Source organism: Primulina eburnea, chromosome 3 (assembly GCF_022965805.1).
Source record: "Primulina eburnea isolate SZY01 chromosome 3, ASM2296580v1, whole genome shotgun sequence".
Lineage (NCBI taxonomy): Eukaryota > Viridiplantae > Streptophyta > Magnoliopsida > Lamiales > Gesneriaceae > Primulina > Primulina eburnea.
Window position 1 is genome coordinate 13,551,981 of NC_133103.1, and position 120,510 is coordinate 13,672,490.

General features: G+C 33.5%; 16 protein-coding genes and 1 pseudogene across 42 annotated transcripts; 6 read left to right on the forward strand and 11 right to left on the reverse strand.

Moving 5' to 3' along the window:
• The first annotated feature begins 778 nt into the window (after window positions 1-778).
• LOC140826650 (axial regulator YABBY 1-like) lies at window positions 779-4,532 on the forward strand. The gene is made up of 7 exons (XM_073189117.1): window positions 779-1,051; window positions 1,459-1,611; window positions 1,848-1,962; window positions 2,789-2,837; window positions 3,661-3,736; window positions 4,112-4,186; window positions 4,288-4,532. Exons 1-6 carry the CDS (start codon window positions 938-940, stop codon window positions 4,166-4,168), a joined length of 564 nt encoding a protein of 187 aa, XP_073045218.1. The 5' UTR covers window positions 779-937; the 3' UTR covers window positions 4,169-4,186; window positions 4,288-4,532.
• A 6,063-nt stretch (window positions 4,533-10,595) lies between these two features.
• LOC140826809 (protein RGF1 INDUCIBLE TRANSCRIPTION FACTOR 1-like) lies at window positions 10,596-12,245 on the forward strand (annotated as a pseudogene).
• Window positions 12,246-16,259: 4,014 nt separating this feature from the next.
• Window positions 16,260-20,081, reverse strand: LOC140826651 (vesicle-associated protein 1-2-like). Its single transcript, XM_073189118.1, has 8 exons — window positions 19,875-20,081; window positions 19,589-19,659; window positions 19,354-19,435; window positions 19,049-19,164; window positions 18,802-18,969; window positions 18,668-18,709; window positions 17,719-17,796; window positions 16,260-16,553 (listed from the first exon to the last, which is right to left on the reverse strand). The coding sequence occupies exons 1-8, from the start codon at window positions 19,924-19,926 to the stop codon at window positions 16,443-16,445; spliced, it is 720 nt and encodes a 239-aa protein (XP_073045219.1). The 5' UTR covers window positions 19,927-20,081; the 3' UTR covers window positions 16,260-16,442.
• Window positions 20,082-22,821: 2,740 nt separating this feature from the next.
• On the reverse strand, window positions 22,822-27,793 carry LOC140826652 (uncharacterized). Of its 3 annotated transcripts, none has more exons than XM_073189121.1 (3): window positions 27,307-27,793; window positions 23,369-24,663; window positions 22,822-22,838 (listed from the first exon to the last, which is right to left on the reverse strand). In XM_073189121.1, the coding sequence occupies exons 1-2, from the start codon at window positions 27,640-27,642 to the stop codon at window positions 23,377-23,379; spliced, it is 1,623 nt and encodes a 540-aa protein (XP_073045222.1). In that variant the 5' UTR covers window positions 27,643-27,793; the 3' UTR covers window positions 22,822-22,838; window positions 23,369-23,376. The 3 variants fall into 3 exon arrangements, with proteins under 3 accessions (XP_073045222.1, XP_073045221.1, XP_073045220.1); XM_073189120.1 differs by lacking the exon at window positions 22,822-22,838 and adding an exon at window positions 23,205-23,283; XM_073189119.1 differs by lacking the exon at window positions 22,822-22,838 and having other exon boundaries at window positions 23,205-24,663.
• A 1,783-nt stretch (window positions 27,794-29,576) lies between these two features.
• LOC140828283 (zinc finger protein ZAT9-like) lies at window positions 29,577-30,800 on the reverse strand. Its single transcript, XM_073191271.1, has one exon. It carries the CDS (start codon window positions 30,679-30,681, stop codon window positions 29,683-29,685), a length of 999 nt encoding a protein of 332 aa, XP_073047372.1. The 5' UTR covers window positions 30,682-30,800; the 3' UTR covers window positions 29,577-29,682.
• A 1,650-nt stretch (window positions 30,801-32,450) lies between these two features.
• Window positions 32,451-34,054, reverse strand: LOC140828284 (uncharacterized). The gene has a single exon (XM_073191272.1). The coding sequence runs from the start codon at window positions 33,936-33,938 to the stop codon at window positions 32,511-32,513; it is 1,428 nt and encodes a 475-aa protein (XP_073047373.1). The 5' UTR covers window positions 33,939-34,054; the 3' UTR covers window positions 32,451-32,510.
• An 11,797-nt stretch (window positions 34,055-45,851) lies between these two features.
• On the reverse strand, window positions 45,852-49,907 carry LOC140826654 (transcription factor UNE10-like). 2 transcript variants are annotated; one of them, XM_073189123.1, is made up of 6 exons: window positions 49,638-49,907; window positions 48,832-49,483; window positions 47,941-48,042; window positions 47,745-47,810; window positions 46,197-46,541; window positions 45,852-46,071 (listed from the first exon to the last, which is right to left on the reverse strand). In XM_073189123.1, the coding sequence occupies exons 1-6, from the start codon at window positions 49,688-49,690 to the stop codon at window positions 46,000-46,002; spliced, it is 1,290 nt and encodes a 429-aa protein (XP_073045224.1). In that variant the 5' UTR covers window positions 49,691-49,907; the 3' UTR covers window positions 45,852-45,999. The 2 variants fall into 2 exon arrangements, with proteins under 2 accessions (XP_073045224.1, XP_073045223.1); XM_073189122.1 differs by having other exon boundaries at window positions 47,941-48,051; window positions 49,638-49,904.
• Window positions 49,908-53,688: 3,781 nt separating this feature from the next.
• Window positions 53,689-56,368, forward strand: LOC140826655 (F-box protein At5g07670-like). 4 transcript variants are annotated; one of them, XM_073189127.1, is made up of 2 exons: window positions 53,689-55,035; window positions 56,227-56,368. In XM_073189127.1, the coding sequence occupies exons 1-2, from the start codon at window positions 53,939-53,941 to the stop codon at window positions 56,300-56,302; spliced, it is 1,173 nt and encodes a 390-aa protein (XP_073045228.1). In that variant the 5' UTR covers window positions 53,689-53,938; the 3' UTR covers window positions 56,303-56,368. The 4 variants fall into 4 exon arrangements, with proteins under 4 accessions (XP_073045228.1, XP_073045226.1, XP_073045229.1 ...); XM_073189125.1 differs by lacking the exon at window positions 56,227-56,368 and adding an exon at window positions 55,559-56,158; XM_073189128.1 differs by lacking the exon at window positions 56,227-56,368 and adding an exon at window positions 55,772-56,158.
• Window positions 56,369-57,555: 1,187 nt separating this feature from the next.
• On the forward strand, window positions 57,556-58,660 carry LOC140826657 (protein transport protein Sec61 subunit beta-like). The gene is made up of 2 exons (XM_073189130.1): window positions 57,556-57,699; window positions 58,261-58,660. The coding sequence occupies exon 2, from the start codon at window positions 58,263-58,265 to the stop codon at window positions 58,509-58,511; it is 249 nt and encodes an 82-aa protein (XP_073045231.1). The 5' UTR covers window positions 57,556-57,699; window positions 58,261-58,262; the 3' UTR covers window positions 58,512-58,660.
• An 846-nt stretch (window positions 58,661-59,506) lies between these two features.
• Window positions 59,507-65,118, reverse strand: LOC140826656 (T-complex protein 1 subunit alpha-like). The gene is made up of 17 exons (XM_073189129.1): window positions 64,835-65,118; window positions 64,583-64,647; window positions 64,126-64,215; window positions 63,966-64,052; window positions 63,794-63,853; window positions 63,627-63,677; window positions 63,263-63,358; window positions 62,820-62,885; window positions 62,309-62,526; window positions 61,958-62,054; window positions 61,537-61,623; window positions 61,273-61,407; window positions 60,964-61,068; window positions 60,602-60,730; window positions 60,427-60,530; window positions 59,828-59,918; window positions 59,507-59,740 (listed from the first exon to the last, which is right to left on the reverse strand). Exons 1-17 carry the CDS (start codon window positions 64,905-64,907, stop codon window positions 59,654-59,656), a joined length of 1,641 nt encoding a protein of 546 aa, XP_073045230.1. The 5' UTR covers window positions 64,908-65,118; the 3' UTR covers window positions 59,507-59,653.
• Window positions 65,119-81,047: 15,929 nt separating this feature from the next.
• Window positions 81,048-82,031, forward strand: LOC140826810 (uncharacterized). Its single transcript, XM_073189315.1, has one exon. The coding sequence runs from the start codon at window positions 81,048-81,050 to the stop codon at window positions 82,029-82,031; it is 984 nt and encodes a 327-aa protein (XP_073045416.1).
• Window positions 82,032-85,568: 3,537 nt separating this feature from the next.
• LOC140826658 (probable purine permease 11) lies at window positions 85,569-88,492 on the reverse strand. Of its 7 annotated transcripts, XM_073189136.1 has the most exons (4): window positions 88,349-88,486; window positions 88,191-88,255; window positions 87,706-87,800; window positions 85,569-86,737 (listed from the first exon to the last, which is right to left on the reverse strand). In XM_073189136.1, exon 4 carries the CDS (start codon window positions 86,718-86,720, stop codon window positions 85,644-85,646), a length of 1,077 nt encoding a protein of 358 aa, XP_073045237.1. In that variant the 5' UTR covers window positions 86,721-86,737; window positions 87,706-87,800; window positions 88,191-88,255; window positions 88,349-88,486; the 3' UTR covers window positions 85,569-85,643. The 7 variants fall into 7 exon arrangements, with proteins under 7 accessions (XP_073045237.1, XP_073045235.1, XP_073045234.1 ...); XM_073189134.1 differs by lacking the exon at window positions 87,706-87,800; XM_073189133.1 differs by having other exon boundaries at window positions 85,569-87,800.
• An 870-nt stretch (window positions 88,493-89,362) lies between these two features.
• LOC140826660 (ras-related protein RABH1b-like) lies at window positions 89,363-93,287 on the reverse strand. Its single transcript, XM_073189139.1, has 6 exons — window positions 92,961-93,287; window positions 92,149-92,219; window positions 91,088-91,176; window positions 90,701-90,812; window positions 90,145-90,235; window positions 89,363-89,781 (listed from the first exon to the last, which is right to left on the reverse strand). The coding sequence occupies exons 1-6, from the start codon at window positions 93,075-93,077 to the stop codon at window positions 89,635-89,637; spliced, it is 627 nt and encodes a 208-aa protein (XP_073045240.1). The 5' UTR covers window positions 93,078-93,287; the 3' UTR covers window positions 89,363-89,634.
• Window positions 93,288-95,458: 2,171 nt separating this feature from the next.
• LOC140826661 (putative invertase inhibitor) lies at window positions 95,459-96,630 on the reverse strand. Its single transcript, XM_073189140.1, has one exon. The coding sequence runs from the start codon at window positions 96,486-96,488 to the stop codon at window positions 95,928-95,930; it is 561 nt and encodes a 186-aa protein (XP_073045241.1). The 5' UTR covers window positions 96,489-96,630; the 3' UTR covers window positions 95,459-95,927.
• A 1,453-nt stretch (window positions 96,631-98,083) lies between these two features.
• On the reverse strand, window positions 98,084-101,556 carry LOC140826662 (uncharacterized). Of its 15 annotated transcripts, XM_073189147.1 has the most exons (8): window positions 101,413-101,556; window positions 100,347-100,477; window positions 100,141-100,234; window positions 99,909-99,984; window positions 99,687-99,822; window positions 99,263-99,584; window positions 98,931-99,059; window positions 98,084-98,849 (listed from the first exon to the last, which is right to left on the reverse strand). In XM_073189147.1, the coding sequence occupies exons 6-8, from the start codon at window positions 99,399-99,401 to the stop codon at window positions 98,620-98,622; spliced, it is 498 nt and encodes a 165-aa protein (XP_073045248.1). In that variant the 5' UTR covers window positions 99,402-99,584; window positions 99,687-99,822; window positions 99,909-99,984; window positions 100,141-100,234; window positions 100,347-100,477; window positions 101,413-101,556; the 3' UTR covers window positions 98,084-98,619. The 15 variants fall into 15 exon arrangements, with proteins under 15 accessions (XP_073045248.1, XP_073045250.1, XP_073045253.1 ...); XM_073189149.1 differs by lacking the exon at window positions 100,141-100,234; XM_073189152.1 differs by lacking the exons at window positions 100,141-100,234; window positions 100,347-100,477 and having other exon boundaries at window positions 101,438-101,556.
• A 4,101-nt stretch (window positions 101,557-105,657) lies between these two features.
• LOC140828285 (E3 ubiquitin-protein ligase ATL4-like) lies at window positions 105,658-107,171 on the reverse strand. The gene has a single exon (XM_073191273.1). It carries the CDS (start codon window positions 107,057-107,059, stop codon window positions 105,971-105,973), a length of 1,089 nt encoding a protein of 362 aa, XP_073047374.1. The 5' UTR covers window positions 107,060-107,171; the 3' UTR covers window positions 105,658-105,970.
• Window positions 107,172-113,511: 6,340 nt separating this feature from the next.
• Window positions 113,512-117,643, forward strand: LOC140826664 (ATP synthase subunit delta', mitochondrial-like). The gene is made up of 2 exons (XM_073189158.1): window positions 113,512-113,839; window positions 116,569-117,643. The coding sequence occupies exons 1-2, from the start codon at window positions 113,513-113,515 to the stop codon at window positions 116,911-116,913; spliced, it is 672 nt and encodes a 223-aa protein (XP_073045259.1). The 5' UTR covers window position 113,512; the 3' UTR covers window positions 116,914-117,643.
• The last annotated feature ends 2,867 nt before the right edge of the window (window positions 117,644-120,510 follow it).

A 120,510-nucleotide genomic window follows, 5' to 3' on the forward strand; every position in this document is an offset into this window, starting at 1 on the left:
GTGAATGTATCTTGCATTCCTCCGCGAAAACACGATGCACCATATATGGCGTAAACTCGCAATCGGAATCGTCGCGGAGTTTTGCATGATACGTGGGATGTAGAATATTAAGAGTTATTATAAGAATTCTGCAATCTATGTGTATGGGCTCACCACCTATTCATCTTTCATTGCTTGCTTTCTTGATTAGTTCAAGATTGCCTATCGTTTTGAGCGAATGATGTAAAATGTGAACTTCAAATGACTCCATTAATTATTAAGTTGATGATTTCAATTTTACCAAGATGGCAGAAGTACATATTCAAATCACATTATTGGAATTATTTGAAACTCATGTTAGCTCGTTGAGCCTGATAAACTTGTAATCAATTTTGAACAAGACACAAATCAGTGTTGTCAAGGTGAGCATCATTCATCAAGGTATTGCATCAGTAATCAAGGACAAATTCAATCAAAAGACTAAATTCATGATAACTCACAGGATAGATTGGATTTAATTCCCACACATTTATCAATCGGTTACATAACTAATATGTGATTGCGTATAGCTAGACTTGTTAGGGCCACACACATGCATACCCTTCACTCATTCACCTCAAGCTCTTTGACAACTCAAACCTACATTCCATATTATTATTAAAAAACAACAATAATAATGATGATTATTTATAAAATATTTGGCATCAAGTTGACAAATTTGGTACAATATATCGGGTTCGAGATCCAGATATAAATAATAAAGAGAAAATATATATTGAGAGGATCAGATCAAAGGCAGTTAATGTGTCAAGCCCCAAACCCTCAAATCATATCATATATACACACAAACCTTGAACTATCCAATCAATCAATCAAATCACCTCTGCGGATCATCAGAGAGCTAGCTTGGAAGCATACTACAGCACAAGAAAAGCAGGAATAATTAGGGAAAAAAACCATGTCCTCTTCATCTCCTTTCGCACCGGACCACCACCACCACCACCACCACCACCTCTCCCCCTCCGACCAGCTCTGCTACGTCCACTGCAACTATTGTGACACTGTACTCGCGGTATACACATATAATCAACCATCCATCATTGTGATCTTTTTAAGTTCTGTATACCCTTTTTTTTTCCTTGTCCTACATGAGCACGAATTCTCACAAACCCTTCAATCTCTTGACTTGTTTTCTTGGAATAAGTGTTTGGTTTTGATCCTTGTACTTGCTGCCTGTGTTCTTGAAAAATGGTTCCTTTTGTAGAATTTTGGGTTCGACCGGAAAATTATTTGTTGCTGCAAGTATCCCTTCGAGAACTAGACATTTTGTGCCAATCCCATGTTTAGATCCACCCTAGCTAGTTGCATTCTTGATTAGTTAATTTAAGGGAAATCTTAATCTCTTGCTTATTTCATGATAACGTGTTGTCAGAAAGATTTTATACATTTTTTTTCTTGAATTTGGTTGAATTAATTCAGGTGAGTGTTCCTTGCTCAAGCTTGTTCAAGACTGTTACTGTGCGTTGCGGGCATTGCACCAATCTTCTCTCAGTCAACATGCGTGGATTGCTCCTTCAAGCTTCCAATCAGCTTAATCTCGGCCATTCTTTCTTCTCCTCTCAGAATCTTCTGGTATAATAATTTATGGTTTGATATTTTCCTGTTTAGGGTTTCTAAATGTATGCGACAGAAAATTTGATATTTAAAATTTAAATCGTTTGATCTAAGCAAATATACCATGATTTTCGATTTTTCTTCCGATTTCATATTTAAGAAGTTGGAATGAGGAAAAGTCTCTTTCCTTTGTGTGCGCGTGTTTTTTTCTGTAACTCACTAATCAAGTATGAGTGCTTTACTACACTGATCAGGACGAGATTCGGAATTCGCCATCAAGCTTACTCATGAATCAGCCAAATCCAAACGAGTCACTGGTACCAGTTCGAGGACTCGAAGATCTTCCTAGACCTCCAGTAGCTAACAGACGTGAGATTTTGCAAATTTTCTGTTTCCTCAGCTAATCTTAACTGCATTCTTCATTTACCAAATAACCATATATATGTTCCATTTAAAAATTATTTAGTTTTCTTCTATTTACCCTTTTTAAAATCGAATATTTGAGGTTTTTTTCTTTAATGCATGTGGAAGAGTGATTATCCCAACTCGAGCTTCCTCCCTTTACGGCTTTGAATGTTTGGAATGGCTTCACTTACTCTTGAACAACCACCTTTTTCATGTACAGTAGTTTGTTAACCAAATAAGACCATCTTAGACCTTATAATAGCGACTGAATTTTATTTTATGCAGATATCATCACATTTATGCCAGTTTCCTTCATGATTTTCTCATTTTATCTCGTGCTAGCTACATATATTTCAAAAGTGATTAACTTTTGCCTCACTTCTACTGCAGTTAATACTATATTTTCTGCTATACTAATTCATTTTCACCGTGTATCGTCGTCGATTACCGTGTCTTCTAATTTCCCGATCTCATCTGGGTTTTTGTTATTTATTGTTCCTGACTCACCATTTTAGTTTTTGGCCAACTTTCTAGTTGATTTACGCATAAAAACTATAGAAACAGTTTCTCCCCCGGGAATCTTGATAAAGTAAGAATTGTATAGCCCCAAAAAAAAATACTTGAAATCAAAGTCATTATTAGATAATGATAAAAGTAGTGATGAAAGAAAAGAAAGTGACAGTGAAGAAAGTGAATGAATGCTGCAGAAAATTTAAATAAAGTCAGCCGACTGAACAACAACAGAGTCCACTTTTTTTTTTTGAGCCTTGTGTTTGTTTGTATTTCTCAGCTCCGGAGAAAAGACAGAGAGTCCCTTCTGCTTACAATCGCTTCATCAAGTAAGTATATTTACAAGAAATAGTTACGGTATATACATACAAACATATGGATTGGTATATATATGACCTCGAAATACATACTTCACAACTGAAAAATATTTAAATTATGTCACTTTCTCTTGTAAAATATAAACTTTATATATTTCAAAAAAGTTGTAACTCAATAATGAAGAAGATATAACGTTGCCCATTGGACAGTATCACATGCAGTTGTATCAAATAACTAAGGGAGAACAACAGTTTTTGTCATGTTATCAGTTAATTAACGATTTTGGTCCGCTAACTTGTACATTTTTTCGATTTTAATTATTTTTAATTGGAGTTAACATTACATCAGATAAACGGTAATATTTATTGTCACGTCAATATTTTTCTGTGTTAAATGACAAAAATTGAAAAATTAATACATGTTAATGTACTAACACTGGATTGTTGATAATAAAATAAAAAAAATGCATAAGTTATAAGTTATAGCACCAAAAATGTCATTTTCTCAGGTTTTATTTTTCAACGAGGAGACAACCCTTGCATTTCCATTGAAATTTTCTGTAAATTATTTACAAAAATGTGTATTTGCAAGACATATTTAATTTTAATTAATGTGGGGATATTGTGTAGGTGGCTATATATTTAGCCTTATCCTTCATCTACTTTTTGCAAAACCCTGTTTTCCCCTCTTTAATATTCAGGTGCATGTGTTTTTACATAGACGTGCGTTCTTTCTGCTTTTTGGCCTGCATTTATAAATTCATGTACATATGAATTAAAAATCATGAATCATATAATTAAGAATGAAAATGACATATGCTCATGAAATTTTCAGGGACGAGATCCAACGTATCAAAGCTGGAAACCCTGATATAAGTCACAGGGAAGCCTTCAGTGCTGCAGCAAAAAATGTAAGATCCAAGAAAATAATATTTAACAAAATTAATATTCACTCACACCTATCCTTCATGAGCTCGTGGACATAGAGGGACGTGCAACCATATTCGCGGCTTCGATATTCGACCGTTAAAGATATATAAGATTTTATGGAAAAAAATTTGAAGTTTTCGACTAAATGTTTGGTTTCTATGTTTTTGCATGTCATGAGTTGCGATAGTATGCGTACATTGAATAAAATTTTTGAATTTTCATGTATGTGTCAATGCGAGGTCTTAGCTAGAGTTTTCAATATAGAAACTACATATAAAGAAAATATTATATTTTTCGACGAAAAGTACATTCAATGTCCTAATTAATTGTTTGTTTCCATTTTTATTTTTCAATAGTGGGCTCATTTCCCACACATTCACTTCGGGATCATGCCTGATCAACCAGTGAATTAACCAAATGTATGCCAACAGGTACCTCAAAACCCTAATTTTTCACGATCTTTCGTCGCGAGCTAAGGTTTGTGTATCGAGTAAGATTTAATTTATTGGCTTTCCCTTTTCCGTATTTGTAGGAAGGAGATGATGTTCTAATGGAGGATGGATTTCTTGCTCATGCTAATGTTGGGCTTTCTCCCTATTAATAAGATAATTAGCGTTAATTATTAGTGTTTGTATGTGAATCTACGTTATCCTTAATCTGAGAATTTCTCAATTTGGGTTCTTAATTTGATGTTATGTTGTGTTCTAAACATATGTTTTCTTAAATAATTAATTAATATAGTTTCAAATTGGCTGAATTTGGGAAAGGATTTTGATGGGTGAATTTGCTAATGCTAATCACTTTATCTGTAAACCCATGTGATATATATATAAAGAGTGAGTCTCATGTGAGACCGTCTCACGGATCATAATCTGTGAGACGGGTCAACTCTACCCATATTCACAATAAAAAGTAATATTTTTTTATGGGTGACCCAAATAAGAGATCCGTCTCACAAATATGACCCGTGAGACCGTCTCTGTCACGCCTCGAAACTCGGGATGGACACCGGCGTCAGTTGACAATCACACAATTGAAAACAACAAGCCTCTCGTAACACAGTTTAAACCGAAACCAGTTTATATCATAATCTCAAATTAAATAACCATTGTCTTTACAATTGCCAAAATAAATAAGACGACAGAGTTTTAAATGCGGAAACGTAAACACTGAAATAAAATAACTTAAACGTAATCAATTTTCTCGCACGTTCACCATCCCCAAAACTGTTCGGATTCTTCCTCCTCAATCTGTTCTTCGGGCTTATCTGGGGAGGGTCGTAAGGGGGGTGAGTACTTGGGAATACTCAGCAAGTGGGGGAAAATCGAGCACAATAAAGACAACATGCATAATTTCGAAACATAAATCATGAGTTTCATACTGTACTTCATAAACATGCATAACATTGACACAGCACTGCGACTCATCTACTTTCTACGGTTTACTGACGTCAGTCCCTAATTTTTACTCCTCTAAGGGGGCGAGGCCGTATAGCGGTTATGTCCCCCACCGCGTAAGGGTACGTCGTGGTTGGGATTCCCTCCCATATACAGTCGACTCCTCACAGTGCTTTTGAAAAATCATATGACGATTACACGAAGAGTGTCGAAAGGAGATTGTACTCGACTATTTATTTTTCTTGTAAAAATCGAAAACATGTATGCATAAAATTCGAGATTTTTAAAGTTTAAAAATAGCCCACTTACAATAAATATTTGTGCGAAAAACGTAGGTGCTTGGCTTGAAAGGTGGATCGCTCCTTGCTTCTCCTTCGGACAGAACTTCGGCTAATTTCTAGGCTGATTTTCGTGCAGTATTTCGGCTAGGGAGGAGTGCTGGAATTTCGAACCTTTCAGCTCTGAATTTCGAAATTCTAAGTGTGAGAATGAGTGGGTATGGTGTGGTATTTATAGGCCAAGGGGTGGGAGCAAATTTTGGTATCTAAATCATACTAAAAGTCATGCAAAATCTCAACAATTGACCCTCATATTTCTTGCTGAAATTCGAAAATTCAGCTACCAAGTTAGGAGATTTCCACTCTAATCCAATGGTCTTGATTAATTCAGAATTTAGGTTACTAGATCCAGCGGTTGTGGTGCAAAGTTGAGGATTTCCTTCCTATTTTCTTGTGGCTTATTTTTGCGTGAATCCTATCTTTAAACACCACAATATTGACACCCAATATTTAGTGGATTTCGAAATTTGCCTAAGTTTATGCATTGATTCTTCTAGCCTTGCATAGTCTTCACCAAATCTTATAAATCCTCTTGCATATTTTCGAAATATACTTGCCTCTATATGAATATTGATGACTTGATAAAATATCCCACAATAATTTCCAAGGTGTACAACTTATTATATCATTTATCTTATACCAAAAATCAAGTCCTACCAATTTCCTTACAAATCATTAAATATATTATGTGAAAATTTTCGGTTCTCACAGTTTCATACAAGTTTTTGCCATATATAAATCATAGTATATATTAATTTGAAGCTGATTTAAAATAACTATGTTATTGTGCTTCTTAGTTCTTTCTTATTTATATTGTTTTGATTCATACTTGTTCTCTCTTTTCTTTTTCATATCATCATTTTCTGGATTAGACGAGCGAGTCGTTAATTATCTCGTAAAACAAATAATTCTCAAATTATTTATCTATCATCAATCAAATAATAAAATAAAAAACATATTACCCTTAATATAAAACCTTATTAATTATTAAATGTTAAAATTATAATTTATCATCTTATCCGTAATTCAATCAATCAAAATAAACATATTATTATACATCCATTATTATTCCACTTCCAACTCAAATATTTTAATAATCGCAATATTAATTATCCTATCAAATCCCATCAACCCATATAAATGCAACCTAAATATGTAAATTTTAATTCGGGTAATTTTATAATATGTGAAGTAAAATTTATATAACTTAATTTTTTATACTTTAAAACACAAATTTCTCCTAGAAAAACCAGTCATTAATTACTATGGATGTTTATTTTAATATTTAGTATGTTTTTAAAATGAATTAATAGTCAAAATTATGAGCACGTTCATATTATAAGCGTATATACCACGTGTTCCACAACTTGACGAGTGAATTGATGTTTAACTTGATTTTAAATTATTATAAAATGAATTAGGCAAAAATTTGTGTGAGATGATCTCACGGGTCGTATTTTGTGAGACGGATATCTTGTTTGGGTCATTCATGAAAAATATTACTTTTTATGCTAAGAGTATTACTTTTTATTGTGAATATCGGTAGGGTTGAGTCGTCTCACCGGTAAAGATTCGTAAGACCTTCTCAAAAGATACCAACTCGTGAATTAATAGCCAAAAGACATTCCATTATTAATTAACTACGTATCTTGCATTTAGTGAAGTAATCCCATAACAAGTTGTCTAATATCTAACATTTCAGAGGAACCAAGTTTGTCGAATCAAGTGGGACACGAATTCTTCATTATCGTGTCGCTAAATTGGGCCCTAGCCCTTATTATATAGTTCGACCCAAATGTATATGGACTGCATCATGGGTTTATCTATTTATCTAAGGCCCAAAATGAATGCTAAACTGGAAACAGCTTAAAGATGTCCGGTTGATTGTTTTCGTTTTTTGTTTGTACAATTATATTGAACTTTATGTGGTACTTATTTACTTTCTCAAATATCACACCAAAGATATCCTTCGAATAAAAATATATGTGAGAATAAATAATAAAAAAATAGATATATTGTGAGATAGTCTCACCCTGATTTATACTTAAGGTGAAAATTAATATTTTTTTATGGATCGAGTTATGTTGGAGACATGTGATTTTTGAAACCAGTCTCAAAATTAGATTTTCAATGTTATTGTTTCTACAGTTCAATATTAATTAGTTTATTTATAACAATCGTTACGCTGGGTATGATCACACAAAATTCCTTGGTGGCACTCCAAGGACCCTGCAAAATGTTTGTGAAACATCTGGTTGAATGTCGTATTGGTTGTCTCATCACACAATATTCGATTAAATATTTCGACAATGTAATCGTGAACAACTTGTTGAACGTATAAAAACGAACGTGGCAAAATGTGCACGATAACATAGTCAAATCATTTAATGTTGCTGTGTGTATGAGAAGAGAATAGATAAGATGTTCCAAATATGTTCGTTTGAACATCTTGCCACACCCAGTAGACATTATCCAACACACACACACACACACACACATATATATATATATATATATATATATATATATATATATATATATATATATATATATATATACGGATGGCGAGATGAGTGGTTAGGGTATGAGAAAGCTACTGAATGCATACAATGTGTTGTACCACCATATCTGGACAAACTCCCAATTTGACTCCTAAATTTTTATGTTAAATATAAGAAAAAGGTACTACACAAATTCTGTTGCCTTATTCGTGAATCGATTGTATTTTCTTGCCTTTTCTGTACAAAGCTAAAATTTATATTCTTTTTATCACAACAAGACAAAAGCCCATTGCTGGTCTGCGCGACTCGTTAGTTTTGCTCTGCTAGCTAAGGCTGTGTCCGGGAAAAAAACAAGTCTAACCATCGACATATTTAGGATTTGGGAGTCGCATTAAAAAACAAACAAAATATTAAAATATGATAAAGACAAAAATTCTATCGATCAAAATAAATGTTGTTTTAATTAATATTGGATTCCAGAAATACGTATATAAAAGAATTTTGTTTCTATTTATCTGGACTGACAATTTTTCTTTTCTGGAAACCAAACAAAAATGTATAACAATCCTCGGGTGTTGGACCCAAAAAGATTTGGGATCAACATTGAACTTTATGTGGGGATTTTGACTTCGTTTCATTACCATTTTCGTGTCTCGTACACAAAATGACCATTAATGTACAATGTTAAACAAAAAGGAAATCAAAATAAAATAAATCAAGTTGCTCTTCTGTAGTTTTTTTTTGTACCAACCATTTAGAACAATAACTGTTTTGCAAGTTTAAATGTTAAATTTTTTGTTTTATTAATTTTGAGAAATTTCATTCTTCCAAAAGAGAGAGAAATAGATTTGAAATTCACTTCAAATTAATTATAGATCAAATAGATATATTTTGTATACGATCTATAAATCCATTTATAGATATATTTTGTATACAAATAATGTATTTGAAATTCACTTCAAATTAATTATTCTAAACGATCAAATAGATTTGAAATTCAACAAATGGATTCCAATTCAAATGCAGTCATACATAATTCATCTAGGAAAAAAAATTAAAAATAAATTTTATGTTTTAAAATAAAAACGTTTTGTTTTATTGTGTTTAGTAGATAGAAACTTTTGACACTGTTTAAAACATATGATAATGTTTTTTACTCAGTCAAATCTCTTTATATATTCTGATGTAAAGTTTACTAAAATATTTTATTTTAGTTAATTACTTATTATTCAATTTCTAATGTAAGATGACAAAAATATAAATCATCACCAAGCTATTAGTGAATGTTTTAAGTGACTTTAATCATAAAAAACCATTCTTTCCCATTTATATTTTTAATTAATCAAAACCAATTGTTTACCTCAAATAAATTTTTTTTTCTTGGATGAATAGCATTTATTACACTCCATGGATAATTATACCTTTTGGTAACGTTTGGTTGGGGTGATTGGGTAGGATAGATAATTTTATCCTACTCTATCCGACGTTTGGTTGGGGTGATTATTTAACCAAGTCAATCCCTCCTATGAATGATTAGGTTATATTAGGTAGGTTAAAATAATACCTCCTCACCCCCTATGATTATTTATCCCACTCTTAATACCTCCTATTTTTTCAATTTTACCCTTCTCCTAAATTCAAACTCACCACCACTTCCCGCATAAAATCAAACTTACCACCACTTCCCGCCACCGACTGCCGCCTCCACAACCGCCGCCGGCCGACCACCGGTCGACCGCCGACAGACCGCCAAACGCGGCCGAGCAAGACAGCTGTTTAGCGACGGTTTGTAAAAAACCGTCGCAAATAGCGACGGTTTTTTTCAAACGGTCGCTAAATGTCAAATTTTTTAGTAACTAAAATAATTCAAAACCAGATCGGCGACGGTTTCTCAAAAACCGTCGCTAATAGCGACGGTTTTTAAAATCCGTCGCTAATTTAGGGGAAGGGCAATTTCGTCTTTTCATCCAAAAATTCAAAATTATCCTACACTTAAAAATCTTACCAAACATAATATTATTTTACACCATATATTACAATCCTACCAAAATCATTTTCTTTATCATTTACGTACTAATCATTAGTTTATCCTATCCTTCCAACCAAACGCAGCCTTTGTGTTTTTTTTATAATTGGATTTCGAACTTTTGATCATTTTTCAAATTAATTTCAGATTTTGACATGAAACTCTCAATATCTTTTCTCAAAGTTCAGATTTTGGCATCAGACGAATATAAGTAATTGACATGGATAATTATATTTCTTTATCCAAAATAATGCTGAAGAAAAATGTAAATAAAAAAAGACAAAATACAGTACAAAAAAATTACTAGAAATACACAAAACAGCACTAGAAAGAACACACGCCACAACCTGCAGCCATTCCTCAAATAATAATAAAAACTTTAAATGAAGCCAATTCCTCCGCTCCTGTTCCTCCATCGGTAACACCAACACCCACTACCATTTCTTTGCAGGCGCCGTTCTATTTTCTTACTTCCCAATCTCTATATACTATTCCTGGTGGGGTGGGGTGGGTGGGTGGGGTGTTCTGCATTTATACCATTAGATACTGCTGAGATTTCAAATCAAAACTTATTAAACATGGTGGGGTCTCTCTCTTCTCGATCTCCCTCTCTTTTGTTTCTTTATTCATTTGTTTGTTTTTCAATGCATTTCATATCAACTTCAGTTGCAGCGTCCGGAGAATCATGGGTTTATATCTGTGTATATATATATATAACTGGTTCGTGAATTTTGATTCTTGCAGCTGGATACTTCGGAAGTTCCTCGGTGGCTTTTGACCCTTTTGACGGAGAGATTCTTCAATGCCTGCCTAATTCACGAGGAAGCGAAGAGGAACGAAAAGAACGTGTTTTGTTTGGATTGCTGTGATGGGATTTGCCCTCACTGTTTGATTCATCATCGCTCTCACAGACTGTTACAGGTCTGTCTGTTTTTTCACTGCAATTGTTGTGATCTTGTACGTTGAACCTTGTTTTCTTAGACATATGAATTCATACGATGTAATATGATTCATATTTTTCCTATGATTTTGTTGAAGTTTTTGATCATGGAACCCTATTTTTCGTTGTTGACGGTGATTGCCTGCTACAACTATCGTATGAAATCTTCGTCGTCTTTTGAGTTTTGGTAGTCTTTTGCAATATTTCTAATTTTGATTACCTTATAAATAAGTTATAAATTGAATGTGTTTGAATCACTTCAGATTAGAAGGTATGTGTATCATGATGTTATAAGGCTAGCGGATGCAGATAAACTCATGGACTGTGGAAAAGTTCAGGTAATTGGGGTCATCAAAAGGAGCTTCAAATTAATACCTATAACGCTGTGTAACGAAAATGGAAATATTTTGTCCAATTTCCTTTTTTCCAAACTGAAATTCTTCATATTTTATTATGCAATTTCACGATAACGATCAATTTCTTGAAAAGGGATTGGTTTAACTCTCTCTTTTCACTGCAGTCTTACACAACCAACAGTGCAAAAGTGGTGTTTTTAAATCACAGGCCACAGACAAGACCATGCAGGGTTTCGGGCAGCCTCTGCATCACCTGTGACAGAAATCTGCAAGAATCATATCTCTTCTGTTCCGTCTCTTGCAAGGTTTTTCTTCCTTTTGTTTTAGTTGTTTTTCTGGAGAATTTATCGGTAAGAATTGCTCAGAATTTTCAAAACTTTTATTGAAATCTCGACCCGTTTGCTTACTTTTTCCTCTTTTTTGTTTTCTTTGTTTCTTCCATTCATCCGGGTGGTTGATATTTCGCTTTGATTCAGCTGAAACATATGCTCGAATCTGGTTGCAAGCTTTCCATGTATCTCCGCAAATGTGAGTTTCTGGCGTTACCTGAAATGGGTATAGACGACGGTGGAATGATACCTGAATCAGTCCTCGAACCGGACGGCTCGGTGAAGACGGATTCCGGTTCCAGTAGCGACTGCGATGTGGGGACCGTGGGCTGCCTGAATCTTTCCAGCAGCGCCACTACAGAAATCGTGAGGAAGAAACGGAGCAACCCCTCCGGAATCCGGTCCGGTCTCTAGACCGGGTTGCGGTCCGGTTTCGGGGATGTCGGATGCCATGATAAACCGTAGGAAGGGTACCCCTCACAGGTCTCCACTCTATTAGTGGGGGTGTATCGAAAACTTTTGATGTCTGGCCCTCTCTTGTCCTTTTGTGGGCCTATCTGTGATCCAATTAATGCAAAATGAGTGGATAGGGACAAATGGAGACGTACCACCCTTTTCTCAAATTGCCATTTCACCCTCGTTAAAAATGATTTCATAGGAGATTTTGATTTTTTCTATTGATCCAAACGGCTCAACCATCGTTATTGTTTCGTTCTTCTTCCACTAAAAAATTAAAAATCATGCAGATTATAATATTAGGTACATCGATAAGAAGTTTTTTAAAGAGTGAGTCTTTTTACGGATCATAATCTATGAGATGAGTCAACCTTATCCGTATTCACAATAAAAAGTAATACTCTTAGCATAAAAAGTAATATTTTTTTATTGGTGACCCAAATAAGAGATCCGTCTCACAAATACGAACCGTGAGACCGTCTCACACAAGTTTTTGCTTTTTTTAAAAACATAAAAGTATAGAAATAAGAAAGTTTCGGTAATATTCATTTTGTTACGCAGGCTATTATTAATTAACGAATATATATGTGAATTATTGTAAATAATGTAATTTGTACATTGCCATTGAATTTATCTGTAGTAACGAAAGAAATAATAAAAAAAGTTTAATTATTCGAAGGATTTAGTGTGTAGGTATATATTGTTTGCCACGTGTCGATTTGCGGTATCATGGTTGTTTGTGGACAGGCATTCCGCTGTGGAACGGGCAGCAATGGCGGGTGTACGTTGCGGCAGCGTACGATACATACTTGGTATTGCCTAGAGGATCACCAAATCAATGGCGGGTCTACGTTGTCGGCAGAGTACGATACACATATTGTAGGGTAGAATTCGACGTTTCTTTCTATTTGTTTTCTAGAATAAGTAAATCTCGAGTTTATATTCAAGTCACGTTAAGAGTATAGATAATTACATTATATATATTTGTAATTTTGAATAATATCATATTTGTATTTTTTAAAAATTATTTACCATATTATCTCGAATATTACTTATATAATCAAAAATAATAATAAACTTAATTTACTAATGGGTTCCAATCCAAAACACGTTCAAAATTTCAGTACCCAACGCTTTGTATTTACGAACTCTCGAAGTAAATTGTTCGGCGAATTTAAGTTTTGTAATCTTAATTAAAACTTTGAGTCCCAGTTTTTATGACTATTAAATTAAAATATTGGAGCTATTTGTTTAAAATTATGATCATAATAACTAATAGACTTGGGAAGACGTGAACTGCTTATAATTGGACCACTCGTTATGTTCATATAATTAGGACAATTGTAAATTTTATGTTCCATATATTAGTTTTTTTGACGTGAGTGAGTGTGTTAGTTGTGTCATATCGATTGAACAAAATCCACGAACCTTGTATATATATCTTTAAACAATCATAATTCTCTTGAATTAACTTTCGAAATAAAATTAGATCTCAATTTAAATTTTAACATAAATAGATATAAAATCACTAATTGACTAAAATTAACCAACGACCGAGACTATTTACTAGCGAGCACTAAATGTCAAAATTCGGTATGACCATTACGCCCTTCCGACGAACTAATCCATGATATTCAACCGGAGGAATTTAGCACAAAGCCCTTTTGTATAAGGGGGAATCCGCGGCGCCGTTCGTAACAGAAAGGGCTTACAAATATCCATGGGTCCTTTAAGCATTTTAATGTTTGATGGACACGTGTACACTAATATATCTCGTAAATTTTTAATTTTTTGGATATTGTTGTTAACAGATTCAACATTCGTTATGTATAATTATTTGGATAATAAAATAAAATATGTATTTTTTTAAAAAAAATTATAGTAAATAGTGAGTGCAATGATATATGAGATAATGTGCATGAGAATTGGTGACTTAAAAACAAAAAAAAAAAACGGACAAGTTGCTTTAGCATCAAGCGAAGGTTTTTTAAAAAGAGTGAATCTGATGTGAGATTGTCTCACGGATCATAATCTTTAAGACGAGTCAACCCTACTCATATTCACAATAAAAAGTAGGGTAATGCTATGTGTACATAATGGGTTACATAGAGGCTTACATGTAATTATTAATTAATTATTAAATTACAATTAAACCCTCATCCTAAATTGATAGACTACACATTACATTCATTATTTCTTCTCCTATCAATAATATTAAATTGTTTTTTTTAATGTAAGTCCTGAGATTTATCATACAATTTTTTTAAAAAAAATATATATTTTGATAAATATTATATTTTTCAATATTTAATAAATCATATAAAAAATTAATAGTAATGATTTTTAAAATTAAAAAAATTAATGATTGTAACTACAATAATAAATTATTATATTGTCAAAATTAGAATTAGACAAACGAAACAATCTACAATCTCTTTTACGAATCTAAATCTAAAACAAACGAAACAACAAATTGGAAGAAAAAAACTAACCTTAATTTACAGTAATAAAGATGTAAAACAAAGAGAATAGATGGTCGTCTCGATAAGCAATAGAATATTTCTATGATCTCGATTTTTTCTTCGTCTTTACCGCATATGGATTTGGAAGCGAGGGTTGGGAGAGGAGAAGAAAGATACGGTCAATCGATTTGGAGTGAGGGTTGAGATAGGAGAAGAAATAATTAATAAAATAAGTAGTCTATCAATTTAGGGTGAGGGTTTTATTTGTAATTTAATAATTAATTAATAATTACATGTAAGCCTCTATGTAACTCATTATGTACACATAGCATTTTCCTAAAAAGTAATACTCTTAGCATAAAAAGTAATATTTTTTCATGGGTGACCCAAATAAGAGATTCAGTCTCACAAACCGTCTCACACAAGTTTTTGCCTTTTAAAAAATCATAAATCTATTGCGAAACAATAATCTTTTAAAATATTGCACTTTTAAAAATCACATAAAACTCTGGAAAAGGAGACAAATGTTGGAGATTTTAAACTGGTGAGCTCTAAAATATAGATGATTTATATACAAGATGTGACTATCACCTCCCTCATTGATGAACACGAAAATCGACATAGTTGATAGAGATCATAGCTAAACTATATCCCACAGGATTCACAATTATACAGCTTGAAAAACATGCGTGGATTGATATTTAAACAATCGGTGCACAGATGATATTTAGGTCCCACCAACTTGAGATCAGGAACTCGATGTTCATGTTACATTCTAGCACGACAGAAGTTAATACAAGTTCATCTGAAAAACAAACTCCCTTATTGAAAGCTTAAGCCAAAACCTTTGTTTTGAGGATGATAAACCAAATACAGATAAGTCCATCTAAGAATTTGGACGGCGGCGAGACTTAATGTGAGAGCAGCGGGAACAGAGAGAGGCGACATAAAGAGGAGTTAAATTGCTCGCATCGAATTCCAGTCCGTGGAGCCATCGATATTGAGAGAATTCTGGCTCTGAGGGAGTAGGTAGTTGACGTGTCTCAACATAACATGATGAGGACGATTGTGGAAGTGCACGGTCTACGCAGCCGACTTTCGCCGCCGTGTGTTTAAGCAAGCGCGGTAGCTCTTCGGGTGATGTGATCGTCGCGGTATGCTAGTCCGATGGGGGGATAAAAACAATGATGAGCTTGATTAAAATGCAAAATGGTGTCGTTTTGCAGAAATATTTTTTTAGTGGTAATTTTAGTATCAAATTTAATATGTTATATTTTGATATATATTAGAATTTTAATATATTAAAATTACTTTTTGATATAATTGTTAGAGAGAGAGAGATATATCATATTTTAAGAATAAAAAAAATTTATACTCATATATACAAATCTTTTAATAATCCTTAACATATATGAAAAAATAATTGTTTATATTTCTTCCTTCTGTTTATATGTCTCCTAGTACTTTGTATCCATTTGTGCACGTGATCATAAGACTGACATTTTCTAATCATTAGTAGAGCTAACGAATATAGGCAATTTTAAATCGGCAAAAATGTCCCAGACAAGTAAATAAAAAGAAGAAACAAAAGCAAATGGAAGGTATGCCAAGATGTAGAATAATCTCACTCTCTTAAATTACAGGGGAAAAAAACCAAGTTGGAGCGCAATTAGTCACATAATGAATGCATTCCTAGCAATTACCCAAAAAATATAAATAAAACCCAATTTAGGTATAATTTTTACAGTCGCACTAGACTACAACAGCAAAACAGAATACAAAGGCTCCTTAGTAACAATTTTGTCTTCAATGTTCTGAACTTGTGAACAAGCAAACAAGTGAAAATAATCTAAACGAGACAAACAGGGCGGAGTGCCATTACTCAAGTTTTCTTCAAAAGATACCCCAAGAGGATGCCAATCAAACCAACTATGGCAACATACATCAAAGGAATACCACCATGGGATCGTTTACCTTGACGTCTCAACAGCTCCTGTGTAAAAAACAATATGATAATGAATTCATAATGAATGAGTTGAAGTATGGGTAAATTTCATTGTTCCAAGCATGTGGTTTAAACGGGGAGACGTCATAATAAGATTTTGCAGTATATGGGAATACGCCTGAAGCCCATTTGGTGGTTGTTGCCTCTAGAACTTCTAGTTTAATTAAATCAACCATTAAAAACTGCCTGCCAACATCCCCAACCAACCAACACACACACAAAAGTGCCTAGAAGGATACGGAAAGGATGAGAAAAGTTGTAAACCTCCTTGATAGTTTATGTACACCACAGAGTGGAACGTCATAACACTACCAACTATAGCACATCCAGGAGGAAATCTTAGAGTTACTACTACAAATAATGCAGCAAATCACATCAATAAAATTTATTTACTAAGAAATCTGAGTTGTGAAACCAAAAGTTCAATAAGCCTTGAATCACATCTAGAGCTGTGCCAAAGTACATCATCATTACTGGCTGTACTTTGAGTTATTATACAGATGAAAATGTGAAAACAATAATCCATTAGTGTTGAATGTTCAATCATCATGACTCCATAGGGACAGATTTTCATATTCTTATCCTACCACTTCAATTGAAGGAGACATATAATAGAATAGAAGGCCATAATGCTAGAGTTTTGCATTGAGCTGTATCTTGTGCAGCATTTCACTATTTAAGCTTTGGCTGGAGGGGACATAGTGCGTCACTTTATTTAATGAGAACAGTCATTCAAGAGTATTGATGGATACACACTTGGCAAAAAGCTTGATAAAAGATAAGTGCTTGATTGATGTTCAGCTTTTGACAGCAAGTGCTCGGTGTCACAGGAGATCCAAACAGATTAGTACTTTTCCAATGATGAGGGAGATATGAAACCTAGTTTACCTTGTAAAAGAATGTTGTCATACCCGAATGAATAAAAACATGTAGGACCCTTGAAAGGACATTAAATTATATTGTGCTTTATGAGTGGTAGTTTTCAGTTGCACAAGATGTAGTCCACACACGGAAAAATAAATACAAGCTGATTTTCCTTTCATCGCTTGGTTTTAGATGAGACCATGAGATTAATTTAAAGTAAATGGCTACTCTAAGCAGAAGCGACTAAGTGAGGTGCCCAGTAATCACAAAGAGGATAGTAAAGGCTTACTAATTCTTGCTGAAGCTTGTTATTTTGCAAAATAGCTGAACTTTTCTCCTCCGTCAGTTTATTTATCAGGGACTTTACCTGCAGCCGAAGCAAAAAACTAATCACCAACAACAGGCATTATGTTTTTACAATATCACAATGATCTGTCAATTGTCACACTGAGCTGGCTGCTCCAGAACAAGGAAAGTGAAATGAATGAACCGCACTGCTTCAAGGCTCATAAAGATTGATTCAAACCAGCGAATGAGCATAAAGACATTATTCTCCCATCTCAAGTTTCTATGCTTGACCTCTTATATCTGTTTACTGAATGATGATATTGAAGTGGGCACTGGATATAGTTTAAAGAATGGCCAATCTATAATCATGTTAAACCATACATTGGTCCTTCTATAAAAAATGGCCCCATTTGTCAATCCATCAACAGTTAAGTATCTTGCAACAAATCTAACCGCCTTTGAATACCAATCATTCACAACTAAGGACGACCTCAGATATAAAAGCATTTTGCTTAAAAACTGATTTTATTAAGCAGAACATTTTTCATGTGGTTTATTTTTAAATTTCATGTTTGAATAAAATTGGGAAAAAATATATTTTTTTTAAAAAGAAGCCGTTGCACAAACTCCAAAAGCCATATTTTCTAGCTTTTTAAAGAATTTTTTTTAAGAGTAAAAGTTCGACCAAACTTTTCTAAAATAAAAAAATTGATTTTCACAGAAAACATTCTCGATCCTATCGGACTTTAAACCCAGCATAAGAAGCAAAACCTCAAAAAATGTATTAAAATGTCAAATTCGGACAACTAAATACCAGTTTAAAAAATGGGCGGGCCAAATTCATTGAAAACACTTGAACAAATGTAATAATCTTGTCTACATGCAAAACCACTCCAACTATTCGAAAAGTGTATGGAAAACTGAAAAACAGAAAGTTATTGGGTATAAACCTCAGACGCGCCGTCCTGAGACTGAACAAACGCTTTTGACCCCTGCAAGATATTAATAAATGTCTGTCAATACCTTAACAAAATTTCTAGTGATCGAAAGTGCATAACATGCTGCATAGGAATCAAGGACTCACAGCATTGAATTCCGGAGTCTGGTTTATAGTCACATTATCTGATACTGATGCCCTAGGTGAGGAGCCTTCCTCTGATCCCTCTCGAACTGGTGAAGGTGGCTGTGGTGGTGGAACATAGGAAACCCTCAACTTGCATTCATCAACCTGATTCCCTGATTCTTTGTTGAACTATCATGCACACAAATAAAAACATTATCAAATGTCCACAACTTTAAGCATGTGGAAAGCAAACTTGACAAAATGTTACCATTTCAGGAGTAATATCCTTTGCTGTGACTCCAGGGTTCACCACTACACTTTGGAGGAGAAATTTGTCCCTGCACTGGAGATCCGGGGGAGCCTCCTTCTGGACTTGCATAGTAACTGAATGGCAAAACAATAATCGATGTAATACTCTAACAATCATTAATTTCTCACGCTCTCACTGAATTAAAATAATGCCTCTTATTTTCAATTTCCCGGCATCCAATTTAGTAAATTAGTAAAAACTTAAAATAAAAGGATTCCACGTGCACAAAGTTGAATTGAAATATACAAGTGAGCGAGGGAGACCTATAACATCACAAGAAGAATGTGGCACCACCGTTCCAGTATTCGGCCTCACGCAATACTTCTTTGGATTTGTGGTCTTAACCTGAATATCCAGATAAATAACAGAACAAAACATGAAAGATAAAAAAATCATAGATTTCCTCCACCGGAGACAAAATATCTCCACTACATTTCAATTTCCTATAACAGCGGATTACGAACACATTATACCCAATTGAACAAACAAATATTATACCTTGAAGGCAACATGATTATCGGATTTGTTCGATAACTGCAAGGAACATGAGATCTGCTTCTTCAATTCGACTGTCACGAACCACAAAAGTTAAAAATACAAATATTAACCAACGACATCGAGATTGGCAAAAACGGGGAAAAAATCTAACGCGCAGATCTAAAACAACATAATCAAATCAACCTACTTTCCACTGACCCCAAAAGAAAACATTCCCCTAGAATTTACAAGAAAAACAAAAAACAGAAACACACTGAACGATAGATAATCGTCAATTACAACTTACAAGGGAATTGAAGTTCGAGTGGTTCGATTTGGAGGAGCTCGCCGTTACTCATTTCTCAGTGGAGAAGTGATCTATCAGCCCGATTATTGAGGCGATTCACAGAGCCGGAACGGCGGTTGCCGCGGCGGAGATTGGATTAAGGAAGGTATCGCCACCGGAGACGACAGAATGAAGAAGAGAGATCTGAGTCCGATTGATATAAAAAAAAAAGAAGGCAAAATTCCAACGTACACATAATTAAATTGGCAAAATTATAGATTTTATTTATTTGTAATTTACTTCAAATAATTACGTAATTAATAATTTACTATTTTAGTTCATAATAATTTAGAAAAAAAATACATTTGTCGTAAAAAAATTATACTTAATAAAATCCATATAATTTAGAATAATTGAATTTTTTTTATTAATGTCTTTTGACCACAGTCATTATTCAACAAATTAATTATATCACATTTTCCACCCATTTTTAAATTTCATACGTTTTTATGTTAAACCATTAACTTGAGTATCTTCAATCTTCATTATCTCATAAAATTGAAATTTATTCTAAAAATATTTTTAAAACAACGAATTTGTGTTACAAAATGTTATAGATTTTTTTAGATGTATAATATAAATCATTAAATAATGAATAGGTGTGGATAATTAAAAAAATATGGAACAAATTGACAATATATCTTATTAACGGCAAAAATTATTTTGAATAAGACCAACCCACTTTATTTTTCATTTATTATGATTTTGATGCACAACTTTTAATGGCTTTAATGATTGAGTAAGTCTTTTGTGAAACGATCACACAAATCTTTATATGTAATACGGTTCAACTTATCGATATTCACAATAAAAAGTAATGTTTTTATATTTAAAAAGTAATATTTTTTCATGAATGACCCAAATAAGATATTTGTCACACAAAATACGATCCGTGAGACCTGTTTTACACAAGTTTTTTTTAATGATTCATGATATGTGATTGATAAATTGAAAGATATGGTTAATAAAATTATCTTTCAACTAAATTATTGTGAAACTCAAGCCAAAAAAGATATGAATAACAATATATAATTTTATCCTTCGCGTCGGTTTCTAATTTAATTGTATAAATTTATAGTGTATACTGTTGAAATCTTCTTCAAATAAAAAAAAATCTTTAAATTAATTATGGGACATATGTTTATTCAAAAATAAAAATAAAAATAAAATTTTTTATGGGACGTTATGATAGTATGAGCTCATGACCAGCTAATTTCACATCGACAAAGGACGGGCAGTAAATTAAAATCCACTCTGTCTTATTAAATGCTATTAGTTTAATAAGGTGTGAATTTTTGAAAATTTAATAATTTTTTAAAAACATTTACGAACGTAAAATTGAAAAAAAAAATTGTCGACTCCACAGTGATGGAAAAAGGTTTTTTTCAATGATAAAGTAATATATTCTCATAACATTTAATTATATTTAAAAACCGACAGCTCGTGCGCTACTTTTGGATTTTTGACGAGTTTTTTTTATTTTTTACTATGTGAATTTATATTTGCATGAAAAAATTAATTTAACGAAATTTTTGAAATTTCCTAACTAAAAATTTTATAAGGAACTATACACTTGTAATTCAAATGTATTTAGATGAAATAACTGATTTGTTACTTACAACAAAGATAAATAACTGGTCGGTCAGTATTCACTATAAAAAAAATATATATTAATACAAAAAATACGCAAAAATGAAGATTTTGCCATTTTAAAATCATCATGGAATTTGTATGGGTGAACGTACTATTAAAGACTGAATTATCTTGGAATCCGGCAAGTTCGGCGGAAGAAGAGAGAAATGGTTGTGAGTGGAGCTGCTTCTTCTGATCTCCTGCATGGTCAGAATGGCCACAACTGTGTGTCGGAATATATCATCTCCGGCCACAAGAACCGCCATGTTTCCTTCTTGAGAGTGGAATATTACGTTGGCGTTGGACGGAGGGAATACGACATCGATGGTAGTTCCACATTCCTTAACTAGAAGTGGTATACCGTAGTGTACTTTACTGAAAATTATATATCGTATACCGTACCGAAAATTACGGTATAAGAAAATTCAAATCGATACCGTATCGAAATTTTCGATATACTTATAACTAGCATACGGATTATACCGAAATTATACGGTATGCCGAAAATTTCGGTACGATATCGATATATACTGTTTTATACAAAAAAAAATCTTATATTTTGAAAATATTATAAATTCATTGTTTTAAAAGATTACATATTTTAAAAAAATTATATTTTTTCGATATTCCGGTATGTATCGAAATTTTCAAATTGCATACCGTTATCTATCGAAAAATTCGGTATTGTTACTATATCGTATCGAAATCTTCCATATACCGAAAATTCGGTATATTTTCGGTACGGTAATCTCGATATTGAAAATTCGGTATTTTTTCCCACAGATATCCTTAACAAACTTCGAGATGGAATCAGAAGTGAAAACTGGATAGAAAATTAACAGAATGCTGACTTGACATTGAACATGTTAAACTTTCATGACATCAACTCAATATATTACGATAGATATCACGTCAACATTCCGTTAAAAAAAATATCAAAAGTTTAAAAAAAAAACATAATTTGCATGTCCAATTTTTTTTAAAAAAAAACAAGCAAATTTAGACGATAATTTTGTCTATTTTCCCAATATGGATTAATTGTCTTGAATGCTCGATGAAGATATACACACATATATAACACTTGTAGACACGATTCCGAAAAGAAATATGAAATTTATTTTTACCAAGTGTAATTAATGTTGCTGTAATTGAGAAGGACAACCATTTCACCATGGAGGTTTACCATATGTTTTCTTATCTTTTTCATTTTGTCTTCCATCTTAATGCATAACTCCCATTTGCTCCCCCAGCTATATATATATCCACCACTTCCTTTAGTTATTGTCGCAATTCCTGCACCATGCACCAAATGCTTGACTCGAAATCATCAAATCGTAATAAGAAAAATTTATATTCCCCTCATGCAACTTTCACATTTTTTAAATTTTTCTCATATATTATCCAACTTCGCCTTAGCATTTCAATAATAATAAAAAAGAATAAAATCGAAAAAGATACAAATTAGTAGACTAAGACTGTAAAAGAAAAATTTATATTCCCCTCATGTTTTTACCAATTGCATTTAAAAGTTTAGTAGCTTAATTATGGAAAAGAAATGCAACTTTAAAATAAATCGCTGGGAGGAGTGGAAAAGGGAATCAAAATTCTGGAAAATGGAAGTATAAAAGTAGCAGGCATTATCTATTTATAATAAATGTGTGAACATAAGAGAAGAAGCCTGCATGTTAAAAAGTTTCCAGGTCCAGCCTAGTAAACATAACATTTAAAGGCAAGGAAACTATTCAAATAAGCTAGTTCAAAACAAGTTAATCCCAGATATGTGACGAAAGAGAAATATCTTCACTAACAATCAGCAGCAGAACCTTGCTCACTAGGCCGACTCCTCGCCTTTTGATTGAACCTGCCCTGCTAAAGCATCTGATCCAGGATGTGCGTTCTGATATGAGGGTGGACCATCTGCACGATGTGCAAAAAGAGAGCCAACATCAATGGCTGTACCCGATGTAGCAAATGCAGTACAAGCAGCCACCCGTTCAGCTTGTCCCACAGCCAAACTAACTGGAGCAGGGTTTGCATTTTCTGCACCAGATTCTGAGTGTCCCTCGTTTTTATTTCCATCCGCATGCACAAGCTTTCCGCTTCCAGAGTTAGTTGAGAAGGATAGGGGTTGATTCATTGCTTCGGAATCCGTGCTCTCTGGATTAATTCCTGATGTTGGAGCATAAAAATTACAGCCATTTGCATCCAGTCCAGAAGCACCCTGAAATGGAACAAAACCCTGGTGATGAAGTTGAGGAGCAATGGAAGTTGAAGCAGTTGCTGCATTCTGGAGGAGGGCAAGAATTGCTGGGCTTAGCGCTTTAAGGACTTCCTGTCCAAGAATTTTGTTCTGTCTGAGGAAGGACTTAGCTTTTGAAAGGTGCTTCTTTCCCGTCAGATGACATTGAAAGACGGCTGCAGTGTCGCATTTGATATTACACAGTTCGCATATCAAGGGAATAACTTCTTTTGGCTTTCGAGGTTCTGCGGGGATTCCTGATTCATGGTGAGATCTCATTCTGTCACCGCCTTTTCCGCCGTGAATCTTATTCCTCAATCCACGTCCTCGACCTGCAGAACGATCCATCCTCAGTTTTTTTGCAGGTCCTACACTGGGTTCTACGTCTTCAACCTTTCGTTTCCCAGATTCTTTGTCAACTGGTCGATCGGATAAAGTCTCTGGATGAAGTTTCATCTCTCCATACCCCAGAACTGGGTTGGACCATGGAGGAACTTCTGGCCCTAATTCAGAACCAGATGCTTGTGGCATTTGCTCTTGAATCAATCTTTGGTTGCGATTCTGTAATTCTTCGTGAACTTTAACATTCTTTAAATGTTTTTTTCCTTGCCTGTGCGTTTCAAGAATTTCGGGAGTGTTGCAGTCAACTTTACAGAGTTCACACCATGCAACTTTTGGAGGTGGCAAAACAGGAGCCGCAGTAATCTGGTTGTGAGCATGTGCAGGTGCATTCTTAGGCGGTACATGGGGAGTACGGCCTCTGTCACGTCCCCGACCACGAAAAGGGCGACGCACTACACTTGGTGTATGGCCAGAATGACCTCGAGTACCTCCATGGCGTGGTCTGCCATCAATATCTCCATATGAAGGTTGGGCAATCTGCAGAATTACAAGAAAAGATACACAAGAATGTAGCTTATCACAAAAAATTTCATGAAGTAAAAGATGAGGTAGAAATATGCAGCACCATCATGGAAAGCTGATTATTGGCGCATTATGAAATTGAATTAAGGTTGAAAACGAACTTGAAAATGGCAAGACTAACTGTGAAGCGGAATCACAAACAAGTGAACTAGAAGTAAATCTTAATCTTTGAAAGAAGCCCACAGTGTCGAACCAAATAAATACAAATCAATAGCATTCCAGGAAAATAAACAAGGATCACACAAAATATAATTCAAATAACCAGACATCAATAAAGAACAATTGATCTTCAAAAGAGAAGGAAAACAGGTGTTGGATAAAATTATTTTAAAAAAATTCAAATGAAGGAATTCTTGTCTGAAAGAGGCCAACAAACATTAGTAAAAGTTATATGTTCACTAATTTCTTGTTTAGATAAATGTAAAACTGATGGCCGTCCATTTTATGAAAACTCACAGCCGCTGATATATTCTAGATGCAAAGCATCCACTTCTTTGGGAAGGTTTCAGCAGCTTCAAGATGGAGAGGAACAATAAGATGAAGTTACAAAATAATATCTGGATCATGTCTCAGATTCTCAAGTTTCTCGAGGTAACCTAAAAACAATGGTAACGCATAATTCATTTAGTCTATAACTCTTTGCGAAAAATTTCTGAAGGATCATCATTAGAAAGATAATTCATCCGCCCTTTCAAATGTATGACAACATGATAATTTCCCAATCCATGAAACTAAGTAGCAGGAAAAAAACAATGAGTATGCTTGTTTTTTTTCCGGTGTTCTGGATATTAACCTTGATGAGTTTTTGAAAGTGCATTGGGAAATGAACCGTATGATTGGTTTGTATGTAGAAGAAAATCAAAATTTACAATAGCAGTCAAATCAGGTAAATTTTGGTCAGATAATAGATTTTAATGTCTGGATATTTAAAAATGTTAAAATATACCATATTTTTTTTAAGATAACAAGAAAATAAGATGGCACTGTTGTTTTGGTCTTTAAAAATGAAAAATAGTTAAAGGTTTTCAATTTGTTTGAGAAATGTCTGCGCAGCAACATGGTTAACATCATCTGTTGATGGAAAGTATGAACATAATTTGTATTGCAGCCATGCTCACCGAACCATTTGAACTCTAAAGCAGCTAGGACAAAAACCCAAATTTTCTGTACACGACCTCTCGAGGTAATTAACCCGTTGCTTTAGGGTTCATCTGCATTTCATTGAAGTGTCTTGTTTCCTTCGAAAAAGAGTGGACAACTATGCGGAAACTAATGTTCACAAAAAATATCAAAATTACAACCACCCACCTGCACCTAGATCGGAAGAAGGATATAGCAAAAAGGAAGGAATGCATAAACTGACTCGCAAAATCTTCAATTGAGACCAATTCTTGTGACTGAGCACTTCTGCAAAGGACAAAAACAACTTTAGGCAAGGGGACTACATGAAATTGAAACTAAGTGTGCAACAGCCTGTCCAAGCTTCCTTTCATGCTGACAATATGATAATGTCTGAGCTTGTCCAGCCTCGAGCTTGAGCAGCCAATAAGTCAACCTTACACTTAAGCTCAAGCTCACCTTCATCATTTTGTCCAACCACACGAAAGGCTACTCCGCTCAGCTAATTATTAAAATCACGTAGCTATTTTATAGAGGGATTATTGATAAAACTGCCACTTCTTCATATGGAGCACTGACTTCCTTCCCTTTAAATTGGTATGTGGCATAATTAGCTGAGCAGAATAGTATCAACTTGGGGTAGTAAAGGTGTTGCTTGAATAGCCAAGAGGCAGTTTAAAATATAATACCCTAGCAAAATTAAGAGCCGAAACATCTAACCTTGGAAGGGAAGATGAAAGTCAAACATATTAAACACAACAAAATAATGCCACAAAAGACATTAGGCTGTATGATTTCAATGTAAATATGCTTCAAACCTTCAAGTACTCACAAATTTCAACATGGAGTGACCTAAACAAAGATCTAATCACCTACTCAAATCATTTGCACACATCTTAGCCACGTAGAATACTGATAAAAGAGAGATATACACGGCTTACGAGTGTTAAGGAAGGAGATTGATTTCTTGAGCTCCAATAGTGCCTAATAGTCTTTATGTAAAGCATTAAAGAAAAACAGTGTGTATAACAATTATCGGATGTTACGATTTGGCATTTGTGTTATCTCTCTATTCTTTGCTAATTTTATACACCAGGCGATACTCCAACACTACATTAGTGTATTTAATCGATCAAGTTCCAATTCCACCGCTATAAACGTCAAACAAACCTTTCCCTCCTCCATAATATAAAATCATTGAAAAAATGAACATCTAGGTAACGTGTGAAAACAACACTTCACAGTTTCAGGGGAAAAAAAAACCCATCACTTCACACTCGCACAAAAAACCAAATTTCATCAGGAAACCCATGATCCCCCACCCCAAATTAAAAAAAACGCCACAATCAAATCAGTCACTGATGGTTCTTTTTAAGAAACCGAGATTCAAATAAACGAAACACTCAGATTGAATCCAGAAAGAAAACCCAAATCAAATCCACAAAACAATCAATCCCACATAAAGAAACAGCTCTATACCATTTGTTCGGCCGGTATGCTACCCGCAACACCAGCACCAACTCCCCCATGGTGAGGATCCACATTCACAGCAGCTGCATGTTGATAATACTGGTGATAATAATACATCTGCGCTTGCTGCGATGGGACCGAAACCCCCGGTGGCTTTAGCTCTTGATGAACTTCCTGTTGCTGCTGCTGCACAGAGTAATTGTAATACAAATATCGCTGCTGAACATCGCTGCCGTATTGAGGATACGAATAAGCATAATAGCCTGCGGCGGATGGATCGTAAGCATTGATTTGATAGGCCGAAGGATCGAACGCTTGCTGCTGTAGATAATGAGAGGGATCCATAGGTATGGAATCCGTTGTTTTGCTGAAAATTTATGGAATCAATTTCAAGTTTTTGTCATTTCCATGGACGAATTTGGGCGAATCGGGCATTAGGGATGGGGAGGATCACTAGGATGAAGTAACGAACAATTGGCCTTTTACAAAAGAAAAAAACAAAAAAAATTCCACTCAACCCGTTCCTCACTCGGTTGGAGTTTAAAAAATATTTAAAGAAATTCAACTTTTAAAAATATTTTTATTAATATTTATTAAAAGAGTAAAAACTTTCTGTAAAAATAGCTACATCTATTTCGACCCATATAAAATAGATTGGTTGAGTTTGATCATTTCCAAACCCACAAAAATAACATGCGGCTCTTCCCGTCCTGTTTGATGACAAGTTACAAGCTAACCCATTTCAACACGTCAAATTACATATGAAATTGACTAGGTTTGTCCGCTCAACCTCTCTGCCACATAAAATTGATGAGTTGTGTTAATAATTTTTCTAATGCATCCAAAAATCGAAACGACACATCACACTAGCTCGTTTTAACATCTCTATTTTGCAAAGAGTATTTGAATATTTAGAATTTAAGGTATTTTGGGAAAATATCGAAAGACTTTATGATTTGTTTGGGTAAATATTCTTTGGAAAAATTTACACATTTTTTCTTGACATCAAAGTCTTTCTCCTTTCTCTCCCATTCGACGACCCTCTCTTCTTTAATTTTTCATACATCATTGGGAGCAGTCGACTTCAAATTAAAAGAAAATATTTAAGTCTTCAAGTAATTTGCACTTGGTGGTAAAATCTATTGATGTTTTTTTCTTCAATGAATTCTACATCGAAGAAAGGAAAGTCGAAAGCCTCCTTTGTTGAGTATGAATAATTTATTCTTTTACCGTTTATATTTTGTTGCATATGAGTACTCTATTATTTTTTGTTTACCATTTTTGTTACTTAGAGAATGCTTGCAATATCCTGCCATCATTATTTATCACAATATAATTCTTAAGTAAATATACTTTTTTAAGGAAAAAAGTAATCAAGAAAGTAAATTTGAAAATAAAAATGTGTTCTCCAGTAAGTTTATTTTTTTATTTTATTAATAGATCAGTATTACAACAACTCATTTACCAAACATATTTTCAAACCAATTTCAGCCTCCGGCTTCTACGTTCAAATACTACTCACATCTGATTCTTCTCACTTCTCCATAATCTATAAATTTAATCACTTCTGTCTTTAATTTTTTTTAAAAAAAATAATCAGCTCGAACGTCGAAGTCGAGTTCAATACATTATTGATTATTCTACAAGTTGATGATTATTACAACTTGGTCATGGTTAGAATAGAAAGAAAAGGAGTAGAAAGTTTGGAGTTGAAAGACTAAAAATTGTTGACTTGCTCCATGTTTGGGGATATTGAAGTCATGAGCCGGCAAAGTAAAGAGTCCTTACTGCGCGCTATTCGCCAGAAAATATCATTCAAAATACTTGAATATTTGAAAATAATATTTAAAAAATATGTTATATTGATCTTGATACGTAGTATGTGTATGTGATTTTGCGTCAATTTTTTTTTTTTAAATGAGAAAAGGAGAAAACTACTATTTGTGCATTATACCTATTATTTTTTTTTCTCTAGTGGAATGGAAGAATCCCCGAAACAACCGATTAGTCAACAGCATTCACTCAATTACAAATTGATTCAAGCCACCAAAAAATTTTGGTAATGTTATTTCTCATTTTGGAGGTGGACCGACCCATCAAATTTAGATTAATTTTATAATATACAATTTAAATATTTGATAATTCATGTTCATCGTTGGCAGATCACAGAAATTTAAAATTGGGAGCGACTAACCCATTGATCAATAACCAAAAAAAAAAAAACAACTTTACATAAATTATTTAGTTAATTAATGTTTCTTCATGGAATAAAATTGGCCAATTTGAACATCAATTAGCATGGTTCTTATTCAAGACTTTATAACTTCTAAATCCCACACTACATCTTGTTACAAAAATTCAAGTTGAACCAGTTTGTGCAAAAGTTTATGCGTCGAAAACAGCCGAGACCGCGATTTGGCTTATTTCATCTTCATCGCCATGAACTGGAGCTGGGAGATTAAGATCAATTTTCAAACTTTTACCAATTCTTGAAATTGATTCAACTGGACTACTACCAACAGGCCTGGCATTATTTCTTGAAATTCCTGATCCACCCCTAACAAAATGTGACCTTTTATGCCCTCCGAGGGCCCTCCCTGATGAAAACACCCGCTCACAAAAGGGGCACTCGTGTACTTTATCCTCCTCCACCACCGCAGCTGAGCCGCCACCGGAATCTGCTATCTCCAATGACGATTCGATGTTGGATGGGCAATGTCTGTTTTTCTTGTGGCTTGCCATGTGCCCTCCTAGTGCTTGATAGGACCTGAACAGCTTGTTACATGTTTCACACCTATATTTCCTTCTGACTTTATTCTTTCTCACTTTCGAAACAGCAGGATCTCCACAAAAATCATCTCCAAATTTATACATTTCTCTATAAAGATTTAATTTGTTTTCATGCCTCTCCCACTTGTCTCTAGACAGCATAATCAAACAATATGCAACATCTTCTTCCGGAGTAGCAGCACACTTCTTTGCTTCATCACCAAACTTTGATTTCTTGATCAACCCCGAAAAACTCCTAGTCCCAAATCTAGCGAACTCGGAAGTTCTCGAATCTCGGACCCTTTTCGATCTTCTGCAAATGGAATGATCCTTTGATGAGTCTGTGTCACTCTCCCCATCTTGAATCAGAGCAGAAGAAAACTCGGGATCCACCCCTTTTTCTTCATCGGTCCCATCATCTTTCTGTAATAAGTATTGTGATGAAATCGAAGAATACGATTCAACCGATCGAAGATCATCGATTTTTTCACAAGTGTTGTGTTCTCTTTCTTGTTTTGAAACGTAAAAACTCTTCAAATGAGATCTCATGTGCCCACCAAGAGCGCTTCCATTGGTAAAACTTCTTAAACAGACTTTGCAGCTGTGTCTATCCATTTTAGAAGAGTGAAAACAGAAGAGAATTAAACAAGATTGAAATGCTTGTGGTTTTTGCACACAGTGAGTGTGTTCGTGTCTCTTTATTTTTGTTTGGAGCTGCGAGATTTTATAATAATGCAAGAGAAAGGTCAAATTGTCTTAATATAAGAAATTTTAAGTGTACTTATAATGGGATTAATGGAAGGTTGCCAGAATATTAAACAGGATTTACTTTTATTTTCAAGTCAAGAAAACTGATAAAAGATGTTGCACAGAAAAAAGCAATGAAATAATAATTCCGTATTAGATTGAAAGCGAAGGCTGTATCAGTAAATTATAATTTGTGGGTTCAAAGATTTTTAAAAGTAAATTTTACTTGAAATTTTCGAGAATGAGGCTTATATTTCAAAAATATTATGTATGAAATTATAATAAAAATATATATATACACATAATTTTTATTTTTTGAGACCAAAAGGTAGTTACTAGTCACCCCTCTTATTTAATAAGATATAAATATTACGAATATATAATAATATATTGATAAAAACGACAGTTTTTTTTTTTATCAAATGTAAGTAACCTCAATCAAATTACATCCATGTATTCAAAACTTAAGATTTTTGACTGGTTAACCGCTAGTGGGTGAAAGGGAACAAAAATAGTATAGGAAGATTTGGCATGTCGGCTTGACCGAAAGTGAATTTTTATTAAAATTAAGGGTGTGTATCATGTGAGACCGTCTCACGGATCTTAATTTGTGAGACGGGTCAACCCTACCCATATTCACAATAAAAAATAATATTTTTTTTCATGGATGACCCAAATAAGAGATTTATCTCACAAATACGACCCGTGAGACCGTCTCACACAAGTTCATGACAGCTTAAACCAACAATATTGATATCTGTATCATGAATAAATTAAATGTAATTTATCCATTAAGTTGCAACAAATCAGTGAATAATTTTACATCTCTTACCTTTAAATTTAGCATCCCATATGCAAAATTGGACCTTAGCGTAAATTGTGGGACATTCAACATTCAAACAATACAAAGCTAGATTAGTTATAATTTGTAAATAATCAGTACAAGTTTTTGGCAAGTAAATGTCGTGTTTTTAGGGGCTTAATTTATTCGAGTACTGAGTACTGACTATATTAACATTAATTGAAAATATATAATTTAAATTTTATAAGTGCTTTGGGTGATTATACTTGGTCGGGTGGGTTTGGCGGATCTCAGGACCATTCCATCAAGAAAACGTCGGATCTGGACCCATCCTATCCCATTTTTAGCCCCACATCAAAACATAGCGGGTCCAATTCAGACTGGATCTTAGACAAATTTTTAATTATATATATTAAATACACAATTAAAAAGTCTAAAAAATAAATAGCTGATCAAAATTACGTCCAAACCATAACATTTTAATAGTAAGTTAATAATGTTAGAGATTTGGAAATTCGTTATTTAATATAATGTAAAATATAATATTATTAATATATGTATCCGACGAGTACGAGGCAGGTTTATGAAACCAGTTAGCTGCCCCGGCCCGGGTCTAAACCCGTCCGACAGGTTTAATGTGGGTCCGGGGTTTAAATCCCTAATTATTACAGATATTATAAAGATTTTAATTGATTTCGTAATCAAGTCAACTGAAGAAACTTGATGGCCATGGTTGAATCATTCACACTCCTAATGAGATTATGATGTTTGCTTTTATTTGAGGAAAATTGTGAAATGGGCTTCTGGAATGAAGACCAAACATTTCGATATCTTTACTGTGTAAATGTAATTAAAATGTACATCTAATGATCTAAATGTATATTTGGCGAGTGAATTATGATTCAGCAGCGGCTTCAGTTGTAGAACCGATTCCTACTTGCAACCATGAATTAACACTTGTGTCCATCTCCTTCAACTCACTAAATTTGGCCAACTTCACTTTACTCTCAACTTTTTTGTCAGAGTTTTGTGAACCGTTGTTATCGCCGTCGATCTCGTCGTCGGCATTGGTACCTGTTTTGAGCTTCTGAGACTGAGGGTACTGGCGGTTCTCGCCGGCTTGTGTGGACCCCATCCCATGATCGACCCACTTGGGTATTTGTAAGTCAGTGGAAACATCGAAGCTCAACGGGTTATGCGGGTCCCGTCTAATAGTCGACATGTCGTTGGCCCATGCGGGGACGTTGAGATCCAACGTGTCGGATTTGTCGTCGATCTTTGGTGGATGATGATGAACGGGTTCGATGTGAAACTTGGCTATTGAAGATGTGTCCGGTGAATAGGACGTGATCCAATGGCACCTCTTGTGCCCTCCGAGGGCTTGCCCTGACGAGAAGACACGGTGACAGATTGAGCATTCGTGCACTTTCGACTTCCTTTTCGCAGCTCCGACCAACGTAGGACCATGTTCGAAATGGTAAGCAGTATGTTTAGAGGAGAATAATTCTTCTTGTGCATTCATGTCATCATAGGCGGTAATGTTATCATCTAACTGATCTTGTTTAGCTGCGTAGCACCCTTTGACCTTCTTGTGGCTCGCTCTATGACCTCCAAGGGCTTGGTGAGAATTAAATACTTTTTTGCATGCTTTGCATTCAAACAACCCCTTTGGATTAGATATCCCTTTTGCCTTTTCAAAATACGCCCTACTCTGGCCAAGAAACGTTGTTGTGTAATTCCTCCTCTCCTCCTCCCGACTGGCAGAGGCGCATGATTCTTCTGGCTCGGGTGACGGTGGATCAACCGTAGTGTTAGCCAGTTGTACTAAGCATCTAGCAAGAAGGAGATCCTCCTCCTCGCTAGACGCATATGTCGTGCTCAAACTACCCACTTTTGTACGCAATGATCTCTTCCTCTTAGACCAACCACCCCCTCTCCTTCGGCCATCATCTTCGCCTTCGGACTGATCAGGCGAGGACACAAGGGACTCTGATGCGTCATCCGAGCTGCATTTCTTATGTTCAAGAAAGGACTTCCAAGACAAGAACTCCTTCCCACAATTCTCACAAGTCCTACAACTTTTGAGCCTATTTGGATTAGTTCTCAATTTATACATTCTCTTACTACAAACCCTATCACCCCCTCCAATCTTCTCCTCCCAATCACTTGCATGATCGTCATCATCTAGATTCCCATTCTCATCGCCAATCCCATGTGCCCTCATGTGCCCACCAAGTGCCCTCCCACACATAAAACCCTTCTTGCAAACTCTACAATAGTGCTTAAAATTTGGTGGGGCCTGCTCATCTACACAATTATCCATGAAAATCGACACTAGAATCAAATTCTTACAAGAAAAGGGTGTGTTAGTTTGTTTGAGTAGGAAAAAAAAAACTAAAATAATGATTAGACTGACATGAATAGAGATTGGAGCTTGTTTTGTAGTAGAAAGTTGTGGGAGTGTATGGTCAAAAGAATGTCACTCCTAGTTTTTAGTTGGAGTAATTAATGGTTTGTGGAGGAATTTGTATGGTAAAAAGAACACCAATCCTAGTTTATAGTTGGAGTAACTGTTTTGTGGAGGAGAGGTAGAGGTAGAGAAAAATAGGAGTGTTGGTGTATAGTGTGCGACAAGTGGAAGGAGGGGCTTCACATTAGAATAACAAAAGACCATTTCTACCTCTTTCTATTAGAGATGCCAGTGTTTAAGTAATTAAACTAATGTATGAAATTGGTACATTCACATATTTTTTCAACTATATTTTTTTTATTCATATTGTCGTCATGTCGTGTATGTTGATAAATATACGGCTTTTTTGCATTCGTCTCTTCATTTATCAAGTGCAAAAATTATAACATAAACATCATGATTAGAACTAACTTCCAATTAAAAAGAAATATATAAAACTTTTTAAAAAATAAAATTTTAAAATCTATTGAATATTAATTCAGATTACAACATTGCTCGTGTTTCCATAATTAAAATTCAAAATCGATATTATGCTCTCTTTTTTCTTAATTCATAAATCTAAGGGTTGGAAGACTAGAGAACTCGAGCCGTTACATGGAGAATCGCGGGTGAAACCAGTGGACCTAAGGTCCGGTTTCATGTTACTCTCTTGATGCGCATTTTTTGTGTGTGCTGCCTCTTCTTAATTCAGTATGGCCTACATTGCGTGCTTTGGCCCACATCTTGAAACCGTATATTGGGCCTGTCTAGCCTAATCCACTGAAGAGAGGCTCGTGGACTAAGAGATTCTCAAGGGGAGTGAAGCACTTCTTGAATTTTAGTTGGTGGAAGTCTGTTTGTGAAAATCAACTACTCTTATAATTTCTATCACTTTTAACCAAAAGTTATAAGTAAAAATGAGATATTTTTTCTACTTATGTTTTTTTTATTAACGGTCTAAAATTACAATTTGACATTTGAACCTTTTAAAAATTTATCATGTTTCATAGTTAATCTCAATTTTTATAAATATTTTTGGAGATTTTTTAAAATGTAAAATTTTATTTATATATGATTTTGGAATTAATTTCATAAAATTCAAAATTATATTTTATTACAAGCATTTTATATTTAAAATTTTTTTATATAATTTACATTTCCATATTATTCTTTTAACATGTTTTGTGAATTTATATAATTTTTTTCATTTTTTTTAGTTTTTATTAAATCTTATATAAATTTTCAAGCATTCATGTTATAAAAAGATAAATTAATTTTGATACAAATATTCAAAATTTAATAGTAATTTATATAAATACATTGTTGATGGTATCATGAATATCATAATCTAGATAAATAAAAAATATAAATGTTATGTAAGTTGTTAAGGATATAGTTGTAATTTGACAATTTGAAAAAAAAAAAGAAGAAGATTGAAAGCAGTTTTTTTCCAAGGCAAAAAATTGCGTGAGACGGTCTCACGGGTCGTATCTGTAAGACGGATCTTTTATTTGGGTCACCCATACAAAAGTATTACTTTTTATGCTAAAAATATTACTCTTTATTGTAAATATGGGTAGGATTGACTCGTCTCATAGATTATGATCCGTGAGACGGTCTCATATGAGATCTACTCATTTTCCAAAGACTTCGAACTTTTGTTTCTCATCGAATTTCAAAAAATCTCTAAAATGATGCTTTAAAATAACAAAATGCTCTCCCAAAAACTCCTTAAACGGGGCCTTCACTCTAACGAGGCTGAATCTCTTTTCTGCTCATTTCTTAAATGGTAAATGAGTGTATATCACTTAGAAATTTGCCATTTCTATTTCCTATGTTTGTCTTTTGTAGATTTTAATCCTTTATGTAGTCAAAATTGTATTTTGTTTTTTCTTGTATCTTTTAATTCTCGATAATTTTGATTTTTTTAATCGAAATATTGATGTGATATTGTAATCGTGAGCTCCACATCAGCTATGATATAATCGAATCGAATCGAGTCGAGTCGAGCCGAGCTCTTAAATATTTGAGTTTCGTTCATTTATAATCGAGTCGAGCTTTTTTTAACGAATATATTCATGTCTTACGAGATTATTTGAGTTTTTATCGGACATAAACGAGCTTAATTAATGTGGATTATAAATATAAATATTCATTTAATTCATTAAAATTTGAATTATATATTTAGAGAAAATATAACATTCTTGTTAAAATTTATAATTTTATTCAATTAATATATTTTCTATATTTTTCATGAGTAGAGTGCAAAAATCTATACATTCAATATCTAAATTATTATTTTTCATCTAAAAGACTGAGTCAATTAATGAACTTGTTTATGAGCTGACGAGCTCGAATATTATAAAGTTTGAGCTGGATTTGTTTATTTTAATGAGCATCATCAAACAAGCTCAAACAATTTTATATCGAATCAAATTTCGAACGGCTCACGAACAGTTTGAAACATTTACATCTCTACACATCAGTGTTAAATCAGCGCTATATCAAAAAAAAAAAAAACCAAAACAAATATAACAAAGAAATATTATAAATTATTTGTAGCCGACAAGTACTTTTCCAAGATACGACATTGGAAACCGGGCGATCTAGGGTTATTTTCATTATTGACTTGAGGTTTGATCACAAAAAAGTGTGTTAAAGACATCTTTTATTAAGTTATTGATCAGTTTATAAATAACAAAATTTTCCATTCAAATCATCAACGAGAAAAATAAAAATTTATAAAATTATTTTTGTGGTTTGACTCATATGATTTTTAGTTATTATTTTTACATATTTCTCAATATCATCTTTAAACAATTAACATATTTTTCTGCGAGCTATTTAAGAAACATAATTTTTTTAGTGAACTCGAAATTTGATGGCTAGATTTTATATATTTTAAAATTCTTTACATTTCTTTCATATTTTCGTATGCGATGAAAAATGTATTTGATTTTATTTCTGTAGGACCGAATGCTTACCGTTTTACCAAAAGTTATAGCTAGTAGTAATGATGCAACTCAAATCTTTTAAACATCACAGAAGTTCAAGCACCACGGTTCGATCGCTCTACCAAGCAGGGACAATTATTGTACCCAACAATCTCCCTCCCAATAATTGCACACCTTGCAATCAATGAGAATCGAACCCGTGACCTTGGCTCTAATACCAATTGTAGGACCGAATACTTACCGCTTTACCAAAAGCTATAACTAGTAGTAATGATGCTACTCAAATTTTTAAACAGCACAGAAGCTCAAGCACCACGGTTCGATCGCTCTACCAAACAGGGACAATTATTGCACCCAACAATTTCTTACCAAACTTATTCACATTAAAACTGTTCAAATACCTAATTTATTATTTATAATATAACAAAGATATAAATAATATAAATAAAAGGTAGCTTTGATTGTTTGAATCATATATTTATTAACTATTTTTTAAATTTTTTTTTAAAAAAGTTGACCTCAAGAAAATGTTGACCAGAGTAAAAAAAAAAAAAAAAAATTACCCCTATATTTGTTTTAATAATTACGGGGATTTAACAGATTTCAATCAATTGTATTAGAGATTTTGTTAACATTTAAATTGTTAAATCCCCCTTTTAAAATTTATTGAAATTAAAATTAAGCGGTGATAATTTTAAAATTCTCATTAGATATCTAACAGTAATAGGAACCCTTAATTTGTGGTGTATATTAAAAGTTTGCAAACTGGAAAAAATTTAGCAATAAAATAGATGTGTAACAGACAATCATATATTAATATTAGATCTTTTGTGAGACGATTTTACATAAATTTTTTTCGTGGGACGAGTTAACTCTGCTCATACATAAAATAAAAATTTATTTTTAGATCTAAACAAAATATCTGTCTCGTAAAATTGATCTGTGAGACAGTTTCACATGAGCTTGTGTGTATTAATCGACAAAGAAAATTTTCACCCCGAAATCGGAGCACACTGTCCCGAAGGGAGAAGCGGAAATTCGGAGTCGGCGAAATTTTTTACAATTTATAATTGTTATCTATAATATAATAATATTATTTAACTATCACATTTTTAATACTAATTAGATGCACATTATTCATCCCCTTTTTTCCTGCAAATCAAACTCGATTAATTAATACGAGAGAAAGGGACAAGAATCTAAAAAAATATAGATATAAATTTTGGATAAATATTATGTGGATGGATTTGGAATGTTTGAAGATTTTTAAATGGAAAGTGTGTGGTATTGTCATAGAACAAGCGTTTGCTTCGTGTTCCAATGATTTGAGTGTTCCGAGTCCCAAGTTGTCCCAAATTCAAATTATTGTCAAGTATCCAAATCATAATAGCTGTCACGCTTTCAATATTCATTAATCAGTGAATCATTTATTTAAATAAATTTTTAAAAGCCATAATTGTAGTAAACATATTTGTATCTAATAATGTCATATGTACAATTAAATTTGTATAATAATTTTTACAATATAAAAATTTCATTTATCAAAATCTCATTATAGATTCAATGTAAAATCTCACGAAATAATAACAAATTTTCATGATATAATTGTAGTAAATAGCATTGTACGATATTTTACTCTTTTACGAAATTAGAAAATAGTTGGTTTTAATTGGATTTTTATTTTTTTTTATTATCGGAGTAGAGAAGATTACAGTTGAATTTCGAAATTGAGATCTTATCCTAAATTTAAGATCTTGATATCAGATGAACTACAAATTATCGACTTGATGCATCTTGTTTTTTTCCTTAATGACAGATGAAATGAAGCATTTCAATGGCATTTGGATGAATTAATTTGAAATTAGATATTTCAAATCTATAATGACAAATCCATTTGTTTAAATTGGCTAATAAACTTTACAATGAATTTTAAATCTAAAATAATTATTATTTTTTTACTAATTGAGAGATTTCAAATTCACTCCAACATAGATTTATTTCAAATTATCTCATAAAATATTTCATCATATCCAAATATAACCTTATTTATTATTATAAATATCAAAAAACGGCTTAACATGGTAATAAATAATTCATCGCCAATTATATTAAACTATACTAATAAAAGCTTGAATAAAGAAACATTTGTAGAATCTTTTTTCCAAACAAGATTAGTTGGCCGACATTTCAATCCGATCATTTTGCGCATATACGTTAAATTGTCAAGTCGAGAATTGACAATGTATAAATTGATATTTCATCTATTCTCTACACATAATAAATGATATTGTTATTAACTTCTGCGAGAAGAAATATAAATAATTGAAAAACTTACAAAGCTAAAAAATTATGAAATATTTGAATTCTTATCGCTTAACGCAACTATGAGATAAATGATGGTAAATTTAAAATAATAATAATAATAACGATAAGCGAAGATAGTCATATATTTTCACGATTATTACTTTTCAAATTTAATACAACCATTATTCCCCTATATTTATTATTTCATTTAAACATGGTGAAATTAAGGGTAATTTGTAGAAAAATACATCTGTCCAAGATTTATTTAAGATTCAGTACCCAACAGTTTTTTTTGTATTTTAGTACCTGACAAAATACCAACTTAGTTTTAGTACATATTTCATGCATTTTTACATTTTTACCCTTTTAATTAATAAAAAAATATATAAATACTTAATTTTGTTGGATATCTTCTCTTTCCACTCATCAATCCCGATGCATTTGGATGACATGTATATTTAATTTAAATATTTTTTATTTAAAAAAAAAACAAATTCACAACTAATTGAATTTTTTGAAATACTTAGTTTTACTTGTGAAATACTTAATTTCAATTTTAAAATACTTGATTCAGTAAATGAAATACTCAGAATGTTTATTAAAAACTGGATATTCAAACATGCATTTAAAAAAAAAACAAATTCGCAACTAATTGAATTTTTTGAAATACTTAGTTTTACTTGTAAAATACTTAATTTCAATTTTCAAATACTTGATTTAGTAAATGAAATACTCAGAATGTGTATTAAAAACCTGGATATTCGAGTATGCATTTTTAAAAAAAAACTTTTCGCAACTAATTGAATTTTTTGAAATACTTAGTTTTACTTATGAAATACTTAATTTAAATTTTAAAATACTTGATTTAGTAAATGAAATACTCAGAATGTGTATTAAAAAGCTGGAAATTCGAATATGCATTAAAAAAAAAAACAAATTCGTAACTAACTGAATTTTTTGAAATACTTAGTTTTACTTGTAAAATACTTAATTTTAATTTTAAAACTACTTGATTTAGAAAATGAAATACTCAGAATGTGTATTAAAAACTGGATATTCGAATATGCATTTAAAAAAAACAACTTCGCAACTAATTGAATTTTTGAAATACTTAGTTTTACTTGTGAAATACTTAATTTTAATTTTAAAATACTTGATTTAGTAAATGAAATACTCAGAATGTGTATTAAAAAGCTGGATTTTCGAATATGCATTAAAAAAAAAAACAAATTCGCAACTAATTGAATTTTTTGAAATACTTAGTTTTACTTGTGAAATACTTAATTGTAATTTTAAAATACTTGATTTAGTAAAAGAAATACTCAGAATATGTATTAAAAAATTGGATATTTGAATATGCATTTAAAAAAAAAAATTCGCAACTAATTGAATTTTTTGAAATACTTAGTTTTACTTGTGAAATACTTAATTTTAATTTTAAAATACTTGATTTTGTAAATGAAATACTCAGATTGTGTATTAGAAAACTGGATATTCGAATATGCATTTAAAAAAAAATCGCAACTAATTGAATTTTTTGAAAAACTTAGTTTTACTTATGAAATACTTAATTTTAATTTTAAAATATTTGATTTAGTAAATGAAATACTTAGAATGTTGTATTAAAATACTGGATATTCGAATATGTAACGTAAGTTCACCAAATGCTCGCATTTCCTTCCAAGATGCATTTAAATGACATGTTTATTTCATTTTAATATACTTGATTTGGTAAATGAGATATTCAGAATGTGTATTAAAATACTGGATAAGTACTAATTTTAGTTTCAAATTACTTTATTTCATAAATGAGATACTTAAAATAGATTATAAAATACTGGATATTCGAATATGCATTATGATGCAATTTCAATGCAAATGAAATTATAACAAATACATTGCTCATCATTTCTCATGAAATAAAAATAACAATTTATTTCGGTATACAAATTAAGAACTTACTTTTACTCCGGGACAAGTATGCTACTATATTTTTGTTAAAAGTAAGTGCTTATTTTGATCTACAAACAACTTACTCTTACTCCACGATCAGTAATGAACTGTTTCATTTCTTTAAATGACTATGAATAAGTATTCTAATGAATCTTAGTTGGAAAAACCAATCATAACTGAATTTACGTTGCATATTCGAATATCCAGTATTCTATCACATATTATGAGTATCTCATTTACCAAATCAAGTATTTTAATATTAAAATTAGGTATTTCGCAAGTAAAAGTAAGTACTTCAAAATATTCCATGTTTAGTGATCGAGCAAAACCTTCATTGTAAAATTCATAGTGATCGAGCATAACTTCAAAATGTTCCATGCTTAGTTGCGATTTTTTTTAAAAAAATAAAGAAAATATCTAAATAAAATGAACATGTCATCCAAATGCATCTTGGATAGAATACGAGCATTTGATTAACTTACGTTGCATATTCGAATTTACTAGTATTTTAATACTCATTATGAGTATCTCATTTACCAAATCAAATATTTTAAAATTGAAATTAGGTATTTCGCAAGTAAAACTAAGTACTTGAAAAAGTTCAATGCTTAGTTGCTAATTTGTTTTTTTAACAATAAAATAAATAATTAAATGAAATGAACATGTCATCCAAATGGATCTTGGATGGAAATGCGAGCATTTGGTGAACTTGCGTTGTATATTCGAATATCCAGTTTTTTTATACAAATTCTGAGTATTTCATTTACTAAATCAAGTATTTTAAAATTAAAATAAGTATTTCATAAGTAAAACTAAGTATTTCAAAAAATTCCATTAGTTGCGATTTTTTTTAATGCATATTCGAATATCTCGTTTTTTAATACACATTCTGAGTATTTCATTTACAAAATCAAATATTTTAAAATTGAAATTAATTATTTCACAAGTAAAACTAAGTATTTTAAAAAATTCAATTAGTTGCGAATTTGTTTTTTTAAAATGCATATTCGAATATCCAGTTTTTAATACACATTATGAGTATTTCATTTACTAAATCAAGTATTTTAAAATTAAAATTAAGTATTTCACAAGTAAAAGTAAGTATTTCAAAAAATTCAATTAGTTGAGATTTTTTTAGATGTATATTCGAATATATAGTTTTTTAATACACATTCTAAGTATTTCATTTACAAACTCAAGTATTTTAAAATTGAAATTAATTATTTTACAAGTAAAACTAAGTATTTCAAAAAATTCAATTAGGTGCGAATTTGTTTTTTTTAAATGCATATTCGAATATCCAGTTTTTAATACACATTCTGAGTATTTCATTTACTAAATCAAGTATTTAAAATTAAAATTAAGTATTTCACAAGTAAAACTAAGTATTTCAAAAAATTCAATTAGTTGCGAATTTGTTTTTTTTTTTTAAATGAATATTCGAATATCCAGTTTTTTAATACACATTCTGAGTATTTCATTTACTAAATCAAGTATTTTAAAATGAAATGAACATGTCATCCAAATACATCTTGGAAGGAAATGCGAGCATTTGGTGAACTTACGTTACATATTCGAATATCCAGTATTTTAATACAACATTCTAAGTATTTCATTTACCCCTCGCTAATCTACTTAATTCGTTCGACAATGATCTATGATTTCGACGATATTTCATATCCAATTGAACACGCCCTCTCAAGCTATGCCAAACTAATTAAACTCAGTGAAGTAATTAAATCTCTTTAATTATTTATCAGATGAATTGCATGTCGTTTTATTAAATCCACTAGCTTTCGACCTACTGAACTATGACTATCGACGTATATCCGACTTCATATTTATCTGTAAATTTTAAATCCACGGATTAAGTTACTTGTTCCTATCACGGGATATTCTCTCGAAGAACATTGTCCGGAAATCTTCAAATCTTCGCTCTAAGCCTTTTTTCTTTTTCAAAGCTTTGTGTCTGTTGAAAAGTCCTTGAACATGTCATCCAAATACATCTTGGATGGAAACGTGAGCACTTGGTGAACTTACGCTGCATATTCGAATATCCAGTATTTTAATACTCATTATGAGTATCTCATTTAACAAATCAAGTATTTTAAAACTGAAATTAATTATTTCGCAAGTAAAACTAAGTACTTGAAAAAGTTCAATGCTTAGTTGCGAATTTTTTTTTAAAAAAATAAAGAAAATATATAAATAAAATGAACATGTCATCCAAATGCATCTTGGATAGAATGCGAGCATTTGGTGAACTTACGTTGCATATTCGAATTTTCAGTATTTTAATACTCATTCTGAGTATCTCATTTATCAAATCAAGTATTTTAAAATTGAAATTAGGTATTTCGCAAGTAAAACTAGGTACTTGAAAAAGTTCAATACTTAGTTGCGAATTTGTTTTTTTAACAATAAAAAAATAATTAAATGAAATAAACATATCATCCAAATGGATCTTGGATGGAAATGCAAGCATTTGGTGAACTTGCGTTGTATATTCGAATATCCAGTTTTTAAATACACATTCTGAGTATTTCATTTACTAAATCAAATATTTTAAAATTAAAATTAAGTATTTCATAAGTAAAACTAAGTATTTCAAAAATTCAATTAGTTGCGATTTTTTTTAAAAGCATATTCGAATATCCAGTTTTTTAATACACATTCTGAGTATTTCATTTACAAAATCAAGTATTTTAAAATTGAAATTAATTATTTCACAAGTAAAACTAAGTATTTCAAAAATTTCAATTAGTTGCGAATTTGTTTTTTTTAAATGCATATTCGAATATCCAGTTTTTAATACACATTCTGAGTATTTCATTTACTAAATCAAGTATTTTAAAATTAAAATTAAGTATTTCATAAGTAAAACGAATTATTTCAAAAAATTCAATTAGTTGCGATTTTTTTAAATTCATATTCGAATATCCAGATTTTTAATACACATTCTGAGTATTTCATTTACTAAATCAAGTACTTTAAAATTTAAACTAAATATTTCATAAGTAAAACTAAGTATTTCAAAAAATTCAATTAGTTACGAATTTGTTTTTTTTTTTTTAAATGCATATTCCAATATCCAATTTTTTAATACACATTCTGAGTATTTCATTTATTAAAAAAAGTATTTTAAAATTAAAATAAAGTATTTAACAAGTAAAACGAAGTATTTCAAAAAATTCAATTAGTTGCGAATTTGTTTTTAAATGCATATTTGAATATCCAGTTTTTTAATACACAATCTGAGTATTTCATTTACAAAATCAAGTATTTTAAAATTGAAATTAATTATTTCACAAGTAAAACTAAGTATTTCAAAAAATTCAATTAGTTGCGAATTTGTTTTTTTAAAATGCATATTCGAATATCCTGTTTTTAATACACATTCTGAGTATTTCATTTACTAAATCAAGTATTTTAAAATTAAAATTAAGTATTTCACAAGTAAAACTAAGTATTTCAAAAAATTCAATTAGTTGCGAATTTTTTTTAATGCATATTCAAATATCCAGTTTTTTAATACATATTCTGAGTATTTCTTTTACTAAATCAAGTATTTTAAAATTACAATTAATTATTTCACAAGTAAAACTAAGTATTTCAAAAAATTCAATTAGTTGCGAATTTGTTTTTTTTAAATGCATATTCGAATATCCAGGTTTTTAATACACATTCTGAGTATTTCATTTACTAAATCAAGTATTTTAAAATTAAAATTAAGTAATTCACAAGTAAAACTAAGTATTTCAAAAATTCAATTAGTTGCGAAGTTGTTTTTTTATTTTAAATGCATATTCGAATATCCAGTTTTTAATACACATTCTGAGTATTTCATTTTCTAAATCAAGTAGTTTTAAAATTAAAATTAAGTATTTTACAAGTAAAACTAAGTATTTCAAAAAATTCAGTTAGTTACGAATTTGTTTTTTTTTTTTTAATGCATATTCGAATTTCCAGCTTTTTAATACACATTCTGAGTATTTAATTTACTAAATCAAGTATTTTAAAATTTAAATTAAGTATTTCATAAGTAAAACTAAGTATTTCAAAAAATTCAATTAGTTGCGAAAAGTTTTTTTTTTTAAATGCATACTCGAATATCCAGGTTTTTAATACACATTCTGAGTATTTCATTTACTAAATCAAGTATTTGAAAATTGAAATTAAGTATTTTACAAGTAAAACTAAGTATTTCAAAAAATTCAATTAGTTGCGAATTTGTTTTTTTTTTAAATGCATGTTCGAATATCCAGTTTTTAATAAAATTCTGAGTATTTCATTTACTGAATCAAGTATTTTAAAATTGAAATTAAGTATTTCACAAGTAAAACTAAGTATTTCAAAAAATTCAATTAGTGGTGAATTTGTTTTTTTTAAATAAAAAATATTTAAATTAAATATACATGTCATCCAAATTCATCGGGATTGATGAGTGGAAAGTGAAGATGTTCAACAAAATTAAGTATTTATATACTTTTTTATTAATTAAAAGGGTAAAAATGTAAAAATGCATTAAATATGTACTAAAAACTAAGTTGGTCTTTTGTCAGGTACTAAAATACAAAAAAAAAACTGTTGGGTACTGAATCTTAAATAAATCTTGGACAGATGTATTTTTTTACAAATTACCCAATTTAAAAACCAAGATTTTACACGATTTGGTGCATTAAATAATTTGAGTAAATAAGAGGATATCACAAATTCTATATTAATTAATTTTTTGGTGGTTGCTGGAATTGCTGATACAAAGCTGCAAGCCTGTTGTATGCATCGATTGTCATTAGCTGCAACCACAGATTATCCAACGAAAGATGTTAAAGAATATTTCTAAATATATATATATATATATATATATATATATATATATATATATATATATATATATATATATATGTTAAAAAAAAAATACCTGCGACTGCCATGCCATGAACATAGATAACGGATCTGTCATCACCGAAGCAGGTCCCTGCAATCGCTCCCCTGCAGGACTATCCCACGATGCAGCCTGCACCGGCATAAAGGAGGCAGGAAGGGGAGGGATTCCAGCCCCCGGCCGTCCCATGGCATTCATGTCCGTGATCCCCATCCCCATCCCCATGCACATAGGGTTCATCATAGACATTTGAAGGTGCTGATGCATGGCTGCTAATGGCAACATATTCATGTGTGGCATGTTCATCCTCATGACCTGAACTTGTAACTGCATTTGTTTCACATATTCAATCACTTCATCCAGCATTGAAGATTTATCTGTCTGAAAATTAATATATGTAAGTTAATATTTAAATTTTAATAAAGTATATGTAGGAATAACATGTCGAAATGAGACCACAATTACTTGATGATTAAAGTTTGAATTTAAAACATCATATATTAAAAATTAACAGCATTCAAAATCTAATATCAATTAACAATATATGAATACATCCAATAATAAAACTAATACAATTGACCAAGATTAAATTAAATAAATAAAAGCAAGTGAATAGGATATATGTAAGTGTTCAAAAATCAAAGATAGAGATAGGGTAAGGACCAAAGGTGATTACAACTATTGTGAAGTGAATGAACTGAACAATTTCCTACAATCCAGGGGGATGGCATGTGAAAAATCTGTAATAAATAAATAATTTGTGTGGGAGCAAATTAAATTTTATAACAATAATTTGTCATCGCAACAAACGACCCTTTTTTTGTCTGTTTTCTCTGTAACAAGATTAACTATGTGTGGACTACAATCAATGGAACCAGAACCATCCCAACCTCTGTGTAAATGTGATGCATTCAATCTTTGGACCACATTTCATATCATCATGTCTAGATAAATTATAACATGTCGTACAACATATTACGACAAAATAAAAAAGATAAGAAGATAAAATTGAAGTAAAATATCAAAATTTTACATGCATGTGTAGAGAGGTAGTGTTTGCAATAGGGCAAAAACTTGTGTGAGACGGTCTTACGGGTATTATTTGTGAGACGGATCTCTTATTTGAGTCACCCATGAAAAAGTATCACTTTTTATGCTAAGAGTATTACTTTTTAGTGTGAATATGGGTAGGGTTGACCCGTCTTACAGATTATGATCCGTGAGACGGTCTCACATGAGACTCACTCTTGCAATAAACAAACACTACTAATTTTTCGATTTCAATTTCAATTAAATTAAATAAAACCTAACGAAAAATTTGGGCAAGAAACAAACAAAAATGATTTTTTTAATGAATACAAACAATCACGTTGGTAGAGTTGACACACGACAATTATAATTTTAAATGAATTATATGAATACTTTATAGGATAAATTCAAGAATCTAAATCAACGAGTCATCATAGAGTATAGATAAAATTTATAAATTTTTCAAGAAAAGTACTCGTGAAATTCGAAAAATATGAGGGAATAAATTGCCCATCGTGGAATTCTTCTGGCATTTAAATATAATAATTATATTACCTTGCTGGAATTTGGGACCAACTTCTGTAGCGTCTTCATTCTTTGATTTATCCTGTCCCTTCGTTTCTGAGAAATATAAACACGGCACATGAGTAAATTTTTTAAAAATAAGAAAAGAAATAAACATAAATATGTTATATTTTTGTCCTGCCTTTATATAAATTTAATAAAAAAATAAAACAAAGAATAAACCTACACGTTCAGACTGGTTATGAATAGCAGCTGCCCTACTCCTTTTTGTTATGACTGGGGACTTTCCACTTGCTCTTTTCTTGCCCCCATAGTCACATTTAGCCCTCTGCAATTTCTAAAGTTGAAGGGACAAAAAAGCATTATATTTTGGAAGAATTCTGTATTTTTTTTTAAAAAAACAAATTTACATGATCAAGTTTTATCTGAATGTGTGTGAATTTTAAATGATTTGTAATAGATTGATGCGAAAGCGTAATACAAAAACTAAGAAATAATGTGACGATTAATATGGCCATATATAAATATTTTGGCAAAAAAACTTGTGAGAGGATGTCTCACGATGAGACAGATCTCTTATTTGGGTTATCCATAAAAAAATATTATTTTTTATGCTATGAGTATTATTTTTTATTATTAATATCGGTAGTGTTGACCCGTCTCACATATAAAAATTCATGAGACCATCTCATAAGATACTTACTCAAATATTTTTAGTTGAGAAAAGCATCGTCTTCTTAGAAAATATTACATTTTTAAATGACAGAATTTTTTTTTTAAAGACGAATGTAAACATTTGGTATATAAAATTATGTGTTCGTTGATTTTCTTTTCAAATACAAGTTTTGAAAATAATATACACAAACATATTTGAATTTGAGAGCATTTGCATAGTAGGATTTTCGAGGAAAAAGGAAACTCATCAAATTCCAAACGAGCTGTACGTTCATTTGATTTTAAGAGCATTTGCATCGGTTATTAAAGTAAAATATATGTAATAGATTATATTTACATATATTAATATTTTGAAATATATAATGCTTTATATTTTGAAAAATAAAAATCACACCCTCTACTCTAATTCAATCAATCAATCAAAGTACTTAAAACAAATTACCTGCCGCCTACTGTGACACACGGAGTCATGGTCATCGCCGGTGCTCTTGCTGTATTCCTTAGCGGAGCTGGTATTTGCCGGCGACTCCGTGGAGAGAGACGTGAACCCCTCCGTTATCAATTCCTTCTCGCAGGTATCAAGCGTCAACTGCCGGCTATCCCTCCCACATGTGGCGCTCTCGCTCGCGCTCCCGTTCGTGTCGTCACAGCCGCTGATGTCCACACGCGGTACGTGTTTCCCCCTCCCGACGCGACCGTCCAAGGTGGCGGCGATGCCGCTGCAAGAACCCACCCTGGTGGAGCAGCCCAGCACGTGCGAGGAGGGGACCTGGTTATCGTTGCTGTTCAAGATGTTGATGTTATTGCATGGAACCAAGGCGTCCATAGTCATGGTGACGGAAGCGCTGGCCACAGGATTGGGTATGGAGCGGCGTTGGTCAAACCCAGGGACGAGGTCGTCTCCGCTACCATCTGAGGCGGACTTGGGATAGGGGAGGCGCGTGGCCTGGTTGACTATAGACTCTAATGTTCCGGCACCGGCGCGTGGCTTGTCCCATGTATTATACTTCGTAGTAGGCACGCGGGGAGGGCCTAAGCCATGCATGGCTAATTGCCCATTTTTCCAAGTCAATTCTGCCACTTCATAATCCAACCTGGGTGACAATTCGAAATTAAAATCAATACTTTAATTTCATAAAATCAGCAATAAAAAACAAAAATTATCAAATACCCTCGTAGCAAAATTAAATAACAAGATCATAAATTTTTTTTTTTCAAAAAATGTCAAGAGCAATGGATCAATCGTACCCGGGCAGGGAGGAATTATCATCAAGATCCCAACTTGGTACACATTGATTCATCTCTTGAGGAGCAGTGTTTTCCTTCTCTCTATTTTTTTTCCTTGTGAATTATTGAAGGAGAGAAAGGATTCGAAAATTATACTGGACAAAAAGGAAACTTTTTTCCACTTTAATTTTGGGCATATAATATTAAATATATGTGGGTGTGGATCTTTGATATTCAAGGGACAAAGAGATGAGAAGAGTATAAATTTAGGGGAATGCATGTCTATGTGTATGTCTATATGTGGTCCTATGGATAGAAACTGAAAACCAGAAGAGAATCTGATCTAATTTTTTACTTTCTTTTTTCTTTACCTTTTTTTAAGGTCGAGATGCAACGCTCGAGTCAAATACCAAATATCAAAGTCAAATAAGAAAAAGATTTAATTGTAGTTTTATTTTTACAAAGTGATCAAGAAATCAGGCAGTTCATGGTTTAGTTCCAATTTCACTATTTTCATGCTAGGATGAGTTACGTTGCTATCTCCCCGAATTTAATTTCACATGTATTAACTCTCGTCACGTAGAAATAATATTATATCTTTGTTCAAAAAAATAAAAATAAAAAGCACAATTTTTACTAATTTATTTATAATTTTTATCTGCGCAAAAATATAATAATAAGCTCAAAACTAATAAGTGTTTTTTTTAAAAAAAAAATTAAGTTTTTGCCATCGGTTGGAAGTTAGTTCACGATGACTCCTCGTAAGCTACGAACTTTTGGCGAGTGATGAGCACAGACCAGGGCCGGATAGGGTGAGCTCAATCCCCAAATATATATAATTTTTTAAAATGGTGGTTTTAATTTTTTAAATTTTATTTCAGCCCCATATATCAAATTTAAAATAAAACACTCTCACAAATCATACATCATTGATATATATGCTATGAAATTATACAATTTTGAAGTAAAAATTCGAAAACTCTAAAATTATGTCGAATATTTAGTTGTGATTATTTGATTTGTAAATAATATTAAATTATGATGTATATGAAATTTTATCCTAAAAAACTATTATTGTGGATTTTAGAATAATGATCATTTGGTTGAAATGTTTGATAATTATTGATTTGCAATTATTATTCGGTTTTTATCGAGATGTTTTAGTTAGGATAACCGAAAATTGAACGATTGTGAAATTCAAAAAATAACTATTAATTGGAAAATTTTGAGATTATTGAATTTTTCAAGCTAGGTAACTCAGTCAATGAAAAAAAGAAAAACTATCAAATTATTTTTAAATCAAAATAGCTTACATCAGTAAATAACAGGCAAACATCAATTACAATATATGAGTGAACAAAATATCAGTATAAACCAAAATAACATACCGAACTGAATTAATTTGAAAAATCAGTTTCATTTTTGTAAGAAATTTCGGTTTAATTGTTTTAAAATATCGTTTAATTTGATTCGATTTCACTTTTTAATATAAAATTTCGGTTACCTGAACAAACAAAACTGTTATTAAAAAAATTAATATTATTAAATTTTCAAATAAAATTTATAAGGATTTAAATATTACAAATTCCTAACAAAATTTATTAGACAATTGAACTAGACTTAAAAATATTTTTCAAAAATAAAAATTGAATGTATTTAATCAATTTTAATATTACATTTTTTCATTTAACACTTGATTTTTTAAAAAAAAATCTAAAATTTTGGTTCAATAACCGATTTTTTCAGTTTAGTTTATTCGGTTTTAATAGTAAATTTTGGTTGGTTTGGTTTTTCTGAAAAAAATTGGTTAATTCGATTTAAAAAATTTTTGTTCGGTTTTAACCGAACTTATTACTATGTAACATGATATAGAGCTAGCCACATATACTTATGATCAATCATAATTCCGTCCATGTCACGAATAATAATTACCAAAGTAAAATAAATACAAGATTCTCCTAATTAAATATTCATTAGTAGGTTTTCCCATTTTCACACATTAATGTCAATGTTTTCTCATTGAATTTTCTATGCAAAGTTGTAATCGTATAGCGTGAAAGTAATTTACACACACCCATTTTATAGTGTTCAGTTACAAAAAAGGAGTTATTTTCAAAAGAAAAAAATTTATAAAAAGGAGTTGTCATTTTTTCTTCGGTGAGTTCGTCTTTTTTTTTTTTTTTGTGGCCTTTGAGCCTAGCGTCGCAAATGCACTTTATCACCCAGAAACCCGATTCTGAAAAAAACTATAAAACTTTCAACCTTATCGACCTACTTCAATATTTTAATCTAATTTTATCCGAAATAAATAAATATTTTAATCTGATTTAATTAATGGTTAACCCTATTACTTCTTACATATTAACAACTGAAGTTACTTGTTTGTTTTTGGAGACAATTTTAAGATTGGTGAACTGATTTGAGCTACAAATTTTAGAATACACGATCCCTCCTCCAAAATAGAATACATCAGTTCGTTAAGTCATTTTTTATCAATTTAATTTATCGATTATTGACGAAGTTCATCTAATAAAATATTCTTTTCGGAACTTCAAAACTCATGAAGGAAGAATAAATAAAAATATGGTGTTTTTTCAATAGGCTCCACTGGTATATTTGATATAGATATAAGAAATTTCAGGGAAAAAAAAATTTGACACGTGATTGAAGAATTTGGCGGCAAGTGGGAACGAAAATCGAGTGCGGTAACCTCAAGTGGGATTATTTCACCATGTCCGTGCAGGCAAAACGGCCCGGATCACTCCACATGAGTGATCTGGACCCACCACCATGTATTAAAAAAAAAAAATTTTGGCTCTGATTTTTCCGAGCCGTTAGATCTATCCTGCGGACAGTGCCCGCAGGGGTAGGGTTGCGCGTGGGAAATCGAAACTTTGGAAGCTATGCAAATTTAGGACACGCGTTGCAGGAATAATGATGAAAATGAAAGAGTCCACGTGTCATTACCACGCGCCAACGTCGATCCACGCTCTGCGGGTGTGCGGCACGTTCGATAATGGGAAAATGTATTTTGGTTCCAATGGTGTCCAAGTACCAGAGCAGCGGCAGCAACAATTCTCTTTATTTTATTTTTTTTTAAATAATATGGGTGTTGGTTATGCTCTCAGACGTAGAAATTGGTTTCAAGTATTAAAATTGTAGTGCAAATAGTTGTTTGTGACTATTGAATATTGTTAGTCTGCCATTTCTATTGTCACAAAAACTCATATGGAAAAAATTTATAGGTTAATTCTAGGTGACAATTACAACTATTAATTTTTATATCAATTTTTTTTTTTAAATATGAACAATGAATAAATATATCTGAAACAGAAATAATAACTAATGTTCTAAAAAGCGCGTTTAAGCTCCGTTTAATAGTGCTTTAGCTTGAAACTCGATAAAAACGTCTCGCTTAGAAGAAAAACGGAAAAAAAAGCGGTCAAACGATACCTTTGACCGAATTAAGCGTAAGTAAGATGTTTAACTAAGCGTCCTTAAGCACAATTAATCGCATATGTTATTTTTTTTATTTTTGTACAAAAACTTGTGTTAGACGGTTTTACGGGTCGTATTTGTGAGACGGATATCTTATTTGAGTTATCCATGAAAAAATATTACTTTTTATGCTAAGAGTATTACTTTTTATTGTGAATATGAGTAGGGTTGACTCGTCTCACATATTAAGATCCGTGAGACGGTCTCACATGAGACTCGCTCTTTATTTTTTTATTTTAAAACAATAAATTATGTTTATAATTTAGATGTTTATTCTTAAATTTTAATTATGATTAAGCGTGTCTGACAATAATTTGACAAATATTTAACAAATTTTTAATGTAGTCTAATTAGAAAAACAAATAAAGATTATAATTTTGAGATTTTATATTTTATAAAATAAGAATTATTGTATCAGACTTAAATTTATCATATTTATGTATTATTTTATCTATTTATTGGTTAAGATAATTATAATTACACTAAAAATTTAAAAAACGTCTTTTCGTGTTAAACTCGTTTAAACTTGAAAAACACTTCACACGTTTTAGAACATTAATAATAACTATCAAACTCATTCAATTCAATCGGCATTAAATATCTAAATCTAAATCGAGGAAGAAGGGCAGATTGGCGAATCTTTTGATGAACCCTAACCCTAATTTACAACCATGTCTATTTAACCTGATAAAAACAGAATTTCCGGCCCTAATCACGTTCTTGACCTCGGCAAGCTGGAGACGAACAGCCACTCCAGCTGGTCAGACAACCTGTCCAACGAACGGGTCGACCCCAACGAGGCATTTCGCCATTTGTACCTCAAAATGCGCCTCCAATCTCTTCCCAACTCCGGCTCCACTACCCCCCACTCGGACTCTGAGCCGGACTCCGACTCCTCCAACCCCAACCCTTCCGCGCCGCCTGATTGCATCTCTCTGCTATCCGACGAATTGTTGCTCAAGGTCCTCAGTAAACTCCCCGACAGGAACCAGCATCTTTCCAATTCACTGGTGTGCACGAGGTGGTGTGTGGTGAGTGGGAAGTTGATTCAATCGATTAAGCTATTGGATTGGGAGTTTATGGAGTCTGGGAGGCTCACTTTCCGGTTTCCCAATTTGGTCGATGTTAGCCTCGCGCATGCATGCATTATATCCGAACGGAATTCGGGCATTTTGTTCATTAATAAGTTTCTATCAATTCATTTAAGTTCTGGGCTGTTCGAAAATGATGGGGTCCTTATTAGTAATGGGGATGTATTGGATTCAGAAGAGGTCGACAGAGGGGTGAGAATTATGGTACAGGGGTGTAGGAATTTGAGGAGAGTGGTCTTGATGAACGTTAGTGAGAAAGGCTTAAGTTTTTTGGGAGAAGAGTGTGACTATTTGCAGGAGATGGAGTTACATTATTCTGGCGATTTAGCCTTGCCGGGAATTTTTAAATGCCAGAATTTGCAAATATTGAAATTGATTGGGAGCATAAGTGGGGTTTACGATTCCGTGGTTACAGATATTGGATTGACGATTTTAGCTCGGGGGTGTAGAAGATTAGTAAAGCTTGAGTTGGTGGGATGCGAGGGGAGTTATGATGGCATTAAGGCAATAGGGCAGTGTTGTCAAATGTTAGAGGAACTCACACTTTGCAATCATAAAATGGATGGCGGATGGTTGTCGGCTTTGTCATATTGTGAGAACTTGAAGACTTTAAAGATCCTGTCATGCAATGAAATTGATAGGAATCCTGGTTCCGATGAACACTTATGGCCATGCCCGATGCTCGAGGAGTTGCAATTACGTCAGTGTCAAATGCGAGAGAAGCAGGGTGTGAGAGCACTGTTTTTAGTGTGTCAGCCGATTCGGAAGCTAGTTATAGAGGATTGTTGGGGATTGAACAATAACGTATTTGCTGCTGCCAGCATTTTTAGGTATGATCAGTTATACTCTTGTGATGCTTTGTGTCAAAATCTAACTTTATTGGATTATTTTCCTTCATGGGGCAATGGACCATAATTGATGCAAAAGATTTGTTATGGTGTATAATATATGTGTGCAATGTCGAGTTTCAGATAGATGTTAGGAGTTCAGAAAGACGTCACATCTACCTGAATCAATAAGGAAAGATAATTCCATTTGATCTGCGTAGCTGGTGTGGTGACGGCCGATGAGATACATTGTCATTAATAAATTCTGTATCATAATCTCTTTGAATGTAAATAAATTTAATTTGCTTCAATGAAAAAAATTTAAAAGGTTTTTGAGCAAGGTCAAACTGAAATGAACTTCATTTAGTTCATATACTGGCAAAACAGGGGTTAAATTCAGAATTAGGTCTTTTTAGTTTTCGAGTTAATGAAGCAAGCTGGAATCCTCACTGCCTAGTTGAAAAATAATATTAACTTGTAGTTTACGTGATTTCAAATTTTTTTATTGATCTAATATCTCATGTAGGAGCATTAGATCTTTGTCGCTGGAAGGATGTTCATTGTTGACAACAGAAGGATTAGAATCGATAATTCTTTCTTGGAAGGAACTTGATAGGCTTAGAGTAGGTTTGTGTAGCAATGTAAAGGACAGTGAAATAACACCAGAACTAGCAAAATTATTTTCTGATCTCAAAGAACTGAAATGGCGACCGGATTCCAAGTCACTTCTGTATTCTAGCCTCGCAGGGACAGGAATTGGGCAAAAAGGTGGAATATCTTTGAGGAGGAAGTAACTGCTAGATATGCTGATATATTCTGGCAAACTTTAGAGGCCAATGTAAGAGGAATCAAAGGCGAAATTTGGGTGGGGCGTGCATGCAATTAACACCTCAAGATAGTATGGGATTTGACTCGAGCCTTGCATCTCTTGATTATGGGATGACTGGCTTGACCTTTCAGTATACTTTCTTGTAATACTGTTATTTATTTATTCTAGAGTTTAGAAAAAGTGAAGGCTTGGGAATTTGAGTTTTGCAGTTATTGAAGTCAAAGGAATAAATCTATATCATGTATACTTAATTTGTAGGAATGAAGTTAATTTCAAATCAGCTCTATCTATTAATTTTCTTTCTTATGCACTTTGATATTCTTCTTGTTTTTTCGTTTCTTAATGCCTCTGCCATGGAAACATAGTTTTGAAGCTTCACTGGAAGTCCCGCTGGTAGCTATCATCTTCCAAATCTTGAGTTGTTGGTTGGTAAACATCTGATAGCTGCGGATTGGCATCAGTTGGACTTTGATCTCGGTAAACATCTATCATTTGTTTTAAAAATTTTCCAAATCCAAGCAATGATTTTTCTTCCTTCTAATATCACATTTTTTTAATTTTCATATCAATTTTTGACATTTTTTTCCATTATGTCCTTAATTTATTCCAGCAGTAAATTATTATTATTATTATTATTTTTTTTTGTAAATACTCATTTTTCAATTAATTTAGTTAATTGGATTAGATTTTTGTTTCTTTCTATATTAATATGTCCTATTTCTATTTATGCCTACAATTTTTATTTTATTTGATGAAAAAAATAAATCACGAAATACAAAGTTGATTCTAATAAATTGGTATCAATAATCAAATTAATTCAAGAATACGCCACACATTTTTGTTTTTATTTTAAATTTTTTGAGAAAAACGTTTTGGAGAAAGATTTTGAGAAATTGTTTTATGTCGAAAAAATGTAACTCTAGTAGTATTTTGAAACGAAAAGTTTTCACCGTGTGGATCAAGAGTGGAATATTTTTAAAATTTAAGATACGATATATTATTAAAAAAATTATATAGTAAATAAAATATTTCTAGGAAACGTGAAAAGTTGGATTAAATATGAGAATTATGTTTAAACTTTTAAGTATAGGTTGACAAAAATATATTTTTGGGAAAAGATTGAAATGAGATGATTGTGTTTAATTTTGCTTTGAAAAATGATTTTTTTTGGAAATTGGACCAAGCAAAGGGAAAAAAATATATCTTAAATACTAAAATATAATATAGTTATAGATTCAAATTCAAATATTTTATTTTCATTAACTAAAATTATTTTAATTCAAATTAAACTAATTTTTGAATATTTGTTTTGTCTTTTATATATAATTATTTTTTAAATTATATAATAGATAGTCACGTTTTATTAAATTTTTAACTTTTTTAGATTAAGTGGATCGATTATAATTCTGAAATTGAAAATGTTTATACCTTTTGGTGGAAAATCATACATTTTTTTTAAAGAAAAATATAACATAATTTTACGTTTGACTTATAATTTTTTAAAATTTTAATTTTGAAGTAATTTTACGTATATATTTTATTATTTTCAATTCTTATTTCTGAGGATATCCAAAAAAGCGGTCTCGTCACACCTAGTCTTCGGTCCAATTGGGCCGACCCAATTGCTCTGACTCAGCAAAACTCGGCTACCTTTGCTGTCGTGGCGCAATATGATTGGCTGGACGATGTGTTTTTCTCAGTCAATAATTATTTTAATATATATGTATTCATCTTATAATCCAGAGTTCAGCACTCTCCGAAGTTTACTATCGGCGAAATTCCTAGACAGAGGCAACACGAATTTGAGTATTACTTCATCTTCAATTCTCCAGAGAAAGGTAAATTTGAATTGCTCCAATACAACTTGGAGATATTTTTGTTTTTATTATAATTGTGCGTCGAATTTTTATATGATTGACGGCAGGTTCTGGATCTTGTGTTCCTTTATAACTTCGTTTGTTTCTTTGAGATATTACATTTGGAATGTTGTAGTTGTTGGATTTTGTTAGGCCTGGAATTTTGAACCTGCAAGGGAATGGTCGTCGTTGATTTTTTAGGTGTTTTTTTTTGCCAATAATTATGTCCTGTGCTGTCGGTTCTGTAAAATTGTGTTGATTTTAATTTTCTGTTAAATTGACACTGGTAGTAAAAAAAATTCAACTTGATCTGAATCTGCCTTGATTTTTTTTTGCCTCCCGGTTTAAGTTTAGTGATTGGGAATGTCATTGAACTCGATAAATTTCAATGGTATTTCACTTGGTTAGAAGGAAATGGTTTAAAGAGATCAAGGATGAATGCTTCATTAGCGATCTTGTGTCCCTTGTTTTATTTCCTCTTTTATGCTCGTCTTCTGCATGTTCCTCAATTTGGATCTCATGCTTGAGTCGTGGGGGGTACAGAAATGGCAAATGGTGGAGCTGGACCACAAAGAGGAACGGCAGCAGCTGCTGCTGCCAACCTTCGTCGTCGGAGAACAGCTGGCGGTGGGGCTGCAGGTGGAGCAGGTGGTACCATGCTGCAGTTCTACACTGATGATGCTCCAGGGCTCAAGATTTCCCCCAATGTTGTGCTTGTGATGAGCATTGGCTTCATAGCTTTTGTTTCAGTTCTTCATGTCATGGGTAAGCTGTACTTTGCCCGCAAAGATTAGGATGGGTAATTTTTGACGAGAGAATATCATTAGAAAGTGGATGGGATGCTTTTTTCTGGAGTGGAGCTACTCTCTTCTTAGATATGAAAAAAATGTACTTGGAAGCTTTGGAAATATGATGAAAAACTGTGTTAACCAACTTCACTTTATTCTCACGTGAACAAGTTCTTTATAATTTATTTGTTTCAAGCTAGCAGAGCTGATTTGGTTGGTCTCACACTCTCACGATTCAACGCCAATTTTGCCTGGGGAATATCATTAAGTTGACCATAAGACTGTTTGACCAGCCTCAGTTAAAGTTGTATATCTTTGATTAGAATCTGTTTGCCGTTTGCAAGGCTTCTCCGATTAAAAACAAACCAGAAACAAGGGATCATATCTTCATTCTTAGGATACCACGTACCCAAGTAGCGAAGTTAAATATTTTTGATCCACTGGTTCTCGATTATTCACACATAGTTCACAAATTTTCATTCCATTTTTTATGTGGAATGTAGAATCATGAAGTACCAGACTTGTGGATTGGTAGTAAGCCCGATGAGAACACGATGCATATAAGACAGCCTATAACACATGACACAATGCAACCTAGCACCACGTAGGTTGATTTGGGCGACGCGGTGGGGTTGCAGCTGATGCTACCAGTTCCAGCAACAGTCGATGCTGGTCCACGAGTTGAGAAAGCTCAAATAAGGCTCTCGAAGGTTACGCTTGATAGCTAGAGAGCTGCCCGGTCCAACGGCAGGCAGGCGTTAGATACAGGAGCCTATTACCATTTAAACGGACGATGTGAAATCAGCACATCGAAACATGTTATCAAATCCTAACAAAATTCCTATGATCCAATCACTACCCAAACCAAAATCTCATGCCGTATAAAATGTATAGCATCAATTAGATAAATTTCTACGAGTAAGATTCAAAAAAACCTCGCGTTTGAATTTTTCAGAAAACGATACTCGTAGCTTTGAAAGACAACTCCGGAACGCCGCAACTCAAGAAAGAGGAATCAAGTCATACAAGAACACAATAATACTAAGTTGTTACAAAACACAAAACTTCTCCCACCGTATTTTAAAACCCCTCAAAATTCATTCTTTGAACCTCAATGTTTTGAATACAAATGTAAGTTCAAAGTGCGCTTAATCTTCATCGTTCCCACTTTCATCTTTGACAAGCTTTATCATGTCATCAATTCGAAGAATAGTTATAGCCGCTTCAGTAGCAAACTGGAAAAAGACGTAACTTATCAAGATTTGAAAAACATTTAAAACATGACAAACAGTCAATCAAGCATTGAATCTTTAAACTATAACCTGAATTATCTTTACTTTGCTCATTGCAGGTTCAATAACTCCCGCTTCCAAGTTGTTGCGAACGATACCCTTAACCAAATCCAGACCCATGCTGCATCCATGAAAGTAACTAATCAGAATTCTCGCACAATTACTAACAATTTATATTATTCTCATTGAACCGTGATAAAAAGAGATGCCAGATTCTGGCTCTTTCTGCCACTAGTAAATCCAAACGAACAACCAGGTGACCCAAGGGCTAAAAAATTGACATGCTAATATACTTGGCAAAGTCATGTGATCGATCGTATAGCAATAGCACTTAAAGCAACTACAGTATTCTCCAGGCATCTGACTTATTTTATGTCCTTGTCGCTATATTCTACAAGACTGCAGTACAGCTTTAAAAACACTGGGAACCTAAAATAAACTTGCGTTAAGGTAGAGAAATAGAGAAAATGAGAGAAAAAGCTTCACGTGTAGATCGAATTGCTCAATTATTATTTCCAAAGACTTGTTAGACCGAAAGAAAACATCGACAGAGAGTTATGTGGCAGTTCCCTAAGAAATGTGGAAACAGGTACATGATAAACCAATAGGCGATAATGTAGGAACCATACCTTGATAAATGCTTCTTATCTGCCTTAGTTTGTGCCGCGTGGTGGTAAGCTCGTAACTTGGCAACCAACTCAGTAGCATCTTTAGCAGCATTTACCGCAAGCACCTAACAAGACAACACAAAATTAGCCCGCGCAAAATAGCAAATGATCGATTCACTATCGATGAAATAAGAACCTTTGGAATGATCAAGAACGACTCAGCAAACTCTGCAATTGCTAGCTGCTCCCTAGATCCCAAAGTAGTGGCCAAATTCTCTAGATATACAGATAGGGCAGCCTCGACAGCACCTCCGCCAGCAACAACCTATTTACGATACAGTCCCAATGATACAAGTCAAACTGTTATCATCTGTTTTCCACTCAATCGATACACTTCATAAATTATCACGTTTATCTTTCTTCGAAATTGCAACCACTTCAAGAAAGATGGGCATAGAAGGGAGATGAATTTAAAGCGTATAAAAAATAAAAGACAGAAAAAGAGGAAATGTTAAAATAGTGTTAGTTAGGAGAGACTATTTTACAAGTGAAACTCACTGTATTAGATTCCAGAGTTCTTTTGACAATGGACAGTGCATCGTGCAAAGCCCGGTCCATCTCATCCAGCATGAAGTCGTTCGCACCTCTAAGTATTAATGAAACCTGGAAAGAAACATTATACTCCTATGTCAGATGTACTGGTGAAACTTACGTGCAGGTCCACTCAAAATGAGTTGAAACAAGGATGCAGTCATTAACAACACCTAGTCACATAATTGCATTCGCAGGAAAAAACCAGAAGCAGTTGAACTGTTTCAGCAAGAAATATTAGAAAATTGATAATGTTACAGAAATGACAACTCTCACCGCACTATTGGTTTTGGTTCCCTTTATCATAATCACATCATCATCTGCAATTCGCTCCTCCACTACTTCATCTGCGTATCCTAGAAATGATGGATCAAATGTTTCTTCCCCTTCCATATCCGCAAATGTTGAAACCTTTACAAAAGTCATTAATATGAATTGAGTTATTCTCCTTAAGATACAGGCAAAATTCATTAATCCATTAAATTTATTCTTTTGCAGGGTTTAGGGTTTAGGACATAGAAGGGAACTAAAAATATATACCGCAGTTGCACCAGTTGCCTTGGCAACATGCCTCATGTCTTCCTTGCGGACACGTCTTACAGCTATTGCACCAGCCTCCACAAAGTACTGAGAAATGAAAGAAAAACTTAAATAGAAGACCCCCAAAAGAAATCAAGGAACAAAGTTTCAATCACAAAATAAGGGTATTTAATCAGCATAATGAGACAACGTTCTCAAGAATGTAGAGAAATAGATAGTTCTAATGGTTTCATTCCTTCAAATGATGATCCTAACTAACCCAAAGATGCTCCTACATAAACTCAGTACTCGATAAAGAAGATCCATCAATTAAACAAGAAAAATGCACTAACATATGTCCGATAGGAGTAAAGTTTCCAATGCTCTGAACACCTTTACACGAGAGACATGAACACTAATGAAAACACAAGAGATAGCTTGCCTTGAGTGCCATGTCATCAATTCCCTTCGTGGTTAAAACAACATTTGCTCCGGCCTTCAGAATCTTCTCAATACGTTCTTTTGTCATGTCAGCTTCTCTGCAAGAATTATTATGTCAGTAATCCCTTTGGTATCGTATCACATGTATCGATAGATTTGGGAGTGCCACCGCTGAGACTGTCCTTGGCTTTAAAAATGAGAAATCTCAAAAAAGCTGATCATAGAAGACACGTGCATAAATTCAGATTAAGGTGACGTGTAATAAGCATAAAACAAAATGCATCCAAAAGTTCATCTAAACATTGTTGTTTTCAACCGCCATTAGCATAGGAAAGCTAAATAGTTTAATCACCTCTGACGAATCTTTTCCAACTCCCTGGGGTCAGTGACTAAAACTTGGACACCCATTTGCATTTTTGTCTTTTGAAGATTAAAATCGAGACAAGCAATTTTAGCCTGGGTAACCCTCATAGGCATTCCTTGAGCAGCACGCCCAGTGTTGAGAGCATATCCTTTGAGTAGATAACTATCTTTGGCACTCTTCCCATGGGCTTTAAGTATATTAATTCCCTGACACCGAGACAATCATTAGAAAATTTAACTTACAGAAGAAAGATTGGAAAAGGAAAAATAAATCCATTTAATAAAATGTGTGAGGTGTATGTCCATCTTTTGGGTTATTCGAAATATCATAATTGAAAAAGACAATGGCGGAGCACAGGTTTTCCAAAACAAGGGATGTGACAGAAGTCTACAAGGGATCCTTTTATTGTAGATAAACCATGTTCAAAACAAATTGTTCAATGGATAGAAGCTATTTCAACATATAACAGCAAATAAATGCTCAACCGTAAACCATCAACCTTGATTGGATATCTAACTTCTCCTCTTGCATTTGTCATCTTCATGGCTTGTACAGCCTCCACAACCTAAAAGAATAAGCAGTGTGATGGTTTTGTGATAAAGAGAGGTCTTTAAAGCCACAATAAGGACGAAACCATACGCATTAATTCCATAGAAGAGGGCGATAAGCAATTTTGTGCAAGTCTAAATAGTATAAAAAGAAAAAAAAACACCCATGAAACCCTGTTCCACTGCCCTCAAATGCTTTGGAAAAATGAACCACGGAAAAACATGTATGGGTGCCATGAATCACAAGTTACTGCAATGCCATATCTATCATCGCATATAATTCAAAAACAGTGGAGTGCTAACATGCTGTTCGCAGGTGCCACGAAAAACTTCATAAACTACACATTTAAAGGAGAAATAATGAGCAGTAAAGTTCATCCATTTATTAACTTACAAGATTTGCGAAGAAGTCGCTATCACCACCTATCAACTTTGAGGACATGCTGGTCTTGGCACAGTTTACAAGGGAATCTTTGCCAAGTTTTTCAACCTAAACATAGATATGAAAAGCTCCATAAGCCCAAAAAAATTTCAAATGAAACCCTATGTGCTTCAAAGTGGTTGATGATAATTATGATGTGTTTAGTATACATATACACGTCACATGCCAACATTCACATTCTAATCACTGCTCCCCGTTTTCTTTTCCCAAAATCTGATTTCTAAAAAATCGCTCTCTCTTTGTAAAAGGAAAAGAATCGAGGAAGAATAATTAAAAGATTTCACTTCAGATGGAAGCAATAGCAGCAAAGAGTCACCTTGACAGCTAGTTTTTCATCAACATATTTGCAAGCTTCCCTCATAGCAAGCTGCCGCCAAACATTGATGCAATTACACAAATCATGAGCATGAAACAGACTGATTATCCTAAAATTGGAAACAAATCCAAGTAAAACATAAATCAAAAATTAAAAATGATGCGCACTCTGTATCCACTGATAATTGATGTCGGGTGAATCTTGTTTCTCACTAAGTCATTTGCTCTCTGTAGAAACAAATCTGAACTCAGTAGTGAAGTATAATATTCCCAATGCCCGCACTCAAATAACTTACAAGAGACATCAAAGTTTGTTGCAGCAAAAGCAGCCATAAACTACCTTAAGTAATTCAGCAGCTATGATGACCACAGAAGTTGTCCCATCTCCAACTTCTCTGTCTTGCAGTTCAGCCAACTCAACAAGAACCTGTGATCATATAAAGGTGAATACAAAACAGATATGAAGAATTTGTTAAAGACAGAAAGAATTATCCTTTCACCTTTGCAGCCGGATGCTCAACTTCCAGCATCCTCAATATCGTAGCACCATCATTGGTAATTGTAACATCACCAATATCATCTACAAGCATCTGAAAAGTACCAACTTATCACATAAAAACGCTATCTATCCCTCCCGCCTTCACTGGCAAAGCTATCTTAAAAACTACAAAAGTTGCTTTCCCTTTGTTCTAAAGTTTGAGATATTAAACATCAAACATTAGCAAATTACAGTAAAATTCAAGATTTCAAAAATAACTTTTTTCACCAAATGAAGTAATTTCATATATATGGCATGAGGGGTGGGGTGGCAGGGCCGAAGAAACTTGAATGGTACAACCGAAATATATATGATCAAAGACGACTCAAATTTCATATCAAACATGATACTTGGTAGCGGACGTGTACGGGAAGCTTAAAAAATCTTCAAAAATGAAAAATAAATATAGGGCAAACTACCTTGTCAAGACCAACAGGACCAAGCGAAGATTTTACAATGTTTGCAACCGCTTGGCATGCTACGACTGTACATTTCCATGAAAAATATCGACATTATCAATAAAAAATGACAGCCCAAAACAAAACATACAAACAATAACCAGCAGCACTCCCACATACATAAACCCAAAGACACACACTTGACCAGTAAACACGCGCACGCGCATAAAACGCTACATATATAGTTAGAAATACATCCACGAAAAAATTCACCGTTTTGAGAGCGAACATCCTGTCCATATTGGCGCTCCCCGGAGATATCAGGTGCTTGCGATGAAACAACCATTTTAGTTCAAAAATAATAATGAAACAATTCAGAGAAAAATTATATAGAGCTATCTGCTTCGCAAAAATATGGAGATTTCGGGATAGAAGATGATTGCAAAGGCTCCTGTGCGTGAGAGAGTGCTTGTCCCAGTGAGGATAATCGAGGGCTCAGAAACCGGGGGAAAATGGTAGGGTTTGTGAAATACGACGACGTGTTCCCGGTCGCTGTAGTAGCCTAAAATTTTTCTTTTAATAGAATTGATTTAATTGGGCTGGGCTCGAATACAAAAAGTTGGATCGATCTTACAGCATGCAGCCCACAACAAGGTTGTTCCAGCACCAGAGTCCCAATCTACAAATGAAAACAGCAAAATTATAGTTGTTTTTTTTAAAAAAAAATTAAATTAAATTAAATATTCCATTAAACAATAGAATAAAGATTAATTATAGTTCGCTGATATATTATTTAAAAAAACTCTAAGTTATGATTTTCCTGTCTTAATATATATATTTATCTGCTGTGAGTGCAAAAAAAAAATATTTTTCAAACAAATAATAACATGATATCGATTTTATAATTTATTTCGAGAAAAAGATCAAGAAATTCTTATCTGTTAATCTACTTTCAAGTTTTGGCAAAAACTTGTGTGAGACGGTCTCACAGGTCGTATTTGTGAGACGGATCTTATATTTGGGTCATCTATGAAAAAGTATTACTTTTTATGCTAGAATATTACTTTTTATTGTGAATATGGGTATGGTTGACACGTCTCACATATTAAGATCCGTGAGATGACCTCACATGAGACCCACTCTCAAGTTTTATCCAAAGATAGTGACTCGCATTAACAATGTTGAGTATGTCTCTTGTAAGATCATCTCACATATTTATATCCGTTAGATGGACCGACTAAATTCATATCTATAATGAAAGTATTATTTTTTTTATGAAAAAAATATTTTTTCATACGATTCAGATAAGATAGCTCTCTCACAAAATTGACATGTGAGACGATTACATACGAGGTTTTTTTTTTTTACAACCAAGTCTTGTTTATTTGTGTTTGTAGTTGTTCATTTAACTCGTAGCTAATGGAATTGTTAACTGAGAATAACAACAAAAACAAAAAGGAAAACAACTATTTAGAGGTTCAGAATACTAGAGGTTTTTATGAGATGGGGGAGAAATGAGAATACTCTCCAATATCGTGCTAAAATACTAGTGCATTGGCTTTATATTCAAACAGTGATAATTTCATAGTTGTAAAAAATAAAAGACATGTCATACTACAATTTGAATTTATAAAATAAAATAAAAAGAACACACACAAATCACCATAACATCATTTTTTGTCTTTTATCATAAATATTCTTAATATAATATTAGTGACCTTTGGAACACGTTGCTTGCTTGTGCCATTTTTTATGAGTTAGGTATCATGTGAGATCGTCTCACGGATCTTAATCTTTGAGACGAGTCAATCCTACTCATATTCACAATAAAAAGTAATACTCTTAGCATAAAAAATAATATTTTTTCATGGATAACCCAAATAAAAGTTTCGTCTCACAAATACGACCCGTGAGACCGTCTCACACAAATTTTTGTCTTTTTTATGAGTATGTCTCTTGTGAAACAGTCTCACGAACCTTTATCTGTGAGATGGATCAACCCTACCGATATTCACAATAAAAGGCAATATCTTTTCATGCATGACTCAAATAAGAGATTTGTCACACAAAATACGATCTGTGAGATTGTCTCACACAAGTTTTTGTCATTTTTTTATAATTAATTTGATTTGAGAAACTTTCATAATAGTAAAAATTAATGAAAAACCATAAAGACAATTTGAAATGATTATATTTAAATTCGATCATGTCATAATTGTGAAAATTAACGAAAAACTAATTTGCAATTTGAAAACATATATTTTAAAAATAAACTATGATACCAAATCTTTTGTTTTCATTATGCGTAAACTTAGTAATAGTAATAGATATATATAGATATATTTATCTACTGATGAAATAATAGCAAGGACAAATGCAAAATCTATTTTGTTATAAAATTCCATTGGTAAATATTACTTGGCAAATTAAATTGGATTTTTTGTAAGCGTATAATGTTTTTGTTAATTATAATTAACAAGTGTAGTTAGTGATAATTGACTGGTTAAATCCATTTATAGTAACTTATTGTTTTCTTGCTTAGTTAGTTGGCTACTTGTGTTAGTTAAAGGCCAACTTTATTAGGGAGGGCCAACAAATAATAAGTCAAACCAAATTATAAGCCTTTTTGTGAGCTATGTACGACACTTATTTGTTTTCCAAATTAATTAGCAGTGGTTAAAACTTTGATTGCTCGAATACCACGTCTCGTCCACTTTCTCAACGGGAACAATAATTTAATTGTGATACAATAATCACGACAATTATCGATTCTTTCAATTATGCAACAATAAGCTTAACACATGGGTTATTTCATAATGAAGTGTGATTTGATACGTGGCTTCCTAGCAGTAATATTTTCGTTATCATCTTCATTTACAGTAGTAGAAGTATGTACAATCGTTAATTTTACAAAAGATAACATAAATACGAATTCAAGAGAAAAATCACGGTTTTGTTAAACCATCATTTTCATTTTTTCTATTTTCATTTTATTTGGAGTCCTGAAATCTTGTATATGGAATTTACAATAAATCGAAAGAAAATAGAATTAAGTCTTCAGGAACTTAGTGAGCGAATAAAATTGAGATTATATATTTATAACAAGTCAAACAAAAATTTATCAGTGCAATAAATCAATCTGATATTACATATATATCGGTAATAACATATCATTATAAGAATATCTTATCAAGTGAAATACAATGACTATTCAGGACTCTGAAGTGAATATCATGGGCTAAAAAAATGGATCACTTCAACATTCGATGTAGCACTTTTTACAACATACTCAAGTATGATCCATACAATCGATCAGTTACAAGTCAAGTTGAACTCATATTTTCGGACCAAAATCAAGTTGTTTAGATAAACCATATATGAGGTTTTAAACCCATAGTTCATTATGACTCAAATTTCTGAGCCGAAGTCGCGTTGTCCAGTGGATGAACAATCCGGCACATAGACCACTATCTATTAATTTTGCACTCGGTAGTTTTGGTTAAAACTTTAAAAATTTATATCAAACTAAAGACATCAAAATAGTTGTCAAGCTCATTTCAAACGATCAGACACATTACTTCTGACGATTTTGGAGAAGATCGATCAGCATATACTTAAACTATAAAATATTTTGAACGCTTTCTATTTTAAAACCGAAGGTAAATTCGTTCAAGAAGAAGAATTAAATCGAGTTACAAATGACTATCTAAAGCACAAGCTTCTGAAATTTTTGAGAAACGGTTATTTGTTATTTTTTGTTTTTGAGCAAAATCAATTGATGATGTTGTTACGCCTTGATTTATGAGGGGAAGAAGAGAGTTGCATAAAAATTTCGGAATTTTTGGAGATGATTTGCTATTTTTTCCTCAATTTCCTTTATTTCCACTACTTTTTGTTTTGTTCCTCATTCCACCATTTTTCCTATTTTAGCAACTTCGATCTCGAAATTGTGTTTAAAAATGAGATAAAAGAGTCTTTTTACGGGTAAAATTGGTTAGAGGACTTGGATATTTAACACGCGGTTTTGCCAAAGTGGCTGAGTGTCAAGTTTTACAATTTAAAATAAAATATACGTGAGTGCCATTAGGGATGTACTCAGACCCACAATAAACCTGCGTGTATGAGGATAGGTTTGGACATAATAAATGGGTCATGGGACGAGTCTCGGATCCAATTTTTCGGACTCATCTGAATATGGAGCGGGTCATGGGTCATATGATACCCGTCTCATTTATGTGGATATAAATATTCTAATGTTTTAGTTTTATTAATTTTCATTTATTTAGTAGTTCACTTCAACCATAACGATATTAGCTATTCCTATTTCAACTGTTGCATTTGAATATGTTTTTAGCAATAGTGGAACAATAGTTGGTCCTCATCTTAGTAGATTTAATCCAACGACTTTGGAAGCATTGATGTGCTCGCGAAAATGGTTATAGGGTGAGGTGAAAGGTAAATAAATCACAGTTTTGTTTTGTTATTGTACTTTCATTTTAAATTTTTTACTGTACTTTCTCTCTTTAAATTATATTTTTTTTACAATTTGAAATTACAGTTTTATATTTTCAATGTAATTTCTCTATTTAATTTTATAGTTAATTTTTCAAGTAGTTTACCTACTTGTCCCACCATTCTTGATGAAGAGGAAAATGATCTTGAAGAATGTGTCTGAAATATTGCCTACTCGGTGATCAAATATTGATCTGTTTAAATTATGTTATGACTTATTTTTGGGGATGTCAAGAATTTTTTGGACAGCTAGTAACTCTTTTTTTTTATGTAATTCTTTATGCCGTTAAAATATTTTGTTTGTTATTATTAAGTGTGGTCGAAGACATGAATTATTTTTCCACAATGTTGTATTTAGAGGTTTGTCTGTTTAATAATTTAGTCATGTGAGAAGAAAAATTATTTTTTTATTTTAAAAAAATTCAGGTCTCATATGTCTCACAGTTCTACTCGGCCCCGTTTATTATTCGAGATGGGATGGGTCCGAAGAATATTTAATCAGGGTGGGCCGGGTAATGTGTCAAAGTTTTTTTCACGAAGAGGGTCTTGGGTTTAACCAAACCCGTTTCATACCTACCCCATTAACATTTCTAAGTGTCTTGGTACTTGTTCAAGTTTCATCTTAACAATTGTGAAGCTAAATTCTCATATAAATTAAATATCTTAATAATTTATTTTGTTTATTATATTCATATTTTATTATATATATTCAAATGCTCTTATTTCTATTTTCTTAGATTCACTTATTTTATTTAAATTATATTATTTTAGAACATATTATATGTGTTTGTCGGTTTAATAAAAATTTATTTAAATTTCATTTGTAGGATTATAAACATTATTATTTGAAAGTATTTTTATTTATTTAAGTAAGAACCTTTTAGAAATTAAGTAGATTAATGTGTAGACAAATTATTTATATATATTAAATTTTTGTTAGACTATATTTATTCATTTATTTATTTTTATTATTATTATTATTATAAAGATGGATCCATAAAAATTGGTCAATGTGAATTGATTAATTACAAAGAATTATTAAAAAAAGTTCATTTCAAATTTTACCCTTATCCATAGATGATAATTTTATAGAATTGTTAGGAACGGGATTTTGCATCACCTTTTGTTTTTTAGTGTGTCTAATGTGAGATCGTTTCACGGATCATAATCTGTGAGACAGATCAACCTTACTCATATTCAAAATAAAAAGTAATACTCTTAATATAAAAAATAATATTTTTTCAAAGGTGACTCAAATAAGAGATCCGTCTCACAAATATGACCCATGAAACCGTCTCACCCAAATTTTGGTCTTTGTTTTTATGCTTTTTAAGTATGAGCGGGCAATTTATTCTTAAAATAAACAAATTCGATCAATTTTTTATATACATAAATGATGATTTTATTTCAGAAATTGATGTTTCTAGTTAGGCAAAAACTTGTGTGAGACGGTTTCACGGGTCGTATTTTGTGAGACGGATCTTTATTTGGATAATCCATGAAAAAGTATTACTTTTTATGCTAAGAGTATTACTTTTTATTGTGAATATGGGTAGAGTTGACCCGTCTCACAGATTGTGATCCGTGATACGGTCTCACATGAGACCTACTCTTCTAGTTTTAGTGAAATGTGAGACCATATTTTAACTGAAATTATTCTTCGAATATTAACGTTCGAGAAAAAAATATTACTCCCTCAATCCCATATACTGATAAGTAAAAATGTTTTTTTTTTAAAAATAATTTCTCAGTTTACCATTATTTAATGAATGTTTTACGATAGAAAATTTGATGGAAGTAGTTGAAGTATTTAACGACAAGGATAAATTAGTAAAAAAATAAAGAAAATAATACTAAATATAAAAACCGAACTATATATTTGAGGCGGATGAAAAAGAAAATAAGATGTTTATATTTGAGATGAAGTGAATATAGCTCTAGAGTAGGTTTCATGTGAGACCATTTCACGGATCATAATATATGAGACGGGTCAACCCTACACATATTTGCAATAAAAGTAATACTCTTAGCATAAAAAACAATACTTTTTCATGGATAATCCAAATAAGAGATTCGTCTCACACAGAGGCGGATTTAGAGTAGGGCACACAAGTGCCATGGCCCCCCCAAAATTTTTAAATTTTTTTAGTTGATATTACTATTTGAAAAATTGAATATATATATATATATATATATATATATATATATATATATATATATATATATATATATATATATAAATGACCCACCACAACAAATTAAAGAGAATGTATCTTCATGGCAAGGCACTAGTTTCTTTACCAATAAACCCAGGTTCGAATCCTAGATTTTGCTTCCTTTTTTTTATAATTGATTTACTTTTAATTTTTTAATATTTTATTACTTCTACATTTATCATCTATCTAGAGATGTAAACAAACCAAATCGTTCGCGAGCTATTCGAAGCTCGGCTCGATAAAAATCTTGTTTGAGTTTGTTTGTTAATCATATCAAACCAAGCTCGAGCTCGATTTTGAGCTCGACAACTTAATCAAACCAACCTCAAACCTAAGCGTATTCGGCTCGTGAGCTCGCAAATATGTTCGTTAATAGGCTCGCGAGCTCGAACTCGGCTCGTTTAGGTGGCTCGTAAGCTCGAGATTGACTCATTTGTTGAGTTGACAAATAAAAATATTAGTACTAATAAAAGTTAAACTTTTATGTCTAATATAAAATTAGTTCATAGATATATTTAATTTTAACAAGCTCGAATCAAGCTCAAATTCGAGCTCAATTGTATGTTTTACGAGCTCGAAAACGAGCCGAGCTCAAGTCAGGCTTGTTAAATATGATAAACGAGCTATTAATAAACCAAGATCGAGCCCGGCTTGATTAACATGATAAACGAGCTTTTAACGAGTCGAACTCGAGCTTTTCACAAGCTTAGTAATTTCAAGACAAGTCTAATTCTAGCTTGATGATAAAAGCTCGAATAAAGCTTGAGCTTGAGCTCGAGCTCTATCAATCTTAAACGAGCCAAACTCAAGCCATATTATAAAAGCTCGAATAAGCTCGAGTTCGAGCTTGAATTAATCTTAAACGAGCCAAGCTCAAGCCTGATACTGTTCGGCTTGGTTTGGATCGTTTACATCCCTACATCTATCTATGAAAAACATTTTCAATGTGCTGAGTTTGCTGACTCTTCTAGTTTTTACTGTTAATACATAACGGTCATTGTCAACTATGAATATCGTCAAAACTAGGCTTTCGAGCAAAATAGATGATGATTTTCTCTCGTATGTATTGATGATATTTTTTTTAAAGAGAAATTGCTTAAAATATTTGTATACATGTTATTACTTGAAGAGTTTGAAAATTTTAAGGAACATTGAATTCTTTTTAGTTAGATTTTTTGTTTAAACGTACTATTTATATTGAGTTGCATATAAACGATGAAATTTTTATCTTTATTCTTTTAATATTTTGTCTGTATTTTATAAGCGGCCCCCACAGAGTTGAAATTCTAGATCCGCCCCTGGTCTCACAAATACGATCCGTGAGACCGTCTCACATAAGTTTTTGTCATAACCCCTCTAGACCTCTCCAAATTCGATTTTACGCTCAAATATTATTAATTACAGTGCATGCAATCTGTTCGAAAGAAATGTTAATTACGACGACAAGTCATCTATTGAATCCCAATTAAAGCTTGTTAGTAAGGATCACACTATTGGCCTTTTAATAAAATCGATGCCATTCATTATATTAATGTAATCAACAAATTGATTTTTTCGAAAATTAAATCACTTTTGGGAGTTAATGACATTTAGTCGAGCCTTTGTTGGGAAAGATAGCCAAATTAAATAACTTTTCGTACAGCGGAAGTGTTGAATCTTTTCCCTTTAGCGATAATATCAGATCAAAGTATTTCCACGATATCAACAATGATAATAATTATGAAGAAAACGACATAAGGATTTTTACGTGGAAAACCCAAATTAGGGAAAAACCACGAGACCGAAGTCCAACAAAAGAAATCTCCACTATATCAATAATGGGTACAAATCGTTCCTACAACAATAGGAGATAACAACAACTCTCCCTAGAACAACTTAGGGGACACCAAGAACTTCAAGAATAATTATTCTTGGATGAAACACACGCAATCTCACTTTCAAAGTGGAACTAACACAACTCTAATCACATAGAAAATTCTTTCTGATGTGGAAGATCGGACATTGCCGCAACCACAGAGCATACTAAAATTTATCTAAATGACTAGGCTATACAACACTCAAATGCTTGTGCTTTTGGGATGTTTTTGGGATAGATTGAATGGATGCAAATGCATGGTATTTATAGGAAAAATTTTTGGGGTTGGTGAAGTGTGAATGGAGGATGTGTGTTCAAAGTTTGGTAGCCAACTTTGAACCAAACTTTAAAAAAATTGTTTGAATAAAAAATGTGCTTGAAATGTCAACAATTCTCCCCCTCAAGCTTCATTTTGTAGATTCAAACAGACCTGCAATATTTCTACAGTTTTCCAGCTTTTCTTTGGACAATGACTTCGTAAACATATCGGAACCATTATCATCGGTATGTATCTTCTCAAGATGTAACAATTTCTCGTTCAACGCATCCCGGATCCAATGATACTTTACATCGATATGCTTTGACCTTGAGTGTAAACTAGAGTTCTTACTCAGATGAATTGCACTCTGACTATCACAGTAGAGCGTAAATTTGTCTTGTCTCAAACCTAACTCTTGTAGAAACTTCTTCAACCATAGTAGTTCTTTACTTGCTTCAGTTGTGGCTATATACTCGGCTTCTGTTGTAGACAATGCCACGCACTTTTGAAGTTTTGATTGCCATGATACTGCTCCCCCTGCAAATGTCATCAAGTATCCGGATGTGGACTTTCTAGAATCAACATCACCAGCCATATCTGCATCAGTATAACCTTCTAACACAGTTTGACTAGTTCCGAATCTCAAACAAAACTTAGAAGTACCTCTCAGATATCGGAATATCCATTTCACTGCTGACCAGTGATCTTTGCCAGGATTAGAGAGAAATCGACTTACCATGCCAACTGCGTGAGCAATGTCAGGTCTCGTACATACCATTGCATACATCAAACTGCCGACTGCTGAAGCATAAGGAACCCTCTCCATTTCTTTCTTTTCTTCTTCACTTGTGGGACATTGAATGGAACTTAATTTGAAATGACCTGCAAGTGGAGTACCAACAGCCTTTGCTTTATCCATTTTGAATCTTTCAAGAACTTTCTCAATGTATTGTTCTTGAGATAACCATAGTTTCTTATTGGCCATATCCCTAGAGATCTTCATTCCAAGAATCTGTTTTGCTGATCCTAAGTCTTTCATTGCAAAAGACTTGTTAAGCTCCTCCTTAAGCTTTTCTATCTTGCTTGGATCATGACCAATGATCAACATATCATCAACATATAACAATAATATGATGATATCATTCTGATCATATCTCTTAACAAATACACAATGATCAGAATTGGTTCTGCTGTACCCATGATTCATCATGAATGTATCAAACTTCTTGTACCACTGTCTTGGAGCTTGTTTCAACCCATACAAACTTTTGTTTAGTCGACACACCATATCCTCTTTGCCTTTAACTATGAATCCTTCAGGTTGGTCCATATATATTTCTTCATCTAGATCACCATGAAGAAATGCAGTCTTAACATCGAGTTGTTCTATTTCCAGATCCATACTAGCTGCAAGTCCCAGAACAACTCTGATAGAGGACATCTTCACCACTGGTGAGAAAATTTCATCAAAATCAACACCTTTCTTCTGGCTGAAACCTTTCACAACTAACCTCGCTTTGTACCTTAGCCGTGATTTATTTTCTTCAGTCTTCAACCTGTAAACCCATTTATTTTTGAGTGATTTCTTACCTTTTGGTAGCTTTACTAAGTTGTAGGTGTGATTTTCATAAAGCGATTGCATCTCTTCTTTCATTGCTTCGATCCACTTATCTTTTTGTGTACTTGATACAGCTTCTTTGAAACTCTCTGGTTCTCCGTCATCAGTGATCATCACATACTCATGTGGGTTGTATCTCATAGAAGGTACTCTTTGTCTGGTGGACCTTCTGATCTCTGTTTCTGAAGGTGGAGTTGAAGAGTTGTCTTGAGCATCTATTGGCTCAATTATCTCATCATGCTCAGTTTGTGTTTCTCCCCCGTGATCCTGAATTGTGGGGAAATAAACTGGATCTAAATTTACAGGAAATTCTGAATTGGATGATTGTGATTGTTTGTTGTGTTCCGCATCAGAACCAACTTCATCTTCGAGGAATACAACATCTCGGCTTCTAACAATCTTTTGATTCAATGGATCCCATAATCTGTATCCGAACTCTTCATGGCCATAACCCAAAAATATGCACTTTTTGGATTTGTCATCAAGCTTGGATCTTTCATCTTTTGGTATATGAACAAAAGCTTTGCAACCAAACACTCTCAAGTGTTTGTATGAGACATCTTTCCCTGTCCAAACTTTGTTAGGAACATCACCATCTAACGCGGCTGATGGAGAAAGGTTGATCAAATCAATTGCAGTTCTCATAGCTTCGCCCCAAAAGGAATTGGGCAATTTGGAGTGTGATAACATACACTTTATCCTTTCACAAATTGTCCTGTTCATTCTTTCAGCTAGACCATTGTGCTGAGGGGTTTTTGGAACACTTTTCTCAAGCCTGATACCATGAGTTATACAGTATTGCTCAAACGGACCCCTGTATTCACCACCATTGTCAGAACGAATACACTTCAGTTTCTTTCCTGTTTCTCTTTCAACTTTTGCGTGAAAATGTTTAAAGACCTCAAGGACATGATCTTTAGATTTCAACGCAAAGCACCAGACCTTTCGTGAGAAATCATCAATAAAGGTCACAAAATACAGTGCACCACCGAGAGTTCTGTCTTTCATGTAACACAAATCTGTGTGTACTAACTCCAAGCGTTGAGTTTTTCTTGATGAAGAAAAACTTTGAAATGCAACTCTGTGTTGTTTTCCGGCCAAACAATCAACACAAGTTTCCAAATGCATACCAGATACTTCAGGAAGGAGTTTTCTCTTAGCCAAAGTTTCCATTCCCTTCTGGCTAATATGTCCAAGTCTCTTGTGCCACAACTCAATGGATGAGGTTTTTGTAGATCCATGAACCTCTCCATTTGATATTTTTGCTTGCATGAGGTAAAGAGAATTTTGCTTCATACCTCTAGCAATAATAAGAGATCCTTTGGTGAGTTTCCATTTTCCTCCACCAAAGTGACTGGAACAACCATCATCATCAAGCTTGCCTGTAGAGATGATGTTAAATCGAATATCTGGAACATGTCGAACATCTCTGAGAACGAGATGACACCCTGTATCTGTCTCCAAGACAATGCTCCCCATACCAACGACCTCAGTCAAACCTTGATTGGCCATTCTAACTTTGCCAAAGTTTCCACTTGAGTAGGACGCAAACATATCTCTGTGTGGAGTAATATGATATGAAGCTCCCGAGTCAATCATCCAATCAGTTTGCTGGTATGATATACTGACACATGCATCATCACCAAGGATGATAATATCTCCATCGGATGTAACTGCAGTCGTGTCTTTCTCTTCCGACTTTGTCCCATTCCTTTGATCTCTCTTCTTTTTTCTGCATTCTCTTTCATAGTGATTTGGACCTCCACAATAATGACACTTGAATTCTTTTCTGGTTTTGGACTTTCCTCTGGATTTGTCTCTTCCTTTATGAGGTCCTCTGGTGTAATTTCTTCCTCGATTATCAACTATTTCTGTAACTAATGCCTTAGTTTCAGAGTTGGTGTAGTAGCCCGAATTCCAAATTGGGTAATTAACGGAGTAATGGTGATTAAGAAGGTTTAAGGTGTAATTTTGACCGAGTCATGATCGGACGGACCGAAGAGGGTTCGGAAGCACCGAAGAGTTCGGACGATCCGAAGTGTAGTTCGGTGAATCCGATCATAGGTGTCAAGTGTTGATCGACACGTCATTTTTCCATGCATGTTCGGACGGTCCGAAGTGTATGATCGGAGGATCCGATCATGAGCTGTCAAGAGCCAATGGACACGTAGCGTTCGGACGTTCCGAAGTGTTGTTCGGAGGATCCGAACATGGCCTATAAATAGTGCTCGAATTCCTCATTTTGGTATTGCCATTTCTTGAGATTGAGTCTTTAGTGAGAGATTTGGAAGGTTCTAGGGTAGTTGTTGGTCGAGCGATAGCCAAGAGCTGCCAGGAGTAGTAGCGTAGAGGCGTCTGAGTTACGAGGCAATCGACATCAAAGGGCTGTCGACGGACGAAGGTAAACCCTAAACCTTTGGTAGTACTAGGGAGTGCTGGTTTTGCTAGTCTAGCATGGTAGTATTGTTCATTGGGTATGCTTTTGATGCGTAGGCTTGTGCTAGACCTGATTAGCGGTGTTGCGTAAGGCTAGGCTTGCTGTGATAGAGGTACGAAAGTACTATCCGAGATATCCTGGTTGAGTATACATTCTTATATGTGTTGCATGATTATGTGGTGCATTGATATATGTCATATGATGCATGCTATTATGTCACGTTTATTACTGCACGTTGCATTTCATGTTGAGCCGTACCTCCTTCGAGATAGCCTTTACTGTTGAGCTGTATCTCTTTCGAGATAAGCTATATCTTGGGGCCGCTCAGCCCTGTCTTGTGGACGCATGGACACCGAGAGTACACAGTGGCCGACGGGTCGGGAGGGCTTCGGTGGTCCGGGACATTTTAGGTCCACGTCTGTCTTGTAGTGGATGCAGTGACCCAGAGGTGTACCGCGCGGCACTATCCACTTGGCGCCTCTAGACTGAGCATTGTTGAGATCCTTTTGTGACTCCTGTTTCTTGACTACCCCGGTATCATGATCATAGCATGTGCATTTCATATAGGTCTGTATACTCATACTTTTGTACTGGGCGTTCTTATCGCTCACGTCCTCGGTTTTGTTTATTCTTGGACACCCCATTCCCACGGGGCAGGCCTCAGGTTGGACAGCTCAGGAAGAGCAGGAGGAGGACAGTGAGTATCTGGTTGGTTTAGTTTTCAGTACTATTCTATTTCGATATGGTTGTATTGGATATTTTATTTGGAGTTATTCTAGACTTCGATTGGGTTGTATAACCATTATTGTTGTTGACTTTTCCGCTGTTATCTCTGATTATTGTTAATTAGGTTAATTGCATGCTTAGTTCTTGCCTAGTAGGTGATTCTGGAACGGGTCACTACAGTTGGCTACTTGCTCCTTTCTTCTGGACTCTTCATTTAGAAGACAATCTTTGACTGTTTGTAATGTCAGTTTTCCATCAGGAGCAGAATTACTGAGCGACACCACAAGAGTATCCCAACTATCTGGCAAGGAGCTCAGTAATAATAGTGCCGTAACTTCGTCATCCAGAGTAATCTTCATGGTGATAGATTGGTTGATTAGACCCTGGTAAGCATTCAGATGCTCTGTCATATTTGCATTTTCTTTGTATCTCAGTCGTGCAAGATTTCTGATAATCGAAGCTTTGTTCAAGGCATTCTTTCTCTCAAACATAGCTTCAATTTTGGTCCACAGAGCATCAGCTTTATTCTCGTTCGCGAAGTGATGAAATATACTGTGTTCGATAAAACGTCGTATGAAACCGACAGCTTTTCGATGCAGTATAGTCCATTCTTCGTTTGATATGTTTTCTGGCTTGGCACTATCTCCACTCAATGGCAAATACAGATCTTTGCAATATAGCAGGTCCAACATGCTTGGCTTCCATATGGAATAATTTGATCCGTTGAGTTTAAACATTCCTCCAATGGATTCTTCCATGTATCCTAATGTGGCTCTGATACCACTTGTTGGGAAAGATAGCCAAATTAAATAACTTTTCGTACAGCGGAAGTGTTGAATCTTTTCCCTTTAGCGATAATATCAGATCAAAGTATTTCCACGATATCAACAATGATAATAATTATGAAGAAAACGACATAAGGATTTTTACGTGGAAAACCCAAATTAGGGAAAAACCACGAGACCGAAGTCCAACAAAAGAAATCTCCACTATATCAATAATGGGTACAAATCGTTCCTACAACAATAGGAGATAACAACAACTCTCCCTAGAACAACTTAGGGGACACCAAGAACTTCAAGAATAATTATTCTTGGATGAAACACACGCAATCTCACTTTCAAAGTGGAACTAACACAACTCTAATCACATAGAAAATTCTTTCTGATGTGGAAGATCGGACATTGCCGCAACCACAGAGCATACTAAAATTTATCTAAATGACTAGGCTATACAACACTCAAATGCTTGTGCTTTTGGGATGTTTTTGGGATGGATTGAATGGATGCAAATGCATGGTATTTATAGGAAAAATTTTTGGGGTTGGTGAAGTGTGAATGGAGGATGTGTGTTCAAAGTTTGGTAGCCAACTTTGAACCAAACTTTAAAAAAATTGTTTGAATAAAAAATGTGCTTGAAATGTCAACAGCCTTGACTTTAAGTTATTTAATAGTAGTGGATGTCCCCGTTCATCGTAATGTGTCATGTTTAAATTAATCGAATCTCATACAAAATTGAAGATGTCGTTTTTCACAAAATGGGGAAATGAAATGTTAAGCTTGAAACTGTCGTTTTACGAAATGGGAATCTCTTTGAATTATTTTTCATTTGAAAATATCATTTTCAAGTAACGACCGACTTCGGTTTTAAGAGTTTATGAATCATAACCGGACAAATCAAACGTTGGATGTTTCAATTTGAATGAATTCAAGTAGAAAAAACCACCATTTGGTTAAACGAAACTCGAGGAGATTGGTTCGGTTTACTACCAAATCAAAATATTACAATCCGTACCACCATCATAAATAATACTACCGAATAAGCAATTATATATACAAAAATTACAGTTTCACGAGTCAATTTTGTGAGACGGATTTTCTTTTTTGGTTATTAATGAAAAAAATAGTTTTTATGTCTAAATTATTAAGTTTGATTGTAAATTTGGACAGACTTTACCGTCTCATCAATAAATATATGTGAAACTGTCTCACATGATACCTCATTTTCTAAGTTATAAATAATCTTCCTTTCAAAACAAATTCATCTCTCGAATCTCCGAATGCACAATTCACACAAATAAAAAAAAAAAAAAAAAACATCATCTTAAAAAAATTTAAAGAATACTTGGAAAACTTTTCAAATTGTTTGTAAAATTTTGTTATGTGAATCAGCGCATGTTCCACTTCGTTTACCGCAAAAACACATTAACCAGAGATAAGAGAACGAATTTCAAATGTTTAAAAATCCTCACCAACATGTTCAATATTTGATAGCATAGATAGTGTATGTAATCTATTTTTACGTAAATTTTAATGAGATTCAATTATCAATATATCACTTTATCGTTAGATCCCAACATTTTTCCAATCATATATTTCAGTAAAGTAAAATCTTTGTAGATTAATAATATTAAAATAATGAAATTTTATTAGTCAATATATAGAAAATATATGCACATAGTTACATAAATATTATCATAAATTTTTTTTTATAACACCATCTCACATGTACATATATTTAAATATTAAAAAAATATTATTTTTTATATTATCAATTTTTTTGAAAAATATAGATCTATGCCATGTGTGCAGTGTGTACTATCAACAACAAAACAACCTACGGCATAACCCTTGAAATTTCTCGGCCATTTTCTCTGTTCTCTCTCTATAACGAAGAAGAAGAAGAAGAAGTCCTGGGACTTTGTAAAACTTCATAAAAAATCTCATATTCTTTACAGTGACGCTTACCGATGAAATACACACGCCAACCAACGATATCTGTATAGATTACAGAAATAATACTGAAGAAAGTCAATCCAGATACAGTCACGACATTCATATCTGATCGTGTTGCGAGCGAGTGAATGAGGTGCAAGAAGCATCCGGCGGACTTCAGCAGCGCCGTCGGCGTTTGCGCCTCCTGCCTGCGGGAGCGACTCCTTGCGATCATGGCTGCGCAAGCTCAGGCCCAATTAATGCAAGCCCAATTGCAGCTGGCACAAGATCGGGGGGGTTGCCGGAAAGCTGATACCACCCATCATCCGCCGTCTCTCGCCTTTCCTCGTTCGGTTTCGCCTTACATATCACGCCGAAAGTCGGACAACGCCGCCGCATGGCAGATACACGGAAACCAAGACCAACGTTTCTACGGTACTCCGCAGGTGGGGCCCAGTGGATCTATAACCGTTGAAATTGAGAGGGGCAGGAAGAAGAGTAACGGGGGGAGAATTTTTTCGCTTCTCTCTGGACTCTTCAAATCGAAGCGAGGGAAGACGGGGACGGATGTGTCGGGTCCCATTTCGGATCCAAGTGTTTCGGATTCGGGTCCCGGTTCCAGAGCTCGCGATCCTTGTACTTCTTCTCCATCTTGGTTGTCCGCCGCTCTTCCAAATCGCCGGAAAAAGAAGGTCAACACGTTCCCCATCGACGTAAGCATGGCCGGAGATCGTCGGAGGGCCTGGAAAAACCGCGGAATGTCTCCTGCGAGATTCTCCGACGACGAAGACGACGAGCATTGCCGAGGTGGATCGAGCGGATACTCTTCTGAATCCTCCCAAGGGTGGAGGCAGACACCGAGGAGGACGCCGGCTTCGACGCGGAGCGGTGGAGGTAGGGCGGCTCCCAACAAAAACATGGCAGGCTTGACGTTTTGCTTGAGCCCTTTAGTGCGGGCCAGCCCGAGCAGGCACCGGAATCAGAAAGGCGCTCTGCCGGAGCTGATGACGGCGGCAGCACTGGGAGGTGACGCTAGAGCACCGCCGAAGGCACACCTCTCCACTGTGTCGTCGTTTTGCAAGAATCGGTCCCGGAAGCTTGCCGATTTCGGGAGGTACAATCCCAACTACTGAATTGATTTCGACGACCGTTGACTTTTGACCTATCACCAATTGACGACTTTGCCCCTCGTTTTGTTATATGGTTATTACACCCTTATTCTTCTTCCATTTTATTCTTGACTAAACACAAAAAATTTACTAAGATATCATAATTAATTTTTTATAATGAAAAAATAATTACATCGGAAAACACATCATCACATCATGTATCATTCCTTTTGTATTGTGGCATTGTAATAGTTATAGAATTATATAATCTCAGCCATGAACCCCAAATTCATACACAAATTATATATATAAAAAATTTTATTATTGAATTTCATAGTGCCGGCAGTCTTAGTTTTGTGGGGCAATTGACATTACTTGTCCCGCAACTTTTAGTTAAGGGGCCAGTTTAGACATTACCAAACAAATTTATTTTTAGTTTTCTCAATTCTCTAATGAGTAGGTCTTTTGTGAGACTATCTCACGAATATTTATCTGTGAGACGGGTCAAATCTATCGATATTCACAATAAAAAGTAATGTTCTTAACATAAAAAGTAATATTTTTTCATAGTTAACCCAAATAAGAGATCCGTCTCACAAAATTCGAAGTACTCTCTCGGATTACCTGAGTGAGTGTGAGACTCAACCCATGGAGAGTGAGTGCCTTTCTTAAGAATATTAATATCATCTTTCCACTTTAACGATCCGTGATACCATCTCATACAAGTTTTTGTCTTCTTTAATTGGTTCTTTTTTTTTCTTTCTAAAAAATTCCAATTGAACGAACACTACTAGTTTTTCAAAACCAGATCAAATCCCTTATAAAAATGTGTATCCAAAGGCATTCCATGATTCAAATGTTAGAAAGGTTGTTGCTCGTTACCAAAATAGAGAATATGGGTGGGTTGGTGCATTTTGTCCGCCATTTGTTTTACTTGGAAGCGATGAGTTTGGATGGGGTGAGAGTGGTGGAGTCGTGTCACGATGCATACACATGTATATGGAGTTGACTATTTGATGGGATCAAAATTGAACACACGAACATGTCAATTTGAGAGTGAGTGGTGGAGTGATGCCCTTTTCTTTTGGAAAAATAATTGAACTCTATTTTTGGAGATATTCTTTTAACATTTTTCATTTTTTTTTAAAAATGTGTGTGTGTGTGTGTTGGTAGATGTTGAATATGAATATCTGAAGCATGCAATAATTCACATTTTTTGACCAAAATTAATGTAATGCATGGTCAAAATTTCATCATTTTCTTGAATATATTTATTTTCAAATCTCCAAGTCTTCAGTACTTTACATGTTATTGGTTAATAGTTCTCAACTAACACAGATCAACTTAATTGTCTGCACCGCCTTTAAAATATTCTTACCACTTAAAGAAAGGAATTCAAGACCCTTTCGGCTTTGTCCTATTTAGTTAAAATTGTCTTTCCTTTCTCATGCGCATGCAGTAATATTATTATTATTTAGTAAAAAAAGTGCTTTCTCCCAGTTTTTACCTAATATATAGAAAAGTTCTTTCCTTTTCTGTGAAGTATAATTTGGGAGAGTGGTTGTTTTATCTTTTAATATTATACTACAAAAACTTGTGTTAGACGGTCTCACATGTCATATTTTGTGAGATAGATCTCTTATTTGGGTCATCCATGAAAAAAATATTACTTTTTATGCTAAGAGTATTATTGTTTATTGTGAATATCGGTAAGGTTGACATGTCTCACAGATAAAGATTCGTGAGACCGTATCACAAGAAACATAATCATATTATACCATGTGATTGGAGCTTAATGTGTATTTGAATACCCCTCGTGATAGTAAGATGACGAAATCTTCTCCAACGGTTGGTATTTCAAATTATGTTACATTTTACTCAAAAAAGTTTCGTTTGTACGGAATTTTAAAAATTAAATTAACAAAACATTATGTTTCTATAGTTGTGGGGGACTCGGGGATTTAGCGCGCACTTAACATCCTTCTTTGTTTTTCTCTAGCTTCTACAATATTAAATTAAAATAAGGGTACATAGCTTATATATTATGACAATAAATAGTTTTGATAATGTCACGCAATAAATAAGTTAGGTGTGTTGCATTGAATTTTCTTGTTCTAAGAGACAAGAAATTTTAATAGTGAGCTGTACAGATCTTCCTTGTTAGAAAACAAACACATATATGATAAATTTCATGAAGTAAATAGTTTTTGTTTGGAAAAACAAATATTGGTTTACGAGAGACTGTTGGGAGTGTAACTGGCGACATTGACGTGGCATTCATTGCCCAACTTTCCCTGGCCCCCGCTGCTGCCTTCTCTTTTCTTTACTCCAATTCAATTCTCCTTCGAAATTTAATGTGTGAGTCATACCGAAGGATCGATCTTTCAAGCAGCTGAGATTATAAACTGAAGTTACAAGTAAATTTAATTTTTGATATGTCTAGAGACAATTAGCATTGACATTCAATCTCTTTTTTCATTTAAATGGAAAACACAATTACCTGTTGACGTTTAAACCGATCAATGTTTTCAGAACTATTAACATAGTACACCACTGCGGAGTGGGAAAGACTTTTTATGTGCAATCTTTTCATAAATGTGATTATATAAGTATGAATTGTATGCTGACAAAGCCAACTGTGTCCAAATTCAAATATTTATGTGAAAAAAGGATAATTATTAGTGGTTATATCTTTATATAACATCCAAGTTTGTTTTCATGGATATATTCAAACATATACCATAGGTTACGTCATATATTATTATTATTATATAGGCATTGTTTACAGATAGTGTCCACAAAATAACAATAGAAAAAAAGACAGAATCTTTATTTCTATTTTATATAAATATTATATGTGTTCATTCGATTTTAGCGATAAACTTGAGGCGCTATCTTTCATATGCATATTGAGAAAATCTTTAATATGAATGCACAAGTTTACAAATCACGTCAGTCAGATAAACTACTCAAAATAAGTCTTGTACAACATGCTCAACCCAAATACTAGTTTTAAAAAACTATCGATATCGTGATTATTTAACATCACGTTCACCTAATCCACCAATTTGTTAATAAATATTCCTTCGTTTATTTTTTTATTTGTTATACATGGATAAGTCATTCTAAATTTTTCTAATTCTTCTTTTTTCTTATTTTTTCGAACTTCGAATGTTAAAAGTTAAATATGTTTTAAATATTACACCTTCAAAACTCAATGGATTCGCTCATTTTTACGAACTCTTATCTTCTAAATCAAGTTAATTAGGTTAACCATCAAATATTCTTTCTTGTTTGAGCAAATTTTTTAATGATCAGTCACACCTAATTAATATGTATTATCATCGATCCATTGATGCGCAGGAAAATTATGTTCAAACAAGAAATCTAAATAATTTTCAGATATGCCACAGTATATTTACGATTTAATAATTCCTAAGAACTGAAAATTTTCGAATCAGTTCAAATTGAAGCATCTACACAAGAAAATCTTCTTTCCACGTGTTGAAATAAATTCCAAATACCAATTTCTGTGATGTTCAAACAAAAATAATCTTTAAAATATATTAAAAAACCACAAGGTAGATTACACAATGAGAAACTAAAAAGTTAAAAAAAAAAAACCACGAGGAAATGTTAGGAACAAGAATCATTAACAGCATTATTAGCATCAGTTTGATTCTTCCTTACCTCGACTTCATCAAGATAGTTATGATAAATGTAAGAAGCAAACCCCCAAAATGCCATCAGCATTGCTATTATCTTCACGCCATTCATCTTGTCATGGAACACAACCAAAGAAGCAATAGGAGTAACGGCCAAGGAAAGCGTACTAATTACATTGGAGAACAGAGACGACACCACAAAAATCAAACCCACAACCCCGACAGAACAGACCTGCCATGAAATGGCTGTCCAAACCAGAGTCATCACATAAGAAAGTTTTCCGGTGGTAAAACTATCCATTTCCCTACTTAAGGTCCTCCATTCACCACTCGCAAAAAGACCCACGATTGTGACACATGTAGCCACGAGTGCCGTACATATTTGCATTTCTAAAACGATGGAAAAAGTTTCTTTCTTTAAGACTTTCTCGAACGTTAGCTGCATTAATGAAAGTAAAAGAGAGTATAGAGCAGAAGCTGCTACTGCAGTAATGATTCCTACAATATATTTCCCCTGGGATACTCCTGAAGGCTTATCAGAATCATCGTTGACGGCAAGAAGAGCAGAAGATAATGAAAGAATAATGACAGAATTAAGGATTAAGGCCGTAAATTTCTGATGATTAAGGAAGTAAGAGAAAATGGCATTAAAAGCCAGCTGTGTGGCACAAATAAGTGAGTAAGTTGAAGCAGATAGGTACAATAATCCAATGGAATATAGCATGTTGTCTCCTGCAATAAGGAATCCAAGAACGCAATAGATTGCGACTAAATTAAGAATAGAACGCGGTGATAATGTGCTTGATGGCTCATCTGGGGAAAGAAGAAAAAAATACGGGATCAGAAGAATGGGAAAAGCGGCTGTTTGGACTAGAGTTGCCATCCATTTACTATTTCCGCCTTTATCGTAATAAAATTTTCCTAATAGAACAGCAGCAGCTTGACCAACAATCAGAAAAAATATGTTCAGAGCCACCAGAAGCCACCAATGCCATCTCTTAAGGGTGTGAAGTGGTGAACGATAAGTTGAAGGCCCATCTTTTGCCATAATTGGCTCCTGCTTCTCTGTTATACAATCAACAAGCATGCTAATGTATTAGATATCATATTCGAAATGTATTCAAGATATCGCCGTCCAGATAGTTAGTAAATTAGTGTCCAAACCCTAAAAAGGAAATCTACCGAATACCATGATGGTTATGCATTCCATAGCTGAGGAAATATTAAATAAGGGCATAATGATGAAGCAACCAAACACTTAAATAAGACATTAAAGATGTAAACTATCAAAATTCTACACGTCAACGATTTCAAATTAATAATTCTACACATCACCAATTTTCCACTGAAAGAGGAAAACAAAGATTAGCTCAGATGAAAACCAATTTCCATAATATAACAGCCTGAGAAGAATGCAACTAAGAATTCAATATGTTAGGGAGTTTGGGGTCAAATTAAGATTCTATACCAGGTAAATGTGCCTAAAAAACATAGTATTTAGTCACAGAACAGTACACGATGTAATGCAGGTAGCTGGAACACAATGATAAGCTTATAGATGTAATTAATCAACCACCAATCCACTGAAATAGAATAGAAGAAGATAAAAGTATGTCCACAATGGATCACCCATACAATGGAACTAGACCTCCTAAGATGGAGCGAATGCTGATTCGTAAATTAGGTGGGCAGTTCTAAAGCTTTAGAGTTGAAGCATGATTCAAACCAATTCTCCATTTGCCAATCCCAGTATTCACTTATAATATCCGATGGTTAATACAAGTTGTAAACAATTGTTTCCAAAACACAAACCTCCAGTAAATCCATATCGCAAATCAAACAACAGAATAAAATCAACCCGTCTTATTCACAGATCATGCCAACAAGAACGTAGCAAGTTAGATTGAGTTAAAAAAAAAAAAACAAAGTTACACACTTCTAAAAGGAATACCCGGAATAAACTCAAAAAGTTCTTAAAATACTGATAAGCACCAAAGAAGCCACGAGTTGGGTAAAAATGCTCATAAACTCACAAATTAGAATCAATTGCTCTAATCTTCAAATTGTCCATTTTGTATGGTATTGAAACTCATAGCTCGTAGTGGATGATTCAGATGGCGTTGGAACACTTACCAAAAAAAATTCATCTGTTATTTTCAGTGATTAAAAATCCTACAAATCATTAAAACTCGATAAAGATTGATTTTCCTAATATTTAAAACTATTCAGCAGAGCAAAGTCATTATTCAACAATAATAATTTAACTCTATAAAAGAGCCATGAGTAAATAAGATTAAAACCCTGAGACAAATAAATGTAAAATAAACCAAATTAAATATCTCACTATCGTGTTGCATAAACCAATTAAAACCCATCAAAGAATGAAAACCCCATGAAATCAATGACAGAAAAAGAAAAAAAAACATCTTCAAACAGACACAAGATTAGAATGACATACAGACACAAATACACATGCGCACGCACAAAACATCGTATATGTAAAGAGAAACTGATATACCTAGCATGATGGTATGGAAAAATGAAAACCTCCCCAGAAAAGTGAGGGAAAATATGCACCCACAGCTGATAAGAAATGGAGAAACAATTGAGGAAAAAAGGTAAATTTTAAAAACACTGCTGGAAAAATCAAGATTGCTGAATTTAAAAAAACCCGACCGACGAGATTCACGGATTAAGTACAACGAACTATGACGGATTTACTAAATATCTGGAGAGCATTTAATTTAATAAAATTGTTGATGGAATCCAGAGATGCGTGGGAGAATGAAACCGGTTGGCCGATTTGTATGCCATTTCGAACGGTGTTACGTGTAAGTTAAGGGCTCGCTGCACTGTTTTCTCTTTATTTTAATTTTTAATTATATTGTACTAAAAAAAACTGGTCTGTCTTTTTTATCGGTAGTGTAATTTATATGTAATTAATGATTAAAATTAGTAAATATGATTGTTTGGATAATTATTTATAATATAAACCAATTAAATTGATTATAAATTATATAATTAAAAAAATAAATTAAAGTTACAAATTTCAGAAAAATTGAATATCAAAATATAAATTTACTGAAATGTCATCATTTATATAGATTTTTATATTTTCAAGGTTTTCACTTCTTTTTTTTTTTTGAAAATATAAATATAAAATATTATAAGAATTTTTAAGATTCAACTCAAAGTTTCGCCAAAAAGAAAGATTGTTATCCAGATGGATAATTATAATTATTTTTAATTGATTTTTTGTTCAATTTTGTTAATTTTTGTTTTTTCACTTGTGGTCCCGATTGTTACAACTGGCCTCTATCATTGCATCGGAATAGCAAATTTTGTTCGACTATTTACACCAGACTTTTTAAGTTGTCATAAATGTATTTTCAGGAAACTTAAACTGGACGAAAGTGACCGCTTGTGCTCTCAAAGTTTAAGAAATCGCAGAACACATGCCAACATCGAATAGGTGACATCAATATCAATATAAAATGGGACAAGAGAGTTTAGTTCCATGTTATTGCCAGTCAAATGCCATATTTCCTTATTTTTATCTTCTTGTGCTATCCTTTTTTATGCTCTGTACATTCATGTTTAACAATATGTATGTTCATAAACTATAAAGCTAAATTAATGGATACATGGGTTCACTGATACAAATAAATAAAACAAGGACACTAAACACTGTTTAATACAAAATATATCTTGATCTCGTTTTTTATATTCCAGAAATCCTGCAAATAAAAAATTATCCGTTGTCTCAATAGTCACAAGCCTACAAAATGATAAACATAGGTGACGATGAACATAAAACACACTGATGCACGGGTAAACTACAATAATCTACCATCCCAACTTAAAAAAGATGGAATTATAAGTAAAATAAGATGCTAGTGTAATCAGAAAGGTGATATAGAGAAAAATTTAGACCAAAAAAGGGGAAACTCGATTTCACATTATCAGCAAGCGCATCCTCCTGATTGCTGTTGTGACTGAGATGAATTTGTGTTGCTAGACTTCAGGTTGACATCGACCATATCCTCTTGCTTTGCTGAGGACAGGTTTTCCATTCCAGGCAATGCTGCAGCAATCTTCCTGAATAGGGCCTGCATAAAATAACATTAAAAGATTGTGAAGGTGAAATTTGAGCACACACAATCTCAAACTAAGGAAGTTATTATGCAGCACAGGATCGAGTTCCCATTGCTTAATTTTGAGTTGCCCTTGGTGTGTGTTTAGGCAACTTCACATTCAACTGCTGAATGGGCCATAGGAGTTAGTTGCATAATACAGCTTATAGAAAGTAAGAGAACTCTCATTTTGTGATACATTTAAATTTCTCCAATGCTCTCGATTAAACACGTTACACGTTAAGATTTACAAGTCTCATGATCATCTATCATACGAACGATAGTAGGGAAAAACAACTGATTGAACATTAAAAGAGAAAGACTTTGCAGAAAGTTCACCTTAATATTGAAGCCAGCTTTTGCACTAGTTTCAATAAACATGACATTGAGTTCACGAGCTTTGGCCTCTCCTTCCTCTATGGAAACTTGCCTGGAATTGGCCACACAGAATTGGACGAATGAACACAAGAATTATCTTAAAATAACATGTGAAACTCTCAACCCAGTACATCTATGTCAAGGGCCGTGTACGAAATAATCTTCGGTTCCGGTGCTAGAGGACTGATTATGATAATGTTGAAATAGGAAAAATAAACAGGAAAACTTATGCTTGCAAATATACAGTCGTATGGTGCCCAAAAAAATAGTACAGCAGCAGAGAGATTTCCCAGACAGAGATTTTTTCAGCAGTTTCATTCACAATTTAATTTTTTCTACCATGTCTCTCCTAAAACATCAAACAACTTCAGTAATCAATTGGGCTTTAAGCTTTTGAACAGAAACAGATAAGGTATACATGATGAAGCAAACTTAAGAATTTAACTGGGTGATTCTGTAACACTAATCTTTATGATGCACATAGCAACTGGATTTAAAAAATTGATAATATCTTTACCTCTTATCTACCAGGTCAGTTTTGTTTCCGACTAGGACAATGATAACATCACTTCCTCTTTCAGTGCGAACCTCCTCTATCCATTTCGAGGTGTTGAGGAATGACTGTCTACCTAAAAAAAGCTAAATCATCAACAATTTAACAGCTATCAAACTAAATTACATTAAGTAAGCAGAAAGAAAAAGATTCGAGACATGCTTTTCAACATGAGTTACAATCACAACATGCATAGCTTAAACAACATTTGCAAATAAGTCAAGCAGTGCGACAAAAATCACTTTTCCAATGAGCATCATGAAGGCATACATAATTAATATTCACACATTAATTTGAACTGTTCATCTGAATCTAGAAATACAAATATATTATGAAGAGGCTATCACGTACTTGCAACATCAAATACGATAACTGCAACAGAGGAGTCCCTGATATAGCTTGGAATAAGACTCCTAAATCTTTCTTGCCCTGCAGTATCCCTGAGCACAAAACAATAGAAAATTATTTCCACTGAATGCTACAAAAAAGAAAATCCTATGTAAATTAGAATATATGACAATTCTTTTGGGAACAAGTAAAGGCAAACTAATGATTGCAACAAAAGACGAGCTCGTGAAATTAAGCTCTGAGGCTCTAACTCACTCGAAGTCTTAACCAAGGAAATAACACAATACTTAATGAGATAATTTGTGTTAGATCAGAATAGATTACTTCAGACAAGATAATCTAGCAGCTAAACGAATGAACACACACTCAAACACAGTAGGCATATGCCTCTAACTATAGACAAACACACCCAAGGTCTAATTCAGTTCTTATCCAAAAACAACACACCCAAAATCGATTCAACAATTAAACCAATCACATCAACATGAATTCTTATATCCCTATACCATATTCTAACAGAAAAGTTATCAGAATGTCTTCAGAATTTGTATCGCAACATGCAAGGAGAGTTCACATTTTGCAAGATCCCAATCTTAAAAAGTTGTTCATGAAACATATAAAAAATCTATTTCTTTCAGTGGAAGATTTGATTTGGGTGGAAGAATTTGATTTGGGAAACAAGTCAAAACTTATATTTTAAAAGTAAAAAATAACCAATATTGTGTCCATTTGAAATCTATCACAATTGTTTGGGCAAGAGCTTAAATTTAGAGTTGATTAATTTAAAATTTTTCGTCGAAAGCATCCAAACAATTAGAATGAATTTGAAATACTTGATTTCAAATGGCTCAATCCAAATGTAACCCTTGGGTTTCGATCCAATTTTACTCTGAACTAAAACTTTGCAAAGAGGTCAGACAGAGCAGAATAAGTAAAGCAAAAGAGGGATACCAAAAGGCATAGAAAATTGTGTTGGTGACCAATGCAAACACATCCCAACGAGATGGCAATGCATATTAAATATCGAAGTGCATAGAAATATTCTGTCTAGAACCATATCTTACCACAGCTGCAATCGCACCGTTCGATCTTCGAGATACATCGTCTTTGAGAGGAAATCAATACCAATAGTAGCCTGGAGAAGGAAAACAAAGATAACAATCGAGAATGGAGGCAGCAAATAACTTCATAATACATTTGCAAGAAGAAGTTCCATTTCAGGTTGAAGCTCAACACATTCAACTAAGATCACTGAGACATCTCTCACAAGTCCTCTCAAAATTAATAAACATATAAGTGAATAACTGAAGTCCATCTGACATTACGATTATTTGACAAATTTAACTGAACATTTGACAGGTTCTCAGGTTATGATTTACTAGCTTTTTTTTTCCTGAAAGTAAACTAGACTTACAAAGAACTACGATAAACGTAGAAGTTATCCATTTCAAAAAATTTTAATAAAAAAATGGAATGATTTTTGTCATCTAAATAGCTCGTTTGTAAACTCAATTCACCGAAATATCATCAAACACGTGAGTGCGTAAATTGACATATAACATACAGAGAAATGAAGCATAAGACCATTATAAATTTAGACACAGAGAAAACCATTATCAGCTTGAATCCAGCGTGAACACGTTAACTTCAAGCACTAAAGACAAAGCCTCCTCATGAGAACAAGATCATTTATCTACGGCAATAGGAAAACGAGCTGGCCCGCTACAAAAAGTGATATCATCGACCAAAATACAAGATTATCACAAACGCGAACTAATTACAAATATTAGAACCAGATCTGCACTTCTTAATCCTTGTTCTCAAACGATGAAATTCTACGCGTAAAATACAAACACATCATCGAAAGATTCCGTACCTGGTACGTATTGTCAAATTTATCGTACATGAATCGAGTGATTATACTCGTCTTCCCAACGGATTGATCTCCCAGGAACACTAATTTATACTTCGCGAGAGCCGAAACAGGAGCCATCAATCGTACGCGGATCAATGGAACTGTGAAGCCGATCGGATCTAAAGAAACGCAGAAACTGCAGCTTTATCCGACCTAGATTCGCGATCTCGCCGGAAACTTATTGGCGATGGACTGACCCGATAAATCTATGAGGTTTTTGTTGCCACCGAGAGTGGTTATGTTACGACTCTCTGCACGTTTCAGGGACGGAGAAAGAGGTGCATATCCATATTTAGTTAATTTATATTTATATTTGTTTATATATAAATTCAGGACATTCAATTTCATTTCAAATAATATATTATTATTATTATACGCATACATTTTATCAATAAAAAATCAGGATTAAAATGCCCGTTTTAGTTTTATATACATATAACGATGTAACATTTTTAGATTAGTATTTTAGTTATTTAATTATATTTCGATTATCATTTTTAAAAAATATAATCATAAAAATTATAAAAATTTATTAATAATTTAATTACATAATTTTGAGAAAAATAATTAAAATTAATCGTTAGAATTTAGTTACAAGATTAGCATAATCGATTCAAGGATAATATATGACTAAAAATAGTATACATGTAAACTGAAATTTTAAATACAAAAACTATAAAATTTATCACAAGAAGTTAAAAATAAATTTCTCAAATTTTGAACAAATACTTTTACTAAAAATATCTTATTTATAAAAAATTTTAATATATGAAATTGATTTTGAAATATTTTTTTCGAATATATTTATATTTATATTTATATATATAATGTGTGTATCAGCAAAAACTTGTGTGAGACGGTCTCAGATCGTATTTTATGAGACATATATCTTATTTGAATGATTCATAATAAAAAAAATATTATTTTTTATTGTGAATATCGGTAGTGTTGACTCGTCTCACAAATAAAGATTCGTAAGACCGTCTCACAAGAAACCTACTATATATATATCAGAAATGAGAGTGAATTGATAATATATACTTTTAGATAAATGATATTTATACAATTTGAGAAAAACATCAACTCAAGTCTATTCAACAAACACCAAGCAGCTTCGTTATCCTTTGAAACACAACCAACTTGATAGGTGTGGTAAAATATCTGCAACTTGGTCTTCATGTTTGTAAAGCACAAGATCAATTATGCCATCTTTTCTGAGATCCATCAAGAAATGATATTTTATATCAAATTGGAAGATACCATGAATTTTGAGCTGCTAATGCTATCACCAATCTCATTGTATTATGACATACAACGGAAGCATAGACTTCTTCTTACTCCACCTTTGGTCATGGACTTATCTACTAAACGTGCCTTGTATTTGTCAACCTCACTCTTTTCATCGACTCTATCTTATACTCCCACTTGCCGCCGATTATCTCTGTGTCTGTGGCTCTGTGCCCTTTTGGTAGAACAGTCATACTATAACTTTGGGATTGGTTTTGAAAGTGAGGCGAGTTTCTGTCTTGTATTTCGTTTGTCTGACATAGCTTTTCTTTTTGAGCGGTATTTTGATTAACCTGATTTGATGTTTTGGTTTTTCATATTCATGCACTAAATATGTTTATTTGAAGGGACATGATTAGGGAAAAGTGTTGGCAACAAGAAAGAATATTAATGAGTCAGCAAAGAAACGTGTTGCATTATTTGTCAAATTTGGATGAAGACAAATACAATTGATATTTTTCTTCTCACGTTCACAAGCCAAAAGAGCTCTATAAATAGAGCTCTCTTCCATCAGCTGAAATCATTCCATTCTCAAGCATATCCTCTTAAGTTTTCTTATTCCTCCTATTAGTTCTAGAATATTTGTAACGTGTTTGTTCTCCTGTATTAAGAGAATGTGTTCTCTTTGAAAACACAGTGAGTGAGTTGTACAACACAAAATATTATAATGTAATGGAATTTTTTTCATCTTCTCCGTGATTTTTACCTTAATAAAATGCTTTATGCTTGTAAACCTTGACAAGATAGCCTGTCCTTTCCATGCTACCATTCCACTTGTAACTCCATTTGAATCAAGATAGCTGCCCAATACGATGTTCCAAACAGTTTCTGTACGTTCTAGTCCAATGCCATCTCAAAAAAATAACTTGCAAGTTGCTAGCATCCAAGTCCTAGCAATTTTAAGTATGTCCTTAATAACAGATTTGGTAGAAAACAAGACAGAAACCATAAAGAAAACATATATTCTGATTGTGTTCAATTTAGAATCACCTTGCTTTATAAAGCATCGAGAAACTCAACATATGCCTTCCGGACCGATCATATTTTTCCATAACTGCTTATACTCGAAATGAATCTTCTGCTTCTCTTTTCTGAATGGGTAGAGTTAGACATGTTTAGCGATTTGGCAGATTCTATACTTCGTTTCTTTAACATGCACGAACCTGGTGTTCATCAAACATAAAATCTGTGATCAAATAACCGTGGAATTGTTTGGCCGATTGGTAGATTATGCACATTTTGTTTCTTGAGTTCAGACTCGAAAAGCTTGTATTTGGTAGGGAACGTCGCTTTCCTCGGATAAAAGTAATTTCAAGTTCCACGCATATTTTTTTAAGAATAAGGTTATTCATCCCTTGCTCTCACCAATTCCTAGCTGATACTAAAGTGGTTTCCTTCATTGTTAACTTGTCATTGGCAAGCTGTTCAAATTTCAGCTCATAATGGACTTGTATAAAAATTAAGCTTTAGTGACCTTTTTCGAGAACCTTATTTAAATTTAAACAGGACAAAAACATCACATGTCCCAAGTCACATTACCAAAGTTGCCTAAACAAGAAAAACAGCACGAATATTTCAAAAAGACAATAACAGAAACCTAACATATATTCGAAACAGAACATGATAACATCTCAAACCAGGCTAGCTGTTCATGTTCTGAATCATATTCATCAGAGAGAGTGCCATAGCCGAGAGCTGGAACACATAATCGTTTCGCTTCTTCAAACCTGAATCTACACCCCTCTCTTCATCAAACCCATCTTCACAAGTCGTGGCAGCATCCATGACCGAACTGATCTGCACGTTAGCATCATCAAAGCGAGAGTTCTTGTAGTCTGTTACCGCCTGTTTCACAGAAGCGTATGAATCAGAGAAAAGCTCAAGACAATCATTCAAACATTGCTTCGCATAAGGATCCCATTTCTTGTTTGAAATTATGTATTGGATGTAACATTTTGTATCGGTTACATTTTTTTCAATCAGTTGGATTGTGATCAAGCCTAGTTTTTGTAGGGTTGCATTTTGTTTGGCTGAGGGGGAGGCTTGCAGGGATGTTGTGCAGAAGTTATAGTCGATGTTTGGATTGTTTGTGGATAAAGCCCTGCAGGTTGAATCTATCAAGTTTTGGTTGAGTGAGCCTTGGGTGGCGATCAAGAATGAGAGGAAGATGGTAAATTGAATGAAAGAAGAAAAGGGCTTCATTTTTTGCTGTTCAATTCTTGTTTTTTTTTATATTGATCGTTTCATAAAGCTGGTTTATATAGGGACTCGCCCAGCAATTGATTTTGTTAGCAAAACTCAAGAACAAGGTAGTTCACGTTTTGTTTGGAAATATTCTACATGTGTTGCGTGTGATTAAATTTATTTTGTTTAATGATTGATTTTTTAAATGTCAAAACTTTAATGTGTTACGTCGTATATTAAAATAGATAAGAATATTCTAGGAACTAAAAACTACATAAAAATTGTGTTTGGATTGAAAATTTTGGATTTGAAGAAATATATGAAGGATGATTTGAAATGATTTCATGTTGTGATTGAAATTCATCACAGTAACTCAAAAAATACTATTTCGAATTGAAATTAAATGTCAAGCAAATTCGTTTATCAAAAACCAATGAATTTGTTATTATGTATTTGAAATATCTAACTTCAAATTCATCTATTCAAATGCAACTCAAAGATAATTAGTATTTATTAATTGAAATTTTAGAAAATGAAAATGAAAATAAAGAAATTGACAGATCAAGCGAGACATAAATGAATGTCATTGCAAAACTGGCAATTTAGGACATTAAAAATAATACATAAAAAAGGACCAAAAATAGCTATCTAAGACATCTAGAGTCTAGCTAAATATGTTCCACCAATTAAACAACTTATGTTTAATGCGTCATTAATTTTCATGATTTTTCCTTTTTTTGTACAAGTGATGAATGTATTCGACATTGGTGATTTTAAATATTGAAATTTAATATTTTAATTATCGAAGATGCAAAATAGTTATTATAACAATTTCAGAAACCGAATGAAAACATATCAAAAAGTGATTTTTAAAGGATATCTCACTTAATAATAATATAGTATATATTTGATATTATTTGAACTCAAAATTTAAATTATGAAAACACAGACTGCACAATAGTGTGATTGATTGGTTCACCAAGAGAGAAATGTGGAAGCTTAGGCTTTCATTATTCTGTAATAAAATTCAAAACCCATCATTTCTTTAACAAATTTGGGACCCCTTAAATTCTTGCTTGCGGGATATCACAAATAACTGTATGGGATAAAGGGCATAAAGATATAACCTTATCCCCATTCAAATCTATCAAGACTCAATCCAACTTTGTGTTACAATGTAGAATTGTAGAACTCTGTATTTAATATATTTGTCACTTCATCTCTTTTACATGTTAAAGATAAATATCAAATAGATGACATACATGGGAGGTAAATGCAATTTTTTTTTTTTCAAATGTTGTAGGTTAAAATCTACACCATAAACATATTTAGTAACGAATGTTGTAGCGATCAACCTGGATTCACGCCGACTCCATCTGACAGTACATTGGCATTTCGAATTGTAGACAAAAATTGTATAGTTTTTTTAAGAAAGAATAACACAAACTTCAGAAAGTAATCATTCAAAATGAGAAGCAACGTTGCTCGCCATACTTGATCGTTCGGTGGTTGGAAGGTTTTTCAAACCCCGGAAGATGAGTAGATTCGTCAATCAAAACATTCATTCATTAACAGAAATCAAGAAATCACCTCATCATCTAGTGTACTTCAAATTCGATAAGAAACCTCATATATCTGCACTTTTTTATTAAGCTACCAAGGTCTCAAATTTTCATCACCGAGGGAAACTCGGTCAATCCTATAGAATTATTACATAGAATTCAATAGGAAACTTCATATTTCAGAACATTTTTATCGAGCAAACTCGTGAAATGCTTATGTTTCACATAACTACGTAACCGAGTTTCTTATTTCTTTTCCATGTAAACCAACTCCCAAAATCTACCACCAGATTGCACATATAGCAGCATAGATGCATAATGAACCAAAAAATTTCAGGCCTTAATCAAACAAATCCTTCTTCACCTCCACTACCGTCCCCAAATATTTCAGCCATTTTCATAGCCAGCTCTACAGCCATTTCCCTCCTCTGGAAATCAGGCATCAACCTCAAGTTGCTGCGTGCCTGCGCATATTTCCGATTTCACCCATTTGCAGTTCCAATCCCTCGAAATCATAAATCTTGCCTTCATCGGGCTCTGAATTATCGTCACCTTCAAAGGGGGGTGCTGCTTCTGTATCCAACTCTTCAGGCAACTGAACTGGATGTTGAAGGTCGATGCTCTCCTCTGAGTAAACTAATTCCACTTTCCCGATCTAAAGAATGAAGATCAAGTTCAGATGGTATTCCAGTTCTTGAGGTAGAAACAGGACCATCTGCAGATATCCATTCTCCATCCACATTATCCCATGGTTCCACAGAACCTGAAGATAAGATTTCATGTTCGGGTTCATAATAGGATTCTTCGTCTGACAACTCTGAGCAAGAGTAACAAGAGAAATCCCCGGTTTGATAGAACTTAATAACAGTATTATAAGTAATATGTTGGCAATTCAAACCTGATTGATCAGGTAGTGAAGGTTCGTGTATCTTATCACCAGATTTCAACAACATCCCAGGCCACATATGAGCAGAGAGAGCCCCAATGAGTCTCTCAACACCCTGTGAGTCACCATCTATAGACAGACCTGAAACGAAAAAAGTTAAAGTAACACTGTTTAAACATTCTCACGAATGAATATAAATGCCATAAAGGTTTTCATTTGAGATAAAATGACCCCTGATAAATTTCATGAACATGAATACAGCAGTGATACATGAATATCTAAAGAACTCAATCAAATGAAGCATGTTTCATTCATCTTTGAACAAGTATAATTTAGTCTCTTACATTTGTCAAAATCAGCACTGGATGCACAAGCTTCAATGTACTCAATATTGTGCTCAAGACACCATTCTAAGATTGAATTCTTGATTTCACGAGATGGTTCTCCATCTCCCAATAGACTAATTCCTTCAGTCTCAAACATACCATACTCTGAGAAGTTCGGATTAACATAGGATTCTCCAAGCTTCAGCAAGCGTCTCTTTTACTCAGTATGAGCCGAATGTCCTGGAAGAAGATCCACTTTTTTACCGATGCATAGCAGTATATCAAACTTCTGAATGTCATTATGAAACACCCAATCTTTAAGCGAATCAAAAGATAAGGGCTGCATTATATCATGTGAAAGAAGATATCAAATGACAAATACAATGAAAATTTATTTTTTCACCACATACCATAAAAAGAGAAGCAAATGAGTCGGGCTTACATCACTGATGTCAAAAACCATCACCAGGGCAGCTATACGATCGATAATTGGCAAACTCGTAATAGATAACACATCTCGAAGATGCACCATCCATACTGAAACATCTGCTGTGTAATATTTTGTGTTGATTGTCCACCTTATCAACAAACCATATTGAGATTGTCAATCGGGTTGTAATGATCTATGTAAAGAGAAAACAACATGATATTGGAATATGGGTACATCTCCAAAAATTAACCGTAGACAAGTGATTCAGATGATCGATCAGATGCATCTTCAAAATCCATGGGAATCAGTCCTATAGACAAAATTATACAAATTTAGCAATAACTTAATAATGTCAAATGAAGAAACAGATCGACGCATTGACCAGAAAATTAACCACTGTCAAAAAATATATTAACACTCAAATGACACATTTTTTGCAGAACCCATAGGATTGACAGAAGCTGACCTCACAGTTACATGAACATTTGTTACATTACTAACTATATGAAAGCGATACATGTCAGAGAGGAATGTTTTTTACACGGAACCTCACATAAATCCTGTACATAAGAAATCATCACAAAGATTGAACATTGAACCAGAAAAGGACCCGAGTCAATAAAAATTTAACATCCTAGCAAAAAATTTGAGTGTTCACATAATTTCACATACATTGGCTTTATAAATTGCTAGTCCCAGTCACCAGTCATGGGAAAATAGACATATCAGAAGCTTTATCCTCCCTCATTCCTCGTTTACTTAGATGCTTTATTTCACTTCTTTTTGTTTTAAGAAACGGGCACCTAAGTCATGAGTGAATGACAAGGAGATGAGAGGGTTGAGATTCCAAACAAAATGCATGCTTTGCAGAAGTGTTTCTCCATACAAATATGCAAAAGAAACTGTTTCACTGTTGAATAAGGAATTAAGGATATAGAAAAAATATATATCAAGATACAAAAAGTGAGGGAATGCATAAAACATTTAAAATGTGCTAAATAATTAACGAAAACCCCATTGTCCAAACATTTCCAAACGTTTCCAAAAGAGGGCTGATTTGGGTTCTAACAGCTTTTTAAAGCGCATCTATCACCATTTCCTTGTTCTATACCAAGGTGGCAAGCTAACTAATAACATATCACTGACTTATTCTAGCCAGAGTCACATGAGAGAGACCCAAAGTTTCTTGTCAATGGAAACTCAAAAGTAACATAACATTGTCAAACTGCTTCTCCAAAACGTTCAAGCTCATGGAACACAACTCGATTCATAGTTTTATATTTTCAGTGCCCCTGAAAGTGTAAGCTTAGCGTGCACTTGCAAATTGGTTGGGAATGAAGCATCAAAAGCCACTCAACCGGAAACCATCTGACCAGTTTTTCAACACATGGTGTACACAAAATCCACCAAAATTACCTTGTCGTAAATCCTAAGCGCAAAATCCACCTCATTTATAAACCTCGTATCGTTGCAACTCAATTTCTTTTATGTAACGATAAACTTTTTTCAGCTTATTTCAGCTTAAGTTAATCAGAAAATCATAATTTATGCTCACCAAGAACTAATTTTGCAATTCACATAAGTCAAATAAATACCGTCTATCTCGAAAATTCGAAATTAACAAATCAAAGACTCCGCATACTTTTCGGTGTAACAAATCAATTAAATACAAGCTTTTGATGAGTAATTTTCAGATAATTAAAGAAACACCCATCCAATTAGAGTGAATGAGGCTTACACGAAATTAAGGTCCGTTTACCAACATTTGGGGATCCGATAAAGAATATGCCGGGTCTCTTCCCCAGCGTTTCACGATCCATTTTTGCTGACATGATTGAACTTCTGGTGTTCGTAGTTTGGCTGAAGGAAGGACTGTCGTGGGACTTGGAATGGAAGAATCGCATGTAAACAACACGTTTTAATGTGTTTTTTTGTATGGAAACATATATATGCATTATAATATATCTATACTAATAATTAAGAAAAAGACAGTCCATTATTTTTTTTTCAAAATTACCTCCACTCATTTGGTTCTATTGTTGTCCTTCAGTTTTAATTTTTCAAAAATAAAAAATATTATCTTTTATATATTAAATTATTATTTATTTACTTTTTTATTTAGATAATAGTATACGCTTAAATTTTTATTTGATAATTATACAAATAAACATGTCATGTTTAATTTTGTAAATATCACACCCAAATCAAAAGTTGAGAAACAAAAAATGTCAAATACATAATATTCATGTATTATATCACGATGTGTGTGCCCTAGTCGCTACTATTATATTAAGAGGAGTGGGTCTCTTATTAAATGATTTCACGAGTCTCTATCCATGAGACGAATCGATTTGATTTATATCTACCGCGGAAATAAATATTATTGACATAAAAACTAATATTTTTTGATAAGTTATGTCATGTCAAATATTCGTATCAAAAAATTGATAGGTGAGACGATTTCATATGAGTTGTTCTACATTATGGGATAATTTATTTATTTTAACAAGAATATTTATTGATTCATCACTGAAATTGAGGTTATATTCGTTACAACATAGCCAGGAACTACAATAATGACTCCACTAAGATAATACTATCTTATAACTAGAGGTGATATATTGCGCCGTATCAAAAAATATATATTATATGTCGCACTGAAAATTACAGAATTAAGAATATTTACATTGATATCGTACCGAAAATTTCGGTATACCGAGATTTTTGATATGTATAATTGTATATCGATTATACCATACTGATTATATCGAAATGTTGCGGTATAACGAGATTTCGGTACGGTATCAGTATACACAGTTTTATATCGAAAAATACCTTATATTTAAAAAAGGTAAATTTATTATTTAAAATTTTTATATATTTTTAAATTTATATATATGATTTCGATATTTCGGTGTATACTGGAAATTTTCAAATTTCATGCTGTTATCATACTGAAAATTTCGATAAATTCGCATTTTCATTTGTAATACATATGATATATGAAAGGCAAAACCTTGTATGAGACTGTCTCACGTGTCGTATTTTGTGATACGGATATTTTATTTGAGTCATTCATAAAAAATATTACTTTTTATTCTAAGAGTATTATTTTTTATTGTGAATATCGGTAGAGTTGATCCGTCTCACAGATAAAAATTCGTGAGACCATCTCACAAGAAACCTATTCTATATGAAAAATATTAATTTTTTATAGGTACGTAAGTTTGCAGGTATTATATATGCTAAGAGAGCTCGGGTTTTAGCAAAATATTTAAAAGTTAAATGAGATTTATTTATATCATTATACTATTCAGTATCTTTTTCTGCACACTACAAGCGATTGAAAATCATATAACTCATGTGTACGTAATATGAATATGAATACGTTATTCCTTTTAATCGATCTATATATGTACAAAATAATTTTTGTGAGATGGTCATTTTTGTGAGATAGAATCTTCTATTTGGGTCATTCATGAAAAAATATTATTTTTTATACAAAAAATATTATTGTTATCATAAACATGGACATAATTAGCTCGTCTCACGAATAAATATTCATGTTTCACAATAGACCTATTAATACATCTATTACAATAACTATTGTTAAGTTAGTATCGACAATGCCACACATATGCATATTTTAGGTGTATATATTCAATATATCAATATAATTAGGTAAGTGCGATACATCCTTATATATACACATATATACATATATGTATGTATATATGTGTGTGTTTCAAAAGTTTTGGTGGGCGAACTTGCTTTTTATCTTTGGCAGCATATGAAGGAGGTCCATTGCATACAAAATCCGGAACAATAAAGACATAATCATGCGTGAACTGCAAGTAAATAACATTAGTAAGGACAATTTGGAAAGTTCTTGCTTTTTTTTGTGTTGTTGGAATTTGGATCAACTGTATGTGTATAATGAGTTCATCAACTTTAGGTATTTGATCGGCTTATGGCATTCAGCTATTTGGAAATCAATTGGAAATCAAGCCACTTGGATGTCTAAATGTCACCTCTTTTTTCGTAATATAATAATTATAATAATAACAACGTTGTTGTTGTTATTATTAATTTGTAGAAATAATTCGTTGAATTGAAAAAAAGCTGATTCCCATTTTCATATTTTCAGTTAATCCATAAATCAATTTTTTTTAAAAAAATAACGATTGATAGCAATGTCAATTTGATGGTAAAATGATTCGTGTGGATGCTTGAACATTATCAAAATTGAAAGTTTTTCTCCTCTCGGTGGTTTTTCGAATTGGTGGAATATGTATGTGTTTGAACAGACGTCAAAAGTTTAATTCTCTTATCAACATCTTATCACTCAAGCTTTTCACATAGGGCTTTCTCGGAATGATTTACCTGACTAACATAGTTTGTAAGCTATTACATTAATCTGAAAGTTTACTTAGTGTACACTAAAATATATTAGTTGAATATTCCAACGTTTATCGATTCATTATCTTAAATTTGTAAATATATGATATGATATATGTCAAATAAAAACAAAGAGCTAGTTCCTAGTTCTTCTCGCTAATAATTTAATCACTAGACTCAACTGCTTATCCAAGATTCCTTTGTTTCTTTGCTATGGTCAATCATTAAAAAAATATGCTTATACATGATAACAGATTTGGTAAAGATCCTTCTATAATTATAATAAAGATGCAAGAGTTGAATTAGCCTGTTACTAATTTATGCACGAAATCAGCACTATATATATATATATATATATATATATATATATATATATATATATAGGCAAAAACTTGTGTGAGACGGTCTCACGGGTCGTATTTTGTGAGACAGATCTTTATTTGGATAATCCATGAAAAAGTATTACTTTTTATGCTAAGAGTATTACTTTTTATCGTGGATATGGGTAGGGTTGACCCGTCTCACGGATTGTGATCCGTGAGACGGTCTCACATGAGACCTACTCATATATAGGGTTTGTATACATTATTGTTGTTATTTTAAGTTACGCTATAATCTTTTTATGGGTTTGGGACCATATTTTAAATTGTACTTAGGCGATAATTAGAAAAACTACAACGAGGATTAACTTGACACGAAAGCAGAAGCTAATTGGTTCGTGATGGAATGTAGAAATTATTAAATATAGCCTGGGACAAACTAATTAGGAGCTGGTTTATTTTCTAGTTAGTTGTAGGAGTAATATCCCGCATATCTCGTGTCACTTATATATGTTTTAATAGAAATCGACATTATTAATTATGTTGATGATTCGAAGACTAAAATTTTATATTATCGAGGAAAAAAATACTTTTTCGTGGCTGACGTATTACATGTAAACATTTTATTTATATTTGTATATATTGATAGTAAACACATTGTTCACGCTCATTTATAGTTATTTACCCACAAATGAGAACACCTTGGAGTTAAAACAAATTATTTAACCACTCATGTATGATTTTGGATAAATATTTAATGAATGGCATATATCTAAATATCATTTATTGTTTGTTTACCCAAAAATGAGAACACGTATATTTAACAACTAATTAGGTAGTCATCCAAATTGACCACAACTTGTTCACTAGATTGGATGATGATTCATGAGATAATATATTGAAAGATAAGGGTTAAATATTTATTTTTAATTTCAGATATGTTAAAACTTGAGTTAAATACGAGTTGATGTAATTGATGTAAAGACGTTACATTTTGTCCTTCAGAACAAAATTCTGTCTAAAAATTTGTAGGGGAAATGGGATGTTACTCATGCTAGGGCATTACCGCAACAATGCATGTAAGAATAGATATTTACCAATATATGTGAGATTCGTTGATTTTGTGTGTGTACCTTGAGGAAAATTCGAATGAAGGGAAGTCAGAAATTGGAAGTTTATCGTTGATTTTGCCGAAATGAACAAGTAATTAACTCTTAATAAACAATGAAGTTTGTTGCAGTCTTCCAAGAATAGCTAGTTAACATTCTATTTCCCAACAAAATCACATTAGCAAAATCCAAATTAATATAGCATTTGACCACTGAATTAAATTTGTAATCCTTTAATCACTGCGACTCTTACGCTGACTACTGTATTTCGAAAATAAGAAATTAAATTAATGTTTCCTTTCTTCCTTTTGTCATTGTGAAAAAAATCTTTACTCTTGCACTCCAATTTTTTTAAAAATCCACCAACAAAAGTAAAAAGGTATTAACGTGGACGGTAAAAATGGAGTGACCGTCGTAACAATGTTGTGGAATTACCAGATTATCCTCGCAGGTTTGAAGAATTTACAGATTAAACCCCGGAAAGCCACCTAAATAGTTCGCTGATTTCTTCTCCGGCACGGTTCGATTCCAGATCGTCGGCATCGATTACGGTCTCGCTGCGACGGCTGCTGCCGGAGAAGAATCTTCCAGAGCTTCTAAACGACATCGCACGAGAGGAAATCGAGATCGAAGCAAGTCTGTCAACGTATTCCCTCAGCCAGTTCCTTCCACCGCCGGCGACATCCCCGGCCAAAGTGTCCCTCGGTACGTCCGTCACTGGGATTCCGACAGGAGCTTCGTTTTCGACCGATATACAGTCAGAAATTCCTCTTCGATGAGTAGTGGACCCCATGGATATCGCCAATCCGTCTTCAACGATATACTCGAAGGAACCTAACGAGTACGACCGCTGCGCTCCGTCGCCGCTTTCCGCAGCTCCGCGACGGCGGCTGATGCTCCCGATCTCAATCCGGAAACTGTCGCCGTTCCCGCTTGCATTCCTGAAGCTGTCAGTGCCTCGATTTTCGGAGGAAACGATTTTATCCAGAACATCAGCATCGGAGGGGAGCACGGTGGACCTACAGAGTGGGCACGTTTGATTGGAGACGATCCACGTGTCAATACAATCGGCATGAAACGCGTGGCAGCACAGCGGCAGCAACCGCAGCTGATCATGCGGCTCAAACTTCGATAAACAGACAGCGCAATCGCCTCCGGTGAGTGCACTACCAGTGACGGAGCGGAAGGTGAACAGTGGCATGGAATCAAGCAAACCATTCGGAGCCACGTGACATTGCTGACCGGGAATCGAGCCAGATTCATCCCGCCGCTGAACGACATCATCCGGGGCCGCAAATGTCCGGGAGGAGCGGTGGAAGCGCTTGGAGAGCAATCGGAGGAGGACGTAAATGGAAGCGGAAACGATGATGGCGGAAGCGATGATTATAACAACAATCACCATCGATGATGAAGAGGCGTAGGATGAAGACGGCGACGCATCCCTGTTTGATACTTCTTGTTGATTTGGTATCTGTGTGATGACAGTCTCCGGAGTGGCTGAGCCATCGTAAACGACGGCGAGTGAAGGCGGCGGCGGCGACGAAAATGGAGCGTTCATGGTGGGAAAAAAATGGGACTTAGAGAGAGAGGGGAGGAAGATGGGTTTGGGAGTTAGGCCATTTTTAGAGAGAGAGAGTGCAAGCAATGGGAGGTTTGAGGAATTTATTGCAATGGAGGGGAGGGAATTGGGTTGGGTTGGGTTGGGTTGGGTTCAACGGTGAAGTTAAGGAAGGGGGGCTTGTTTGTTGAATGAAGACGGGGTTGTCACGTGACCGGCCACGTGTTTATTACAATTTACACTTACATTGTCAAAAATCAAAATACTACAAAGATACGGAAGCCTTTGTCGTGGTATGTTTCCCTTGCTCCTTAATATACCAAAACTAGTGCTTTCCGATTTAAAAATTATATTATAAATAAAAAAGGTTTAAATTTTTTAGAGATACATTCGACACATTTTTTTAAATTTTTTTTCTCAAAGTGTATAATATTTCATCTGTTTATTTAAAGTTCTTTTGATATATTACTTTAAATTTAATTGTAATTTGTAATATGTTTCAGGGTCCAAATCCACCATATATTTGTTATTTATTGATCTAGTAACGCCATAATTGCTGGCAAGAATTGAATAAAATCGTGAAATTTAGGAAAATACCATAAAATAATATAAGTGAGTGGACGGAGCAGAGAGTTGCGCGTGACTGAGCAGTATGCTGCTGCGGAAGGGTATAATGTTTACTTGTTTAGATTCAAAAGGAAAATAATGGGGTTTTGCCATTTTTGGCTATTCAATTGCAATATTTGGACACTTTTTTCGCCCTCCTGATTTTGAGTTTGTTTTCCTCATTTTCGGTTTGTTGCGGCATGAAACTGATTTTCCCCTGCTATTTACGTCTCTTAAATAGGTTCGGTCGACCCTACCCTTGCGGGCACTGCCCGCAGAGGTCGATCTAACCCGCATGGGTCGATCTAACGGCTCGGATTTTTTCGAGTCAATTTTTGTTTTTTTTACATGGAGGTGGGCTTGGATCACACATGTGGAGTGATCCGGGCCGTTCATTACCCGTGCAGGCACTAACAAACCCTTAAATACATGTCATACACATACATACATGATGATAATGGTACTTGGTCGAGCTCGTGTTTGAGTTGGTTAAATCGAATATGATTTAGGATCTTGAATAGTATTTTATCATCAAAATAAGGTGGCATGAGTTATTGGTTTTAAATAATGGTTGCTTTCGAAACAAATTGTTGTTTCAAAATGCAAGAAACTTTGAATTTAGGATCTTGAATAGTATTTGTAAACTTCTTAATAAGGCGGCTTAGGCTTGTGGGTGCTTCCTGGCAATTTAGCAAGATTTTTCGCATTATTATTACTAAAATAGGGGTTATTTTAGTGTATTTTCTTGCAGACATTTTTTTATTTTATATTATATAATAATAGTTTCAAAATTAACCTTTTGTGGATTTTTTTAAAAAAAACTATTATCGAGCTCACATTTATTTTTGAAACCAGCGTTTCGAATTTATCCTTTATGGATCATTTTCTCTTAATAATAAATAAACTATAAACGAATATATGTATTTTTTTTTAATAGTACCTCCCGTATCTATATTGGGGGAGAGGAGACAATGGAATGCATATACAAAACATCCGTTGCTCGCTAGATATTAAATTTTTAATTGTACGCGGTCGCTCAAATTTGTGCAGTTTTACGAGGGAAATTGTATATACCGGTGGGATCGGGTTCGAACAATTATAACCGGGTACTCGAGATATCGGGTGGAGAAAAAATATTCTATTGTGACCCGATCTCCGATAATCAGGACCTAAATAATTTCGAATATCCGATAAACCTATTATTTTAATAATATATTAATATCATAATTTATAACAAAAATTATAATTAGAGATGTCTTAAAATTTATAACATAGACTTTCTAATTATAATTAGAAATGTCTTAAAATATATAATTTATGATGATATTTAAATTTGGGTTCCAAATTTAAGATATGGGAAAATTAAGTTGTTGGTGGAGTTTGATAAATAAATTATAAATAATTTATATAATTTTTTCATTAAAAAAAACATAGTTTATATCGTTTGTCGTATAAATAAAAAGAATATGATACCTCCTAAATTGGTACACTTGTGCGGATCCGAGCCAATATTAAAACAATCCCTAGCCCACATTCACTAGCACTATCTGGAGTCCAAGTCCACAACCCCTAGCACCGTCACGAATCCGAGCCCACCAAGGGGTCGGGAATTCCGAGCTTAGACGCAATTGAAAGATATAAAAATGTTCTCGTAATAGATAAGGATCTCAATAAATACAAGATTCGAGTAAACCTAATCAATATAAGGCAAGAGTCCTGGTCATCATTGAAGTAGAGTCATAGTTGAAGTCTCTTGTCTCGGTTAGGATTCTTTATCTGCAGGAGTCCTACTCTAACAAGGTAATTAATCTATTTCTTCTATAAAAACCGGGTATATGCTACGGTTTTACAGTCTCACATTCGTTGACCTACTTTACATTAATATATTTCTCTCCTCCTTAAGTTTGCTCCCTGGAACGACTTAAGCATCAGAGGGGTAATGCCGAAAAAACTCTTTGGCGCCCCCTAACCTTATTTTTGTCTGTGCAGAGCTCGTAATTCCGACCTGACCCAATCAGCCGTGAAGTCGAACCCGATGGAAAATTTTAATATCATCAGAATGCATGTTTATAAGACATATTGAGTATGTTATATGAAATTATTTAATTCATGATTTAGATGATGTAATTTTGTAACATTGGATGATATTCGAGCTAATATACTTAACATATATTTAATAATACTTAGGAAATTGCAGTATATATATATATATATATATATATATATATATATATATATATATATATATAGAGAGAGAGAGAGAGAGAGAGAGAGAGAGGGGGGGGGGGGGGGGGGGGGGGGATGGGTGAAGGTTTGTCATTAAATGCAGTCGTACGTACTGAAGTTATAGGTTAACCTAAACTCGAATCAATGCTATAACCTAAAGTGGCACAGCACCATGTTTAAATTATACGTACACTGCTACCACCAAATAAATGATCATAATTAATAATAATTATATAACCACACGTTATTGGGCTCAAAGTCTCTATTGAATTATTGAAATCGCATTAAATTAGAATAGCGGCATTGCAACGACAACTAACACTGGGCCATACCTAACTCTAATGCTAGTTATATATATGTTTAAAATATGGAATTTATGCATGTTTTTATTTATTTTGTTATAGAGTTAATAGGTGGTCTAAAGCAATAACCAGTGCTTCAACTTTATTTCATGATGGTACCGGTAAACATATAATTACTTGACGAATTATGTTAAAAATTAAAAGATCAATTATATGATTCCTCGCCATTACCAGGAAGGCTTATTCTTGACAATGTGATTGTGGGGTTTGAGTGTATGCACTGGATTAGAAATAATCGGAAAGCCAAAGCAGGATTTGCGGCTCTCAAACTTGACATGAGCAAGACCTATGATCGAGTGGAATGGATCTTCCTTCAGAAAATGATGCGCAAGATGGGGTTTGCAGATAATTGGGTAATTTGATTATGAGATGTGTAACCTCCGTATCATATTCTGTTCGGCTCAATAATTCCATTTATGGCACTATCTGTCCTTCGAGGGGGCTTCGACAGGGGATCCTTTATCCCCGTATTTGTTTGTATTATGTGCGCAAGGTTTTTCTCATCTCTTTACCAAAGCAGTGGAGCAAAAATTGTTTAGGGTGTTAAAGTGGCCAACTCATGTCCGGTTATTTCTCATCTCTTCTTTGCGGATGACAGTTTAATATTCTTCAGGGCAACCAAGGAGGATAGTCTAAATGTTCGTCGATGTATTCAAATCTTTGAGAAAGCTTCGGGACAAGTGGTTAACTTTGACAAATCCTCCCTTACGTTCAGCCCGAGTACATCGGTTCAAAAATCGCAAGAGATGGCAGATGTTCTGTCGGTATCTGTGGTCAAGGGGCATGATATTTATTTGGGACTGCCAACATTCTCGTTACGCAACAAAAGATTACAATTTGGATTTCTACGACAGAGGATGGAAAATAAAATCAAAAGCTGGTCAACAAAGTTCTTTTCTATGGGAGGGAGAGAAATTCTTATCAGGTCAGTATAACAAGCAATCCCTTCCTATACTATGTTTTGTTTTAGAATCCCAGATAATCTGTGCCAGGAGTTGGAACAATTATGTGCAAAATTTTGGTGGCGGGGAAATACTGATATGAGAGGAATGCACTGGTTAAAATGGGACAGATTGTGTACCCCGAAGAGCATGGGTGGTTTGGGATTTCGTCGACTCTCCGCATTTAATAAAGCATTGGTCGCAAAACATGTCTGGAGGATTATTCAGAGGCCCCAATCTTTATTGGCAAGATTTCTAAAGGCAAGATACTTTAAAGACACAGATATCATGATGGCTGGGTTGGGGAACAATCCATCTTATGTGTGGCGTTCACTTCTGTGGAGCAGAGAGCACATTAAAAAGGGACTTTGTTGGCGGGTAGGTAACGGCCAAGGGATTTTAGCAAAACACGATCCTTGGGTCACGACGCTTCCATCTTTCCATTGCCAAGGGAATAATCTGCTGGATGATAATGCGAAGGTGGGGAATTTCATTACCAGCTCCGGATCATGGAATGAGACATTAGTGAGACAACATTTTCCACCTCATGAAGCTGAAGACATTCTTAATGTTCCTTTAAATAGAATTGGTAGTATGGATACCATATTCTGGGTTGGCAATAAAAGTGGTAAATACACTGTTAAAGATGGTTATCATAGGGAAAGAAACAACTTGGCTCCTCATCCTTTTCATTCATCACATCCAAATCAATCTTGGTGGAACTTACTATGGAAGCTGCGTATCCAGCCCAAGATCCGCATTTTTCTGTGGCGTGCCTCTCATGATTTACTACCTACACCGGTCAATTCGGCATTGCATCACATCCCCACAGAAGGTACTTGTCTTATTTGTAAATATTATCATGCATCTACGAGTCACTGCTTGTTATTTTGCCCGGTTGTTCGAATTGTGTGGAAGAATACCCAATTTTGGCAGTGCTTAAAATTGCATCGAGAAGCATCATTTCTAGATTGTGCTTTATTTCTTTTGGCTACCTTCAAGCAAGAGGATTTTGAATGTTTTGCTACTCTCTGTTGGGCAATTTGGCATGAAATTTTCAAGATCAACCATGAATCTGCAGGGAAGAATTTTAAGATAAATGTGGACTGGGCTTATGCTATGATGGAAAATTTTCGAAAATATAGTTTGGTTGGTCCTACTGGGAATAATGATTCTCAAATACTTATGGAGGAGAAGTGGGTACCACCACTACCAAACTATTTTAGGTTGGATGTTGATGCGGGCTTTGATATTAGAAACAACAAATTTAGCGTTGGGGCGGTGGTGCGTAATTCAGTGGGAAAGGTTTGTGGTGCGCAAGCTAGCCCTATCAGATGTCCAGGTTCAGTTACTTGTGCGGAGTTGTTGGCAATCAGAAGTGGGATGGACTTATGTCTCCGGATTGAGCTATCAAATGTTTGTATATTTTCTGACTCATTGGAAGCTGTTCGGATGGTTCTTTACCACGTAGAAGATCTTGGATCGGCTGGGGTTCTTGCTTTGGAAATCCAATCAATGTTAGAGCTTCCAAATTTTCATTCTATCCAACATGTGCGAAGAATGGCCGTCGAGGTGGCTCACATTTTAGCTCGCAAAGCTTTATCTTGTAATAGCTCCATTAGTTGTGTTAATGACAATCTACCCACGTGGCTTGTAAACATTTTATCTCGGGATATCCCGAATTAATGTTATTATATTTCATTTCAAAAAAAAAAATAATAATAATAATAAATAATAGGACTTTCGACACTGTTCCATGTTTATGGTGTAAATGGCAGTATATTTTTGGGATATAGTCAAAATGGTATTTCAAGTTGATTTATTTTGTGTTTTGGTCATGTGAGTATTCAAATTTAATTGTTTTGTCGTGTATGTTGGGTTGCGTTTGGTTTTCTTATAGGAATGCTGAAGTGACACATGATATGTTATCATTTCTAAGTATCACATCAGTATTTTCAGTGTCATGGTTTTACTCTGGAAAAAATGGACCAAAAACCAAAACTCGATATAACTTAAAAGGCCAAAATACAAATTTAGCTACTAACATGGTCAAAACACAAAATAGGTAAACTTTGATAACATTTTGATTATTTTCCAGTATATTTTTTAGAAACTGATATTAATTTTGAAATATATTTTATTATCTGTATTATATTATTAAGTTCCTAATTTATTCGCTGAAATATACTCATAAAATAAACAGAGCAGTGAGAGCAGGCCTAGGCGAGTGGCCCATGAAATAAAAGACCCAGTAATGGGCCTGGGCCTTGTTCTCTGTAAAACATTAAATTTAAATCAATTACTAGGTGCAAATTGCGATGCCAGAGTACTGGCCATCTCCTCCCCACTCAAATCTCCAACATTTCCCCATTCCGACTTGCAAACCGAGCGATCCATTCACGAAATCAGCCATGCTCCGCCGTGCCATCACCGGACTCTATCACCACCGGCCTCTCTCCACGGAGGCTTCTTCGGACGAGCTGTTCGTGGCGGCCTGGAGGCGAATAATGCCCAACATGGACCCACCCAAGACTCCATTGTCCTTCATGCACCCTCGCCCGAATGCCCCTTCTCTCGACGCCATCCCTTCGAAGCTCACTGTCAACTTGTTCTCTCCCTACTCTTCTCTCTTCACCAATAAACAGGTTTATGTCATCCACAATCGAAACCGTTACCGCTATTTGGCATTTTGTGTCGATTATATTTATAATTATTCTGTGCTGCGACTGTGATACCACCTTGATTTTGGTCGATACGTTGTTGATTCGCCATTTTAAGTGATTTTTCTGTTCCAGAGACCCAGTTCTTTCTTAGTCTTGTGCTGTCTTCTGTCATTGATTGATTTAATTTCGCGCCTTCCTCGCTTTAGTTGTATTTGGAATACTTATTTTTATTTTTTAATCGTTGCTGTCTTGTTTTAGCTAGCTCTTCATGTTGCACCATTCTTTAATATTGGCAAGATTGATGAGGATTGTCAGGGGAATATAGACAATATTATTCAGAAGTTTAGATTACCTGTTTGATGTCCCACCAGTCATATGTTTATTTCTTTCTGTAGATTATGTTTGTATTTGGATTTTGTTACAGCTTTATGGCCAATGTTTGATGCAATGCCAGAAAGATGGCTTTCTAAAGTTCAGATTAGTTCCTAACGAAGCTTCCGATCGGCTCAAATTTGATTTAATTCGAATTTGATATTTCAGAGATGAAATTGAACTGAAGAGACTGATTTAATTATTCAAAGAAAGAGAGTTCTGAATTCATTTGCACATCTGTTATTTATACACAAGTATGCCAACTAACTATCCAACTGATAAACCGACTAAAGTTTAATATCTAACCACTGAACTATTAACTCTAATATCCCCCCTTCGAGGTGGAAGGTAAATGTTCTTTGCAGACAACTTGGACATCAAATGCGATAGCGTTGAAAGTGGAAGCGGCTTCTTGAACATGTCGGCAAGCTGCAAGTTTGAACGAATGGGCAAGAGTTTAATTGAACCATATTTGAGTTTTCCTCGTATAAAATGACAGTCGAACTCTCTGTGTTTGGTGTGTTCATGAAAATATAGGATCAGTAGCCAAATGGATGGTTGACTGGTTGTCACAAAAAATGGTGGTAGATATGGAAACAGTGATTTGCAAATCCTTGAGTAATTGAGTGAGCCATAGAACTTCATTAGTAGTAGTTGCTAGGGCTCTATATTTTGTCTCTGTTGACAATCTGATCGTCACTTGTAAAATTTGATATACTTAATCATCTTTTATAAAAATTTATAAAATTAAATATGATCACGAGATCAGATATTTTCTTGATATAGTTCTTTCTTGATATAGTTCGATGGTTTATTCGGACCACCCAAATTTTATCTTGAATTTTAACTTTAGTTTATCATACCGATATCTCAACTTAATATGTTTTTTTGAGTCTCAAATAGGATAAAAAATCTTGAGCTTGAACTCAATGATGAAAATTAGTTGTGGTACTTTACTTGATTAGTTTCGTTTTCACCTATAGTCCAATCTGGCCTATAGATGGTAGAAAAATCTTACATTGAACTAGTATGCCGCTCTTCTCAAACCTTGCGGTATTTCTTAACCCACATTACTTGTGAATAGCATGTCTCAATAGAAATAGGAATAGCTCCCCTCATTATTCAGAATGTCATAAATGGATGAAACTTTCTTGTGCCCATCACCTAGGAGGGGGCTGGGTGTTTATGGAGCATATACAGGGACCCCTTCCTTTCGGTTATCGTCATTGCCTTCCCATGAGCCACGGAGAACTAAAAGTGGGGCCTTAAAGACCAATGGTCTGGGCAAATGAAATTTGGTTTGGTCCATGTAAAAGTTTTTCTTAATACGACGTGGATAAAATTGCTTAGGGGGAATTTAAACTCCCGTTAATGTGGGGATTTATGAGATGAGCCCGTGTATTTAAATTAATTTATACGCTTTTGAAGGCCATAAAATATTAAGTCCACCCTTGTTTTTTAATCCTACTTTATGGCTTCCAATCATACTAAACAAATTAATCGCTCCAATATTTATTCATTATGGATCATTTGTCAGCCTATGGTTTTTTCAAAAACACCGTGATTACTGCTGTATTATGACAGTTTCTTTTGCCATAATGAAGCAAATAAGCTGAAAATACTCACGCACTCTTTTACAAGTGATTTTTTGCTGTTCTGATCAAGTGTGGACCCAGGGATTCGAGATGGAAAGAGAGGGAATGATATGGGGCAACTTGATGAATTTGAGGGGCTCAAAACTTGTAATTTTTGAAAGTTTACATTGTTGCCATAAGGAAGCAAATAAGCTGAAAATATTCACACGCTCTTTATCTAATTGATTTGTTGCTTTTCCTATCAAGTGTGGATCCAGGAATTCGAGATGGAACGAGAGGGAGTAGTGAAAACTTGCAATTTTAGAAAGTTTACATACAAAATTTCAGAATCTTTTTTATCTTATAGGTGGATGATCAGACATCTCCTACTAGATGAAAGTTTAACCTCCATTGGATGAGGATTTTGATATATAGCCTTCGTTTGCTTAATCTTTGTTTTTATTAGATGTTCGAAGGTTAATTTGGGGAAAAATAATAGTGGGTCATAATGTCATATGTTAAAAAATGTTTGACCAAGGTCATGTAAAATTTTTTGCAAGATAGAAATCTGAGGCAGCCGTTAGTTTCATCTGTCATATGACTAATGATGAACAGGCTTGAGGTTTATTCATGTCGTGAAGGTTATGTCTGCCTTAGCCATGCTTATTCCGGCTTCTGTTACTTGGATTGGCCATTTTTTCTTCTCATAAATTTGCGGAGTCTTATGTTTACTACCTGATATTCTTTATGCTTCTATCACTATAGGTGGACATGGTCACTGTACCTGCCACGTCAGGGCAGATGGGAATCCTCCCGGGACACATATCGTCAATATCTGAACTAAAACCCGGCTTACTCTCCGTACACGAGGAGCACAAAATGACTAAATACTTCATCAGCAGCGGCTTTGCCTTTGTTCATTCAAATTCTATCACTGATATAATTGCAATTGAGGCTGTGCCAATAGAGCAAATTGACCCCTCTTGTGTTCTAAAGAGACTTGAAGAATTTAATAAGAAACTCAACTCAGCTTCAACTGATATGGAAACTGCTGAAGCCCGAGTTGGCATCGATGTGCTAACTGCTTTACGTTCTGCTCTCTCTGAATAGCAAATATAATTTTTCAAGAATTGATTACTAGTGAAAATAATATCATGAACAGGGATGCCGAACAGGAAGTAGCCGGGTTATGGATGAAATTTAATTTGTCGTTGAACAGACTATGTGGTAGCTCATGCCGCTTGCCTCTCTGCAATTCTAGCAGGCTATATTAAGAGAGAACTTGACAGTTACCTGCTTCTACAAGTTTATTTTCTCCGAGGTATGCTTCATTTGGTACTCTTTTGCTAATCCTTATTTCTCATTCGTTCTCGAACCAATGATTTTAATGTGCTCGCTGACATGGCTCAAAGGGATTTCTTAGGTTTTGGTACCCCTAGGCTAGGTTTCTTGACGCTTTACTTGTCGGTTTATTTCATCCTACCCATGTGGGCATTACCCCCATGATAGGATGGATGAACAAGATTTGCCTATGCATATATAGGACTCACTTTTTTAAAAAAAAATTGTATGTGTGACAAGATCTTACCCATTGAAATGAAGTGAAGATAATGCCCAGGATCTCATCTTGTCGGCAGAAGGCAGTTTTTGTTGTTTTAGAGCATTTACTGCATCGGTTTCACCCCCTTTTTAAGAGATTTGACAAGTTTGATCTGATGTAGGAATTTATTCTAGAAACCGAGACTAGTCGTTCGGTAAATGTGGAAGATATTGAATTTCATGCATGATTTCTTGTAAGTTTTAACTGGCCAGTTATACTGAGCTTTCATAAATCATCTGGTTTTTTGAATTCTTGAGAGATTTTGGCGTGAATTATTATGCCTTATATATTTGATCTAACAAAAAAAACAACTCCCTTTTTTCCACATATTCCATACAGAATTCTCTTATTATTGGATACAAATGCCATTGAATGCAATAAAAGAATAATGAAATTATAATTTATTTCGTTATTTTCATCATTTCTGTTTCTTCTCCATTTTTTTTAAATTACGCCCTAAATACTATATTATTGCGCGTGATGTATACAACTATTAGTAAGAATCAGACAAATGGTAGGTATCTTGGTCTGATTTGTTTGTTTGTTTGTTTTTTATTTGATCATTTTCTCATGTAATTAGTTTTTACAATTATGATAATATTTTTCTTATTTAAATATAAATTAAATTAATTGTAAAAATAACTATACATGCATTAAAGTATTAAATTAGTCACGAGGCTTGTCAAGCCAATTTTAAAAAAAAAATGAAATCGCGCATTTAATTAATTTGTTTCTTGCAAAACAAACACGGCATTTTTAAAAACTAGGGTGCGGAGTGCGGCCTCTATATTTCATTGGCGACCTACAAAACACGACACCTCGCAACAACATAAATTTCAGCAATTATAAGTAATCAATTTTTGTTATTTCCGTGGATTTTTATTAATTGGTTTTCATAAATGAATAAAACAAATCGAGAGTGAATATTGTTGTATAAGTGTTCCGATTCCAGCAAATTCATTAATTACGATTTGATCGATTCGTTATTTTTCTGGTTGACAACCAAACCGGCCGAGTGCCCTGAAATTGTGCTTCGATGATGGACCATAAAAAACTCAAATCTATTCGGCTTTACGAGTTAACGCGTCTCATCGACACTTTAGGGGATGCTTTTGGAAAAATAGTGTCATTGCAAGAAATACAAGGGAAAGTTCGAAAGAGGCTTGTTAGAGATTAGATTTCGTGATTCTTCATTTACTTTATCAAGTTTTCGCCTTTTTTTATATTTTCTGAAATAAAAAAAAAACTAGTAAACAAACATAGTGTAATTTTATTTTAAAAAATATGGTCATAAAATTTTTATAACAATATATATATATGGACCCCCCCGAAATTAATTTCTACGAGCCGTTTTCGAGTAAATTGGTAATTATTTAGGGGCCACTCACTTTTTTTCACGTAATAGTGTGTGTGTGTGTGTGTTGGAATATCACGAGCTGACCGTGGGCAACGGGCAAGGAGGAGACAATGGCTTTGAAATCTGCGCTCGTTTTTTGTCCACGAGTAGGTCCCGCTTTTGCATGATTCTGTGCTTTTATGATGAGTACTAGGCCCCAATTATTATATTTTATTTGCAAGTTGTATAGTTAAAAAAAAAGTAATTTATTTTTTCATCGACATATGTTATTAAATAAGATATTTTGAGAATACTTTCACTACAACCGATCACCTTGTTACGCGTGGCACTGAAAATATACATACATTTTTTTGCTCGGTCTCAAACGTTCTTTTTCGACCTACAATAACAATTCACCGTCTTCGTTTAATATTATTTTTTGGTAAAAATTTGTATGAAACTGTTTCATTGATCATATTTTGTAAGATATATATCTTATTTGAGTCATCTATGAAAAAATATTACTTTTTAATATCAGTAGGTTTGACCCGTCTAACAGATAAAGATTCGTAAAACCGTCTCACAAGAGACTTACTCTTATTTTTTTGAGTGAGTCTCTTGTAGCGGTCTCACGAATCTTTATCTGTGAGACATGTCAATCATATCGATATTTACAATAAAAAGTAATAATACTCTTAGCATAAAAGTAATATTTTTTCATGGATGATTCAAATAAGATATCCGTCTCATAAAATACGACCCGAGAAACCGTCTCATACAAATTTTTGAATTCTTTTATCAATATATGTGTATACATTTAACACAAATTATTTTCTAACAAGTTTTTGAAGTTTTTCTGTATTGATTTTTTAATATATATATATAAAAACTCAAATAAGCTTAAATATATGAGATAGATAGAGCATCGTATTTGAAAATTGATTCATGAATCGAATAAACTATTCCTGATTTTTTTTTTTGGGTAGAGAAATGATTAATTTGATCGATGATTTCACGAGTGTCACAGTTATTTTTCAACACAATAATATAAAATGTATTCTTTTAGTTCAAAGCGAAAATTAAACAAATGGAGTTATATTTCTTATAGAAAAGGACAAAAAATATGTGGGGAAGTTCAATGCAATAATGGGTTTAGGTTGGGTGTGTCACGATTGATTATGGTGTCGATTTCACTTTTTCTCCTTTGCACATTGTTTTCTTTCTCTTTTTTAGAACTAATACTCACCTTCATTTCTTGCAAATCTGGTCATTGAATTCTCACAAAGTTATTGTTTTGCCCAAAGGTATTTATTTTTACCTCTATTTCCTAAATTATATAATCTACTCGTGTCCACTAAGTGAATTTTGCTTCTTAAATTTTTTAAAAAACAATTTACAATAACATATTATCATGATTTATAAACATTTTTTTATAAGTCGTTAACTTGTTGACCACTTTAGTTACATTTGAGAGAACATTATATAAAATAAAATAAATTTTTACTTAATAACGTTCCAAATTCATACATCCAAAATATACAAAAATTTCTTGCACACCAAAGTGGAATCTTGAAATAGGTTTATATATATAAATATATATATATATATGGTCTTCAACTTTGTGTACAAAATTAAATACGATAGATAAACAACATAACACGATTGTTTACACGATTGATAAACAATCGTATAAAACCTAATACATAGAACAAAAGTTGTCTACCTTACTAGTAGTCTAGTAGATTCCATCCGTTGAATCTTGGAAATCTGC

What these genes read in the sequence shown, in the direction of transcription:
- LOC140826650 (XM_073189117.1), top strand. Translation starts at nt 938, where the DNA reads ATGTCCTCTTCATCTCCTTTCGCACCGGACCACCACCACCACCACCAC. An exon ending in ATTGTGACACTGTACTCGCG is followed by an intron (nt 1,052 to 1,458) that starts GTATACACATAT and finishes GAATTAATTCAG; the next exon opens with GTGAGTGTTCCTTGCTCAAG. An exon ending in ACCTCCAGTAGCTAACAGAC is followed by an intron (nt 1,963 to 2,788) that starts GTGAGATTTTGC and finishes TGTATTTCTCAG; the next exon opens with CTCCGGAGAAAAGACAGAGA.
- LOC140826651 (XM_073189118.1), bottom strand. Translation starts at nt 19,926, where the DNA reads ATGAGTAACGGCGAGCTCCTCCAAATCGAACCACTCGAACTTCAATTC. An exon ending in TTCTTCTTGTGATGTTATAG is followed by an intron (nt 19,165 to 19,353) that starts GTCTCCCTCGCT and finishes TTTGCCATTCAG; the next exon opens with TTACTATGCAAGTCCAGAAG. An exon ending in AGGATATTACTCCTGAAATG is followed by an intron (nt 18,970 to 19,048) that starts GTAACATTTTGT and finishes TGTGCATGATAG; the next exon opens with TTCAACAAAGAATCAGGGAA.
- LOC140826652 (XM_073189121.1), bottom strand. Translation starts at nt 27,642, where the DNA reads ATGGATCCCTCTCATTATCTACAGCAGCAAGCGTTCGATCCTTCGGCC. An exon ending in GCATACCGGCCGAACAAATG is followed by an intron (nt 24,664 to 27,306) that starts GTATAGAGCTGT and finishes GTAATTCTGCAG; the next exon opens with ATTGCCCAACCTTCATATGG.
- LOC140828283 (XM_073191271.1), bottom strand. Translation starts at nt 30,681, where the DNA reads ATGGATAGACACAGCTGCAAAGTCTGTTTAAGAAGTTTTACCAATGGA.
- LOC140828284 (XM_073191272.1), bottom strand. Translation starts at nt 33,938, where the DNA reads ATGGATAATTGTGTAGATGAGCAGGCCCCACCAAATTTTAAGCACTAT.
- LOC140826654 (XM_073189122.1), bottom strand. Translation starts at nt 49,690, where the DNA reads ATGAATCAATGTGTACCAAGTTGGGATCTTGATGATAATTCCTCCCTG. An exon ending in GATAATTCCTCCCTGCCCGG is followed by an intron (nt 49,484 to 49,637) that starts GTACGATTGATC and finishes ATTGTCACCCAG; the next exon opens with GTTGGATTATGAAGTGGCAG. An exon ending in TGGTCCCAAATTCCAGCAAG is followed by an intron (nt 46,542 to 47,744) that starts GTAATATAATTA and finishes ATTAATTTTCAG; the next exon opens with ACAGATAAATCTTCAATGCT.
- LOC140826655 (XM_073189125.1), top strand. Translation starts at nt 53,939, where the DNA reads ATGCGCCTCCAATCTCTTCCCAACTCCGGCTCCACTACCCCCCACTCG. An exon ending in GCTGCTGCCAGCATTTTTAG is followed by an intron (nt 55,036 to 55,558) that starts GTATGATCAGTT and finishes TATCTCATGTAG; the next exon opens with GAGCATTAGATCTTTGTCGC.
- LOC140826657 (XM_073189130.1), top strand. Translation starts at nt 58,263, where the DNA reads ATGGCAAATGGTGGAGCTGGACCACAAAGAGGAACGGCAGCAGCTGCT.
- LOC140826656 (XM_073189129.1), bottom strand. Translation starts at nt 64,907, where the DNA reads ATGGTTGTTTCATCGCAAGCACCTGATATCTCCGGGGAGCGCCAATAT. An exon ending in TAGCTGCTGAATTACTTAAG is followed by an intron (nt 63,854 to 63,965) that starts GTAGTTTATGGC and finishes TTGTTTCTACAG; the next exon opens with AGAGCAAATGACTTAGTGAG. An exon ending in GAACTCTGGAATCTAATACA is followed by an intron (nt 60,731 to 60,963) that starts GTGAGTTTCACT and finishes TATCGTAAATAG; the next exon opens with GTTGTTGCTGGCGGAGGTGC.
- LOC140826810 (XM_073189315.1), top strand. Translation starts at nt 81,048, where the DNA reads ATGAGGTGCAAGAAGCATCCGGCGGACTTCAGCAGCGCCGTCGGCGTT.
- LOC140826658 (XM_073189132.1), bottom strand. Translation starts at nt 86,759, where the DNA reads ATGCTTGTTGATTGTATAACAGAGAAGCAGGAGCCAATTATGGCAAAA.
- LOC140826660 (XM_073189139.1), bottom strand. Translation starts at nt 93,077, where the DNA reads ATGGCTCCTGTTTCGGCTCTCGCGAAGTATAAATTAGTGTTCCTGGGA. An exon ending in TATCGTATTTGATGTTGCAA is followed by an intron (nt 90,813 to 91,087) that starts GTACGTGATAGC and finishes AGCTTTTTTTAG; the next exon opens with GTAGACAGTCATTCCTCAAC. An exon ending in AAGCTGGCTTCAATATTAAG is followed by an intron (nt 89,782 to 90,144) that starts GTGAACTTTCTG and finishes TATTTTATGCAG; the next exon opens with GCCCTATTCAGGAAGATTGC.
- LOC140826661 (XM_073189140.1), bottom strand. Translation starts at nt 96,488, where the DNA reads ATGAAGCCCTTTTCTTCTTTCATTCAATTTACCATCTTCCTCTCATTC.
- LOC140826662 (XM_073189152.1), bottom strand. Translation starts at nt 99,401, where the DNA reads ATGTTTGAGACTGAAGGAATTAGTCTATTGGGAGATGGAGAACCATCT. An exon ending in CAGTGCTGATTTTGACAAAT is followed by an intron (nt 99,060 to 99,262) that starts GTAAGAGACTAA and finishes TTTTCGTTTCAG; the next exon opens with GTCTGTCTATAGATGGTGAC. An exon ending in TTCACTACCTGATCAATCAG is followed by an intron (nt 98,850 to 98,930) that starts GTTTGAATTGCC and finishes ACTCTTGCTCAG; the next exon opens with AGTTGTCAGACGAAGAATCC.
- LOC140828285 (XM_073191273.1), bottom strand. Translation starts at nt 107,059, where the DNA reads ATGAACGCTCCATTTTCGTCGCCGCCGCCGCCTTCACTCGCCGTCGTT.
- LOC140826664 (XM_073189158.1), top strand. Translation starts at nt 113,513, where the DNA reads ATGCCAGAGTACTGGCCATCTCCTCCCCACTCAAATCTCCAACATTTC. An exon ending in CTCTCTTCACCAATAAACAG is followed by an intron (nt 113,840 to 116,568) that starts GTTTATGTCATC and finishes CTATCACTATAG; the next exon opens with GTGGACATGGTCACTGTACC.